Source organism: Lampetra fluviatilis, chromosome 2, assembly GCF_964198595.1.
Source record: "Lampetra fluviatilis chromosome 2, kcLamFluv1.1, whole genome shotgun sequence".
Taxonomy (NCBI): Eukaryota; Metazoa; Chordata; class Hyperoartia; order Petromyzontiformes; family Petromyzontidae; genus Lampetra; species Lampetra fluviatilis.
Window position 1 is genome coordinate 3,636,623 of NC_136276.1, and position 144,179 is coordinate 3,780,801.

The following is a 144,179-nucleotide window of genomic DNA, read 5'->3' on the forward strand; positions in this document are numbered from 1 at the left end:
CGCTTCGTCATGCCAAACAACACGGGGTACAAGCCGAGGACGCGTCTGAGAGCTGTCTCTATACAGCACAACCGCAAAAAGCCCCGCATATGTTTGGCAGTGTCATGGCTAAATGTGTCCAATAGAGGGAATACTACCTCCTTGGAAATCGCATTTGGTATTAGCTCAGTCGAGCTGCGTATACCTGAAGAGCTATTACCTATGGGCCAACTTCAAAGAAAAATGTGTGTGCAATATATATGTATGTGTGTTTTGTTACTTACATCTAAAGAATGTACAATAATGCTACCATCCCTGTTCTTGTTAAGTGTTCAATAAAATAATTTGACATTTGTATTTTTTCCTTTTCAAAGTAATTTATTCAGAAAAAAATTATAATTATGCCCAGATAAAAGGCTTACATTCCCATCACTATCCGAAATATTTAATTCGGTTATGTATTTTAAAGTGATAAAATGTCATACACAGATGAAATGCGTAGCTCGTTTGGCCATAGCGAGATTTCGCCATCAAACTACTCACGTTTCCATGGGTGTCCATCAAAAAGGAGAAAGCCTCGTGGCGAATTACGAAAACCGAATCGTTATCCTCTTACGCACACAAACTTCTCACAATCGCCACGTGGGTAGAGACTCTGAGTGATGGTTATCATGGCCCGGAGTGTCATGCTGAGAATTCAGACGACATTTCTGACTGAATAACTCATAATTTAATCGGCAATATATTATAATTCTTACGCTTGTTTATCCATGAGAGTCTCACTGAGTCCCATGACTCTTTTTCAGGAGGGTCCTGCCAAATATTTGCAGTGATTGCTCTGCACTGTGTATTTAAGTTGAATAAGTTGCCGATATTTCTCAAATTTGGACCGTGTCGCCTGTACACAATATGACTAACTCTCGCAAATAACGGCACGGGATATATGTAACGTACGGCGGAGAAGCGGACGGCGTCAATACTAACCAGGGCAGCCGCTGGAGTCGGAACCGTGAACCTCTTCAGCGAGCGGCGACCGCGCTCACCGATGGGCCCACGTCACCGCAGGGTGACGTCATGGCGACATCCGCGTCAACTTCACCAATGCCGAGAGAGAACAGCTGGGATGAGGTGGCGTGAAACGAAACACAATTTACCTCTAAATGGCATACGAAGAGAATGAGTAGTGTTGTTTTTTTTCCTTTCAATTTCCGCAACACGACTCTTATCAAATATAGCATGTATTGGTGCATTTTTTTTGTAGTAATTGCAACGAAAATGTGAATTGATTTACAATAATAATTTTTTTTGCTAATTACAACGGACAAAATGTCGGTCAGTCGAAGGGAAATTTTACAAAATGAAAAATAATTATGTTACAACTTTCCAAAGAAAATCAATATAACTGAAGAGAAAGCGTGGCATAATGTGCATGCATAAAGGCCCCGTACACTAAATGGATAGAGCCACGAATTATTGTCTGTGACAATTATTGATTTCTCAACAATCAAACAAGACATTGTGAACAATGGGGAAGACATTTTTTCAAATTTGAAAGCTTTCTCGGCCCATCTCTCATTTGTTCTAGAATCTGTGCTGTTAATTTTTATTTACATGTACCAACGGCTAAGGGCCAGGCCGACAAAACTTCATCCACCAACACCATTCACAAAAAAGCTGCCTTGCACATTAATATCAATGTATCTTCTTATATTTTTTGTTTAACATTGTACACTGCAACCGGTGTGTATTTAACCACGCCAAGCTGGGTTTGTGGATAAGGACTGAGAGAACCCACCCCCCCCTCCCCAATTGCATTCATCAGCAGCACTGCGTTTGAACAGTAAACATATACAATGTAAAACGTATATAATCTAACAGGATAACGCTTCAGGCAATGTCCCTCCTTCTGAGCAAAGAGAGAGAGAGAGACCGCAGTGAGAGTGTTTTAAATGCCACGCTGGGAGGTTGAACCGGCGACCCCTGGATTACAATTCGGGTGTGCTATCCATTGGACCATGGAAGCAAGAATATGTATGAACACAGCATGTGTTCAACATGTGTGGAGTTCTTCTTGGTCCTTTCGGTAAAGTCACGTAGAAGGGAAATAAAAAAAATAAAAAATAAAACATAAAGCATACCTGAGGACGGCTGCTTGCGTTGTGGCCGAAACGTCGTGAGAATTATTGTATTATGTTGTATTTTTATTATTTTATTATTTCCCTTCTACGTGACTTTACCGAAAGAACCAAGGAGATGAATCCCTGCAGTCACGGAAGAAGCTTTAAATCGAAAAATGTGTGGAGTTGTCTCCGCACAGCCCATTTTGTCCGCTGTAATTCTCAAAGATGTAATTATTGTAAATCGATTCACATTCTTTGCTGCAATTGTTTCACAGTAGCACATTATTCACATAGGCAGCCAGCTCACGGCACCAGCACCACACGACTCAGTGGGAATTCCCTTTTCTAAGGGATCGACCGTAGTGGGTCAGAAACTCTTTTTTTGTTTGTTCCAAAAAAAAAAGAACTCCTCCCACTCTTCAAGCCGCAGAAGCATACATTTTAAACCAGAGGCAAAGACAAATGTGTGAGTGGGCATCTGTCCCAGTGTGGGAAGACCTCCGCAAGGGCGGTGTGGGAAGACCCCCGCAAGCCAAAGTTGTTAGCTTGCATCCAGTGAAGTTGTCTGCACCACCTCCCCACCCACCATCATCACCACCCCCTCTAGGGAGGTTCTCTGTGTGCGACATCACGGGCACTCTGGGATCATCAAACGCTCAGACACGCTCATACAAAACACACCCAGACCCAACTAACACACCCACTCCTAAATGCACACCCCGCATGCAAACACACATCACTGCTGAGCACACGTGACCCCCCCACCCCCCCCCGACACAATCTTCTCACTTACCTGCCTGCCTGCAGGTGAGTGGCGCTGTATCAGGCTGCAGACGTTCTGCGAAATATTTCGAGGTTGCACTGGTGTTCATAAAATAACCTCTTTGGTAAGTTAAGATTATTGTTAACTTTGTTACGATGTAACTGTACGCGTTCTTTTTTTAAATCTGCCCTCGCGCAACGGGGCTTTACACGAAACGTTAACTTCTTATAAAGTATAATGTATTTCAGCTTAAGGCACATCGAATATGCCAACAGCGGTATTTTAAGGCAGTCTACAATGCAATACATACGACGACGTAAAATGTGCATTATTACTTGAAATACAGAAGTTGCACGATAAGGGTGAGAAAAGTGTGAATAGCAAGTGTTCTTCAAGGTGCTGTAACTTGAAGGCTAAATGTTACGCCAGCGATGTCTGTTTGACAACTTAATTTTATTGTGAAGAGCGTTCATTGTTTAACTTTCGTTTTTTTTAAGTTTGTTCACGTTTGCTACGGAATGCAGCTTTAAAAAAAACAGACTTGCAGTTGGCTTTTGCAAGACGCGATTAAAGCAGAATACCTATACGTTTCCTATTGTGATGTCGCAGAGGCAATGCGTCTGGGTGTCCAGACATCCCCAAAGTGTTGAAATTTGTATTTGCGAGTTTGTGATTTTCTTTATTCAAAAGGGCGACCACACGAGTCGCCCGTTAGTGCGCAGGTTTTATAAAACCACTCAGTGGTTCGGGAACTCGCGAGGGTGTGGGCGAACGTCCCGCATCCTGCTTGGAATCGAAGCAAAAGGGAACCAACCAGTCGCTTGTAGCGCGGAGAACATCGGCTTCCAAAGTGCGGCAGGGCTTGCTCTATGCGGAGTGGTGCCGCGCACTAAAAGGCAATTGTCTCTCTGTTGTGGCCGAAACGTCGTGAGAATTATTTTATTTTGTTTTATTTTTATTATTTTATTATTTCCATTCTATGTGACTTTACCGAAAGAACCAAGAAGATGAATCCCTGCAGTCACGAAAGCTTTAAATCGAAATTGTGTCTCTCTGTTACAACGCAGCCCTGCACTGTTTACGGCTAACAGAGCAAACGTGCTGTGGGATGTATAGGTGATTACGGGATATGCTATGCGTGATATATATTGTTTAAGTTAAAGTTGTACGCTTCCGAGTGAATAATTTTCGCACCTCCGATGAGCACCGTTGGCTACGCATGGTGCGAAAGAAGTTCCAGGAACATGCACAATAACTAGGAAAAATATATACCATCTACTGCTGAGCAACAGAATGTGCAAGATAAATAAAGGTTGCACGCTTGTCGGCATAAACACATTGGCTATGTCCATGCAATGCTCAATTACAGCACTGCATAGTTTCCTTGAACCAAAGCCGAAAAAGGTAGCACCACTTTAGTCTCACCAATTTATTTCTACGGCGAATGAGAGTGCATTCTTTTTTTAAAATAACCGACTGATGAATAATTATCAAACGGTCGTCGCACTGCTCACTGCAAATTGACCCCCCCACCCCACCCATGCGGACATTGGGACCGTTAAAGCGATGCCACCTCGCCGGTGGTGGCTACAGAGTGACAGGACTAGCGTGGGCTCGTGCACAACTATGTTCGCCGTGCGCGGTCAACTCTTGCACGGCCGACAGGCCCATCGGAGACAAGCGTGTCCCCTCTCTCGCCGAGGTGGCGGAGATTCGCGGGCGGCGTTTGAACCGCACCAGAGTTGCTCAAGGGCGATTGCAGATCACGGCGTGGAGTTCACGTAACCCGACCTTTATAATCGACGGTTGCCGATAGACCTTCGCCAGGGTTCTGCGCTCAACGTCAATTCCTCCTGGCACGCACGCTGGTATTCCGATGCTTTTTTGAGACGGCGGGGGGGGGGGTGAGAAAGCGATCGGCACGTGTGCAAAACGAACCCACACAAGGCTATGTAGAAGGTAGAACTTCGTAGAGGTTGTGGGATTATTTGTGGGTCCGTTATGGATTTCTGAGTTTTATCTCCTTGTACTTTGTTTTTCGTCTCACACACACACACAAAAAGAAACGGCCAAGCGTCCAATGTGAGAACTTGTTGAAAAGAAAGTATTGGGAATGAGCGTGGCTTCATTTTGTACATGTAGTACCGATGGTAATTCCTTACTCGATGACATCCTTTTACATGAAGAGGGAACAAACTTCAACTTTTTGCAAAAGCAGGATTTCTTGCCGTTTTTGTTCGATGAGGATAATTGAGAAGAAATTGCCCCGAGGAACAAAATACAAAGTCAAATAATAATAAAGTATGCACGAAACCAATTTTTTCAACCAGCACAGACTCTTTGAGATTCACTGCTCATATCTCAGATTGAAAAAAAATAATTTAGAATTAAAATTTTCTATATGCAATTTGCAGAGTAAAAAAACAAATGCAATAGGATATCAAGACATGCCTACAGGCAAGGCCTCCAATGTGTTTTTGACCTGGACCACATTCCATACAGTGCTCGCCAAGCTGCATTGGCTTCTGTCTTCCGAACGAATACATTATAATGTCGAGCTCACTACACACAAAGTGCTTGCCACAATGAACCACAACACCTTGCTGACCTCGTCAAGGAGCATAAACCATCACGCGAACTCCAGTCATCCTTGCAGCGGCGATTTTTGGCTAACCATCGAACAAAATGGTCACTGCATCGCGCGCTTTCAGATAGCTCCAGGAAGCCACTGGAGCTATGCACTTTTAAAATTTAGATTGAAAACTAATTTCTTTAAAACTGATTTTTGTGTTTACCTCTAGTTTGTTGTCCTTCCCCCGCACCTGCGGTGTAAAAATAAGTTCCACATAGACACAGGTTGTTCAGCTCCCCGGCACATGGAGCGAATCGTTGGACATCTCACTGAACAACACAACAGGCAGTATATTTTCTCCGAGCATCACGCAGCATAACCCGAAAACACATCAGAGAGAATACTGCGCATCTGTGAAAACCTTCACGGTAATATGACCAGCAGGACGTTACCAATGGCCTTCCAGTCCTGCAGCAGGTGGCCACATAACTCTCAATTTTGTATTGTGCTTGTTCATCCAGGCAAACCTCACGGAGTCATGACTCTTTTCCCAGGAGGGTCCTGCCAACTTTTCGCAGCAGGGGAGGGGGGCGAGGATTGGCATGTTTAACCCCAATTGAGTGATTGTTTCAAGTTTGACACATTTGGACCATGACACCGGCACACAATGGCCTAACTTCTGCAAAAGACTTTACAAGATTTTTCAAGGCCCACCGCGAAAGCAGACGGCGCGTGCGTGTCTGTAATAACCAGGGGAGGCCGCTGGAGCCGAACCGTGAGACTCACGTCACAGCCCGGACAGCACCTTCGCTTGGTAACCAATGCTGCCTGTGTCGCTGCAGCAATGGGAGGGCGAGCGAGTCTGCGCGGGGATATGCGCTGCCTGCTTGTGCCGCTGTGTGTGCTGCTGCTGGTGGTGTGGCCAGCGGCAGGGAGTCCGCACGAGGAGAGAGGGGACAGGGCCTCCCTGCCACGGGTCAGAGGGCGGGCGCGCCAAAAGCTGCTGCTCAACGATGAATCCAAAGGTAATGGGGCAGGAGCGCTGGAGATGATGGTGGTGGACGCGAAGGACGTTCAAATGGCACGCGGACACATTTCAAGAGATTGTTTGGACATGCAACGGAATGTATTCTGATGTTTTGAAATGTGTAAGGTTTTGGCGCCAATTATTATGGGGAATTCATTGATTTACTTGCAACTGACCAAAGCAACTCATTGCGATGCAATTTGTTTCGGGCAAAGGCAGACATGGCCCTAAAAAATATTCACATTTTTTCATAAACCTGCAAGAAGTGGACATTATTTAGCTATACTCTATTCAAAAACAACGTAACTTTAGTCTTAAATTGATGAATTGTGGGTGCATTAATAGTATTTCCAGGTAACCAACATCGGTCCCAAACAACGAAATAACCATTCGGTAAGTCTTAATAATTTCATCCGCCATTCGTGCAGCATAAAAGCACCGTGACTCGAGGGTAATATGCCGCTTGGACCGTAACTTCCCGCTGTGCCGCCACAAGACGGCGCGTGCCCGGTGGAGGTGGCCTTCCTGCTCGACAGCTCGGAGAGCGCCAAGGCGGCGAACCACGCCGAGGAGAAGAAGTTCGTGCTGAGCTTCTCCGAACGGCTCGAGCACCAGCACGTGCCGGGCGAGCGCAAGGCGAGCTGGCGCATCGCCGTGCTGCAGTACAGCAGCAGCGTGCGCATGGAACAGCGCTTCAACGACTGGCGTGGCCCACAGAACTTCCGTTCGCGCATCCAGCCCATGGGCTACATCGGCCACGGCACCTACACCACCTACGCCATCACCAACATGACGCAGCTGTTCCTGAGCGAGTCCAGGACCAGCGGCGTCATGCTCGCCGTCCTGATGACGGACGGCGAGGCTCACCCGCGCAACCCCGACATCGTGGCGGCCACCACGGACGCCAAGAACCAGGGGGTGCGGCTCTTCGTGGTGGGCCTCTCTGGCCTCGCCGAAGAGCCGGCCAACGCGGCCAAGCTGCGGCTGCTGGCCAGCGTGCCGGCCACGCGTTATGTGCACAACATGCGCGACAGCGGCGTCATGGACAAGCTCCTCAAGGAGATGGTGAGGGGACCATCTTTTTTTTTTTTTTGCAGGATGGGAATTAGGTGGACGCGAGAGACATTTTTTCCTCACGTCTTGATTCCGTTGAGCGAGTGCTCTTGGAGGATGTCGCTGCTGTGCCTTTCCCTAATATATCGCTTGTGAGTTAAGTTTTGAGGTGAGTGGAGATCTGTATAAAAAAATATATTGCTTCAGTCTGTGAAAAGAAAAAAGAGGGCAGAAGGTGCTCTCTCAGAACGGGACTCTAGAATTGACTCAGAAAATGGTTGAGAATATGCTGGATTTTTTCACGTAAAAATTTCACGCCTTTAGCCACGATCGGGCTTTGCGGGACGGTCAAATGGAAACTTTTTGCGAAGCGGTAATTAATCTTAGAGAAGACTCAATGCTTCAAATCTGAAGGTAATTGCAATTCATCACCGTGCCTTGATTTGCTGACGTCCTGACATACCAGGCTGTCAGCCTCGGTACTCGTGTGGAGCCCGAGTTGGAAAAATGCCTCAGGGTTAGTCCCTCGCCACCTGAAGAGACGCGATGGTGGTGGAGTTTCCACGTCGTAGATCTGTGCGCAGAGTTGCACGGCGGCGTGAATACATCTTTCCGAATGTTTAGTACACGAAACGAACCAGTGTCACATCGACGGGCATGTCACGTAAAAACAAATGGACGATGTGTTAACGCTTGACTTTCGTTTATATTCCAGTCTCTGTTGGCATCAGAAGGGGTAAGCGCTACACGTTCTGTGCTTGCATCATACACAACTCGAGTTCTCTCCGCAAATGTAATATTTTCACCACCGAATGTTGACCGTGTGCGCAATGTGTAAACTCTCCTGGCTTCGTTTGACATCCAATTCAAACGCACGACTCCGTGTTCACTTGCAGTGCGCCGCCCCTGCCAAATGCGCCTGCGAGAAGGGAGAGCGTGGGCCCGCGGGTTTACAGGTGAGAAAAACACGTTTTTATATTGCAATGCTCTTTCCCGGAATGTCTGGATTCGTGACATTTCTGCATCGCTGTGGCCACAAAATAAATTTTTTGGTTTTTACCTTCACCAAACTTGAACATTGAAACGCGCCTCATGCTGATGACCTTTTTATGTTATGAATAATCCATTACAAGTAACAGGGCCAAAGGCTTTGAGGGTTTTTAGCTTTATTATTATATTTGTTGCATCGATCGATCCCATTTAGCCATTTGCCTGGCAATTTTGCAAAGGGACATCCGTGGTGTGTGAGCACCACCACCACAGCAGCAGCAGCAGCAGAGACAAAGAAAAATACATCAATATTACAGTGAAGGAGTGCAAGGCCCTTCAGGAAAATTGCACCACGAACTAGATATTTGACAAGTCGTAGCATAAACACACGTGAATTAAAAAAAAACAGTGCAAGTATAGTGTGACAGCAAGAGGCGCCAGAAGAGATTAGGTGAAGGTGCCCATGGTATGCCAGAATAGGTCAGTATGTGTAGAGGGCATCGTAATTAAACAATATATTTCCCAAACAAACAATGAATGTAAAATACCCATGATTAAAAATGCATTCCTGGGCACCAGCGCGTCAGCACATGGCGAAGCCTACACTTAACATACCTTCTGTGCGGTATGGAGCCTTATTGACACTATGCACTTTGGGAAATAATTTAAATAATAGCATTAATAGCAGGAGTTGGTACAGGTGTTTGGAAAATAAAACTCTGACCATCTGCTTTGAACATGTAGCCAAACGCGTTGCAGGTTAAACTTTACAGGCAGCGTCTCGTCTGATTATTGTTTGGCCTTCTGCCACATTGCCCTTGAGTATGAATAAATCTGCTCACCTGCACTATAAAGCAGACATTCTTACAAGGTATTTTGGTGTTTTGGCAGACGATGCACATAATCGAGAAACTCATTTTTAGTAATGTGGCGAAATCAAACGGCATTTTATCATTCAGCAGTTTTACACCCTGGGGCTGTATAAAATATTTAGTTGCAACGTAATTTCACTCAAAATATAGGCCTCTGAAGTAAAAAACTGCACTTTCATTCAAATAGAGTTATGAGTGGATTTAGCTTTTGTTTTTGCAAATTTTAAGACAGAATATGTACCATTAACAATCGTTGTTGCTGCCTATTCATTATTTTGGTCTGGGTAGTGGTTTGGACAGACTGCTGAAATGTAGTGCTTTGTTTGATTCAGTTAACAGTTAAAATCCTTTGTCCCATCGTCGGTTAGAATGTTTTAAAATCTAAAGAGCGATTTCTGCTCTTGAGGATTTGCGACAGAAGTTCGATCATCGAGGCAATTATAATAACAACAACGCGAAAGCCTACGTGTTAAACAACAATAACACAAAGCTCCAGGTTTTTTTGAACATTGATTTCGGCAGCACATTAATTACAACTCATCAATTGGGGATGGGCAGGTGGATAAAAAAAGGCAAGCGTGAAGAAGAATATTCAAATGCATATATAATCTGACACATTATTATTCGAAAGAATACTGTCTTGAAGTTGAGAGCGTTTGGAACCTGCGTAGATATAATGGCCAGGAGCACCCAAGCCAATCGGATCCTCAACGGGAGGTGGACCAAAATGTGTTTACCTTCACCAACCAACATTGACCAGCGTCGTGATGTTTGGTGAAAATTCTGAACCACGGCCCCAAGTCCCCCAGCAGCTCCGAATCCAATAGCCATGATGTCATATGGGAAGGTGAGGGAGCAGAAAGTGCTAGAAATCACGAGGTAGGAACAGTACTCCTCCTGTGTGTCATCATACAACAAATAGACATTGGTGAATATTACATACTTGAACTGGAGACAGAACTAGAAATCCAGACAAAACTGACTTAAGAATTACAAACCCAGGATCCTTCTCACACATCTACATACATTTCTCACAAGGTTCAGAGTGAATGGATATTTTGGGGGCCAATCAATTGCACAAGAAAGCTGACTTTTCCCATACTTTGCAATCCTATAGTGTTTTGTATTCTTTGTTGTTGTAACTTTATGACCCGCCCCGACTGGACATCTGTGAAAAAGAGCTTGCTAGCTCATCGGATTTCTCCAGGATAATTACAGATTCTGATTCGGGAATTTCTACAATTGACCGCATGCATATGACAAATCAGTTCCTAGAAAAGACACGCGAATATCGTTCACCGCTTGTACAGATGATGAAAAAGATATATTTTTTATTGAGTGGAAAAGAATGCAGCCATCCAAGCTCTTGCAAAGGGCCTTTGTCGGGGTGGCGCCTCGACCCACTGAGAGTCACGTGTCGGGCAGGGCTCGGCGACCTGCGGCTCTGGAGCCGCATGTGACGTCATTCATGAAGGACCACATTGCATTGCGGCTCTTGAAATATTGAGGGGGGGGGGTTTCCACCGAATTAAAAAATAATGGCTCTTCTTGTCATTTTGGTTGTCGACCCCTGGGCCAGAGGTTCGTGGTTTGAGTCCGCCAGACAGCCCTTGTTATTACTACCGGCGTATCAACCAAATATACGCGCCGTCTGATCCACAGCGGACTTCAAAAGACCCCCTTGAAGTCACTCAAAGTTGTCCCGATTCAGATTTGCCCTTACCATGTTCATAGGTGCGCACACTCATCCCTTGTCATGTGACGTCAAACAGAGATGGCTTAATGGATTTGGGAGGCTTATGCAATGGACTGGGTGAAGTGCGATAATTCTGCCCGTGACGCTTCACTTTATATGCTGAATTTGGATATAAACTGAGTGAGAACCCATTGAGATACATTATCATCACTCTTTACGCCTCAATGTACTTCAGTTAAGCGGAAATTTTTCTGAATAATTCGTAACAGTTGTTGAAAGAGGAGTAAATTCAAACATTGAAAAGGTGTTAATGGTCTCTGTGGGTATCTGCTGATTATGGGAATCTAACAGCTGTTGAAAAGGGATCAGTGACAACCATACCCTTATGAAATGGTGCACAATATATACTATTAAGTATCCTTTAAAGCAATTGTTTGTGTAGGCTCTGGTGTAAAATCAAATGACTATGGCAAGTTGAACCTCCTGATTGTGTTCAGTTAAAACCATGATACATGAGAGTCAAATGATACATGAGTTAAACCCATGATTCATGCGAGTAATCTTAAGAGAATCCTTGCTGGAAATTGCCACTGGCAATCTAACATCTGACCACATCTGACTGCTGCTATCCTGGTGTGCAACTGACATAGAAACCTCCAATTAAGTACGTTAGTGTGATTTGTAGACCTATCAATTTTTCATCAAACACACCGTTCAACAAACTCTGTTCTCATTGGTCAGATAGAACTCTGTAACCCCATGCAATTGTCACACCAAGTTATCATAGCTGCTCATAGTAATTTCTTTTCTGCAACTGTTGCCTAAAAAATGTCGTAGTGAATCGTGGCCTTGAAAATGTGTATGCTGAACCAAACTGAACTGAAACCGTATACATCGATAAAATGATTATCGTCATGGTATTATTAAAATGCAATGTTACTGTCGTGGGCTTCGGATTTAAAAGTCTTGCTACGCTTCCCAAGAAGCCGTTAACAATGCTGTTCACTGTTTTGCGGTGCGTGACAAAATGTGCCTTACAATTGGGTGTGTTCCGTGGGGATTTTGTCAAATGTATTTCAGAAAGAGCTGCAGGCGTAACAATAGTTGTCTTCTTTTTTCCCCCTTTTTTTATCCACTATCAGTGATAGCCACTGATGGATGCTTTGACCTCAACCTGAAATGAGAAGTTTCTGTTTCATTTCATAGCAAATGCATTTCGTGCACGTTGTCTGTTGCTGTGAATCTGTCCACAACAAGTCTTACACACATAGAACAAAGTGTTTGAAGAAATGCACGTATTTTGTCGAGGGTTGTCTTGTAATCTGTAGCTGTAGAGTATAAAGGAAAGTGATCATGTTAGCGCTGTGTAAAATTGGACTATCTAGTTTCATCCCTTGGTTAATCGGCTGCTAAATGAAGGCTTGCCCATGCCAGTCAGTGTGTGTTTATGTAGTGGGCACTATAAGCACTGGTTCAGATATTACTCGTAAGCAGTTTCTGCCGCGGCCAGGAACAGCATAGTGTGCTAACCACTGCGCCACGGCTCCATGAAACAAAAGAGTATTTTTCGATTTAAAGCTTTCGTGACTGCAGGGATTCATCTTCTTGGTTCTTTCGGTAAAGTCATGTGACTTTACCGAAAGAACCAAGAAAAAGAGTATTTGACAAGGCAATGACAAAACATAGAAAAATGTTTTTGTAATGACATAAAACTATTAATTAACACAATGGAACCACAGGAAATTTCCAATGGATCTCGTTTAGGTTCAGTTGCCACGTGTTCACAACTACGGCGCAAAGAGGAGCAGCCTAAAAAAGTGAGAGTGTACAGGAGGCAGGCTGGACCGAGATCATTTTGAAATTCCTGACTCTTGGCCTTCCTATTGAAGGGTCTCTGTCCCGAGGGGGGCTCATAAATCTTGACAGCAGGCAGGGACGGCCTCACCCTGTCGACCCATTTCACGTCGTCCTCCAGTTACGGCGTGTAGCAACAAGACAGGAATGAGCCGCGGTGTCGGACCCTCTCTGGCCAGAGGGGAGATCCTTTTGCCTCTTGTTGCTACCATGGCAGGAACTGGCATAAATAAAATAAATACATTTTACTTACAAAAAAATTATGTAAAGTTGCAAAACAAGTTCTGAGATTAGTGACAAAAATGCTTTGTCTCGATATTTTTTTGTTTCGCGTGAATTTATGGGAACTGCAAAAAAAAAACTTCCCACAAAAAAGTACATCCCGTGTCTCGTTCTGAATTAAACACACACTTTTTTCAATGTTTTTAAAAGTATATAAAAATACTCTGTGCCAGAATACGGTGGGTGGATGCCCTTTTGATCGTAAGTGGCTCAGTCCCAATTGCAATCATTATGACGAGGTCGCGCTGTTTTCAGTAATTTCGTATTTATTACCGCGTATACATGTTCAATATTTAGACCCCAAACATTAATTACTTATAAAAAAAATAGTCTTCAAAAATGGGTCTGACATGAGGTCAATGTGGCCTTTTTTGTCTCTGTTTGAACACACTACATTTATATATTTATATATACACGCAGTGCTACTTTGATTTCTAATTTGAGTATTCAGATTAAATACAAACTAATTTTTTGTGTCTTTGTGGAGCAATGTTGATAATAAAATAAAGAAACAGAGTTTAATTTATCTGTACACACACAAAATAAATATGTTTTGGTCTAACGGCCTATAGAATGTTCAGATCATAAAGGTTGAAACCGTTCCAGAATTGTTTCAACAATTATTGATCTGGAAAGTCCATTGGATGATAGAATGTAAATACATTTCTATGTGGAGAGAAAAAGGTAAATTCGTATTATTTATTTATTACAGGTGAAAATATATATTCAGCGGAAGTCTACTTGAAAGTTACCTCTGACAAATAAATTAACGAATACAAAAATGTGAACCAATTGAATACACCTGAACAAAAAAATAAACAATTCATAGCTATGCACGTGTAACGCACATTGTTTCAGATTATACATCTAATTTAAATTTATATATAAATACTTTGACATGATAGTGTTCAAACGTGGCATCAACTGACACTCAAGTGTAATTGCAGCTGTCACTGTTAAGGCATCTTGTCCACGTCTGCCTTGCAGAGGGGATTTTCATACCTTGGCGCATTCCTACCGGGTGAAGCGAAGATTCTTGACTTGGCGGCATGAACGCATTGTGGCGCAGTGTCGTGTCAGAGGATCCTGCGATTTGTATTATTAATATTATCCTGCATTTTTTCTTTTTCTGCAGGGCAAGCCAGGTGCTGCCGGTGAAGACGGAATACCTGGCGTCAAAGGGAGCAAGGTAGCACAACACAGTACTCACCGCAACCACACAGAGTCAGTCGTAACAAAGTTATTACTGGGAGGCGTCAATCCAGTTCCCAAATAAGCTTCCAAGCGCTGAGAGCGAAGCACACGCGGTACGACCTGAAAACCACGAGCTGCATAGGGTTGATATCGAAGTTGGCAAGGCATGGGGGCAAGCAGCCATGGTGGCCCGTGTTGAGAAGCCTAGGGAGCACTGGAGAGGTAACAATTGACAATAAAACAGTGCATGGCTTTCTTTAGATTACCATAACTGTGGAGAAGGAATGGGCTGCATGAGAGAAAGGGAAGGAGGCTGCCTCCTAAGCCCTCGACGTTTCCTCACCCACGTCGCGTACGCACAATATGTGACTGCACACGTGCCTACTAGGCCTAAACTCATAATTTGCAGGTTTTTTTGCCTAATAGCGTGAATGTTTGTTTCTAACAGGGAGACGCAGGACTTAATGGAAGTCCAGGAGCCAGTGGGTTGGAGGTGAGTGGTTCCAGTGGTAGTCATGGCTGAGCGAGCATGTGTGTTTTGCCCAAAACCTCTATGGATGAGTGACTCACACCCACGTGTTGAAATTTCACCATGGCCCTCTTTTGTTTTAACCGAAACACATTTTGGCAATTTGTTTCACCAACATTCTCCGTGGGTTGTAACTTATAGAAAAAAATCAGCTTCGAGGCTGAATGTTTCTTACCCGCATATACAAATAAAATCCATCAATCAGTGGCTTCTAATTTCGGTGAATCATTCGATTTCATTTATCCAGGGGAAATGAGAAGCTGAGTACTGTATGTTGTTTTGACTCTGGACTCAGGAGAAATTGCTCAACTAATCGTGTGGGTTTCATCTGTTGGTCCATGTATGCTGGGGACATTTGCCAGCCAGTTGCATTCATAAGTGCTGCGAGTTTTTTTCTTCCATAAACTACTTGAAAATCGCGTGGGTATTGCCAGTAATGCAGCAAGGGTTTGTCGCCAAACTTTGAATTCAGTTAAACATCCACTGACTTTTCGCTCTGTCTTCTACTTAATCATCACCTCCACGCATTCTCTGTCTTGGCTGTGACTTTGCCATAGATTTTTTTATACTTTTTTGCAACTTTCAGTGGCATGTTTTGCACAAGATTACTTCGATTTCCTATTTAATTCTGAAGTGATGAACTCATGTTCAGCGACTGCAGGAATTATTCTTTGGTTCTTTCGGTAAAGTCATGTATAAAAATAAAATAATAAAATAAAATAAAAAATAGCATACTATTATTTAATTTATTATTTTATCTTTATACGTGACTTTACCGAAAGAACCAAAGAATATATGTCTTTTTAATGTCCTATTATCCACACACCTATTACCCACAAACCTTACGAGATCTCAGCAACGTCCCACAATCTATGTGCTACATTGTTCCTATGATCATTGCGTGGACAAGCGGAGTAGCCAGAGATGTTGGTTAAATGCATCCATTCTTTGCGGCAGCAAATCACCCAGAAGTGTCCTCACATGGAACACTATTATCCAAGCCTTTGCACGGGTAAGAGTAGTGCCTGGATTTTATGCAACATTAATCCTTTTATCTGTGTTTAGCCGTACCTGATCACTTGGATAAAATGACAATAACGTGCATAACAACACAGATAATTGGATCTGCTCACATTGTAGCCCCGTGTCATATTAGATTCGGGGATTGTTATTGTAGCTCCATTTTGTGGCTGTTCTAAGCTTGCTTACAATTTCAGAATGCGCAATATTCCAGGCAGCCCCAGACAAGTGACATTGTATACAGCTTAGCTGTAAAATTATCCGCATTGCTGTAAAGAATATAACATTTTCAACTTTCCACCCGAAGCAATGGTGGGCATTCAGTCAGAGACATACAGTAATGACCCTAAAAGGTTGCGACCTTTCACCCCACTTACCAATTGGAAGCATTTCCAAAGCAGCTCAAAATTGTCAATGTGGAAAACAACTTTGTATTGAGTGGATTGAGCAAAGTACAATGCTTGTGGTGAATGTTGGGGTATATATGAACACGTGCAAGCTAGGTATTCTCACCCTTGACTTGTTCCTCGATTGCTGAGCAAATTACTTTTTGAGATTTCCATAATTTGGCAAATTGGGGCCATTTATGAAGTGGGTGCAGTGAGTTCACATATCAGGGTCACCTCTCTTGGTAATTCTAATTTACTATAAACATTGACTCATCAGCGAAGGCAAAAAAAAAAACTTATCCTGACCAACTCTCTTCTCTATTGGCATGGAGGCGTAAGAAGCTGCTTCACTACAATTAGTGAATGTATCACATGTTGGAGTGCGATTACCAGCCTGTCTAACACTGGATGCACAAAAATGAGCGCAGCCTTAACCCTGCAGAATGCAATGTGTGTCTTCGTCTCATTTCCTCTTCCCTCCGAAGAGAAGGAACTTCAACTGACTGTCTATAATGTAACAATATTGTTTATAAATGCATTTTACATATTGCCATCAGTTTGAACCAATAAATAGTTTGTTGTTGTTGCTGCAATTATCTTTTTTTTTTCTACCTACCCGCCTAACTCGTTTTATTTGTATGTAATTAATTTAGCACTGTTTTTTCGTATAGAATACGTACTAATTCCACTATTATTATTTATATATCTCTACTTCTTCTCATTCCCCTGCCTCCTAAATACCTTCATTTGGGGCGAAAATGTTGTGGTCTTCAATGGTATACATAATTTAGTGACTGCAGGAATTCATATTCTTTAGTTCTTTCGGTAAAGTCACGTAAAAAAAGAATCTCTTAATTAATTAAAAACCAAAAACTCACGACGTTTCGATCGCAACACCAGCGGTCGTCATCAGGTGACCGCTTTACCGAAAGAACCAAAGAATATATTTTTAAAGGCATTACAGGATGTGTGTGTGTATTATTTTGAACCATCGTCTCCATTTTCAACATGCACCACTCTGTTGTACTTAAAAAAAATTGTGTTTTGTTTGCTGGATAAAAAAAACATTCCCAAAGCTGCTCTTTAAAATATAGTATTCACAACAAAATGATAAACGCAAAGGACCAGCAGTGAATTTATCAACCATTGAGATTTCCAGATCAAGCTTTTTCCAGAAAAATTATGCAAACGTCATAAGCTTTGACCAGATTTGACCTCACCATGACTCATCGTAACATCGTGGACTCCTGAACGAATCCATCTTAATAGTCTGATGTTATCGGCAAGAACTGACCCCACAAATGTTTCCAAATGGCTCTTATTAAACAGAATGTTTAAAATTGTTTCAACTCCTGGAGGATAAAATAATAAATAATGGGATGGAGACGAGTTCAGTTGAGAAAAAAGTAGTTCTTGGAAAGACGGCCGCTCGCACTGTGTGCTAAGGGTCATTTGGGAGGGCTCATTTGTGTGAAAGCGTATAATCATCCGCTACTTTGAAAAGCATCTTCACCACGGGTTAAGCTAACACCTCTTCATAATAATAATAATAATATGCCCCCCCCCCACCACACTTTGGGGTTTTAGCCGGCATTCGAGGAATGCAAGTGGTTGTCATCTGCTCTCTACTGTAGCCACCACACATACTTTGGTGACATGATTATCCACACACACAAAAAATCAAAGGCAGCAAACTTATTCTCCTACAAAGTTGTACGGATGAACCACGTGGTCGAGTCAGTGGAGAAGGCTGATGTTGCTCAGAAAACAATCTCTAATGCAAAAAATGTACAAGTGAAAAAATACAGATGAAATTTAGATAAGAAATATAAGAGTCTTTTTAACTGAACCAGTCGTGGGCCCTTACCCTTGATGGACCCACACTGACCAGCGTGGTGAAATGTGGTTCAACAAACCCCCATGACCTACACAACATTGGAAGTCCTTAATTCAGCAGTAAAATTGTTTTGTTTCACCTGTGCTCTATTTTTTTGCAGGGGAGACCAGGATACAAAGGCGATAAGGTAAAGTCACGACTTTAGTTGCTTCATAAGTACTTTTTGCTGTTGATATTAAAAAATATATATATTTCCGTTTTATACTCTGAACAGTTATGTTGAACATACACTATGAACACAAATATAAACGGTTTTGTTTACATATTTTAAAATGTTATTTCTATGAAACTTCGCACGTACGATTAGCACGGTAGGCTACGTACGGTGCGAAAGAAGTTGAACGTACAAAATAAAACTCGTAGTCTTCACTGTGTTGTGAGTGAGCCAAATTGTGAATTTAGTTTTTTTGTGCCATTAAAAAAAGGCAACAAAATTATCCCTACAAGCAACTATTCCCTTTAAAACATTTGCACGTATATATGTTGTTTTAGTGTCCTCCTTTATTCCATTGATTCCGTGGCTACATGGGCAAGACAATTAGCGAGAGCTTGTCAAGAGCATTCTCAACTCTCGCCGACTGCAGAGTCTGTCTGTCTTGTCTTGTCGGCGTTGCTGCAACAAGACATCAACCCATCTCATGCACCGGGCAGTGTTGCGGATTTGTTCAGGGAAACACAATGACACTCCGTAGCTTTCTCGGGAACGATTCACAATCTGCACAAAGTGCCGGAACGGCGAGCTCATTGCTGCACGTTCGTACAGTGCAACTCCCAGTACAGAGCCCAGGATGCTAAGCAACAGGGCATGGTCCTGTTGTTTGCCCGTGTCAATGTGTTCGTGCACAAAGCTTAATCTGGCCCAACAAAAAAACGTGATTTTTTTGTCGTTTAATGTTCGTGACATGCCTACTAATGTTCCGCGCTTGCATAATATTGAATTGACCGTGAAATGAAACCAATACACTTGACTTCAAGTAACCATTCAGCTCTGAGTGTTCATGCCCTCTGACCTCTATGCCGCGTGTTGGAAGGTTTATTAAACATACCAGCCATCGTGATCATGTAATGTCTTTATTGACGGTGTTTAAAGATGATTTATTCTTGCCATGACTATTGATTATTTCTACGGGTAAATGCTTTCTGTATGCTGAAGAAACTGCACAAACATACTCTGTGATGTGCTTAAACAGCCCATGCATGATTAATAAATGCATCTATTGCATGGAATCTAATATCCTATCAGCATAATGAATAAAAGATGTCCAAGGAATGATTTTACTATGTTTTCAAATACAGTACGCTCAAATTAAATTGCCTTTGAATAATGTGGAGTATGTTTAACAAACACTGACTTAAAGAAACAGCCGATTCGAATTCCAGAGCATGTTTAACGTGTGCATTAAGCATACGCATTAAACATGCGTACGTTTGTATCCATGCGTGCAATAAACATACACATTAAACATACGTATGTATGTTGATTTTCTTTCCACCGTACGTAGCCAAATCGTGACTGTCGGAGGTGCGGATACTCTGATATTGAAATAATACTCCAACACCTCGAGGTCTCGGCTGTTTTGTGCGAAATTGCATTTCAGAGTGTTTACGCGTTTTCCTGCCGAAACAGCCACAAGCCAATTGCACGCTCACTCCTGGCAATTAAAAGCGATGAGGCCTAGGAATGGAAAGTTCACCGTCTTCGGAATGTCATCTCAGGGGTTAACGAGTTTACGATGGTCACCTGCACGCGGGTGATCGTTGCTAAGATTGATTGGGTGAAGCGTGACACCTGGATGGACCGGGGGGGGGGGCTGCCCCGTGCGTGTGTGCGGTTAGCGCGCTGCGCTATGAACCTGGCGACCCGGGTTCGATTCCCGCTCACGGCTAACACCAGTGACGATTATCTGAACTGGTCCTGGGCCTCCCCTAGGTTGACTCAGCCTTAAATGAGTACCTGGTGCGGTGTGTAATCATCGCCACTGGGGAGACAAAGGCGGTCGGGCGTGGTGCTGGCCACCCACCCCCTTGTGTACCGTTCCGGCCTTCATAGGTGCTCGCTAACAGCACTTGCCCCTACAGTCTGTTAAGGCTATACGGGGGATCTTTGTCTTTGTCTTGTGTGCGGAGAGCAGGGTGACCGGGGAGAGTGTGGGGCCCCTGGCGACAAGGGCGACCGGGTGAGTGCCCCCCACCCCCCCCCCCATCGCATTGTGCAACCTTTTTTTGCGTCCGATGATCGTGTTGGTGATGACCTCGGCGCGACCTTCCTCGGAAAAAATGTGGCAAAAGCAAAGTTGATGAATAAAGGGGTTTTTTTGGTTTCTGACAGAACACAATTCTGTGTTCTAAAGATGTCCCGCAAATAAAGGTCACACGCTCAAAAAGCAATATGTTGGTAGCTTAAATTGCTCGCTTATAAAGATCCACCTCACAAACGAAGTTTTGCAAGCTTATATTTTTTCTTTATAAAGTTGACACTAACATTTACAATTATTTTCATGTTTTTACGGTGAGGTTGATTAAAAAAGTATGAATTGTATGTTAATGTTTGCTCAATGATATGTACTGCTCAATGTGCTGTGTGTATGTTGAACTTCTTTTGCACCATACATAGCCAACCGTGATAATCGGACAATGGGTTTTTAGTAATGGTTCACGACATTCTTTAGGATGGGAGACATGAACACAATTTGCCCTCATAAGTGCTGATTTTAAAGCAATTTATTAATAATACGTTACTGAGGAGCATTATGGGTAAAATCATATGTAAACATAACTTTCTTCTGTCTCCACATTCTTATAAAGTCCGTCCCTTGACCTATTGGCTTTATAGACCAATGTTATCCAGCAGCATTCGTTGAGACCGACAAGGTTGAAACCGCTGCGGAGTTATCTTGCTTTTCAAATACTGGTGAATAATTTTGGTTTGCAAAGCCAATATGCCGATGGACTTAATTTGTTTTTTTTTAAAGCAGACAGTTTGGTATCTAAAACTGTTGAATTCGTATGAGGGCACAACAGATCTGCGTCTCATACACTGAAGATTAAAACCTCAAAGTGCAGTATTTACATTTCAGGCTGACATGAGCGAAACAAACCATGGTAAGAAAATTAAACTGTTGTTGATGTTATTGTTGTTGTAACAGATGCATTTCTTTGTTCTCCACTATTTACAGGGTCCAGAGGGCCCAGCTGGGCCCAGAGGGATGAGAGGTCCCCAGGTCAGTGTGTGGGGGGCTATGACGTTCTCTCCCCCGTGTCTTAGCACAATCAGCGAGGGGGGTGGGGGTCACTTTCCAGGAGTGACCGCAAAGGATTTGGTCAGAGGTTTCCTTCCTTACGTCTCGAGCCGATTCATTTCCCTCTGACAAGCGCAGTATAGCAGCAATTAATCCTGTCTCCAATTGGGGTGACACCATAGCATTAAATGCTATTATTTGCAATGGAAACCACGATTTTTTAAAATTTAATTTAATACGAAAGAATGCCGCCACAGTGTTATTGTTGGCACACCGGACTTGCAAACCAGAGGTAGTGGTTCGATCTCCCAGCGCCAAAGTTGAAACATTGGGGCAGTTTCCTAAATCCTCTCACCTCTGTCCAATCAGTCGTCTAAATTGTTACACCACAGTCAGTCGATCGGCAGGTCATATGTGGTGGGGTGAAATGTGCTACTCCTACTTCTTCCAAGACGTCTGGCTAGTGTGGAAGAGTAGGCCAAAATGTCATCGAGAGGGGCACTCTAGTGTCGTGGGCATGTAGTTGCAGGGCTCCATCCTTTATATTTTATTAAATAACGTTAATGTTGCAGCAGCTATGGATATTGTAATGCAGCAGACCACGTTTTTTTAAATACGTAATTATAATTCTAGATTTGAAGCTTTCGTGACTGCAAGGATTCATACTCTTAGGTTCTTTCGGTAAAGTCACGTAGGTAAAAAAATGAAAATTAATAAAAAAATATAAAAAAAATCACGACGTTTCGGAGGCAACACAAGCTTCCGTCTTCAGGTGGAACCGTCACAGCACGATTGCTTGATACAGCAATCGTGCTGATACAGCAATCGTGCTGATACAGCAATCGTGCTGTGATGGTTCTACCATGACTTTACCGAAAAAACCTAAGAGTATACATAATTATAGCCAAGATATCTTATAGATATATTGAGTATGGCTTTAGTAATACCTCTCACCTGATACATTGACCACTTTATTTTATATGTATAGATGCCCCAGGATAGACAAAAAATATCTACCATGCATTGTTAACATCTTTGTCCATTTGTGAGTGGGATAAATTTGCTAATCATTTGTGTCAGGATACTTTGATGTTGCCATTAGTGCCTGTCCCTCAGTAGCTGCCCTCTATGAAACCTGCTGTGACTGGCTGTGGAATCGAGGATAATCGGTTAAATGTGTTTTAGCGTCAAACCCATGCAATGAACTGAGCATAACAAAACTTTATCAAGAAGAAGTGGAGCTCACGATGATTGTTCACAAATGCACGTTCATAGAGTGGTGTTAGACACCGGTGGAATTTTCATCTAGTGTCGATACAATGGGAGGCTGACCGATTCCCGAGTGTGGTCAAGGGATGGCTCCCTATTGGTCAACCATATTATGCGGATGATCTGGTGATTGCTGCCCACTCTGAGAAGGAGTTGGATATGCTACTGCAGAACCTGAAGCATGCTGCTAAGAGATGGGGCCTTGTCATGAGCCCCACAAAAATAAAGCACCTTCCTGGGTTTTTTATGTCATCAAATGCTTTCCTCCCTCAGCCCCCCATGAGTCATAGGGCAGTTGTGGAAAGAGTGGAGAAGTTTCCGTGCTTGGGAAATGTGCTAATGATCAGCTCTGGTTTGGCAGCAGAGGTCTCACTCCAAATCTGTCAAGAGGCCTTATCTTTTCATCAGCTGTGTAACACTGTGTGGAAGCTACCTCGCCTGTCGCCCCAAATAGAGCTCTGGATCTTCTTTGCCACGGTTATGCCCTCCCTTCTCTATGCTTGCGAGACATGGAGCCCTATAAAGGAACATCTGCACTGGTTTTAAACATTCAGGCTAGCCTGCTTACAATCCACCCTGGATTGAACCAGACTGGATTGTGTGAGGAGCTCACAGATCCTTGAAAGATCGGGACACAATCCCATAAGTGAGCTCCTCCAGCAAGCGAGACTGTGTTGGCTGAGTCATGTAGCCCGCATGCCCAGTCACCACATGGCCAAGCAGGTTTTGTTTGGCCGGATAAATGGGCACAGCATGAGCTAGAGAAGAGATGGACTGATGTGGTACCGAAGGATGTGCATCCAATTGGACTTGGAGATGACTGGCATCAGCAGTGTCAAGATCAGCCTCTGTGGAGTAGGTTCGTGAAGGACACTGCTGGGGAATTGAAGGCAGTCGCCCTCCAGCAACAATGGAGGAACGATGCTCACAACAGCGAAGCTGCAGGCGGCAAAAACGAAGAAAGTTGGCACTGTGGGGAGTACAGTTAGTGCATCTGCCAGTCATCTCAATCAGTCAACCCATGGCAGCTGGGTCTGTTCCGTGAATTCCTGCCAGCGGGTCTTCGACACTTCACGTGGCCTCAAATTTCACCTAGCTTGGCACAAGCGCCATGGTGACGTCGTCGCCACTTAGTGGTGGTTGTTGTGAGATAAATGAAGATAGAGAATGTATACATAAAAACCGATAGTCCTGGTCGATGGTTTACTCAAGATTACCAAAAAAGAGTTGAGAATACCGCACTGAAGAAATTACTATCCAGCTTAATGTCCAACAAATATGGTAATTAACTGTTGCAATTACAAATTGCACTGTTGCAATCAAATTACTAATAGTGTGATTTATATTAAACAAGGGTTATTATCAACTATAATGCCAAGAATAAAATTGGAATAGAATGGTTGGTAAGCTACAAAACAGTTTGTACTAGGCGAATGTTATTACATTTTAAAAATACTTCTGGATTATGAAACGAATTTCTGATGAAAGGATATAATCTGGTGCTAATTCAACATGATGTCTTGGTAATTTCACATCTTGATTTGAGATGTTCTTGCTGGAGACTCTTCTTCGTCGTCAGCCTGTGGTGTGGTGATGGTGCCATGGACTCGGCACGGTTTGCAATCAAGACCTGAACGTGCTTCTTTCTCTGGGGTAATGCAGGGTCCTCCTGGGCCAACGGGAGAGCAAGGCATTGAGGGCATCCAAGGACCAAAGGTGGGACATTTGTTAACACTGTGCGATTATTATGTGGATATTAAATTAATAAGATAGGAAAACGCGAACACAATGCATCCGTTGTGATGCGCAATGAACGTGACTAGTGTGTGACTCATTATGCTATAACGTCTGGGCTACATTTTACTCTCGATTTCGACACAATTGGTTGTATTCAACTAAAGTGCAGGACCTCTTGTGAGACAATTCTAGAATTCCAGTTAGAGACTAAGACACCAATGAGCTGGGATATGGCCAGGATCAAGAGAGCAGCGTGTTCCTCACGCTGCCTCCACAATTTCAAGGACCCCGTTATGTGTTTGATTAACAAGCAATTGTACTCTTCACCTATCCCATACCCCCTAATGAGCGTCTAAGGCAACCAAGTAAAATGCTATCTCCTGGTATTTTAGGAGAAATGTGTATCCTTTGGTACTTTGAACTGATTTATACCTTTAACATGGCATAGATTAAAACCAGCCACCCACACATTTCTCTAATAATCCCAGAAAGAGAATGTATTATTGCAATAAATCCCACCTGGGCAAATCTCCAACAGCACATCTCATAAGATCCATTGAGACAACTGATTTACTGTGGTTTAATCCAGCGGTCTATATTTGTTTTCAATATGTACATACGGCCAAAAGCGATTCATTAAAACGACATACAGATGCATGCTGCAGGTGGTATATCTCATATTACATTCACGATTTCACTTAATTGCTTCAAATAAAATTCCGCAATTACTACCAGAATGCAACATAGTATACAACTTCACATGATATACTGTGCAACTATATTAAATAGACCTGCCTGTGGAAATGAAGCATATAAATATCCACGTTGGTCATAAACATGTCAAAGTGTACATTAGCCTGCAATGTTGAAGGAGCAGATTGTGCAGTGTTGATGTTGTCTTGTTTGAGGTGCTGGCTTCGTGTTGTGTGTGACTCCCATGGTATGTTGCTTCATTTCTGGGCACTGTGTCCTTTCTATCTAAAGGTTTATGGAAAAAGCATGCGGAGAACAAGAAAAACTGGGCTAGAGATCAAACTTCATAGAGTATGAAAAAAACATTTGAGGCTCATTCCCTCTTTTTTTTGTCAAAGTTGACATTTTGACACAGAACTGAAATGTGGGACTTCATTAATAAATATCCTGGCAGGGTGGTTGGTGCAGGAAGATAATCTACAGCCAGGGGGAGTGAATAGACTTATTTGTAAAAAAGAAGAAAATACAAAATTGCATGCTTATTTATTTATATATATCGTGCTTTCCATGCCACGAATGTGGTATCTGTCAGGAGCAAGTCCACCAGTGAGTGTTGTGCCTATATGTATCAACATAAGTAAGCGTTTTAAAGGTTAAACACATTTTATTATTCCAGTAAAGTCAAAGATCTGGCTTTTTTACATTACTTAACTGTTTAATATGATTATGGGCCTGCAGCCTTGTCAAACTAGAGATGCGGTTAAAGTATATACGAATGCAATTTACTGCTGAGAGGCATGTTTTACATTACTGGTAGCCCATATACACTTTTGTATACGTGGCTCCGCATACATTTAACAGATACTGTACTGCAGTATCATATTGAATACTTTAATGGATTTGTTAATTATTCATCACCCTCATAAATTAAAACTTAGTAAATAAACTACCTCATAAGTAGTTAATGGATTTCCCTTCTTCAGCAAGCTTTCCTGTATTTAAACAGGGAAACCCCTTGACATTTAAATCCTTGAGATTCCATCTCATTGATATATGGCTCCTGACTGGATGGCAGAGAAACATTAGCTCCACATAAAGTTTACAAAAGCTGCATTAGTCCATGAATATTGCATAACCAGGGTGCTTTTATACATTGTAACTACAATACATTAAAATTAAATATAAAAAAGACGTATCATTGTATGAAATCTAAAATACTATTTTAAAATGAATTGTGCACATACATAATGTACCACAATAGATAGCTCTCGAATCTTACATCATATGTGTAACTGGTCCTATATTAACTGATTGTACCGGTCTGATATTGGGATCTGACTGATTCAAATCAAGTCCTGCTTGGTAGGAGAAGGCTCTGGTACCATAGCCAAACTTGAGTGTGAGCAACGTCTGAACCGAGAGCCTGGGAACGAGTCAGTAGAGCCATTCGAGTGAAGAGATATGGAGGAATTTTGATTTAAAGCTTTCGTGACTGCAGGGATTCATATTCTTGGTTCTTTCGGTAAAGTCACGTAGAAGGGAAATAATAAAATAATAAAAATATAAAACAAAAAAAATTCTCACAAAGAGAAATAATAAAAATATAAAACAATAAAAATTCCCACAAAATTTTTTTTTTATTGTTTAATATGTCATTATTTTATTATTTCCCTTCTACGTGACTTTACCGAAAGAACCAAGAATATAGATATGGATGAAGTTAACTACCAACTTGTGCATTCGCAGAGAAAAGACTGTCAAACACCTTGTCATGATGTTTTTTTTTTCTAAACGGCTAGTCAAGCACACATCTTGGCACACTATAATAGACCAGACATTGGCTGGCGATTATATCGTAAAAGGTTTGCAGGCAATATCCGGATAATCAATTATCGGCAAAAACAAGCTTTAAACAAAGAATGTTTGGTAATTGTCCTCTTAATGGGCAATCATTCCCCCTGAAGTACCCCGGTGGCTACAGGTTTGGCCAACAGATTCGATCACCTCTCTTTATGGCTCATTAACATTGGCTAAACGCTGTGGCAATGATGGTGCGTGACAGAGAGAAAGAGAGAGAGTTCCTCTGCAAAGGTTGCCGCCTCTACTGAAGCGCCCGTGTCTACGTATGGGGCTGACCATGCTGTTGGCGGTTACCGGTCAATGAAGTCCCTCCTGCATTGCCTTCCCGGGGCTAATTCTTGTCTCTGTGGGGCGCTGTCTAGACAGTAACTTTCACCTGCCACTATGGCACTCGCTACTTTATCTACATTCATCGCCCGAAGTTGCCCCGAGGCGAAAAAAAAGGCACCGCTTGCTTTGTGTGCGCGTGCATGCAGGAGAGATTATTTTTTTTTACAAAACCTGATGCAGCACTGATAATCTGAGAGGTGAGACGACTGTGATAGCCGGGTCATGTAACCGTGTTAAGTTGAACGTGTGTAAAAGCCTTACCGCAGGTCAGCGCGCTGATGTGGATACGATGTAAGACAAGGATTTTAAGTGCAAGTCAACGTTTTTTTAAAAAAGATTTCATCGCAGCCCACCGATGTGGCGGTGAGGTACAGCTCAGTCCAAGCCGACAGCACGGTGCCGATTTAAGACTGTTCAGTTGAAAAATTTGAAGAGCATCATTGTTGTCGTTGCTGTTCTTGCAGCAATGAGGCTTTTTTTTTACTTCCCCATGAAATGCAAACACGAGGGGGATCGGGAGCGATCAGCCATCGACATCAAATGTAACCCCTTAGGAATTGTTTTGCCCGCTTCGCTGCACTATAATTACATGGCCAACATACCTTTAACGGGCGTAATGCACCCTTCTCCGCTCGTGATCACATTTTGTTCTGTTGTACAGATGTCCTGTGATATGTCCAGCGAGGGGACAGTTGTGAGCAGCCAAATGATGTCCTTCCACTGGCTATGGATAGTTGATACAGCATATCGCACTACGTATCGTAATTCTGAATTACAATTGTGCCCTCTTCAAAACTGTATGCATTCTCTTAATTTCATTTTTTTTACTACTCACAACTATATAAAAATTCTTGCTACTTGCCGCTTGCTGCAGAGGTTTGTGGTTCAAGTCCAGTGGCCGCCCTGGTTAATACTGCTGGTGCATTGAACATTCGTACGCACCTTCTGCTGTACAGTGGATGCTAAAAATCATGTGACATTCGAAAAAGAGTTGGGCATGTGTGCTGTCCGGCCTGTCGGTCAAAAGTTGCCAAATTAGAAAATTACAAATGGCCTAATTGGGTAATTACACCCAAGCAACGTCACCCTCTTAACTGTGAAACTACTGAACACTATAATTGCGTGTGAAAAAAATGTCCTTCTGTGATAGCGTTGTGCTGTAAGAATGGCGCAAATAACAAATGTACGAATGATTTAATGTGGAAATTTTGGTAAATAACTCTCACAGTGAGCGGTGCACTGCCATGTGCCATAAAACAGCTCCAGGAAGATGGCATCACAGAAAAACACACATACGTACAATAAGTATATTGAAATGTTACTCATGTAACAAATAGTTTTGATTTCACTTTGCTTAAAATATAATTCAGAAATAAATTCAAAAAAGTATATCAAAGAACATTCTTAAACCAAAAATGTTATTCAGAGCAAGTTTGTTTTTTTACTTAACAAAAAACTTTGAATGTTTCATAGGAATTTTACCTAAAATTGTGAAACTGAAAAGGCATTTTGAGGATTTCTTTGAAGAATGGTGCATAAGTTCACTGCTGGAGGCTGAATTTATAGAAATGTCTCATTAGGCTTGACACAGGGCTCTCATCTATCAGTGCTACTCTGGCAGAGATTATCCAAACAAATACGTGCTTCATATTATTTTTCCTTTCATTCTAGTTTAACAGGCACGATCTCGTGAATTACGTCCACTTATATTTTTCTTCACACGCACCTGTTGTCAAAAAACACCAAGTCCTGTCTTACAAATGATCCGTAGCGCTACACTAAACAGCATAGCCACGTGATATTAGATTGTATTGAGGAATGCGCGCTGGCAGATGTCTTAGTTGCTGATTCATATATTACAGTAAATTGTTCAGTGACCTCAGACAGATGAAACATGTTCGAATGGTGCGTTCTCAAAATATAGTTTTCCTGGGTTTCTCCTGACACCGTTAAATTATCCTATATTACATTGTAATACGTATTTAGTTAAACGTTAATAAATTAACCATACGGGGCATACACAGGACATATGGCTGTAACTCCTGATTTGAATTAAAGAATACAACAATTGCATTGCATGCACACATCCATGCATACAAGGTTGGTGTGGTGAGGACACTGCAACTTTGATTCCCAACCACCGCTAACATCAGCGCCAAGTGATGGGCCTCCTTTCACCAACCCGCACTCATCAGCATGGTAAAATATGGTTAAACAACTACCATGACTGATATGTAATGGACAGAGAAATTGAACTAATAATATCATTTGGTTTGATTATACTTTACTGACAGGACTATTATAACCACGTGGAATATATATTGCCCATATTACTTTTGGTTTCTTTAAATCAAACTAATCATTATACCAACTAAAATTGATGTTATGTTAATCCGCAATTTTTATAACTTGATGTGATTTAAGGGTCATTTGCAAGTGTAAAATGTCCGACTATGTTTTTAATTGCACAATGACCTTTCAAATGAGCTATCACTCATTGAAATATTCGAAGTAATTTAGAAAGAGTATAATGAAGACAACAGTCAAATCTTATCCGAGTCGAGTGGGTATGTTTTGTGTGGGTGTGACACAATTGGCACGCAAAATAATAATTAAAAAATAAGAAAAACTGGTTTTCCTGACATTTCTGTGCAGCTGAATGTGAGGTGTTCACCTGCAGGTCCACAGTTCATTGGCCTGAGTCTCTGCCTTGACTCCCATTTTATAGCTCTGTGAGGAGATCAGCAATTAGGTCAACATCGTTTGGAGGCGATGTCTTGTTTTCTTGCCGGAGGGTGTGAAAAGAACCAACAAAACCATTCACAGCCGCGTGCAGTTGTTTGTCCTTATCATGGCCAAATAAGCTCGCTAATTGTGCCTGCAATTTAAAAAAAAATCACTCGCTCTGCTTGTGGAGCCCGGTGCTCATATAAACAAAGCTCACAGCGTGCAGCTTTTGCCATAAAAAATATTGGCATTAAACATTTACGTTTATCATGAAGGAGTGTGCACATTGAATTGATAACAGCAGTATTTCTCTTCAATCAACGAGAATCTAACTAGACGAACATGTGTGCACTCAATATGCTTGGATATATTGGTGTAACGTGGCAGGAAAAAAAGCTCAAAAGGGCTAGGCTTGTTATGACAGCCCTTCTTTGGGCCAGTGAGGCGGCACTGTCAACGCAACAGCTTTTTTTCTTCAATACAATAACACACAAAAAGCGCTGCTCGCAATTTTTTAAGGAATACACATTTACATCGTGCATGTCCACGAGTTGTCGATTATTTTCACCTGTTAAGAGCGGCTTTAGGGATCGTCCCCACTGCCTGCTTAGCCCTTGTCACCCTCTCCCACCAAACAAAGGTTAACATCGCTCAGCAATTCACCCGCTGGTCCCTCTCCTACAGGTGCGAGGTGCCCCTGGTCATCAAGTCAGGTTGACACACAAGGTCTGAGTGGAATGTTAATACCAGATAACAGCTGTCGGGCTCAAAGTGCTGGGACCACGCCATAAAGTGTGACCTGCACTCGCCCGACGTTCGTGAGATTTGCCTTTGCAGAAGCAACCCCTTGTCCATCTGACATCGTCTGCCATTTCTGTTGCCATGCCTTGACGTCAAGGAACACTCAGCCTATGTGGAGCAACAATCATCCTAGGTGGGGGGAGGCGGGGGGGGACTAAAGAAGTGGTTCCACACCGAGGCTACGGACAATGAACGTGGAAAGAGGAAGATTGGAGCAAAGCTTGCTCATCAGTTCATTACGTCCCGTGAGTGTCACTGGCAGCACTGCAAGCTTGAGCGCTCTGTAACGTGAGCTGCGCGTGTTTTGCAGGGTGACCGTGGCCCTGTCGGCCCTCCAGGCCTTCAAGGGGAAACTGGGATTGGGCTGCATGGCCCCAAGGTACGGTGTGCTGCTCACGGACAAACTGTTACCTTGCTCAAGCCACTTGGCAGATGCTGTCCAGGCGAAACTAAATTCTAACAAAATGCTGCTAAATTTCGATTTAAAGCTTTCGTGACTGCAGGGATTCATCTTCTTGGTTCTTTCGGTAAAGTCACGTAGAAGAAGCATTGAGAGGTGCGTGACTTTACCGAAAGAACCAAGATGAAAAATGCTGCGAGGTAATAAAATTGAACGATGATACGGCTTATATGGTTGGCATTAATGCTCAGGACTTCCATTACTGTACCTGTGTGATGTACCGTGCAGCATATTTATTTTTCTGTTTTTTATTTCCTTATGCATCATCATAATTATTCTTAAACATTTACGTTCAGCATATGCATAGTTTCCACATTCATGTTCATTCACTATCATACATTAATCCCCTGAAGATATGAGAGAATTTCTTCGATATAAACTCCAAACATCCTAATCAGTTCATACACAATTGCGATGATGTAGACACCAGGTAAAACATTTTATGTAAACAACTGGAACATTTTAGCAAATGTATTTGTTTGCAGAACTGTCGTGTATGTAATTGTAAAATAAAACATTTTACTGGGAACTAATGTAAATCTATAATCATGATAATTTCATCTCTATTTATCATAATTACAACTGTTATGTTGAGTGGCTCCTTCCTCTTGTCTGCAATGGAAGTGGGATGTTGACCCTCACAAGTAAAAAAAACAAAGCACAGCTTGATAAAAAAAACTTTCAGCGTTTACGAAGAAGCATTGAGAGGTGCGTGCCTGGAATAACACCGAGAGACAGAATGAGGAACACGCGGATCAGGGAACAACACGTTCGACAAATATTGACTGTGAATAAATAGAAGTGGCCTTGGGTAGGACTCTTCGCTAGAATAGTTGATGGATGATGGTCGGTGGACTGGTACGTCCGACAGGATGTCCACCTCAGAGATAGAGCGATTAAATGTAATTATGCATTGCAAGATGATGAGGTGGCAACCAGAATCATAATTATTAGATTTGTCATCATACGGAATTTAACTGTCAATATAAAAAAAATGGCTACCAATGCAATGGCCGTAATGATCAAATTTACTACGATTATAAAATAATTATTTTATTTTCTACCTACGTGACTTTACCGAAAAAACCAAAGAGTATGAATCATTGCAGTCACGAAAACTTCAAATTTAGAATGAGCCAAGAATGTCTGTGTGTCCCGCGCGTGACGTCACTCCACGTCGGCCAGCCCCCCTCATTAATATTCATGAACAGGTGACGTCCTCCACATGGAGCACCCCCCCCCCCTCATTAATAATCATGAGCAGGTGACGTCACTCCACATCGAACAGCCCCCCACATTAATTAATAATCATGAAGAGAATAATCATGGAGAGGTGACGTCTTCCAAATGGACACCCCCCCCCCCTCATTAATAGTAATTAGCAGGTGACGTCACTCCACATGGGGGGGGGGGGCGAGGCGCCTCCTCCCCTTCCTCAGTGTCAACTTACAACCCTCACTACAAAGGCAGAATCCTCACGTCACGTGATCTCCGTAACGCTGCTGTTGAGACATAGAAGTAAAAAGGACGTCGTGATGAACAAGGGATTATAACCTTTAAATGGAATAAGTCTGTGTCACCGCAGCCTTACAAATTGCACACGAATTGATGCAATGAATATCACGTCGCGGTCTGCTTTTCGTTTGCAAGTTTCAGATTTACTGAAATACGCCCGTCCTTGGACGGACAAAAGGCTAGTCTGTAAATGATGGGCAAAATCCATCATAACAGAGTAATAGGGCAGGCTGGAAAAAAAAACAAGTCAAAAATATGTATAAAACTTACTCGGCCTCTGTGTATCAGATTTTCCCGAGGAATCGTATTGTAGTCCCCTTGTCTGAGATCACCATCAAATTAAATGTCAGCCAAATGTGCCCACAGTGCCCAAGTTTAGTGGAAGCCGCTATTAGTGCCCTCAGCCATGGCTACAAGCAGAACCGTGGCCACTCATCCCCACTGAGTGTCACTCTGCTGCCCTCTGCTGTCGTCAGCACCCAAACACAAAATTGGGCGGGTTTTTGTTTATTGCAGCCACTTGTGTTTGAAAGTTACTTTGAAAAGTAAAGTAATTGTTTAAGTTTGTGCCAAAGGCCTGCCAACCTGCCACATCAGGCACTATTGCGCATTCACCTACGAAACCTGAAGTGCACACAGGTGTGCTTTGTGGTGTTAGTTTCCAGACTAAGCCTTCGCATACTGCTGTGACGATCAATTCAAGCAAAAAATTCTCCCCTTTTTAGTTAAAATGCAGTATTCGAGCAGGCGCAATTGAGGTCAAAACAACATTTCACTGGAATTCGTTTTCGATGCGATATTTTGAAGGTGTACTTTGTCTCCTTCCCTGTACATGCCTCTCAATTCTGGACAGGGTGACCTCGGTCCACCGGGCAGAGCTGGTCCTGCCGGGCCTCCTGGAGTGGGAGAACCTGGGCTTCCCGTAAGACACCCACTCACTCACTGGCCACTTCGCCTCGCTGGCCGAACATCATGCGAGCTGGGACTTGCTGTTCTACGCCGCTCTTGTTTTACACTGATAAGGGGCCGTCCATGAATGACGTCACGCACCTAGGGGGAGGGTGTGGGGTCAGACATTTGTGACAATGTGTGACGAGGGGGGGGGGGGTTTGAGAAATGTGACTTCACATAAAAATGCGCAACTTTAAATAAATATAGAATTGTTATAATGACATTAATTGTTATAACAACACTCCTACAACATGTTGTAGGAGTGTTTAAAAGCGATTTGAAGCATGTTTTATTTTCAAAATGAAAATATGAATTGGGGGGGGGGGAGGGGGCAGAGCTTTGTGACGTCATATTTGAGGGGGGGTTCTGACTTTTTGTGACGCCGTGTGACGAGGGGGGGGGGCGGTCAAAAATCGTCCAAAATCGCGTGACGTCATTTATGGACGGCCCCTAAGCCTGGCACGGCAGAGCGACTTTGGAATGTGTTGCAGTCTGTTCTCCGGAACGGGAATTGGATATAGCACGATGAGTGTATTAAGGAACATTTTTTTTTATAACGCGGATGCAAATTGGATATAACGCGATCGAGGGAACAAGAACTACATAGCGCGAGTAGGAATAAGCGGTTGTACGACTGCCTCGGCGTAGCATCACACAAGGCGGGATGCTGCTGGATGCTTCTAGATGCTACCCACACACGCCTCAGTCTTTGTTCAGCCTGCAGTACGCATCCCACGTGTTATCGCGGACTGTGCTTTACCCCCTATGTTATTTATTATAAAGCGATTTTTCCATAATGCGGTGTTCTTCAGGAACGCAACTACCGCGTTATGAGAGAACAGACTGTGCATGATATTTATAAGGAGGAGTCCATTTTCAGATACATTTACTGCGTTTTGAAGCTATGTTTGGAATTCAGTACTGTAATGCATTGCCACTGTAGTCTTTGCCTTTTTACGTGGAATAAAAAAATCACGTAACTGCCTTACATGTATCTAAAAAAAATTTGTATGCCATTCACCAACACACAATAACCTCACATTTTATAAGCATTGAATTCAAACGATTGAAAAGAGTTACGCGAAATATTATACCGTATTAAATTATGACATGAAGAGGTAGTAATCCTGCATAATAGACGAAATAAGGAAGGCTAGGTGTGTTTTAAATGATGTACTCTCCTGTGATAGTATCACCAAGCAAAATATTTTAGCCGATACATAAACAATTGTAAATAAAATAAAAACATTGCATGCCTACATTGTGCATAGATAATAAGCAGGAGGGGATTGTTTGCAGGGCCCTCAAGGTTCTTCGGGGCCATCTGGTGAACGAGGGTTACCCGGGGAAGGCCTTCCTGGACCAAAGGTAAGTGCAGATCAAAGTTGCATTGCTTTGTTCAATAAATGTGCTTGACTCGCTTTCAGAATGCACATTGGTTGCTTTGCTTTTTTGCAGCGACAGATTTGTGCAGACCGGAGGCATTATTCGGGTAGCTGCCCTTAACTTCATCGCATGGAAAACATTATTGTGCCCCAGGCTGCCGAGAAATATTATACAGAGGTTTATCATATAGAGGGTTTTTTTCATGCTATAGTTGTTTGCCAAAATTGAATTTCTAGGTGTAACCAGTGGTTGATATTTCTGTAGTTGGTTGTTATTTCTCTATTCGTTTTGGCATTTTGCTATTAATTGCCAGTAAATTTGACATTCAAGAATGTAGCAATGCTCACCATGAATTCATGATAAACTTGGCCTAATGCCAGACCAATATTTGATATCGCATGCGCCCACAGACAGATGCATACTCTAGTTATTTGGTATTTGGGCCCTGATGGACTGTTTTTTTCTCGGGTGTCTTCGTGCTGGGTTAATCCCACTGCAGACAGTGGGAGGTCTAAACTTGTACCGAAGGCCCTCTAAAGGCGTCGACTCCTTTCTGTGATGCAACCTGGCATCGCGAATAATGCCAACAAATTTGCCAAACCACTCTATTTCTATATCAGGGTGACCGAGGGTTCGATGGGCCAAGAGGAGCTCGTGGTTTACAAGGCAGTGGAGTCAAAGGAGACAAGGTGAGTCAAAAACAAGTAACACAAATGTTACATCAGAGCTTGTTTTGTGCTTGCCAAGTGGTTACCGTCAACAACATACTCCACATTGTGTGGTTGAGATTGGGTTGTGTAAATGTTGTTCCCTATTCTAAGATTATTGTTTGTTTTTCACATTTTCATTTTAACAGGGAGATATTGGATTACTAGGCCTGCCTGGTCCACTTGGCCCTCCCGGGCTCGGCATTCAAGGGGAGAAGGTAATACAATCTTTTGACTCTACCCACGTCAGCCCGCGAACAATATTCCTTTATTCAATTGTCTCATCTTGCACCCTTGACATGGGGTCCATACGCTGCCCACTGACTTACGTTTAAAATTGCAACAAAAAACCCCTTATAAAATAAATCAGTGGTATGTTTATGGAGATGTATGAATTAGTAGCTGAGAAAACTGAATAACCCTGGAGTTTGATTCTCCACACCGATCACATCTCTGCTTGCATGTATGTTCTCCACACGTGCTGATAAGCACAAACTAAATCTGCAAGTCAATCGGTTAGTTAGGTTTTTTCGGTAAAGTCACGTAGGTAAAAACATTAAAAAGTAAAATTTTTTTTTTTTTTTATTCTACTTTTTAATGTTTTTACCTACGTGACTTTACCGAAAAAACCTAAGGATATGAATCATTGCAGTCACGAAAGCTTCAAATCTAGAATCGGTTAGTTGCTTGTGGTGAGGTCAAATGTGGTTATCCCCACCTCCTCCAAGTCGCCTGCCCAGTGTGGAGGAGTCGGAAAAATGTCGCCAAAAGGGTCTCTCTGGAACTCCCTCTAGCGATGGCCCTTCCACCAGTCTTGGCACAAGCAAGCAATTGTGCGATGTTAACTACCTCGCCTGGTATACAGGAAGTTATGGGTTCGATCACGACTTCTCTATATCTGGAGTTTGCATGTCTCTCTATCCCTGGTTGTGTGGATTTTTTCTCCAGGTTCTCCCGTTTACCCCTCCACATTTAGAAACATACGTTTAGAGTATTTGAGGAATTTGCGTTTAGAGGATTTGCCTGTGATAGGTTGCCACGTGATAAGCCACTTCGTTGAGCTATCATTTGTGGCCAGGTCGGTTCTGAAAAAGAGCTATATAGCTCAGCAGACCTTATCTTATGAAATAAAACATAGTTTCATAGGTAGTGTACCTTTTAACTTCAGGAATAATGTATTACCATCACTTATCATAATTTTGGAACATGTCAAATTGCATTGCACATAATTAAAGTGAGCTGAGCAGATGGCAATGTCGGTGTGAACGAACAGCAGCTAGATAAAACCGTTAGTATATTTTATTTATTTGAGAAGTTGTCATGCAGCAAGAGTTTTCCAGGAGAGAATTTATTTTCATTATCTCAAGACTGGCAGTGCGCCTACATCTTTATTCTGTTTGCCAAGAACTCTACGCATTATTCATCAGGTATAAACAAAAATCTCCAATCCCCATATGTTTTTTTTATGTTTTGTTTGGAAAAGAGGTAAATGGAGCATCGGTTTCCATCTGATCTAGTATTTTAATGGAGTGAATTCACAAATGCGTCTGCACCCGTTGACAAAAGATATCTGCTGCCCTCTGCTGAGCATACGCTAACACGTCAGGCAAACGCAAATGCGTAATACAGATATTTGCAGTTTGAAATCAAATGACTCATTACGTTTACGGAGTTCTACACTAATAGGACCATGTTTTAGACAAATCAATTAAATGTGTGGCCACAAACATTCTCATGGGAGAAACTTTGGGTCAAAATGTCACAGTCTGAAGGTGCCACTGGGAGCCCAAGGAAGGGTTTTTTTTTCTCGCAGGAACCCCGACAACACCTTTTGAGTGCACCCAACTGTGTTGCAACAAAGCTCAGTGTCTGTTTAACATTGAACATTCAAAGTACCACATATCAAGGTGTTCCACGTAAAAACGGTGATTATCCCATGTGTGATTATAATAAGAGTAATTAAGAATGAATTCTGTTTCACATAAATCAACACTTATTCTTTCAGATCAGTCACTATTATGTGAAGCGTTTCTGAATCTGCTGGTGGCTGAATATGATGCCGCATCTGTTGTTGCTTAAGAGCCCAGCTACAAACAATGGGGTTCATGGTCATTGGTGGGAAAATTGGCTTAAGTGTTCCCATAGCCCGTGAAAGGTTCAACTTCCCACACACAAACGGGCCACCATGATAAACTGGCCTTTGTTTAAATAAGCACGCTGAGGCATTTTGTATTTTTACCAACTTTAAATAATTTTAGTTGCTTGTGTTGTATACACTTTATCATGATAATGTGTTTTTGATGATGATGATGATGACGACACTGGCGATGGTAAAAACATTGTACTCCCTGTGATGTTTAACCGTCAACTCTCCCGACGGTGTGTGCCATTGCTGTGAGGTATTTACTGGGCAAGGTTGACAAATATTCACCGTGACATTTCAGGGTGAACACGGTCCGAGGGGGATGACTGGACCGAGAGGGCCTCCTGGAGAGGGGCTGGTGGGACCAAAGGTGAACTACGCGTCCCACGAATTTCTATCATCACACGAGGAACTTAAATGAATTTAGCTTCTATTGAATGTCCGTAGGTGCAGTGGCATGGCGAGACAGCTTCACTGCTGCACCTGCAGAAGTCGGAGGAATGATAGAATGCAAGGCACGACTGGCATCCAAGAGATTCTGGGTCTCCAATTAAATTTGCGCTTTTACGGAATTCCAGTGTTTTGCGTAAATTTCGGCTGTTTTGGGGGAAATGGTGGCCAAAACAACTACGTGAATCTGGCCCCCCTCTGTCTTCTGATCATTTTTTAAATCTGTGTTTATATTTGTCTCTTGCTCTCCCTTTCCATGAAATATATGCCTGGCTTGAGGAAGTGTTGACTGCTTGATGCTCAACAAATCATGGAGTGATTTTAAATGTTGTTCGGGGTGATGTCTGACGTTTCCACTCGCTTCTTCAGAAACTGAATTGGAGCTATAGAGTGCATCCCACAAACACGAAGTACTGAACATTGTCCAACCCCGTGCGACGTGTGGCATGCAGGCATCGTGTTCTGTTGCACCGGCATACCCGCTTTGTCAGCGTGCTTGGTTCGCAATAACATTTTGTTTGCTACTGTGCCACGTGGCTCATGTCTCCCTGCTCTGACAGGGAGACAGAGGACTCACTGGAGACAGCGGGCCTTCGGGCCCAAGCGGCGTTGGGGAGCCTGGCCCCAAGGTGAGGCATCGCTGCAGCTTGCCACGTCTTCTGTGCACTAAGCAGACGCTGGACGGACGCTTTGGCGAAATGACCCAAAAATAACCGCACATTCTCAATTGACTGACAATAAATGTCGTCAAGGTGGAGCGTTTTATTTATTTCCCTTACAAAGCTATGGTTTTGTTATTTGCGAGAAATGTTAATGCCATATGTATGATTGATTGGCCTTAAAGGACTCTTTGACTATAATATCAAATATGTTTTAAAACAGTGAATTTTTAACAAAAGTCGTGCTTAAGTAAATATTAGTCTTGGGTTTTGAGAATATTATACTCATGACACATTCCACCAGATATTTCATAACATCAGCTTTTCTTCCCTCCTTAGTTCAGAGTTTGATATTTTAAAAAGATGTGGTCATGGTTTAATGAAAACAATATGCTGATTGGTAGGCATCAAATGTTGAAAGTAGATGGTGCGTTTAGAAAAAGGGAACATCTGATTTATACATTTAGTACTGTTCAACTGAAAAACTACAAAGGGACATACAAAGTAAAAACATAGATTACATTTAAATCCATCTTCTTGGTTTTGTTTGTAAATAAAATCAATCATAAACGCGAGATGTAGTTTAAAAAAAAATAATCAAATGAACTGATATAAATAACCTTACAATGGAAACATTACGTAATGTGATAAGCTTTTCAAATTAAAATCAGATTCCTGTCACAATTGAGTGCAATCACAAATACACACAAATATAGCACAAGTATAACCCTGTGCATGCAGTTGTGAATGCGATGTTTAATCTCAAAGAAATGTCGGTATACAAGTTCAACAATTTTGCTTTTTAACAGTGTATTTTAAATACAAGCAATTCAGCATGCACTTTATTCAATCGCATTATAAACTGCATGACTTAACAAAGTCAAGTAAATGTGCTATGTCATTTAAAAATAAGAATTTCTCTTTCAGGCTGAAAGATGTTAAAAGGGAAGCTTCATTCTTTTTCATGGAAATGTTGCGAAACTTAAAACATAAAGACAGACCTTTTATTTTACATTACTGCTGTTCAGCAGAGGCCCAAAAAATGCCAAGTGACCAGCAATAAACAGCGCTATTGGAGGTGCAAGACTTAGGAGTCAATATATTATCTTGCAGAGATAAGGCTATCTTCACAGGAGGCATGTGGGCAGGTGTGTATGTGACTGTGCATTGAAGTGTGTTTTTTTCGTGTGTTCTTGTTTCAGGGTGAGATCGGATCCCCAGGCCTTTCTGGAATCCCTGGAATTCTAGGAGAGGATGGTTCACCTGGACAAAAGGTAAGCAACGAATGAAAGCCAGCGTCTCACATGGCACGCGTACCAATGATGGTTGCATTTTTTTTTGTTTTACCACAGATAGTCTCTCACATTGAATGAAACAGAAATCCAGCTGTACGTAGCATTGGCTAGCACAATTGCAAATAACGAAATGCCGATCTGCGATGTGCAAGTGCGTGCGGGTGCTGTACGTGCCCTCTGCAAGGGAAACACTTCTGCTGCTGTGTTCTCTGTGGCAGGGTGAGATCGGGTCACCGGGGCCACGCGGGCCTGAGGGGAGTGCTGGTGTTGGCGTGCAGGGAGAAAAGGTTTGAGACGCCCGTCTTGGTCACGCGGATTTCCTTAGAGCCAACTCGGTGTTACGCACTTCACTCATACGAGTGCTGATCCAGCCCAGCCTTGTGCATGTATTACAACGTAATGCATGCAGGGCTTTGGCAAGGCTAGGGCTGTGACACGCGGAGCCATGCGCGTGTGTGTTCGCCATTTGATACTAGATTGTTTCCAAAGATTTCGGTGGAGTTGCGCGAGACCATTTCAAAACTTTTTGTTTGTTTGTTGAGAGTGATCTCGCAAAACTTATTTTGGATAAGTAGATGTTGTTTACCATTATCTTCATGAAAATTTTTTTTCTTATACATATGTTTGTCTGCAGATGTTAATGTGTTGAGTTACTACGCAATCATAAACAAACGTTCACTTATTATTCCAATGTTTTTTTTTTATAGCTAATGCAGTAGAGATAAAGCTCAGACCTCCCAGAAGAATTGTTTTCTCTGCAAGTAAAAACAATCCAATGCAGCCATGTTATCTTCAGTAACATGCAATGCAAATACAATTCGCTTTGTGTTTTAAAAGAAAATAGCATGCAGAGTCCTCCCATATTTGTTGATTTGCTCAAACTCAATAGAGTACATATATATTTGATAGGCACCAGCTGTGCAAGCGACTACTTCACGTGCCCACTTTACGAATCCTGTCCACCCCAGTTCGCCCCAGTTCTGGTCAAGCCTGGTTGCACTTAACGGCATCAACACATTACACACCACCCGCAGTGGACTCTTTACCAGGACCCCACAGTGGACTCTTTACCAGGACATATTTTATAAGAAAGGTCAATGCCCTGAGATGTAAAGCATACATCTTACAGGGTGGGGGGAACTGAATTGCATGAAAAATGAGGCCAGATTGGCAAGTGTTAATGGCCCACTGGGGTGCGAGTCAAGAGAAACAGACAACCAGCTGTAAGCAGCATTGACCAGCACACTTGCAAATAAGAAATGCTGATCTGCGATGTGCACGTGGGGGTGCTGTACGTGCCCTCTGTAAGGCAAATACAGATTGGCAAGCGTTGAATGGCACGTTGGGGGTGCAAGTCAAGTTGTTCAAATCGTGCCACTCCAAAGATGCATTTTTTGCGAAATATGGACTTGTGTGTTCGTTACGCTGTTTAGAGCGTGTGCTGTCACCATGACCAGTTACCTGGGGTGTTTTTGTGCAGGGAGACCCAGGACCCAGGGGGCCACGTGGGGTTCCCGGACCTGTTGGCATCTCCGGGTTACCTGGGGCAAAGGTGCGCCACCCTGTCCACGCCAGCTCGCACCGGTCGTCCACGCATCGTGCTTCGTGGTCACCTGCTTCAACAAAAACATGTTCAATGATAGTGTGGAGAGTCATGGTTCGGTGGTTAAGGCACTGTGCTATGAACCCTGTGTTACTGATGCACGCTAAAAATACAAAGATCCCCCGTATAGCCTTAACAGAATGTTTGGGGCAAGGGCTGTTGGTGATTACCTATGAAGGCCGGCACGGCACACGAGGGGGTGGGTGGCCAACACCACGCCCGGCCACCTTTGTTTTCCGAGTGGTGATGTTTACACACTGCACCAGGTACTCATCTGAGGCTGAGTATACCTAGGAGAGGCCCACGACCGATTCAGATGATCGCCACTGGTGTCAGCTGTAAGCGACAATCGAACTCGGGTCACCGGGTTCGTAGTGCAGCGCGCGAACCGCTACCCTACCGCTCCCCACTACCCATTCTGCCGACACGGTGGCAGACAAATGAATAATGATGAACAAACTTTGTCAATACACTACCGAATTAAAACCTCCTCATGCTGCCTCGGTCATGGGGGCATTTTGAGCATACTTCAGCACGGTGGTCATCATCGTGGCTTAGACATCACTCACTGCTGACCTTAGCCATGCCCGAGAATCAAATTCGGGTTGCTGGGTTCATTGACCACTGCACAACCATTCCTCCCTGCATACAGCTTACACTTGTGTATATGTACACCACCAGTCTGCCACTGACACTGCTGCGATGTTACTTCTCCCTGTTTGCTGTCAGGGGGAGCCCGGCGTGCCTGGGCGTCTCGGCCTGCCAGGCTCTCCAGGACGTTCCATTGTTGGCCCCAAGGTAAGGACGCAGCCGTGACGCTTGGGCACTCAGCACCCACAGTTTGAGAACAGCGTGTAGCCATTGCAAACCACGTGATCAGTTGACTTGAGTCGCCTTTGAAAAAAATTGCTTCTTCGCTCGACGCGTTTTGCCTGAAATAAACTGACGATGGCAACCGAACACGAGTACGTTTACAGTGTCGGAGCTTACATCACCACTTGGTGATGTACAAACATAAATTCATAATCAACATTTTGGGTTAAATGTGTCGTAACCCTCCACCACCCGACATGGCCAATCAGGAAAAAAGTGTCACGTTGACAAAAGACAAATAGTTCACTGCTTTAGCCCACCGGTGTGTTGAAGCGTGAAACCACAACATTTACAATTTGAGTACGACGTTTCGCTGGAAATTTTATCCAGCATCATCGGGCAATTCGCCAGAATCTTGACTTAAAGCTTTCGTGATTGCAGGAATTCATATTCTTTGGGTCTTTCGGTAAAGTCACGTAGATAGATTTTATTTATTATTATTTTGTTGTTATTATTATTATGTTTTCTATCTACGTGACTTTACCGAAAGATCCAAATAAGATGTACAAACATCAACCTCAAAATTATTTTTAAAACATAACCATCTGATGCTGAGTCAAGCCCTGTGCCACGACAACACTTGTCCAATTTTTTTGTATAATGTGTGTTGGTCTAAAAAATAACTCTATTTATTATTGTTAATAGTATCTGTGATAATCTAAAATGCATGCTAGTTACTGTGTGAGCTTGCCACAGTGGGGAGATGTTAAACAACTCGCCTGGTATGTAGGAGGTCGTGGGTTCGATCGCGACCCTGACACCTGGATATATGGAGTTTGCATATTCTCCCCATGGTTGTGTGTATTCTTCTCCGGGTCCTCCAATTTTTTCCCTCCACATTTAGAAACATGCATTCGGAGTATTTGGCTCCTATGAATTTCCACACGATGAGCCACTTCATTGAGCTATCATTCGTGGCCAGGATGTTTCTGGAAAACGAGCTATATAGCTCAGTGGGCCTTACCTGGTAAAAAAAGAAATAGTTTATAGTTTAGTTGAGTCTATGTGTCTGTCTCATCTGCATGAAGAAATTCAGACCAAGGATGAAATCTGTATCGCCGTGTGTCGGGGAGCTGCCCTCCGGATCTGTGCTCGTGTGAACGCGTGTGTGGCTCTGACACGTGCTCCTCACCCCCACGATGGATGCAGGGCGAGCACGGGCCTCCTGGGCCTGCTGGCTTTGTTGGAGAACCTGGCATGGGTCTGCCCGGACCAAAGGTAACCCTCGGCTTCAAGCAAACTTGCATTTTGTTTAATGTTACATCAGAAGGGTTTCAGCGATGCACTGAGGTTTTTTTGAGTTTTTTTGTGCGAAGATATTTTGTTATGTTCATGCCCGACTGCACTTTGCTTTTCGTTATGTTTGCCAGGGCGATCGTGGCTTGCCAGGTGCCCCTGGCCCTCTGGGATCCAAAGGAGAAGGCTATCCTGGGCCAGCGGTATGAACTGACGCAACGCCCCACACCGCTTGACATTGATGGCTTTTGTGGCGCAGGCATTAAGGCTAGGGGGGATACCTTCACTTGTCTTAGCCAATATCCACGGCAGCAAGAATGACAGCATCTGCAAGAATCTGTATTATGATAAAGAGCGCTATAACGAATCGGCGTTCTACGGGGTCACGGCTAAGCAAAGTTCTGCCTGTCTTGCTATCGAGATATATTCGCCGATATAATCAATACCAATCAGATTAGAGACAATGACTCGATTTTCTCTTGAAATTTTAAAATACTTTGCTAAATACCGTCCATCTTCCCCTCCTCCCCTCCCATAAACACAAGCTCCCACACCCCCCCCCCCCCCCCACGGAAGACCCCCTCAGTCAGGGTAGGCACCGAGAACTCCGTCCCCACACCTAGACAATACCCCCCCACCGCCCCCCCCCCCCCTCGGTCTTTCCGTCTCCCTCCCCAGAAACCATCGACGCGTTGCATGGGGCTTGTGCGCTCACCACAATCAATTTCAAACCACAATCAAAACATTTGTTTGATTGCCTTGCTAACGTAGATTGTGTGTTGTTGCAGGGTCAACCAGGCTTGCCGGGGCCTCAGGGAGAGCTGGGACCAGAAGGCGTGGGGTTGCCCGGTCCCAAGGTATGAGACCTTACACAAAGCAAAGATCCCCCGTATAGCCTTAACAGACTGTAGGGGCAAGTGCTGTTAGCGAGCACCTTTGAAGGCCAGAACGGTACACGAGGGGGTGGGTGGCCAGCACCACGCCCGACTGCCTTTGTCTCCCCAGTGGCGATGTTTACACACCGCACCAGGTACTCATTTCAGGCTGAGTCGACCTAGGGGAGGCCCAGGACCGGTTCAGATAATCTTCACTGGTGTTGGCCGTGAGCGGGAATCGAACCCGTGTCTCCGGGTTCATAGCGCAACGCGCTAACCGCTACACTACCGCTCCCCATAAGACCTTATACACACACGCACACACACACGCACACACACGCACGCACACACACGCACACGCACACACACACGCACACACACACACGCGCACACACACGCACACACACACGCACACACTTACTTACTTTTATAAGCAGGGAACCGCTGAATGATGAATAATGAAGATATATTTTATAAGAGTAATTCACGGGTGGGATTTTGGATTTACATAAATGTATAGGCATCACTTGGCCTGCGTATTTTGTTTCAGGCTCGTGTGGTGATGATGATCATAAATGATGTGTTATATATTTTAAATGTAGCAATTTCAAAACGCCATTGGGTTTTTTGCAATGTGTGTAAATGTTTTGCCATCACCATGGTCATTAATAATGGTTTCATATTCTAATTTAAATCCTGTCATGGAGTTCTGAACTGATTCTCTTCTTCTGATCCCTTCTTCCTCGGTAAAAAAGAGTAACATGTTAAATGTGGTGTTTGTAGGGTGACCTTGGCTCCAGAGGATTACCAGGCCCTCCAGGACTCACAGGTGAAGGACTTCCAGGGCCAAAGGTAATCCAATTGTGTTGCTCAGGCGACTCCCAATGGTCCCTTTGAATTCTTGACTTTCCAGGTTTTTTTTTCCAAATAATAACTGAAAATATTCTGTTTTATGCATTGTAAAATTGGATATGAAATATTTCCTGTCGATATATTTTGATGTATGCTCTGTGGGCATGTCATGTGGGCCTGTTCAGAACACAAACAACAACTGATTTGTAATCTAAGGAATGGAACATCGGTGCAAAACTATGAATTTATTTCATGGATTTCGGTGCCTTTTTGACCACTTAAAAAATCAATTAGCCCCTGCTGTTGACTGAAAAATGTATGCTTAAATTATGGTATTTAGTAAACCTCTGTGTGTTTATCACATAATTGAAAGCCGCACCAACTCATTTATTGACACAGATTTTAGCAATTGACTTCGGAATTTAAAATAAAGTACATTGTTAACATCATGCACCGGGTCACCATGCCTCGAATCCAGTAAACCACCTTCCAGGTGAGTACGATAATGAATACAAATTTACAACAATCTGAACGAAAGCAGTGCTTTACAGTAATGAAATGCACAGAGCTCGGAGGAAGGTGACTGGCAGTAAAAGCTGACAAACCAGCAGCTGTCAGTAGGGAAGATTTTTATAATCAATTTGGCACTTCTGAGAGCCTGCCCAATAAAAATGTTTCGTTGGGGGGTTAGGGGTTAGTTTTACAAATTACATTATCTTCATATATTGCTTTGTTTTAACGAATATTCAACTTGTCATGCCATCGATCAAACGGAAACCCGTGTGTATTAGGCTTTAACCTACATCCAGAGCAGAATCTACATTTTTAAGAACTCTCAGAGATTATTATTCTCATTTGTCACGATGCCTTGACTCGAGCGACGTGTGTGCACCTGTGTCTTGTGTGGACAGGGCTCCATTGGACGCCAGGGGCCTTCTGGCCCACCAGGGCCCCAAGGGGAGGGCATCCAGGGACCCAAGGTGACGATGACATTGCCCATTGCACGGACACAACATCTCATTATGCACAAGCTGATGTTCAGTGCGCTGTTGCCCGAACATATGTCATCCACGGTAAATGTGTACCCGCGTGAAATTAAAGTGCACTGCTGTTTGTATTATAAATGTGCAGATTTTTTAATGTGTTTTGTTACATAGGATATTTACAAACTGATTAGCTTGATACTCTCTTTAGGTGTATTGTTTAAAATGCAGATCATGATTCTATCTACAGGAGATGCGTATTATTATTTTTGGCAAGAATCATTTTTACTTCGGACAATTCACTTCCAGCTGTTTGATAATCGCATGTGCTGCTATTCCACTGTTGTTATTACATCAACTCTTACAACAGTTCATGTTTATCCTCACACAATGTTACGCGAAATCCAAAAAATATGTATCCCGCCATGGGAAGCCCATGCGTAACGAGAGAATGTTTATTTATTTTTTGCGAAGGGGGAGCAAGGATTTCAAGGGATGGTGGGACCCAGAGGACCTGCGGGAGAAGGCCTCACAGGGCCCAAGGTTAGTGTGACGTTGCTCAACACTCGACTTGCCACCTCTGTGGTACAACAAACTGAGATGCATCATGGAAAGTCTCATCTTCAAATGTACCTCCTTTTGTTATTGCGCGTGCCATCATACGTATTGAGAACATTTTCAGTTTCCTTATTTTCAACCCTTTCAGCAAATTTACAAACACCGACAATATGTGCTAAATGCACAACTGTTACATCAGTATTGCTCAGGATAGAGTAAACACTTTCATAGTATCCCAGTGATTTTTTTTTTAAATGTTTTTTTTTGTATTGTGGAACGTCAAACGGAATACACAGAGAATTAAGCATTTGGCCTTGCATCTGTATGTTTTCATTTACATGTAAGTGAAATGTGTGAGTTTACGTATGGAAACTTGTGAAAGAATCTGCACATTCTAATTGATACAAAGAGATCTGATTTAACCCATTGATCCAAACATCTTGTGTCATTGTCCGCTTGTGCTTGCAGGTTTTCGTGCTCCATTTCAAATAGAATTCCCGTAACCTCATCTTACTGTATTCTGGTAATGAAGTTGTATGTTTAAATGGCGAGTCTCTAGCAAAGATACTTGCCTGGAATTAACACATTTTCCATGTACAGTATTATTTTACAACACATTTCCTTATAGTTGTCAACGTTATAGCCTTTTCAGCCGCATAGGCGGGTAAATAAAAAAATGCAGTGGCAATTATTTGCAATTAGTAAGTACGCATTGTATTTCAGACTCCTCTACTCTGCCGTAATAAAATTAAGTGTTGACAATCCAGTGCTCGGCTTGCATACAGGTCGCTAAAACCCGGGCACTAAGCTAAATGTTTGGAAACCATAATCCCCTTTCCTACGATTAAGACGAGGTAATGCAAGCATCAGGAATGAGAAGCAAAATGCTGTCATGCTTGCTTTGTTTTTGAGTTCTTCATCCACGCTGAGTATTGCTGGCCTTCAGATGAAAACACGAGTACAGTAGAGTTTTTTAATATTTATACGTGGTACTTTCTGAAAGCAGCGGTGCAGTGGTTGCCAATTGCCTTGTGGCTAATATCAGTGGCAAGTGATATGTGAACTGCCCCTGGGCTCACCCTCCCCCCTCCTCTTCACCAACCCACACTGACCAGCAATGTAAAGTATGGTCAACCAAAGCCCCTATGACCGGCACGTGAATTGGCAAAGGGCTGACAATCATTACTCCATTTACTCAATCATACTCCGTATACATCAAATGTTGAGTGTGTGAAATGGTTGGTGGTGCCTTACAATAAGTAATCGCTGCCTATGTGTGGGGGGTGTGGGGGGGGATCTGCACGATGATGGATGTCATGATTCTGTCCTTGCCGCTGTTAGGGTGACCGTGGGCTGCCAGGAGAGAGGGGCAGAAAGGGAGACAGAGGCGATCAGGGCGACACGGGGCCGAGTGGAGACCCGGTAGGTCATGGCAACTCTATCTACCAAGATAAACGAACACTCCAGAACGTGGGGCAAAATGTCCCTTTAAAATTATACCCATTTTCCCCATTACAATTCTGGAGTAATTGGTGCAAAAATTGCAAGAATGGACCATTAAAAAGATCTAGACTGACAAAATGTTGTCATTATGTTGCTGTGACTTCGCATTAGAAGCCAGTGTGTGTGTGTTATTGTGCTCACAAGAATGAGCGGAGCGCTGGGCGGCTAAAACACAGCAAGTTGGCACAGTAGGGGGCACAGGTGGTGCATCGGCCACTCATCAACCCACGGCACCTGGTTTTGTCCCGTGACCTGCAAGCGGACGTTCGACACTTCACGTGGTCTTAACGTGCACCTGGCCTGGCACAGGCGCCGTGGTGACGTCACCGCCACTTAAGTGGAGAATGGCGGTTGTTGTTGTTGTTGTGCAGGGCCGTCTGCCTCATTGCCAACTCAGACAGCCTTGTGACTCGAGTGAGTTCATGCCATTAGCCAGGGCACCGCACTCAAATGTCAACGACGCATTGTTCACTGACAAAAAACACAAGTACACAGGTGAACCCTTTGCTCTTGACATTTTCCATACATGTCCACTTTATAATGTACATGTTAATATTGCCATGTTTGCCGCTCTGCTTGTTGCATACTCAGGTTCCTTTGATTTAAAAATATAGATTTATTTTATGGTTTTAAACACCGTCGTGTAATTTGGTTTAATGTTGTGTACAAATGAGCATCTGGTGAAACCTTGTTTCTCGTCACTTTATTTGACACGCGCATCAGGTCAAACCCTCGCCGAGGTTAAATTAAGCAAACGTGAGTGCGTGTATCCAAACGCGAGTATGTAGCCAGCACTGTGGAGCTTGTGATCTAAACGCTGCCAGATGCCGGCACCAATGACCGCCCACCGTCGCTTTGAACACCAAGCCAGCACGGCAAATGCATCTCTGCAACGGTGGGGAGGGGGATTAGAATAGCGTGGATTTCGCACACAATCGCACGCTGCGACCGAGACAAAAACACCGGTGAGAAACGATTGCATCTGCTCTGCACGGTACAATGACAATGCAGAGGAGGATGAAGTCTCTAAGTCGTCGCTGTCTCTTGTTTGATATCGTGGCAGGGTCGAGCTGGGTCAAAGGGCGAGGCGGGACTCACGGTCAGTGGATGCCTTCCCACACTCGCACGCACGTCCTCGGCAAAAGTTCTACTTTATGCGGCACCGTAACATCGTGCTGTCTCATGACCCTGGATTAATACTGTGGCTGTTTTTTGTTGTTATAGAGGGAAGATGTTATTAAACTGATCAAGGAGGTCTGTGGTATGTAAAAGCACCCATGATTACTTTGTTTTGATGCTACATAAAAGCAAAATACTGGAAATTGTATATATCATCATCATCATCTGTGGTCTATACAGTATACTGCTGGATGAAGGCTTCCCCATGCTAATGGCATCCTTCAAGGTTCTGTGATGCCATGATTAATCTCTCTCCTGAACATGAGCTGATCTTACCAATCCAAATCTGCGATGGAAGTCCTCTTGGGCACGTTCTGTCTTTGAGCTGGCATGCTGTTTTCATCCCGTATGTTAGCCATCATGCCTCCTAGCGTTGTACCATGGCCAAGCCGACTTAACTTCACAGTCAACATTTCTCTTATTTGCATTTCTTCTCGGATCCAAGTGTTTATCTTTTAGTTGATCAGTTTCATTCCTAACATGCATCTCTCCACGCTTCTTTGCTTTTCAACAATTTTTCAATGACTGTCAGTGTCAATATTTCGGATTAATATGTCATTGCACATAAAATGCATGGATTGAAAACGTTCGTCTGTAAGCACATTGGCATGTTGCCAATCGGTATCAAATTACATTTTCCAAAAGTGCTCCAACCTGCTTTAGTTCACCACTATGTAACCATTTTGATCCCAATCATCACCGTTTAATGGTTGCTCACAAATGATATAAAAATACATTTTAAAGCGTGAATATTTTTTTTCCCGAGTGCCTTGTCGAGGGCCAAGGCGCGCCGGTCATCCCTCTTCCGCTGTGCACCAGGGTGCGGCAGGAAGTGCAAAGAGAGGCCCATGGAGCTGGTCTTCGTGATCGACAGTTCCGAAAGCGTGGGCCCCGACAACTTCGAGATCATCAAAGAGTTCGTCAACGCGCTCGTCGATAAACTCACGGTCGGCCGCAACGCCACGCGCGTGGGCATGGTGCTCTACAGCCTGGAGGTGCGGCTCGAGTTCAGCCTCACCCGCCACGTCACCCACCACGACCTGCGGCAGGCCGTCCACCGCATGCCGTACCTGGGCGAGGGCACGCACACGGGCACCGCCATCCGCAAGGCGGTGCAGGAGGGCTTCCAGGGCTCGCGGCCCGGCGTCCAGAAGTTCGCCATCGTCATCACGGACGGGCAGACGGACAAGCGCGAGGCCGTCAAGCTGGACATGGCCGTGCGGGAGGCGCACGCCGCCAACATCGAGATGTTCGCCATCGGCATCGTCAACATGACGGACCCCACGCAGGCAGACTTCATCCGCGAGCTCAACCTCATCGCCACGGACCCCGACGACGAGCACGTCTACCTCATCGATGACTTCAACACGTTGTCCGGTGAGCGTCTGATCCGGTGGTGTGGGCCTCTCGGCGCTTCTGCCCCCTCCCCCCCTTGTAAGACCGCAGCGTTATCTGGCTCTGTTGGTTGCAGCTCGCCGAATCGTTTTTCTGTACATCGGGTATGAATTTGGCCAGGTGGTGCTAAGGTTTTGAGCGCTTGACTCAAGGTCAGACGGTTGCAAGTTCGTAGGACGAAGGTTGAGTCGGCACATTATCCCTCCGGTGGTGATAAAATGAGTGAAGTCAACGTGGTTGTTCGATAGATATGCTACTCCTCCCTGGCATAACAATGTGAAATACCGCATTCTCTTCTGGCTCGATTAGCAATGATGCGGGACACCACTCCAAACACCTTTAAGCACGAGGGCACTGGCTTTTGACTTAGCTATTTACACGAAAGTGCATTAAATAAAGAAAATGCATATCCCGCAAGGAAAGAAAACGCAACCTTGCAGTTCGCAGGGCTTTAAAGTCAATATTTTCCATTGGCAAAGCGTGCAACACAGCGGCGTGTGATCATATTTGCGTGCGTTTGACAAAGGGCAGCAAACTAGTCTGACTTTTATGCTAAAGGCACAAAATGAGTCCTGGTCTGTTTTGTTGCACACCTTCTCAATGACCTGCGAGCGAGAAGCTTGAGCATCACTCTTTTGCAGCGAATACTTTTCCCCTTTAATTGTACTTTTAAATCGCTCTGAATTTATTAAATTCGCTGGTGCATTAATTTTCAGCAATTACATTTCTGCATGTGTCTGCTTGCTTCTTGCCTTACCCTCATTATATACTGCCATTAATCATTCACGTAAATTTTTAATATTTTTACATGTACACTGAGCTTTTATGTGTTTTTTATGCCATTAAATTTACAGAATTATATTATTTATAATGAAGTTTTTTTGGGTTAGATTGCATAAGTATAAATGTGTTGAGAATAGGTTTTTCCCCTTTATTCTGGCAACAAAACAGGTGTTAAGATGTTAAAACACCAAACTGAAACCTTTTACAAGGAATCATGTCTGCATTAACCACAATACTTGTGGTCAGAATGAAAACAAAAAACATACTCTGACAGTATATGCATTGTCTTTGAAACTGATTGGTCCACACCAGAGACAGCTTTCTTTGGAGCCTCGTCTCAAATGGTGTTAGACCAGAGGATGCCAAAGGGCGCCTTTTTGTATTCTGACCACAAGTATTGTGGTGAATGCAGACATGATTCCTTGTTAAAGGTTTCAGTTTGGTGTTTTAACACCTTAACAGCTGTTTTGTTGCCAGAAAAAAGGAGAAAACCTAATCTCATATTTTGGTACTGGCAAAGGAGGTCCCATGATATAAATGTGTGGTTAACCCGCCACCATCCGACACAGTCAACCAGTAAGGGTTTGTCACGTAAACAAAACGTGCAAATGTTTCACTACTCCAGGCCCACCGGTGTATTGGAGGGTAAATCCACAACATTTACAATTTGGGTACTGTGACGTTTCGCGAGCAATTACATGCAGCATCATCGGGCGATTTTGCCACTGACATTATATGTATAAGATATCAGTTGAAGTGCCCGTGTGCATGTGAGTAGCTGGCCCTTGAGTCGGTGTGGAACATGTGGAGGCTGCTGTAAGCTACTTCGGAGTGTTTTTTTCCAACTTAACAATGGTAAAAATTCGTATTTTGCAAGCGCATCTCAAGGTGCCATAGAAAATCACGAGGAAAAAGGAGGTATAGAAAGTATGCTACCAATATATACTGAATGCAAGCCATAATGTGATTATTGTGATACAGTTGTGTGCGTAATGTAATTTATTAATCTCTATTATTGAATTCTCATTGTTTAATCAACAGCGCAAAGTAGAGCAAACAAAGCAGATTTATTTTCCGCAAAGCTCGCTGGAATGTGGCGTGAGTTGAGGGGCACGTATGTTGATTCTTGGCAGTGCTGGAGTCCAAGTTGGTGAGCCAGTTCTGTGAAGATGAGGGATTGGTCTTTGCCAGCACGGCCCTCAACACCATCCTCAACGGTGGCATTCCAGCAAACGTGCCGGTACGGGGATAAGGAATACATTTCAAACTATCCGAAGATATCATATATCATCGTTATGAATGTCAGTAGATGACACTCGGGAAAATGGGCTGTTGAAGTATTGAGATAAAAAACTTGGTTTCGTGCCATTCCCTCATATGCAGTCGTGGATGACACACATACTTGGATATTCATTAAGGCGAATCGCGAAATGTTTGAATAAGGACACTCCTGAAAATGCATCTTCAGACCTCGTTGTGCATTTCTCTGGTGAATAGAGACAATATTATTATTGTCACGCAAAAAAAATGTGATCAGAAAATAGTGAGCGGACTTTGCTATGGTAATAAAAAACATGAATTGATGATCCAATATGACCAATCCTATATTACATGGTCGTGTTGCTATTAGTGGTCTGATCTGTATTAAAACCTGGCCAATTGTTCAAAGGCTTAACCAAACTCGGAGTTCCAAAAACCAGCGTGAAAAGGACTCTTTGTAAATATCCAAATCCTTTTTTTCGCCCCGACAACTATCCGCCCGCTTTCCACGGATCATTTCGGCAATGGACTACTCCTGAAGACAAACCCGCGTCGCAAGGCGTCACGCAATCCCATGCACGTGCGTTCATCTCACCCCCCTTCCACCACCTCCCCTCGGTCTCTCCCTCCGAAGCAACCGCCGCGTCGCGGGCAGCCGGCCGTTCGCGTCCAGCCGCCGCAGCAGCCGCAGCGGCCGCCGCAGCAGCCGCAGCCGGAGCCGGAGGAGGCGGAGGAGGAGGAGGAGCAGGAGAAGGTGCGGGAGAAGGACGAGGGCGACTACGACTACGGGGAGGAGGACTACAAGGAGGGCGCGGTGCACGGGCGCCCGGGCGGCGGGCGGCAGCCCTCGCCGGGCCCCCGCATCCTCGAAGGCGCCGGCGTCCCCTCGAGGGAGAATAACATCATCGTCGTCGTGCCGGGCCCATCCTCCTCGTCATCGTCCTCATCGCCCGGCTCCTCCACCGTCTTGTCGAGCAAGGAGAACGAGCTCCTGCTGGGTCAGTAGCCGCGTCACGTTTCTGGAACACGCGCCACACACCCTTATCCCTTCTCGTCGTGAGCTGGGTTTAGTCGCCTGAGCGAACGCCAACGCCATTCGGAGGAAGGGGAGAGGGCGATGGGGGCAGGAGGCGTGCGTGACACGTCGGATTTGTGAATGAAAAATGAATGCAGGTGGTGAACGTTGCACGTAAGAATGTCCATCATTTGCTCAGGGCCACCCCCCAAGAAGGGGCACCACCTCACGCGCAGTAGGTCATGCCAGCGCAGCGAAAACCAAAATGCTCCTCTTTAGAAAATAGTTCATTTCATAACCTTTGTCAATTTCTAACCAGACGAAGGCATCCCCACGCAGTGTAGGGGTGGTCACGTGGGTTATCTCACTCGACCACACCACGCTGATTGGTGCAAGTTGAAAGTGACAAGGGCAGAACAACAGTGCCTTGTTCCGCGCTGCGCTCGGCTGCCCCAAGTGCCCACAACAGCTGTTTTGTGCATGGTGGCCACTCATTCAAGCACTATCCAGGCTCAAGCCCGCTGAATCTCTGTGCTCTGACAGGATCAGACACATTCCAGGTGATTTTGGCAAGAGTCACTGAATACATAGACTGTGTATACATATAAAATGAAACACACATACACAATACGTTTTAAGTCGAGATTGAAAACGAATTTCTCGAGAACTGCTTTTTGCTTTTAATTTGTTGTCCTTCCCTTCCGCACCTCCGATTAGCACGATTGGTGACGTACGGCGCGAAATTAGTTCAACATACTGTGCAAACATACAAGTACAAGCATACACATTGCACAACCGAGCCGTAACCTGCCTGTCGCGTCTGTGATGTGCACGCGGCGGTCTCGCCGACAGACGGCCGCTGCGGAGAGCCTCTGGACCAAGGCTCGTGCCGCAACTACATCATCAAGTGGTACTACGACCGGCAAGCCAATGCCTGCGCGCAGTTCTGGTACGGAGGATGCGACGGGAACAGGAACCGCTTCGACTCGGAGAACCTCTGCAAGAAGACCTGCGTCTTCCTGAGAACAGGTGTGAGAGCGTGAGGGCCCATTGCGGCGTCATCATCGTCATCATCATCGTCGTTATGGTCATCGTCGTCATCTTTATCATTATCGTTGTCATCGTCGTCTTTATCGTCGTCGTTATCGTCGTCGTCATCATTGTCGTCTTTATCGTCGTCATTGTCGTCATCGTCGTCATCGTTATCATCGTTTTCGTCTTCATTGTCGTCGTCGTCTTCATTGTCATCATCATCATCGTCATTGTCGTTATCAACATCTTCTTCATCGTCGTCGTCGTCGTCGTTATCATCGTCGTCGTCTTCATCGTCGTCATCATCGTCGTTGTCACCACGTCCACTGTTTGCACCGGGGCAACGAGCACCGCCGAGATGGGCAATGTCCGTCGCTGGTTTTTGGTGCTTGGATACGAGTGGTCGTGACCGATTTAAATGACGTGTTTCTTCCCGAGGCCAATCTTTGTGGACATTGGCTTTTTTTAAAAGAGTTAATTAAAAAACAACGATTGCAAAGAATGATCATGGCCAAAAGTGTTAGGTTAACTTTTAAAATAAAAGTGTTTATTCATTCACCTTCACCCAAGAAGACTGCACAATGCATAGACTAGACTCATTGAACATACAACCCATTGATTATTTAACAAATGTGGGTAATTCTTACTCCAGATTAAAATGCATACAGCTTCTCTGAGCCTGTAGCATTCTTAAGAATCTCAATATTTAATGAAAGTGCCAGAGGCACAGCGAATAATCAATATGGAAAGGACAGAAGCACATAAAATAAATCTCAATAGCAAATTAGAGAAAACCAAACCTACACGATTTTCAGACACACAGCAACCATTTTTCACGTGCAGAAATCAGGCGGTTGATTTGGGCACACTTTGTGAACCCAGAGTCTATTAAGGATGCCGCACCTGATTCCTCTGCACCTTTATAATGGGATAAAACACCTTATCTCCTGTGCTAATAACGAATGTTCTTCCGTGCTAACAATAGGCGGTTCACTCGCACGCTTACAGAGTTGCTAATTCTGCTCTCTCTCCCGCTGCCCTGTGCCCTGACCCCATAACACAGAGGCCATCGAGGGCTGAATCAACTTTCTGAAGAAGAAAAAGAAAGCTGGAGCTGATGAAACTGTTTCAACTTGGCCGAGAGGAATGCTGCTGTGAGATGACATCTCGGCCACTGTAACTCACCGTGTCGATGGTGCTAAAGGTTATTTAAAATATGATGCTGTGCACAGGCAATTAGATATCCCGCTGTACTAAAGAGAGATCGCATTGCCAGTTGTACATCTCCGGCTGTCATTGGTTTGGTTAGTCATTAACACTGGAGGCTTTAGAATTGTACTCAGGGGTGTTCTATTATTGAAATGGGTTCTCACGTATAATCAGGATATATTTCTCGTGCTGTTCGTATCATTTGCCGAACTCTACACAGGCCGCTTGTCGTCACTGGCTGGTTGTAAGATAATGTTGCAAGGCATCCGACTGCGATCGATATATACCTGCCGCGCTTAACAAAACGTCGCCTTTATTGGCGACGTTGCTATTATGTAAATAATAAAGTGCCACGTCTGATTTCTTGGAGCCTTGTCATTGCTCCTTCACGCGGCATGCACGGTTAATTATAATCCGGACAGAGCGTACAGATACTGGACACCAGACCCGCTGTTGCCTTGCAGGCGTGGGATACGCACTCTGCGGGTGAGAATCAATTGGTGAAACCATCGATGTGTTGTAGATAATCAGATAAGTGGGACCACTGTTCGCAAGAAATGCTCCGGAAAAATGGCTTGTTACTGTGCTGCTTTTCATCAGTAGCGTTCGCAGGTGATGACAGTATTGTGCATTGCTTTCAGATGTCCTTAAATCCTCTTCATATTGGCACAGCGATATGTTTGCTCTATGGCTACACATACAAGAATGCTGCATGCCACTATTTTAATCAAATGTGTTTTTGGTGTTATATACACGAGTATTAAACTTTCTAAGATTGAGAGATGAGTTCCTTGCCAGTGAGAGGTTGTGCTGAAGGGTGAGGTGATTGAGCGGTTGTATCGCGGTTAGCGCTACGCTGCGCTACGCTGCGCTATGAACCCGACGACCCGAATTCGATTCCCGCTCACGGCCACCAACACCAGTGACCATTATCTGAACCGGTCCTGGGCCTCCCCTAGGTCGACTCAGCCTCAAATGAGTGCCTAGTGCGGTGTGTTAAAACATCGCCGCTGGGAAGACAAAGGCGGCTGGGCGTGGTGTTGGCCACCCACCCTCGAGTGTGCCGTGCCAAGCTTCATAGGTGCTCGCTAACAGCACTTGCCCCAACAGTCTGTTAAGGCTATACGGGGGATCTTTGCCTTAAATGATTAAAATGCTACTCCCCTTACCGTTTGGTGCTTTACTTGAGAGCAAGCAGTATTTCAGCTGCTTGTGATCAGTCACATGTAACAGTTATTGGTCTCATGCCTTGTTATAAATGAACCAATTATAATACAACACTGATGTTGGAATTACTTTTGTTTTATTACAGCATCATAACTTGTAAAAATAAAAGGTAACATTTTTAATTATTGTGATGCTTGAATATTCTTCTAAGGCTCTATTTTCTTTCTCTTTTTTAATGATCACTTTTTGGTTTGCATTAACTGTGATAGACCACACTATCGTTGCATCACAGGATTCACTTGATGAAAATAAGCAATAACAATGAGCTGTACTCAAGATGTGAATGTGCTAGTTGACCTCTCGTCACATCTTAACCCCAGATTTCATGTCAGTATGTGCCTTACTGTCTGCTGATGTACGACCTACAAAGATGTTTTTTTACCTCCAAATGAAAATAAGCTTATCCATAAAAAAACTAGGACATATCAAACGAATAAGAATATCTCACAGTACCGGAAGAGGGGAAGAACTGGATGCAAATGCATTATCCTCGGTGGTATATTTTCATGCAAGTGACAAAAATCGGGACTTTTACGTTAGCTGGGCGAAGACTAACAGATTTCCTGGGACAATTCCAGCAAAACGAGGTTATCTAGGGAAATTCTAGATTTGAAGCTTTCGTGACTGCAAGGATTCATATTCTTAGGTTTTTTCGGTAAAGTCACGTAGGTAAAACATTAAAATTAATGAAAGTAAAATCTAATAAAAATCACGACTTGTGTTGCCTCCGAAACGTCGTGATTTTATTTAACTTTCATTAATTTTAATGTTTTACCTACGTGACTTTACCGAAAAAACTAAGAATATCTAGGGAAAACCACGACAGGTGGTGAGCCTATTCATCAGCCGGCACTGCTGACAATCCTTAGTTCAAAATTGCACAGAGCTGCACTTCATGCGGCCAACATTTCTCGAGTTTTACGAGTCGATGTCACCGGTGACTGCATCTTTGAGATCCAAAGTGTACACTGTACAGGGGATGAGTGACGTGTGGTGAACCCTTGTGTAGAGGGCACGAGAGAGCTCTATGTAGCGTCAGGAAGAGAAGCCTATTGCAACGGGTTCTAGAAAGTAGTTTGAGGCATCAACTTCCAAAGGAATTTCTCTGAATCTGAGTTTCAGAAATATTCATGACCAATGCATTTGCGCTCTTGGGATATCATTTTGATTAGATCGAAATATATAATCACTGATGGATTATTCATTGGTCAGAATTCAGAGGGTCCAAGTTGTGAGTTTTTGCATCTTGAAAAAACGTGTTTGGCCAATTCTGACATCAGGCAGTCGCATAAAAAACTGAGTTAAAGGTATTGGCTATTAATCGATGTTTGCTTAAATATAAATAGGCATTATAATTTTTTTTAAATTATAATATTAACAGGGCTTACAGACAATTTAACCGAATATAATATTACATCCTGTAACAAGTATTATAGTGCAATGCAATTGTATGTCAATGGGTGTATTTTTATGAAATAGTTTTTTTACATACAGGTGTGCTACTACGGGCAGCGTGATTTTCCTTAACATAAAAAAATAGGACATCATGATATGAACCATGATGTAGTAATTCTTGTGCCCGCAAATTCACATCATTTTCCGGTACGTTTTGCTGTAAGAAAGATACCGCACTATAATCAGAATCAATGGTACATAGACACATACAGATTCCAATGTAACAGCCTTAACAGACTGTTGGGGCAAGTGCTGTTAGCGAGCACCTATGAAGGCCGGCACAGCACACGAGGGGGGTGGGTGGCCAACACCACGCCCGGCCGCCTTTGTCTCCTTAGTGGCGATGTTTACACCACACCAGGTACTTACTTGAGGTTGAGTCGACCTAGGGGAGGCCCAGGACCGGTTCAGAAAATGGTCACCGGTGTTGGCCGTGAGCAGGAATCGAACTGGTGTAGCCGGGTTCGCAGCGCAGCGTGCTAACCGCTGCACTACCGCTCCCCACACACACGAGCTGCTAGAGAGCACCTATTAAGGTCACCACTACATACCCGTGCACTCGTGTAGGGTGTGGCGAGCAGCCAATCTCAGCCGCTTTCCCCTCTCCGAGGATGATTGTGACACTCCTGGCAAGGTATACTTTTTTTTAGTCCACCACAGCAGATGCCCGAGCCAGGCTTAAGATTACACTTGCCGATGACATTGTTTCATTTTCACGATTTGAAACTCTGGTTGTTGGAATTGTAATGTGGCATGCAAGCCATTCATACACCCAACGCTGCCCTTACACATGAGAGCGGGTAAAAACGTGCGTTTTAAATTGTTGATGTAACACTCAAGTCCGGCTTGATCATGCATGAACAGTCCATCCCACTTGCATGTCCACTTAATGAGGAATTCGCTTGAGGTTGATGTTAATACAGATAGGAACAATGTTCCACACTACCCACCAGGGATTATTTGTCTGTCTGTCTGACTGTCTGTCGTGCATAAATAAATATATAATACAAACAGCTCTTTGATTGGTGGAGACCTACTGCCGGGTACGAGGAGGTGCCTAAGGGAGGGGGGGTCAGCGGAGGGGCCTGAGGGAGGGGGGGGGGGGTAAGGGGAGGGGCCTAAGCAAGGGGGAGGGGCCGATAGTTAAGAGGGCTGGCTACCTGGCTGGCTGCCTGGCTACCTCAAGTCAAGTTATCTTTTATACAGGTAGGAACAACAGGTTCCACACTGCCCACCAGGGATTATTTGTCTGTCTGTCGTGCATATTTGTCTGTCGTGCACGAATCCGCTGTCCAACCAAGTTCCTACCTGCCCACTCCGAAGGAACGTGTTTACGAGAACGGTACCGTGCGGCTTGACGAGTGGGCAGTATTTTTCCAGCGAGCTGGTTTACATGAAGCTCACAGTTACGTATCTTCACGCATTGTCAGTCACTGGAAAAGTGTGCTTGTACGCTTTAAGCACAAAAAAAAATCATCATTAGCACCATTGTGGAGAAAATAAGTAACAATACATAAGCGGATAATGACATCTTGAAATATCTGTCACTCCACGTAAAAATACATGTATTTTTAAATCTTTTATATTAAGTTCACTTGCTTGCTTGCTTGCGCGCTTACGAACGTGAAAATCTTTCTGTCGGTTTTTAACCCACTTCCCGTGATCCAATCGAGCTGACATTTTGCACACAGACTCGTTGTGCGTGACAATTTATTTTCGTGAAATTTTTTTTCCAAAATTTTCAACATTTTAGGAATTTTTTTTTTATATTTAATTACCAATTGCTTAATGGTGGCAGGCAATCATCTGACCCATAGGTGGCAGCCATCTCAAGCCAGAGGACGAGAGGACTCTAGCCGCCACGCATATAAAGGATTTATAGTGAAAAACTTTGTTTTTACGGGTTAATTTTTACACATCCACATCATCCACGAGTCCTGGGAGAGCATCATTTCTGCAACATTGTTTCAAAATAAGCAAACTCTGCCCCGGTTTGGACACACACAGTGTCTCATCAGCAGGACATATCTTGACGTAAGCCACACAATTTTATTAATCCGCAAAAAAATTACATGTGGATTACAGGGAACGCACAGCACAGGATTAGTGGCTAAATTAATATGCGATAAATGTGCGGATTATGAGGTTACAATTTTTAAAAAGAACAAAATGGCACACATATTCCATATGGGTCCACATCAAAGTATGTTTTTGTACGAAACGACTCACATCAGTCACCGATTAATTTAAACACAAATTGCTAAATCACTAAAAAAGGTCCGTATCCACGTTTTCACGAATAATCCATGAACTACAGGGAATCCCAATTATTGGAACACGTATTTTCAGATTTTTGCTGTGATTGCAAATGTTAAAACACAACAAAACCTCAAAACCGTACGACACTCGGCTCTACGTTGTACATTGCTTTGTATTTGCATGCATTCTCGTGACTTATTCAAGTTTCTATTGAGCCGGTTTACATTTCATGAAAACTCTTATTGGGCCCAAAATGTTTGGCATATTCATGCGGCATACATTTGTATGCCCCAATGTGTACATAATCACGTGTCGATCAGTCCCGTCTCACTTGTGGCCACAACCCCAGTATGTATCGATATCGCACATTTACCTTGTTAGTCTCAAGCAATGGGCTCCAAAAGAAAACTGAAATAAACGCTCCTCTGTCATAAGTATATTCAAGCGAGAAAAAACATTAACTACAATACATATAATTACAAGCATTAATACTTGTTACTGTGTTTTTTTATGTTTAGTTTGTTGTCATTCTGCCCCCGCACCTGGGATTAGAGCAGTTGGCTACGTACGGTGCGAAAGAAGTTCAACGTACATCCGTACACAGATATGGTGGTGAGTGCATGCCATGCCTATCTCTAAGTGAGCAGTGCAGACAAGCTGGGCCATAACAAAGAACAAGTTCACCGAAGCAGAAACTCGATAATTCCTCCCGTACAGTACTGTAGTTATTGCAAGGGTAAGTGCTGTTGTGTTTTTGGATACCAAATGAATGTCACTGAGCATACAGACATGTTTTTAAAAAAATATCATTTGCACTTTGAAACGTATCGTAAAAAAATACCTCTAAGCTTTGTATTTATATTTCAAAAACACTTGCTACTTTCATGTACTTTCAGACATCAGAACACGTCCAGGCAAATGCGGATTCAGCTGGAATGAAAGCAGTTGGTTCCCACCTGAGAATATTGCACAATAATTATAATTGTGCAGCCATGCTTTGTCAAAAAGATCATCTTTTCCGATTGAAGTTCAATTGAGGCCACTACGCCTGCGTTCATTCTAGATTTGAAGTTTTCGTGACTGCAAGGATCCATACTCTTTGGTTCTTTCGGTAAAGTCACGTAGGTTAAGAAATAAAAATAGAAATAAAAAAGTAAGAGAAATGCCGGGCTAAGGAGTTTACACTTATATAAACTCCTTAGCCCGGCATTTCTCCCACTTTAGTAAAAATTGCTACCTGTGATTTCCACACCTGATGACGATTGCTTGTGTTGCAATCGAAACGTCGTGATTTAATTTACTTTTATTTTTTTATTTCTATTTTTATTTTTAATTGTTTTACCTACGTGACTCTACCCAAAGAACCAAACAGTATACGCCTGCGTTGTCCCAGAGCTGATTTAAAGTTTCATCAAAAGGGAAGGAACAGGTTTGTTGCTGGCCATAAACAACCCAACTCCCGTTGAATTTGTGAAATCGCACATCGGAAGGGACATGTTCAGAAGGAGAAAAATAATTCCACTCTCGTATTTTTAGTACCGTATTTGAAAATCGTTCTTAAAGAATTTGGCAAACGCGTTGGGTTCTGTGCATATGATTACAACTTGGCAATTTCCTGAATGTTAAATAGACGCATTTGTTATTTTAAAAAAACACACACACAATGGTTTATATTGTATATACTAATTATATGACCAACAAAGAGCTCGGCGTATTGACGAGTTAACAATAGAATGCACACGTGGTGTTTCTTTTTGGAACTATGGTTGTCCTGTGTTTCAAATTCTTTGGCTCTTTCGGTAAAGTCACGTAGATAGGTTCAAAGAAAATAACAAAAAACTACGACGTTTCGATCGCAACACAAGCGGTCGTCATCAGGGGATGAACCTATCTACGTGACTTTACCGAAAGACCCAAAGATTATGAATACCCGCAGTCACGAAAGCTTTAAGTCAAGATCTGTTTTTCAAAGTTGAGTCCTGCACACAACTTCCTTTCACTCAAAGGACGCTATCTGTGCTGTGCCAAGTATAAAAGCAGACGCTTTTGTAGTGAGAATGTCATGTTTTATACCAACGTTCAATAACTGGCACCGAAATATTATATAAATTTCATTACCGCAGTGGGCAGGATAAAATGATTCCAGGTTAAAATCCCCATGTTTTCCGTAAATAAAAAAAAATATGAATACAAATATCCATGTAGCAAGTACTGTACTGCATATAGAACACTTTATAACAATGGTAAAATGATTAACCAATTAAACAGTGGCATCATTCTGTTCTGTAATTGCATCCGTGTTTAATTAGCTTTATGGAGCAGTTGAAACTGTACCTTTGCTGTGCGGGTATTTATTGCTAATAACCGCCAGCATTACAGTTTACTGCTCAAGCCCCGGGCCTCCCAATACCTCTCTCTCTCTCTGTGAGACCCAAGAATCAGATTTCAGCGTTTAAAGAGCTGCCCAGTTTGTCAGCTATATGGACGACTGTCTTATTGATGTATGGTTGCCCCCCCCCCCCTTTCTCTCACGGTTGATAAAGGTCACAACGTTGTTTCGCCAGAATTGCTTTGAGCTGCGTTCTTTTACCGTGGCTTTGCACTGTTATCCTCTCCCATACAATTTGTCAAGCGGTCATATTGGTGTTTTTTTTAATGATTTAATTGCTGCCGTCTGCATGTGAAACATCGATAATTGCCAGCAAGTAACTTAATTTCTTGAACCGTTTGCTAACAATTAATGCAACCACGTAATTAAAAGGTTGGGCATATTAGTGCAAAAAATGTGTACCAGCTGCACACGTGGAGGTAGGTTGTGGCGTTGTGAGGGAGTAGAGAGACCGTGGCTTGGAGTGGTGCGAATGGTGGGAAGCATTTGTGGAGTCTTGGTATTTGTGCTTGAAAGTGAACCTCAAACCACCATTCATTAATGTACTTTACTAAAAAAGAGACATCTTCTTGGTTCTTTCGGTAAAGTCACGTCGAAGGGAAATAATAAAATAATAAAAAGAAAACATAATAAAATAACATTATTATTTTAATAAAACATAATAAAATAAAAATTCTTTATTTTAATTTTATTATGTTTTATTTGTATTATTTTATTATTTCCATTCTACGTGACTTTACCGAAAGAACCAAGAAGATGAATCTCTGCAGTCACGAAAGCTTTAAATCGAAATTTTAAAAAAGACAATGAGCATGTTTGTGGAGAATGCAACAACCTAGATAATCTGACAATGAAAGTGTATTTGAAATGTCGGATACAATACGTCTCCTTTGTATATCTATATTAAACAAATATTTACATAACCTATCGGGGGGGGGAGGTCACGACCTTCTGGGAGTGCACAATTTCATCAGTATTGCTTCAGGACAAGCATGCTTGAACAGGTCTCGACGTACGGTGTCTCATCGGCAGAGTTGTTGATCAGGTCTGAAGCAGTTGTACCAATAAGGCTTCGATGTTGTGATCTGTTTGGGTGTGCGCTTGTAGCTGACCTGAAATACGATATATCCCCATCGCTCTTCCACTCCAAATGGCGAGGCGCGCAGGGGCGAAATCCAGGGTCTCTTTAATGATTGCTCCGACTTCAAGTGCACAACGTAAAGAGTCTTGGTTTACCAACCCTGCCACGTGACACCTGCCACCTGCATTACTTTGAATAAGGCGGCGTTTTCCACTTGTTTAGCTACAGAATAATTATAATAGACAGTAACGTGAACTGCAAGGGAATGAAAACCATGATAAACTTTGACTCGTGAAAATTGACTGTAAACCATAACGTCGCCCTAATATAAGCATTGTTCATTACAACGACGTTAACCTAATCCGTTTAATCAACACACCTGCAGTTCGTATTAAATTAAATGCAGCGGCATGGTCCATTCTGCAGTCCTATGTCCCTCATTATTTATTTACGCGTCAGTCTGACACTCACCTTACAGCAACGATTCTCATCAGTAGGTGTCTCTATCGAGTTACTCCTGGGAATGTTGACCAAGGCCTCGCAAAGTTTCAATTCCTCCCCCCACCCCACACAACACATACTAACGTGCAAAACAACGTATGCACCGGATACACGAGATGCATTTAGAACGTATCGTGGGCAAAATCCTCAAAGAAAAAATACTTTAAGCACGACCACGTGGAAGGTGCATCGCCGTAGGAGATCCACAAGTTACACACGTTGCTGCAAGCAGCTTTCAGTGTTTTGATCGTGGATTACGAGTGGAAATTAAACATTAACATGCAATAGGAAGCACAAGTGTGTGCTTGATATGGATTTTCCGAACATCTGTTTTAATTGCCTGTTCGTGTCGGGAGCTTTAAGAACATCTCTGATGACAATGAAACGTGTAAATGAACTCTCATTTTACACCATTGTTTTACTCACTTTTGACAGTGAAAAGTTTTGCCACGGTTAACAGAACTTTGAGATGGACTGCAATTAAAGATTGTTTCCACAACACGTCATCCTAGAGGTTGTTTATAATTTAAAGAACAAAGCAGCACCATTACCGCATGTGGTTTTACTCTACATCAGTTCCATTTGCAATGGTTTTCATTTTAAAATAGCCATAGATTGTTGAAACGTATATGACTACAACTCGGTCTGTAAGGTCCATACGTGCGTGTCTTTCCACCCATCTGTTGTGTTTATACAACAAGAATCGCTTTCACATTGTGGCTGGGTTGTGGAGAGGCTTTGGGGGTGGAGAAGAGAGGGGCATGGGCACGAGAGGGCTGCAAGGGTGGAGGTGACAGGAGGGTGTTGGTTTTTGGTAGTATGGGAAGCTGAGTGGAGGGCCTTGTAGGAAGCCACCGTTGGGGAGGGGTGAGGATGTGACGTAAAAAAAAACGCACCATCTAAGTTTGCGCATTTCAAACAGATGTTACAGCTCTTATTAAAAGAGCATGAGAAACGTGAAGTTAAAGACAGCGAGAGAGCAAGAGACGGGGAAGGGAGTGGGGGGGAAATTGCCAGTAGATATTTTAGCTGGAAACCACAAAAGGGTTTGACACAAAGTGATGTTGTGAACGAGTCGCCCCATGGGAGGGCTCTCGCCCAGCAATCCGATCTCTAGGCAGCAGCGCTGGCCCTGAATTCAAATGAACAGGTGCACCCAGAGGCACCGGCTAAGGGAGGGATGATGGGATTTACATGTTATGCCAACAGCAAGAGCCAGGAGAAGTAATTTATAATTCACATTTTGCACATAAGTCATCTCTGTGCAAACAGCGCGCGGTGCCCCGCTGCGGTGTTTGTGTCCTCAGGTTGCGAGTTGGCGTCGATCGCTTGGAGGTTCCCGGTTCGTGTCGCGTCCGCGGGATGCTATAGTTCCCGAGAGCACAACACTTGGAATGTATCCCATTTACTGTACGTCCCAGCGTGTCTGTGACCCTGTTCCATACCTCATTGTTCCACAGGGGACCGGGGGAGCCCTGCCCTACCCCTAATAGGGGTAAGATAACCGCTGCCGATAACAAAGCCCTCCCTTGAGAACACACTTAAATAGATAAGCCACTTTCAGAAAATGTATTCATACCGGTGCAAATATGCAGCGGAGAACATCCCAACATTCAGTTTTAGCTATATCCGCTGCTGGATCAGGAATGCCTGAATTTGGTGCCTCTTTCTTGCGTCATAAAATTTTATTTTGAAAACTCATTTAGTACCGGGAATTAGATCAACCAGGATGGTTTAAAGCTCTGCCTCTAGTTGCATGTCCTAGAACACAAATACATTGATTCACTATACGTGTTGAATCTGTTCAAATAGAAAAAAAAAACTGCATGTGAATCGACACTTTCTTTCAACACGCCGTGATCAAAACCTTTGCTAAACCATCCGGTAACCTTTTTACAAACACATTTGAGCCTATATCTTCGTATTGTCCCCTGTTTTTGTGCTTTTACCACGTACAGCTCATCGTATATTTTCACACGCGTTGTAATGTTATTTTATTTTCCACCGACCTTGTGTTTTTCATTCCAAGAGCACGCAGCATAATGCTTGTGGTTTGCAGTCAACAGGTTTCACCACATTTTGGCATCACCTCTTAAGCAGGGATCATGCTGTGTTGTTTTCATCAGATGAGTTTCGACAATGACTCTGTGTGTGTGTATCCACAACATTTCCTGTGATCAAACTTCCATTTAGTGGCTCTCAGAATTCCAGAGTCCACATCACAAACGTCATTTGCACTGCACGACAACAAATGTAATTTGCTTGTTCAGTGAACATTTAACGTGCCCTTTTCTTGAATGTTGTGTTTTCAGCGATGTTTATTTTAGAGCTGTTTTTGTGTCGACTGTACGATGAGCCAGGTTTTTGTAAAGGATGAAAATTATATTTTAATCGATAATGTATGAGGTTGTTTATTCCTTCTTTTGAATGAATGGTTGTTCGGGCTGAAAGGTATTGCAGTGGTTAGTGTGATTACCTCTTAAGTTTTAGGTTTCACTGGCCTCTAAAAGTAATATCATCTCCGGCTCATGTTCAAATATACCAGGAGCAGCGTCGGACAATTTTCACGGAAGCAACATGTCTCCTGACATTGTTCACAAGGGGTAGGCCATTACATCCTGTTATTAGAGTGAATTCAGTGAATTATCCACTTTCTACCAAATTACGTCTTGCCCCCCACCCCAAACGTTTTTTTTTAAGAGTGATGACGTGTGTGTCGATCTCGGCAGCATGGTTATGATCCACTCGGAGAAAAAATTCCCCAAGACAATGCCCGTGACATGGGTGGCAATAACGGTGATTTAACCAGCGTTCTGAAAACAATAAGATCTGAAAATGTGATGTCGTTACTCGGCACAGGATTTAAAATGCTGGTCATAAACCGGGCCAGGCTTTGCAATCAGTCCATCCATGATCCCCAGCAAGCCTCTTTGCAGATTTCAGTTTTACACGTGAAAGCGCTTAAAAAAGAAGAAGGCCTGATTCAATGCTCTTGCTTGAGGCAATGATTAGAAGTCACCACTGCTGCTCATAATGCACGACAGAGTGTCATTTGTGTATTCCTTCGTCGACACTGTCAACCCAATGTAAATCGCACACAGACACGCTCGCGCAACTGTAGATGATTATTTTTGCCTTACCCTGTTATTGTTGCAAGATTTACTGCCATGTTTTTTGTTAATCTCGTGAATGTTTAGCCGTTTCGACAAGTCATGCAAACACCATATTATAAAGTTAAAATATATATAAATCACAGGAATACGGAATTGTACATAATACTGTACCAGTGAATACTGTGCCCGAGTCTACAATACTTTTGCACAGTTTGTGTTTCTAAAGGTTGAACAGCTGCAGATAATTGATGCTGCAGTAGCTTTTGTCCCAAGCGCGGTTGTGTTAATCACACGCCACTCCGCATCGAGTGATGGGTGACTTGAGAATACGTTGGGCCAAGTTGTAATCTTTGTCTAAATCTTACCGCCTTCAAAATCTTTGGAGGGATTTTGATAGGCCACAGGTCATTTAGAAAGCTCTTTGCGTTTAAATGAGCTTTGTAAATTTGTGAAAATTTGATACCGAATTTTTTTATCCTAAAAAAAAACCAAATGCTTCATCTCGCTACAACGTGAACATTTGTCATTTTGTTCAAAAGCACTGAACTGGAGTTGTTGCCTAATGACATTTCAATTTTGTGAGGATCATGTTGTATTTTTTTTATACAACCATTTCTTGGTTGAAAGTTATTCTTGGGACAATGTCCTCAATTCTTTGCAAAAAAAACCGCATAGCGTTAGCTTTCTTTGCCGCGCACTGATGCACATTGCTCCCATCCTCAGGCTGACCAACAATGCGTGGGCGTCAGAGAGCAACCAGATTGGGGAATAGTGCCACTTTAGCTGGCTTAAATGTGAAAGTCTCCTAATTGCATTTATATTCAGTTGCTCTGATCTGCCTCAGATAATCAGTCTCCCTCCTAAATTGCCCCTCTCGATGCAGCAGCGCAGACTCCTGACTCGCACAATCCCGGCAAACGAGGCCATTGCATTCCTTGTGTGAAAGGCACTGTGCCGCGTGTTTTAACAAGCAATGATAACAAGCTCCACTTGCATCAGATTCACTGCTCCGTGCTCAAAGACTATGAACGGCAGTGGTCATGATAAATAAATTAAAAGCCTGCAGTTTGTAATTTCGTAAATTACCAGCCACTGTAACAATGATGTTGTTTTAAAGTTGGATTTAGTCATTTAGGTTTTGGTGCTTATTTTATCTTCAATGTCTTAATCTGTTTCTTTTTTTTTGGGAAATGTCAAGAAAACATGAAAGTGTTGGGGGCTCACAATTGGCACCCATTGGTGCTGGTGGGGCGGAATGTGGGCAGACTTGCAAGCCTCTGGTATTGTTCCCAGCCTAGCAGAGGCGTCTGGAGCCCTCTCGCCTGGAGCTGTGCCTTGTGTGTGATCTCCATGGGAATGGTGCTCGGTATGACAGGCATTGTCACTGAATGACTGCACACATAGGTAATCCAAGCATGCACACTGGACTGACAGCCCTGGTCCCATACAGCTGAAGTCATTGATGTATGTGTAAACACGATATTTATAAGTAATTATCAATACAGTCGTTAGGGCAACAAGCATATTTTCTTTCATATTTTTGTATGGGGAAAACAATTGTGAGTTTCACAGCTGTATTTACTTTGTGTGTGTGTGTGTACATTCCTCTTGGAATACTTTCTAGGGATAGATGCCTGTGTGTCAAGCTAGGTTTGTGTATTATATGTATATGTTTATAGATGCACATTTTAAATTTTACAGCCTTTTGTCAATTCTCTACTGGATGTATATTGAACTTCTTTCGCAACACTACGTAGCCAACCATGCTAATCGGAAGTGCAGAGGAAGGACAACAAACTAAACACACACAAAACAAACTAAACACTCACCATAGATATTAGCCATGGCTGAGATGCGAACACATGTCGCTGGGTTCATCATGAAAGTGCATTAAGCACTGTGCCACCACACCCCATGTGTGAATATTGAAACTATATTTATAGATTTTTAAAAAAGTTTAATGGGCTCAACGTAAAACATGCACCCGAAAAACTTTATTAAGCACTTTTTAGGACAAGAACAAAATAATTAATTTAGTGAAATAACTTAATTAACGGGAATTCACATGGGCACGATGCATACAAGGAAATGTGTAATTTTAATCGGATTAATTATAAAGGGTTATTACTTTCCAATAATTAACAACGTTTAATTAGATTGTTTCTCCGAGTTTTTTTACCTTGGAATACAAATGGATGAGTAAAGGAGTGATATTATATTGCATGTATGTTGGATGAAAATGAAAACTTCTCCAAAAAACATTTTCACCGAAAGCAGCATAATTTAGTATTTGGGCCCATAAACAAAAACAATTCAGCTAAAGGTAAACCTCTGCAATTGCTTGCTCACACCACTTCTAGCATCAAGAAACTGAACCGGCGACCTCTGGGATTGCAAGTCCAAGGCGCTAATCATTTACATCATGGACAGTGTCCATGAAATGTTAAAACAAATCAAAGTCGGCCATGTGTGTGCAGAGATGGCCGGAAAATGTTGTGAACACGATACCAAAGCAGTTGCCTTCATCTAATGCCAGGCTTATTCTGAAGCGTAATATATATGTTACAATGTGTTTTTTTTAAACGAAATAAAAATAATAATAATAATACAAAGATTAACCTTGATACTACACAGCCGCAGCACGGTAATACATCATGATGGTGATGTGATAAATGCCATTTATATGTGAAGGAAAACAAGAGGCAGCACAAAATAAGGAAAACCAACTTCAATAATTTACAAATGCACGCATAGATCTTGAGAGTTGTCAAACAGGGAGGGAAGTTGGACACTTTTAGAGCAACAGGACGGGTAAGGCAGGAGCAGCAGAGGGGAAGAAGCAATCCATTATCGTGGGGAGACATGATGAGGTGTTCAGAGGAGAAACCTGCGTTTTCATGATCCGAAATCGAGGAGAACAGCGACTGGAAAATACAAAGCGTTGTGCTAATGTAACACGTAACACTGTGATGCCATAGTATTATGAATATTCAAAAACGTGAAGTAATTATCCTGCTTTCGACATTCTAAGCTGTCCATTTCAAATGGGAGGCGTGCAGGCATGTATTATTCAAGTGTTTATGGGAAACCGATGGTGTTAATAGTAACTCGAATGGCATGTTCATTTATCTCTCTTCAAAGTGTTTTCTGGTTGTTCCCTCGAGGTGTTCGACATTTAGTCCATCAGTTCCTGAAGAAGCTACGAGCACATGGGGCCAGAACGTCAGACATCATGACTAATTTTTCAATTTAAAGCTTTCGTGACTGCAGGGATTCATATTCTTGGTTCTTTCGGTAAATTTATGTAAAAGGGAAATAATAGAATAATAAATAAAAGGAATAACATTCTCACGACGTTGCTATTGCAACACAAGCAATCATCATCACGTGTGAAAACCACAGCAAGAACATTTTATTGCTAAGAATATCATGACTAATGTCACGCGGTATAACCCAGATACATATTTTACGAACAATATAAGCAAATTATTTAAACCAATTATTATCAGAAATATAGTATAGTTATTAAAAATATGTAATTCATGGCAAAGTATAAAAAGATGTATAACGAAGATGTTGAAAGCTATATGCACAACTGTGAAAGCCTACGCTGCCGTAACATGTTAACCAAAGTCACATTAATTTCATTTAACACATTATTGACTGGCTATGGCCTGATGAAGCTGGTTGTAAACACTAGCGAAACGTCGTATTCGAATTGTAAAGGTTGTGGGGTTTACTCTCCAACACACGCGTGTGCTGAACTAGCAACGAATTGGCACGTTGTGTTTACGTGACAAACCTTACTAATTGGCCGTGTCGGGCGGTGGCGTGGGGTTTAACGACACATTTGTATTTAAGCAAACTCTCCCAAACATAAAAAAACCTCTATTATGGTCATTATTGAAACTTTGCAATTATAATTTGACAAGCGCGCATGTACAAAATAGTAAGCAATGCAAATGAACTTTTTTTTTACCTTCCTGGCTGGCACTAACATTCAAAACTAACGGTCACAGCGGGTGTACACTATCACCTGAGTCGGACCTTGAAGAACAACATTTTTTTTTAAAATTGCGAGACTCTTTTTTCCCTTTCAACTAACGCGTTTCAGCAGCAAGAGCAGGTGGTGCTGTTTGGAGTGTGCCGACGGTGTCACAGCGGAGAAAACTGAATGCAGATTTTCAGAGCTCTCGCTCCAAACACTCTGCCTGGCGTGCCTTTTGATGTTGAACAATAACGAGCTTGCAAGGATTCAAGAGATCAAATTGCTGTTTCTGCACATTTGAAATTCAGGCTGCATTTTGCCGTGCGGTGTTTGGCACGTCTTCGTGTTGTTTCTCTGTCAGTGAACAGAAGAGAATAATAATATTACTTAACAATAATTACAATGTATAAAGCGCCTTTAAACAATCGTTGTCGGGGCACTATGCATAGAAAAGCGGAAAATAGTTGAACATAAACCAAGTAAAGAAAGAAGTGAGAAAGACGGTTGAAATTAACTAAACAGAGAAAGCCTTTCTAACCAGATGTGTTTTCAGTCGAGATTTGAGGATGTGTAAGTGCCTCGGAAGCCCTGACCTCGAAGGGCAACGACTTCCTGAGTTCAGGTGCCGAAATTGCAAAGGGCACCGTCACCCCCCAAGTGTGAAGCCGAGACCGTGGCGACAGTGAGCAATGTACAATCTGAGGATCTTCATGATCTTGATGGAATATACGTGGCTAGAGGAGGTCACGAGTGTAGGGAGCAGCACGTCCATTTAAGGCCTTGAATACCAGCGAGAGAATCTTAAAATCAACACGGGGTAGGGACAGGGAGCCAGTGAAGAAACAGGAGCAGAGGTAATTGTTTTTTTTACCCTTTTATCTGACAACAAAACTGACACCTTTTTTTAGAAGGAGTCATGTTTGCATTGACCACAATACCTGCGGTTGGAATGCAAACAAAAAACACAACTCTGATAATGTATGCACTTTCCTTGAAAATGATTGGTCCACACCCGAGACATCTTTTCTTAGAGCCTAGTCTCACATGGTGTTGGACCAGATGACGCCAAAAGGAGCAGAGGTGTGTGATGTCACCCTTAAGGGTCGCACCAGTTAGTTCGTTTAAAATTCCCAATGATCGCTTGACCATGCCTGTTTGTTGATTGCTCATATTTGTTTATTATTATTTGTCCACGTGTTATGTATGAATTGACATGTAATTATTTTATTTGTCTTTTATTATTAACGCTGTCGCTAAAATCAATACATCTTTCATTTTCCCGCACGATGATGTCTGGGGTAAATCAATGAGATTAAAGATAGTTTAATGAAAGTTTCACGCATTTGTAAAATGTAGCGCAGCGAGCGTCACAAATCCAATACTGGCACCATATCTCAGCCTCCCTCTACTCTGATACAGGCTACTACGCCCCCATTCCTCCATTCGCCGCTACACACACAATCACCACCGCGAACCCCAACGATCCCTTAATTTAAAGGAGGGAAGGGTAAGACGACAACTGTGCATGGGAGCTACACGAGGAAAGTTATTGATCCATCTCATTCCCAGCGGACGCTTTGGAAAAAATAAAACGGCAAACAGTGATCATGAAACTTTTAATATTGTGCTAAGGTGTTCTACTTGTGAGGCGCACATAACATGCACCAAAAAGTGTTATTTTCTAAGAGATGACATTTTTTTGTTACTGAACCCTTCCGAACTCCAAGCCAAGGTGTGTGGCACATTATTTTAATCGAGTGGCTTGGTCGTAGAGTTGCTAGATCACACAGGGATTGAGCCGTGATGGTTTGTTGCGAAACTATGGTTGCACCACCAATCCTTTCTTTCCCAAGATCACCTTCTTTTTGAGGTAGCTGCTGTCCTGGGATATCTAGACATTTTCACAGGATATTTAAAGTACCACGTTTTGCCGGATGCATAGCAATGCACCACTCAAGACGAACGTACGATTAACTCTCCCCCCCCCCCCCCCCATTTTGGTATTGTGAGATATTCCTCTCCCCACAATATGTCCCAGTTGTTTGTTTGTACCTAAGAGGTAGAAACTCTATAGGAAAACCACCTGCTGGGCAATTAGGTGCCCGAGGAAAGCAGTACAGAAAGTACGTTTCTGATCTCTCTTGGTGGTGTTCATGTATAGGTTTTTTTTCTTGGCGCTCCGACATGCCAATAACACGTGTGTGCTCAAAAGTGAATGTGTCAAACATCCCACATGTAGCCTTCCTGGTTAAGGATTTAAATGTTTGAAATTATACTTAAAAATGTAATCCCATAATATATTGTACGGAATATATTTTGTGGATGTATACGGACAATTGAATGCTAATAATATGCACACAAAAACAACATAAAACAGCAATGATACATACACGTTTTGAAATTAACATTTTTACTTCGCCAATTATAGCATCAAAGCGCACCCTATAAAGTGTCCAATTAAAATGACAGTTCTGGTGTTGAGTAAATAAGTGTTCCATTGAATACCTTGTCACAGTTAATTATTTGTGTTTTGCCTACTTGGCAACATAAATAATGAGTGCTATTGCTTATTAAGGACACCGTGAACACTGGCCTCTTGTGGGTTTCAGTGACGCATGTTGAAGCCCTTAATCGGTCTCGGGCTGGATGGCCCCGTGTCTACCCGTGCAGCAGGCAAACAAGTTCCGTGCTCACGCAACAAAAGGGGCCACGAACTTGAACGTTCACGCGGACCATCTCGGTTGAGCTATGGATATTCGGTGGCAATCCCCGTGCACGCACGGCTAGCGGACAAATAGCAGAATGACCAGGCTTGGAATGATGCATCAATTCCATGAAGCGTGTGGTCAGGCCGCGCCGTGTTTTATTCAGCATTATGTCCGACGTTTCGCGAGATCTGCTGCAGCTTTAGTAAAACTTTTTTTTGCAGGAAGCTTCTTCGGGGCGTAGCGTGAAACATCGCTGAAGAAAACGCAGTGCGTTGTGCTGGATAGCATCTGAGAGCTATACTGTATAACGTAACCACAAAAACTTCGCAATAAATGTATCAATTCACCAATTGAAATTGATTTGTACGCACACTCTGTTTCATAATAAATTATTTCCATTCATATTGATTTTGGCGTAAATATTTCACATCAATACTGCAGCTACGAGAGATTCTACACGCACCACAATGGTAAATGGAAATTAATGATTATTGCATGATTGTATCCAATGCTTCATGAACATATATTTTTTTGAGTTCGATTGCGTGAATAAAATTTCGAAGTGTTGTACACCCTCCTCCGCCTGATACAGCAGAATAAATAAATTATAATAAATAGTTAAATGTTGTGGATTGCTCTCCAACATACGAGCGTGCTGAAGCAATAATAAACTGGCACATTTGTTCGCGTGACAACTTTTTTGGTATTTGGCTGTGTCGGGTGGAGGAGGGATGTATGACCACAGTGGCATTTTACCTACGAAATCTGACCAACATTTAAATTATGAATCGTAACATTGATTGCAAAAGCCGGAAAATATAAATGAACTTCATTAATTACAGTTCGTTGATTCGTGAACTTCACCGAATGTGGATTGAAAAGCACCTCTTTCTAGGACTTGAGTTGCACAAACAATGGAAATTATAACTCGCATGTTCCATTGTAATGAAAACATTTCCGAATGCCCTGTGAGTCCATCTATTTCTGATTAAAAATGTTACGTTTGTGCATGTGTGTGTGTAAGCTATGCACATAATTATACGTGCATGTGCTGTGATAAAAAAAAGAAATACATTTTATCACTGTCATAATTAGCAAAAAATACTTTCACACTGCCTTACAAATAACATTATATACTGTAAATAATAAGCTGATGTTTCAGGCAAGAGCCCCTCTTCGAAGAAGAGATGTTAACGCCTACTAATCATTGTTTGTAAGCACTGGGAACAGTCAACACTTTAAGAGAGAGGTAACATTCAATTCACCGTCTGTTTTATTTTAACTTCCTGCCCTTGAAGAAAATATGACATGCGTGTGAGTGTACATTTCATATCCATTTTTACAAACATTCTCGCGATACACTGTTACTGTAATAATAAGAAATGTATATTTTACACTAATTTCATAATTGACTTGTGGGTTAGGTCACTGATAGAACTGCTCTCAAACCCACATTTGATAGTGAGAACAATTGTCAATGTTAGTGTGAATAGTTATTAAACTTAGCTTAAACAATTAAAGCTGTCGGTTCAGCACTTGCTTGTTACCACGTGATAATTTCATTTATTTGGCTATGTCGGGTGGTGGAGGGTCTTATGGCAAAAAATTTGGCCCAGACCATTACGTGGCCGAACCCAAACACCAATTCCAGTCTTTTGTGAATCCACGGATTGGTGAAGGCCAGGAATGAAGGCCACGTTGATGATCATGTTGGCAGTGCCGGATTAAGCTAGTGCGGGGCCTGTAGCACATGTTATAAAGGGGCCCGAAATAAAATAAAAAAAACACACACATAAATATTAAAACACACATTTTGTACTTGCATAGTAAAGTCATTGTATATTTTCATTTGCGATACAACCAGATAATACGACAAATCGCTAACCTTAAACATCCAGTTGTTCATATAAGTTGAAGGCAGTGTAGTACTATAGTAATAGAGCAAGTGCAGAATCACTGAACCGGAATTTATAGATTGAAAGCATTTAGCGCGGTGCCCTTGAAAGTGCAGGGCCCGTAGCATATGCTACTTTTGCTACTGGGTTAATCCGGCACTGCATGCTGGATGCGAAGTGGGTGGAGGGGAGTTTCGACTCAACTCCAAATATGCAGCAGCAGGCGTCAGGGTCGGGATAGAACCCACGACCTCCTGTATACCAGGCGAGGTAGTTAACATCTCCTAGCCACCGTGGCGTAATTCACGGAATGGGAACCCGATGGCGTTTGAGCACGCGTGGCGGTTTGTGCATACAAACAACGCCACAGGAAAATGAGGTTAAGCTGCGCATCACAAACAGTACGGAGCGAGGAAATGGCAGCCTAGGCATACTTGTGCTGTGACAAACGAGAGGGGTTAATTGCGCAGGAACAATCAGGGAGGAAGAGGGGGATGCTGCAGAATTAATGCCACCATCTGTGGGTGTACACCGTAATTATAGTGTAGTATGTTCGTTTTTAATTAAGACAGATGGTGCTCCAACTTTGTAAAATGCCTTAAATGTAACACGAGCCACACTGAAAGGAGCACTGATTGTATCATTGACCTGCGGCTTGCCATGCAAGGTGTTGTACATTCGTGTGCGGATGCATGCAAAGTAACTGCTGTACAAGGAATCTTGGATATGTTTAATTTAAACTTTATGTTTGTGCAGAGTGAACATGATATCGATGAAGACAGTGTGGGTACATACATAAATATACATGGCGGCCCAAAAGTCAGGACACGGGGTCATTATATTTCATTTAAGATAGCACAGAGGGTTTATTTAATTTATTGTAACAAATGTTCAAACTGACATTACCATGAATCCACGCATAAATTCCCCTTTGAAATGAATGTAGGACTGTTTTAAGATTACAGCTGCCTTCTTTAGCATACAAAAACAAATACCATTTATTTCCATTTGAAAATATTATCTGCGATTTAAGAATACAAATGTATATTAACAACAGGTAAAATATGAATTTAAATAATAATAAATTAAAATGTGTTAATGCCATTGTTAAAATAAATGACATAACCCTATGTCTCCTGATTTTTGGGCCAGCCTGTAGAGAAGCAAAAATAACTTCCACTTTATCTTGACAGGGCTGTTGAAGTAAATCCTGCTCGTGCCTGATAAAGGTAACACAACATTTGCAGGAATAGGCAGGGCCAGTCTCCACAGTGACGATGCTGGGCAAGTGAAACCAGACACTCGTTTAAAAAAAAAGAGCAACTGGCAGTAAGGGGAGACGCGGGCGAGTTTCGATGATTTGTTTTACTGAAGTCTGATACCAGGAACTGAACACAGCTATCTGAGATGGAGTTTCTAGTGAATTATGCCCAATGCTAATCGAACTACTACCTCTGTATAGTTGGTCCACACATACATGGACAAAAATCCCACGTATAGCCTTAACAGACTGTAGGGGCAAGTGCTGTTAGCGAGCACCTATGAAGGCCGGAACGGCACACGAGGGGGTGGGTGGCCAGCACCACGCCCGACCGCCTTTGTCTCCCCATTGGCAATGTTTACTACACAGAGCGCACCAAGTACTCATTTCAGGCTGAGTCGACCTTGGGGAGGCCCGGGACCGGTTCAGATAATCGTCACTAGACGGTGTTGGCCGTGAGCTGGAATCGAACTCGTGTCGCCGGGTTCATAGCGCAGCGCGCTAACCGCTACACCACCGCTCCCCACGCACGCACATACGCAAACACCCACACACTCACAATAATATGCATTTACCTAATTTATGTAGATCAATTAATAAAACAAAGTATCTTGTAAACCTCCTATGGCCCTGCATGTTTTGCCAGATTATAAATACTGTACGTGGAATTTTAATGAGGTTTCTCACGCGGTACAGTCCAGTTAGACTTACAAAGAGCATACAAAAAACGTGATGACATTTTCAGTAAACGTGTACTTCTTAAGATGTTAAAACTGTGGTGATATAACCAAGGTAACTTGGTGTGTATGACTCCGTGGGAATGCCTAAGGCACATACCATAAAGTCACACAAAAGACACCCTGAAAAATCATAAAAACAGCTTGAATTATGGAACCACAGATATTACCCTGAAATATAGCAAGGACTAACGATGTGGAATAATTCACACAAACAACGTTTTACATTTTAGTTTAACACATCCTTAATTTCACATTTTGATATTTTCACACGAATAAAGTATCAATAATAACCACATGTCGATACGAATCGGTTCAAATAATGTGTTTACATTGTGAGTACATTTGTTGTCATTTATAGTTCTCAGATGTGTGTTTTTTTGTTTGGGATGTACTGGGGTTAATTTCCTGCACGTGTTGGGATCACGTGGAGTGACACTGCGGAGACAATGCCAAATACCATGCAGGTACAAACCGATAAACCTTTGTCGCGGTGTCTGGCATTTAAGTTTAAGAGCACGGTTTCTTCTCCTGTTTCTTGTCAAACAGAACGCAAAACCTCTTTGTACAAAGTCAACAATTGTTGAAATGATGATAGGTTTATTCCTGCCTTATGGAAGTGGCATTTCCAACATTGTAATTGGGGTTGTCGGTGAGGATAAGCACTGCCAGTGCTGGTTTTGATTAGTGGAACTTTGACATTTTTTTCTGAGCTTGGCACATTACACCTTTTTTTGTTACACATTAATTTTTTTGTCCAAACACCTCATTCTATTTATAAAAATGACAATTGGCAGCGTCGTAGGCTGGCTTGTGTTTGCCCTGCAGTGATGCCTCAACTTCTTCAGAACACACGAGAGCACAGGTCCATGTTTTAGTGGATCTCACCATATAGTGTGTGAGTATGATCCATGTTCACGAACTAAACAATGATAATGTTAATTCTAGATTTGAAGCTTTCGTGACTGCAAGGATTGCAGTCGGACGGAAGCTTGTGTTGCCTCCAAAACGTCGTGATTTAATTTAGTTGTTTTCATTTATTTTATTTCTTACCTACGTGACTTTACCGAAAAAAACAAAGAGAATGATAATGTTGTTTCTATCATTGCCAAAGCTATGGCAGGCGGTCAAACAATAGCACTCTGCTTTTAATACAGCACATTTATAAGTAACAGGTAGTGCTACAGACGACGAGTTATGTGGCTTACCAGATGCTGCCTTTGCAATGAAAGTCCATACGATGAGACTGTTGCAACTCAAACGAGGTGGAATGTTTAGTTATGGTGTCATGAGCTTGAAGTTCTGCAAACCATTAAAATATCGTTCACGGTAAGACCTATTCCTTTTTCATCATCTTTCAGATATTTAAATATTTACATTTAAACAGAATACATTCAGAGTTTAACAAAGGCACTGCTCCACATTTCTAGTTTTTGAATTATATTATTTCCCATTCCTTCATTTCTAATTTGGAAAATGCTGTCTAAAACAGCAGCACAGCAAGTTTGTTTTTAAAAACAATTATTTTTACTAAATACAAAGTGTGATTATATAACTATTTTTTGTACAAATTTCTAAGTCATGCCCTGCATATTTCAGTACGTCACTGTAGTTAAATTTTTCCATCACTCAATTTACATTCTGTATACTGAATACATTTATGCTCTTTAGTTTTTATTTTCTAGTTGTATTCACCATGCCTGCCATGAAAATTAGATATGTTACGTTAGTATGTATAACCTAGTTATACATGAAGGATGTACTCTAATACCTATACTCTCTGTATATCATAAAAACAAAGATACTGTATTTACTCTTAAATTCACACATCTAAATATTGTATCGTTCAAATTTCTATTTTGCATAATTGTTCTTGTGAATGCAAAGAAGTGTCCCCATGAGTACAGTACTTGAGGAGACAAGGTCCCTCTCCGATCAGTTTCGTGAGTCAATGATGGCCCTCGTGAATCGTAAGAAATAACAAAATCTAACCGCGTGGCCAACCTTTCCCTCGTCTCCTGACTCATGCCCCCCCACATCCCCTTTTTCAGAGCCTCCCTCCAATTCTACTCCAACCCCTCCAAAAACAACAGGCGAAGAAGCTTCCTCGTGTGCCCACTCCTTCGCCAATCACAGAATATGGCACTGGCAGAGATGGCATTCCACGTCCCGTGGAGGATTATTTTTTCATAACACCTGGAGCCCCTCCTCACGTTTACTGCTGATGGGAGAGAATGCGTAATCTATTTATCTCTAAATCCACTCAACCATTATTCGAGCCATAATTCATTTTAACTTTTTTTCTGCAATGCAAATATCCAACCTGATTTATGAAATGTAACATCGAATAGGACATTTATTATTGAGATTTTTACTTTTTTCAAAAGTGTCCATGTTTAATTAAAGGATACTTTGCAGGAACAATCTGTACTATTTGGAAGCAATATTTACAACATTAATATGTTGTAATGGTAGACTTGTGATGTGTACAGGGCCCTATTCTCCCGAGGGGTGCCCACAGAGAATGTGACTTCATAATGTGTGGTAGTTCCACCCATAATAGAGGGATCGTTTTGGGTTAAATCGCGTAAATATATAAATGTGTCGTTAAACCCACCACCACCCGACACAGCCAACTAGAAAGGATTGTCATGTAAACAGAACGTGGACAATTCGTCAGTCGACAGCCAGATTTCGTCCTTACTAATTGGCTGTGTCGAGTGGTGGCGGGTTTAACGACACATTTATATTTACGCGATTAACCCAAAAAGAAACCTGTATCAGGCAGAGAAATGAATTCCGGCTACAACCAGAGCCTGAGAAGAATCTCAGAGAGTGCCGCATGTCTTCTTGGTTCTTTCGGTAAAGTCACGTAGAATGGAAATAATAAAATAATAAAAAATAAAACATAATAAAATAATTCTCACGAAGTTTCGGCCACAACGCAAGCAGCCGTCCTCAGGTGAAGAACAGGTCTGCCGCATGTCTCTGTAATCTTGTCCAATACCATTATAGCGGCAATTGTAACACAGTAATTTGAAAGAAAGAGGGGCTAATCGTGACACGTTATACATAAACATCTTGCAAGAATAAATGCCTGATAATTCTATTGGAAATTCTATAAAAGCGTTCATTGATTTAAATTCTGTCAGAATTCGATTGCTTGTAATATGCAATGTTAATTAAAGATGCAAAAGATGCTCCATATATCAGTTTCCACACCGAACAAGAGAGTGATTATGAATTATTATCCACGCCCCGGTGCTGACTGGCGGTGTGCGGTATTTAATGTAATAAGTGCCGCAGCACAAAAAGTGGAATACGTTTACCGGAGCCTACAGCCTAGTTTACTAAAGGTTTCACATCTCACTTTAGACGTGCTTTGATATATCCATATGCCGATTTAAATGTACGTGCACAATAAATAACACTTGAATGAAACAACCCTCTTGGAGAGATGTAACATTTGAAGCTTTATAAATGTCCTAAAACATTGCCAGAAAGTCCAGGCTTCAGGCAGCACAGCGGAGAGTGTGATCTGAGGATTTGAGATTCCATTCCTCGCTGAATGTTTAAATTTGCAGAACCAGGTTAGGCTGTTATGCCGACAAACCAGCAGCAGCAATCCCCCACATACAATACCGCAGTATTTGTATTTTAGCTGGCGATGGAAGCCCCCACAATATAAAGGCGCGGGCCGATGAACAATCCTTTACAATCGTTTTCGACATTTTCCCAAAGCTAGCGACACACCCCGTGTGTCATAAATTCCACCGCCAGTGCTCGATTAAGCAAAAACCCTTAACGGGGTTGGTCGCACACTAACACAGTTACACAATGGCATTGGGTTGCGCTGCGTCTTCGTTTGGGAGGGGGGGTGTGGGGGGGGTGTCTTCTTTTTCTTCTTCATCTTAACTTCAAAGTCGCCACCCATCGGACCCCTCCCGGCCAACATTCTCCCTGCACCCATCTCGTTGGGGCTTGCGACCGCAGCGGGTCCGCGTGAAGTTACACTCCGGCAGTGTAAGCAGCCTCGGGGGGCGGCGGCGGCGGGGGCGGGGGGGGTGTAGATGTGTGAATGGGTTGGGGGGGGGAGTGAACAAGCGTTGCTGGAGTAATGAGGGCGGGGGGGGGGGCTAGGCAGAGTAATGGTAGAAGCAGGCGCGCGGTGGCTTCAGCGACTGCTGACAAACGTGGCACAGCAGGCCCTCCAAACTGGCGTCAGAGCATGGGCAGATAATGGCATTGCGGCATTAACTTTTAAAACCATTAGGATAGTGTACTCGTGCGCGTGCACACCTAGTTTGTCTGCGGTGTGTGTGTGCAATGCACGAGCGAAAATGGGGTTTGTCTCTCAAACTGCTTCACGGTGAGCGTGTCTTCGTGCGAATGTGTGGTTCCGTGCTAATTTGCCGTGTGAAGCACGATTGTTTTTGTTTTAATTTATAGATGTGGAGTTCATTATGTTTGCCGAAAACGACGTGTTGCGTAACAGGGCGCGCTTGTTTGTCTAACTTTAATTTAAGTGGCAAATATCTGCAAAATAAGTTCTTTGCCAAAACGGTTTCTTAATTGATTGGCCACCAGAACATTTTAATTTTTTTGTCTTTTCTGTCTTTGCATTGGTCACATCTTACACAGCCAATATACTAAGGAGGAGCGGGGGGGTGGGGTCCACACTAGGGAATATGGCTATTTCTAGATGCCTCTCAATGCCCACTCAATGAGCCTTAACCCAGGACACCCATGGAGCACCTTCTGCTGTGCCAGCTGGGCAATTTCACTCAACTGCTCGGTTAAAGCTCTGAGGAATCCACTGCATTGACTGCTCCTGGTAGAAAGCGTGTATGTGTGCACGGCTACTGGTGCAGGGAGTGGTGGCGCGGTGGTTTAGCGCACTGCGCAAGGAACAAAATAACTTGAGTTCAATTTCGATTTAAAGCTTTCGTGACTGCAGGGATTCATCTTCTTGGTTCTTTCGGTAAAGTCACGTAGAATTGAACTTTAGTTCAATTTCCGCTCATGGCCAACATCGGTAGCGAATGTATATGAACTGGTTCTGGGCCTCCCCTAGGTTGACTGAGTCATCAATGACTACCTGATGTGGTGTGTAAATCATCAGCACCGGATAGACAAAGGCGGATGGGCGAGGCGCTAGCCACCCATTCCATCATGTGCCGTGCTGGCTTTCATAGGCGCCTACTAACAGCTCTTTTCCCAACCGTCTGTTAAAGGCTACATGGGGGATCTTTGGCTTTGTTGCGGCCACTGGTGACAAGACGGAGGCCCCCAAACCATCTTTCCCACCAGAATACTTCCATCTCACCTCCCCATAGAAATAAAAACAAAATCTGTAAAAAAAAATGTTAATTCAGCCTCAAGCTGGAATTCAAGATTTTGAGAAGTGCTGGATCAATACGCTGACACAGCGCAGTGACCTCCATAGTTACCAAGCTGCTACCAAGGACACTTTTAATAGCACAGGGATAATGAGATAGCATTTCCTTAAAGTTGTGAATATTTGTGTTTTCATGTAAAGTTGCAACAAGCGAAATCCATTTTAGTGGTCTAGGAACACAATAACGTAGAGACTGCATAATTGAGTCAAACATTTCATTTTCATCGCCAGCATTAACACCGTGGGCCTTTGCCCATATATAAATAAATGTGTTCACTTTAGTGACGAGAAAGGTGTTTTACTTTTGTCGGAATAAAGTGGCGAGGACTGCATACCTTCAAAACCATTGACTCAACATGCAAGAGCAAGCTAAAGATGACTTGAAAGGGGGAGCCTTTCTCCCCTGCAGTGTCTTGACGACTGTGTGCAAGGCTGACCTTTAACTTCAACAGGTTAATAATGGCCGTAACATTTAGAGGTAAAAAAAATGTAGTGAAATTAGAGTCTGGTGTTTATAACAACAAAAAAAATACGGAAAGAGCATGTACGAACTTCATAAAGTATATTCGTGTGATTTGTTTATTTATCTGTTTTAGTCTTCCTGGTTGACTGTGTCATTCTCGTGTAGTGAGCCCTATTTAAACTGTCTGCTTGGTACAACGTGTTACACTTCAAACAGTGAAACAGCAGTTGCTTGACTTGACTGGTCAACATGTTTGACATGCGCACAGGCACCGTGTCAAAGACCTACTTTCTGTAATAATGTGCAATTTCTGTTTCCAAAAGCAACCGTGCCTGGGGACAATGTGATTTTACTATAATTTGTCTCTCGCCCACAGACCCATTTCGAGAATCGCCAGTTATTTGTACACTACAGCCACAGCAATCATAATCTGAATGTCTTTTGTTTGCAACGTGAACAATTAGATACAGAGGCATTACAATTAAATATATGCGCAATTGAAAATGTCGTCTAAAAATAGCTAATCTCCTGTACAGGTCTCCACAATCCAAAGCCACGAGTGCATTATCGAGTGCAAACAGATCCCAGATTTTTTTTTATAACCCATCAAATTGCTGTGGGAGAAGGAATGGAGGGAGTTGTGGTGTTTTAAATAATTACATAGGCAGCGTGTATTGTGTTGTGTGTCTGTATTGTGTGTGTGTGTATTAAATCATACTTAGGTACGTGGGCTGTGCACCACACATTCACGATCTGATGGACAAATCCACCACGGAACTTTTTTTTGTTTTGTCAACTCGACCGCCGAAGCCTCTATTCTCGGAGGGCTGGGCAGGCGTCTCTTTGTGGTGGAATTCTCGCCACATTGTGGTGCTGTGGACGTGACGGAACGCCTTGTGAATAGCCCCGAAAGTGCCGCCACGCCTACTCCTTAGCCACTGCTGGGGTCATGACCCCAGCTGTGATCTCGGGGTGCCGCGCTGGCGTGATGCTAACTACCTCGCCTGGTAGGCAGGAGGTCGTCGTTGGCTTCGATCTCGACCCTGACGCCTGCTGTTGTATATTTTGGAGTTTGCGTGCCTCTCTCCCCGTGGTCGCGTGGATTTTTTCTCCGGGTCCTCTGGCTTTTTCCGCTCAACATTTAGAAACATCACGCGTTTAGAGTATTTGGCTGCCCTAAAAGCCACTGCGTTGGGCTATCACTCATGGCCAGGTCGCTTCTGAAAGAGAGCTATATAGCTCAGTGGGCCTGACGTGGTAAAATAAAACGTAGTTTGTAGGTTTAAAAAAATTCTTCATAGTCCATCTCAGTGTCATCTCGTCCACCACACTCACTGAGGCACAGTTAAATGTGAGCCCCTAGTCGCGGAGCTGGACCTCCATGAGTAGCGAACGGCGAAATGAGGTCGATTCTGTGCAACATCAACTAATGCTTCTGCTCTTTGTAGGTTTTTCATGTTAGTGCTGTGAAGCGCTCTCTGATGTGTTTTCATGGCGTGCCGTCTGTTGTCTGGGCACGATGTCTCGGCAGCTCTTTCAGGAACTGAACGTTTAAGCCAAGGAGAAGTTCCCAGCAAAGTGGGCGCCGAACGTCGGACATCGTGCCGGGCAACATGAGGTACAAACCAAAAAAATCATTGGAGAGCTGAAATTGACTTCCGCTTCACTGAAACTGGGTGGAATAATGGCCAGAAAACATTCTTGAATAACGTGACTTCGCTTTAATTTTACTGAAAACCATGTACATCAAACATATTTAAATGTTTATAGAGGACAACCCTCAAGTTGTCTCAGTAATGACCTCCATGAAATGTCCCACGCACCTTCGAACAGTTTCCTTTAAAGCTTATGTTTAGCTTTTCCGATGTTGTACCCTTGCCCACTTGCATCTCTGTATTTTCTCCCAGGTGTCCTTTTATTCGTAACCTACAAAATAATACACTACGCATTTATAAACCATAGTCTATTAACTCAATTGTTTATCAAGTTACACGACAGCAGGCTGAGATTATAAAAAAAAAAAATTCTCACAACACTGCCCTAATTAATTCCATTTTGCTTTAAAATCTTCTGCAGTCGCGGTGTTTGTATTCAGAGGAGTTATTGACACAAAGTGGTATCTCCCCACGGAAGAAACGATATACTTAAGATCCAGCCCTCGTGCTTTGTTGTGGGTCACACCACCTCTTACAAAGGACTCTTATTATTCTGTCCCCTTGTGTTATCCATCACTCTCTCCACTTGCAGACTTTACAATAATCTCAAAACACTCGTGTGCACTGTGTGCCATGGTCCTGCCCCCAAAAAACCCGCAAACATTTTGCATTAACCCACCCACCAGAGCAGCGCACCCTCCACAGTGAATATATCACATACAGCTTCCCGTCATAAGCTTACCAAATAGTATAATGCAAACATTGTAATGCAAACATAATGCAATGAATATGGTAGGAAAACAAATAATTACGCTGTTTGTAACAGCATAAAGTCCCACTGGGCTACTAATTACACAACAACAAGTGATGGTGTTTGACAGGCATTTATTGGGGTCGTGTGAGTTTAGGAAGCATATAGAAACATGTTGTTTTCATCTATGTGTCAAGGATATGATCACATTTGCACAACATGAAAGGGGTGTTCTTCTTTATTTATTTTTCGACCAACCCTGCCTTCGAGTGTGCGTCCTTCTCTGATGTTATATTGGCATTTTCATTCGACACTGGACAGAGTGCTATGTCGAGGGGTTCACAGTGAAGGTTGGTTTTAAACAGCGAGTCGTTAACAGAATGCAATGACAGTAGACAAAGTATTGTTAACTGAATCTTTAAAACAAAAACAATATAAAAATGTGAAGCGTAAAAAAAAAATCAGTTTCAATTTTAAATAATAACGGACCGAAATTAAAACTGTTTGAGATTTCGAAAAGAAATGCTAAGCTAATTATCCGTTCCATATTGCGTCTTTCATGCAAATTGCATCTCGCAATAGCCGAGGAACCACAGGCGTAAGCTGGAAGGCTGCCAGGCGGTGAGGCAGCGCCAACAATTGATCTGCAGTTATATTGCTCTGCAAACCCACGCTTGTGAGGGGGCAACGCTCGATCCCCGTACAGAAGAGACAGATGATAGTAGTCCATACTTTACTGTACCGTACTGCATTTTGAATGTCAAGTTCGTGCATTTTATGAACTAGAATAAGCCACGAAATGTTCTTAGTTCAATGAATAAGCAGCTTTTCTCCCGCAGAGTCCACATGACTACAGCTGATGATTTCATGAGTACATCTTCTATTTAAATATAAGCTCTTTGCAGGAAAAAGTTTAACATTCAAAATATCCACGCCTCAAAATGAGCATCCAAGTAGCGATTTTAAATTTGAAACCTGGATTTTTAAAAAACTTTCGCTGAAGACGTTTGGCCTATTTCCAAATGAAGCGTCAGTCGTTTCGATTGCTAAAATTGTTTGTGAGGATTTGCCTCCAACTGGCCGATGAGCTGTAACAATAATAATGGGAGCGTTGTTCAAACCGCTTGTGCACCAAGTGAGAATTTAATTCGGTTGGCTGGGTTGTCGGGCTGGTGGAGGGTTTCACAAGACATGTTTTTGTCCGATCATAACGTGGCCCTGCCCAAACATAAATTCATCATAATATTGGTCAAGAAAAGCTATGTGCTTAGAGGACCATGTTACTTTGACTTCCACTTACTGATCACTGTCCACGCCTCTGTTCCTAGTTCACATACGTAGTAACTTAAATGGTGAACATCTGTAACTCAAAAATTTCCATCACATTTGTCACGTCACAAGTGGCATGAACAGCAATGGCACATTCTGTGATGGCATGTTTGGCTTGACACAATGTGAATCCACACGAATTTTGGCATGCATAGCAATAGAAACATTACGTGTAAAAGAGGCAGAGGAAAACATGTTTACGTTCCCTAGCCACGAAATGTTCCTTGCGCTAATGAGTGCCGCAGATGAGTTTTGGACTTGGATGCCGTGCCACGCAGTTCAAGTTCATGTATTAGGTATAGCCCTGTGAGCCATTCGGCTCTTGAATCGGGTGCAACCGCCACAAACAAAAAACAAAAACATGAACAAAAAACATCTTAAAGTGAATATGTGACTGAGTGCAAATAGAAAATCCAAGAAAACACAGCAAAATATTGCAGAAAAAACACCGTACACCAACGCTGTGTGCAAAAATCCCAGTGGAATGCAAGTCAAACAACAACAACAACAATTACAAGACAACTTAGATTAAGGCCATCAGTCTAACTCTGTACTACAACAAACAAACATGGCCAAACCAATACACTTTTCGAAATCACCAAAATAAAGCCATGAAAGCAATGAAACAGTAATCATAGGAACTGTGATGGAATTTTCACAATAAATGTGACGGTGAGCAAAATGCACTTTTGCAAGTCAAACGGTCGCCTGTTCAATCTCCTGGCGTGGCATTATTATTATTTGTTTCTTTCGGTTAAGTCACGTCTAAAGATAAAATAATAAATTAAATTAAATAATAGAATACGACGTTTCGATTGCAACACAAGCAATCATCATCAGGTATAATGAAATAGCGACATAAAATCTAACCAGAAAACTATAGACAGACATATTAGCAGACAGATATCACCAAGATACATAGCGAGAGCAACACAGGTAACAGAGAGGGGTGATCGTCTCTGTGTGGTGGCCTTAAATAGACAGAGGGGGGGGCGGAGGCAGAGAGAGGGAGGAGGGTTAGAGAAAAAATTAGCATATCAATGGGTGGTCAACAGACGTGGTGCTGCGAATGCGATGGCACGGCAAGCAAGCCTGAAAATCAGGAGAAGGACACACTAAAATTAAATAACCTAGTAAAATATCGAAATGTAATGTAATACAACACAGAGGGTCGGTCAACACACAATTAACGCATAGCCTGGTTTATTACGTATTTCAAAGATTGCTAAGTTAGAATTTAAGTGTGAACAATCTAAAGAGAGGACACAGGCAGAGAAAACAAGTCGCCAGAGAGAGAGAAAAAAGATAAGCTTAAAACTTCCCCGTAGAAGTGGTTCAATCTTAATTTTAGAACTTTCGTGACTGCAGGAATTATTATTTGTTTCTTTCGGTTAAGTCACGTCTAAAGATAAAATAATAAATTAAATTAAATAATAGAATACGACGTTTCGATTGCAACACAAGCAATCATCATCAGGTATAATGAAATAGCGACATAAAATCTAACCAGAAAACTATAGACAGACATATTAGCAGACAGATATCACCAAGATACATAGCGAGAGCAACACAGGTAACAGAGAGGGGTGATCGTCTCTGTGTGGTGGCCTTAAATAGACAGAGGGGGGGCGGAGGCGTGGCAGTTGAAGCGGTGGGGCAAGTAAAAAAAAGCGCCCGTACGGAAACATCGCGTTTTAACAAATACTATAGGGGGGGAGGTTGTAAAGCACAGTCCGCGATAACACGTGAGATGCGTACGCAGGTGTGTGGGTAGCATCTAGAAGCATCCAGCAGCATCCCGCCTTGTGCGATGCTATGCCGAGAACTATGCGCGACGTAGTTCTCTTCACTCGATCGCGTTGTATCCAATTCGCGTTGTGAAAGCACCCGGCGTTGTCGGAGAACAGACTGTATAAATGGGCACGCCGCAGTTAGTTGATCAGTTGGTCACGTGTGGTGGGTTAAAGTTGGTCACGTGTGGTGGGTTAAAGTTGGTCACGTGTGGTGGGTTAAAGTTGGTCACGTGTGGTGGGTTAAAGTTGGTCACGTGTGGTGGGTTAAAGTTGGTCACGTGTGGTGGGTTAAAGTTGGTCACGTGTGGTGGGTTAAAGTTGGTCACGTGTGGTGGGTTAAAGTTGGTCACGTGTGGTGGGTTGAAGTTGGCCACGTGTGGTGGGTTAAAGTTGGTCACGTGTGGTGGGTTAAAGTTGGTCACGTGTGGTGGGTTAAAGTTGGTCACGTGTGGTGGGTTAAAGTTGGTCACGTGTGGTGGGTTGAAGTTGGTCACGTGTGGTGGGTTAAAGTTGGTCACGTGTGGTGGGTTGAAGTTGGTCACGTGTGGTGGGTTAAAGTTGGTCACGTGTGGTGGGTTGAAGTTGGCCACGTGTGGTGGGTTAAAGTTGGTCACGTGTGGTGGGTTAAAGTTGGTCACGTGTGGTGGGTTAAAGTTGGTCACGTGTGGTGGGTTAAAGTTGGTCACGTGTGGTGGGTTAAAGTTGGTCACGTGTGGTGGGTTAAAGTTGGTCACGTGTGGTGGGTTAAAGTTGGTCACGTGTGGTGGGTTGAAGTTGGTCACGTGTGGTGGGTTAAAGTTGGTCACGTGTGGTGGGTTGAAGTTGGTCACGTGTGGTGGGTTAAAGTTGGTCACGTGTGGTGGGTTAAAGTTGGTCACGTGTGGTGGGTTAAAGTTGGTCACGTGTGGTGGGTTAAAGTTGGTCACGTGTGGTGGGTTAAAGTTGGTCACGTGTGGTGGGTTGAAGTTGGTCACGTGTGGTGGGTTAAAGTTGGTCACGTGTGGTGGGTTAAAGTTGGTCACGTGTGGTGGGTTGAAGTTGGCCACGTGTGGTGGGTTAAAGTTGGTCACGTGTGGTGGGTTAAAGTTGGTCTCGTGTGGTGGGTTAAAGTTGGTCACGTGTGGTGGGTTGAAGTTGGTCACGTGTGGTGGGTTAAAGTTGGTCACGTGTGGTGGGTTGAAGTTGGTCACGTGTGGTGGGTTAAAGTTGGTCACGTGTGGTGGGTTAAAGTTGGTCACGTGTGGTGGGTTAAAGTTGGTCACGTGTGGTGGGTTGAAGTTGGTCACGTGTGGTGGGTTGAAGTTGGTCACGTGTGGTGGGTTAAAGTTGGTCACGTGTGGTGGGTTAAAGTGGGGATGGGGGTTACTCTCACCTCTCCCATTACATCTGGCCAGCTTGGAAAGTAATCGACATATCCTCGAGTGGAACTCCCTCTGCAGCTCCCTCTGGTGGAGGCACTTCCACCAGCAGTGGCGTGAGCAAGCAATTGCAGGGCTGCACCTTTACCCCAAAAAGTAAAAATAATCCATAATAAGGGGTTTTGGGTTAGATCGCGTCAATATAAATGTGTCGTTAATTACGCGATATAACCAAAAAAAACCCTCTATTATGGATAATATTGGTCGCGAAAGCCTACGTGTTGGGTTAAATTAATGTTCTCTACGTATAATGTTGCCCAAGAGGTGGTAATAACAATAATAAATGTGTCCCGGGTTTCAAGATGCGCGCATACCAACGTTGTAGCAGGAGTCTTGATACATCGAGTATGTCTGTGTCTGTGTGCCTCTGTCTTTGTATGCGCACTGCAGGGGCGTTCTGAAGCCACGTTCATCATGGCTTTATCCTAGTCTGGAGTTTGTAAGAAGAACTCATCGAAATGGAACACCGTATCTCTCGTTCACGGGAGAAACATAACGACGACAAAACAAATATAACTGCCATCACACTTTTAAATAACGTAGTTAAAACACGGTGCTTAATTATTATTGCGCCAAAATCTACCTGGTTTACGAGGTTTAGGAGAGACAGGAAAGAATGGGAAATTGCTCATCGGCAACACATCTGAAGCAAAGGAGCTGCTCTCCATTCAACTTCTCACAAAGGGCATGGGTCACAGTTGTGCTATACAGCAATCATTCGTTTATCGTCACCTTAAGGAAAAAAAAACCTACAGCCGGTGAACGACATGAATGAAAGTGCCATGTTCTGGCTATGTATGTGTGTGCGTCGTGGGCTCAGGCGTGGTACTGGACACCCACCAACCCCCTCGTGTGCCGTGCCGGCCTTCATCGATGGTGCTCGCTAACAGCACTTGTCCCAGCAGTCTGTTCAGGCGATATGGAGGATTTTTGTCGCAGGCTCACAATGCAGTTTTTACTTAGTATGTGACGACTTTCAATTGCACGTAATACATGCACGAATCAAATGTGTAATATATGGCTTATGCCATTAGACATCTGATGGAGGCCAATCGGTTTCAAAGACAATGCAAAACAATGATCAGAGCATGTTTGGTTTGCATGCTCACCACAATTACTGCACGTGGTTTAATGCAGTACCTTGGTTCCTTGCGGAATGTGGCGTAGGAACACATTGACACGTCCTTGTTAATTGTCAGAAAGGGCCAAAAAAATACATATTCTTATTTTTCATACTTGTGGCTTATTACAGCGGTGGCGTTATCCACAGTTCCATTGGCCCGTCTCTGCGTCGGCTCAATGGAGTGAGCGCATGCCTCATGAGCTGGAGACGAGATGACTTAGCGAATGCATAAATTCAAGGTCTTTTGCCCCCCCCCACCCTCCCACTGTGAATGCACTTGAAATGTGTCTGCGGAGTTGAAGCAGAGTGTGTTTACGTCCCCGCACGGCATAGAATATCGCTCACTAATGGCTGTTAAAGGACGTAATCTGGCCTCTGCGACGTGTTATAAATGTCAACATTACAAATAGCGCACGACTGCGAGAGACGCGCGCAGGCCGGCAGGGACAGCAGGAACTGCAGCGACAGTATTTACTTGTATCGTTAAAATGCCTGCGATATGCACACTCGCTTTGCACTGCCACTTCATTCGTAAAAAAACAAAAAAACACCCCCAGAACAGGATGCACGTGCCTAAACTCTAGCGAAATCAATGCATGTCTGGCCTGCTTAATTATAATAATAGGTGCAACACAATCGGCATACGCCAGGGACTCAATTACATGAATAATTCCAAGCATTTAAACACAGAAATTAGGTGAGAGCTTCCAGTGAAGCAGGGGCCCTGATCAAGCTCCTTTCCTAAAAAAAAAATTTGTTGTTAAATATTCTCCCTCTCCCCCACCGTGGTGAAGGTACTTTGCCAGCTTTTTGTTCGTTGTCCTTCCACCGCACCATCCGATTAGCACGGTTGGGTATGTACGGTGCGAAAGAAGTTCAACATACATACAACATACATTGCCATGGTCGTCAAATGTAGAAATCTCGTGCTTCCCTACTGCCACGGTGTCGAGATGTTAACTACCTCGCCTGGTATGCGAGAGATCGTGGGTTCAATCCCGAATAAAATTTGGAGTTTGCCATATTCTCCCCATGGTCGCGTGGATTTTTCTCCGGATCCTCCAGTTTTTCCCTCCATATTTAGAATCAACACGCATTCAGAGTGTTTGGCTGCTATATATTCCCACGTGATAAGCCACTTCGTTGAGCTATCGTTTGTCGCCAGGTCGTTTCTGAAAGACCGCTGCATATCTCAGTGGGCCTTACCTGGTAGAATAAAAAAAAATGTTGAAAATAGTTAAATAACCCTTAACTTTACACATTTCCCAACACGATTTTCGTCATCACCACCTATGTATGCGTAAATACGCCACGTGACAATTTGCACTTTACGCAGCTTTCTTCACCCTTCTATTTTCACGATGGGCATTATGGGAGTGCTTCACATGGCCATCGGTCATGGGCAAGGTTGTTGGACCATACTTCACCACGCTGCTCAGTGAGGTTTGTTGAAGGGAGCAAAATCTGTCTCGCCTCTCTCGCTGCGAACCTGACTGCGTACGGGCGCCCCCCGTCCAGTGTACCTCCAGAGGCATTCAGGCTTCGCATTGGATGCCGCTCGTCTGTGCTGTTTTGTTTTTGCTTGCACATTCAGCACATTGGTCGGATCTTATTTTGCAGCACAGTCCCGGGTCCACAACCTTTTTTTGTCCACGGCGAGACGTGACGACGGTGGCTGTCGGCAGCGGGGAGAGCCGCGCACCCCTTTCCCTTTGTCCACCGAATTTGTGCCGCCCTGCACTTCGCCAGACGCTGCGTCAGGGGCTCCGGCGGGCGTGAGTGCCTTCGCGAGCAGGGCATGCCTCAAGAGCCATCGGACGAAGGCCACGTTGCACCAGGGCTGCACAGCAGTAGCAGCTGTCGTGCAGCCTCCACGCCTGCCATCGCGGGCCTTTCAGGCTCCTCGTGCTTTTTTTCTTTCTGTGAAAACCTAAGCAGCTTGCTTTTTTGTTGTTGTCGAAAATCTGCGTCCTCATGGGGGAAAAAAACACACACAGACTTTGCCCTCCCGGTCAGTCGAATAAAAGTACTAAATGCACCAAAAAAACACAAAAGAATTAAAGAAAAAATTTCTGCAGAAATGTGGTGTATTTCTTCTATGTCATTTGTAAGTGTTCGAATCAGTGGCATCTGCATTTTGAATCAAACTGCGTTGCTAAGCACTGACACTCTTTTAGCGACGGTGCGCTTTGAAGTCACATGACAATCACTTTGTATTCTGCAAGAAACGTGACATTCACAGAACCGGTGACTTCAAACCGAATGCTGATAGATGTGTTCTGCTCAGCCTCGCAGAGACTGCTTGGGGCATTAAGTCTGCAAAACAGCTATTACGCGGTGCGGTGTAATAAGGTTTGGACAGAATTTTACATCTACATCGCGTGTTATACACATTGCTTTGCTCGCCTCTCACAATAACACTGATCATTTCCACCGGGTCAGCTGAGCTCGGAAGAGGTCACTTCTGCCTCTGCTTAAGTGACAGAGTATTGTCAGCTCACACAATGAAGTCACAATTGATTAGAAATAGTCAATGGTCTAAGGTGCATTTCTCTGAATTCAATTTTAATTGTGTGTCTCTTACATTAATGTCGTAATTGTAATCTATTAGAATAGTATACACTATTGGTTAATACTCCAATAGTGCATGCATTACAATGATTCTATCTCCTTTCTTTTTCATTCATATCCTCAGCAGTGTTCCGCCACTTGGGGCCTCAGTAATGATCAACAATACATGGCGCTCTGGCTTTGCCGAAAAAACAATGAGCTAAAAAGCACATTTCTCTGCAAGAAGCATAATTTTGTTGTAAACAAGTCACATTTCTTTCTTTTAAAGGAAGCACATCTATGAAATACGAGAGCAGACACAGCGTTGTTAGTGTGGACACATCCCCGTTGCACTGGGGTCTACTTCCATGGTGTGATGGTAGCACACTGGTAGTCTGGAAGTCACCGGTTTGATTCGATCTCCTGGCATCGCAGCTGAAGCAATGGGGGCGATTTTTTTTGTTAATCCCGCAGCCCCTGTTCACTCGGCGGTATAAATGGGTCCACCAGTGTTTGGTCGATCGGCAGGTCGCGTGATGGTCCAACGTGCGGGAACGTCCACCTCTTCTCAGCTGTACGGCCAGTGTGAAAGGGTGAGACAAATATTCTCCTGATCGACATCTGGAGCTCTATTTTGGCGGAGGTCTATCTGCCAGCAGCAGTGCCATAAGAAAGACATTTCAGGGCTGCACCTTTACATTGTTTTGACGATTACATTGAACGGTTACAAAAAAATATGTTGTGATACAACATTTTCCAGCGGAGAAACATTCTAATAAAGTCATTATTTAGAATGAATACGTCCAAGGAGCTTTGCTTTCATTTTAAATGTGGGTTTTTTTTTGTATGATTTTTACTTGTGCTTGCAAAACAAGCACCATCAACACCGGCAATTGCGGTTGGTTTATTTTGCAATTTAGGCAGGGCAGTACTGCTTACACAACGCAACCACTTTTCGTCCTAATTAACCTAAAAATAAATACGATTATGTCGGTCTGGGCTTCTTTAATTCCACTCCTGGCACCCCACCACTGTTCATGTAACAGTGTTTACAATCATCAGACGCATGACGATTGTAAACACTGATTCGCAGGTAAATTCGAGAGACTTGGGCCAACAAGGAAAGCCGCGATATGGCACGAATACTCCTAACCCCTGAAGAAGTCGTACATTTCACGTGGAACTTCAATATCTTCTCTGCCATTGCATGTCGTGTGGACGTCAGCCACCGACAATTGCACGCGCAAGAACGTCAGTTGATGTTCGGCAAAAACAGTGGCCACTCGCACCTCCGATTAGCACGGTTGGCTACAAAGTAGATTTTTTTCCTCCCTCCACGTTGGCGTGGAGAGAGACGTACGGCACAAGAGCGAAAAAAAGCCTCACCCTGGTTGAGGCACGTTTGTCCTCGCCGACTTCATTTGCTTGGCACGCGGGGTGATGTCGCGGGAAAACCGAAGAGCGAGCGAGCGAGCACCACCGCGCCGGCTGGAGGAGGCAAGGAGAGACGAACCGTCTTGCTTGGACTGGACGTCCACACGGATTAGATATGCAAGTTGCCTTCTCGCAATATTCAAAGTGACAGTGAGGAAACGCTATCGAATTAAATAGCTCGATTCCATTTCACCGCATGCAATATGCTCTGTCGGTGGCCCTGAAGTGTAAAAGCATGGCAGAAAAAAAGACATTGATGTCAAATGTTATTTTGCAAAACTAATATTTTTTTTTATTTACAAAGGTAACGATAATAGTGACATCGGAGACAATATTTGCGCGTCAATCCACCGACACAAATTAAAGAGATATTTGCCTTGAATTAAATATCGATGTTGTGTTTTTTTGCTGATGCAGACATTACGTATAACGATTTTGAATTGAAGGTTACCTCCCCAAGACATTTGTCTTTTCCATTGACTTTTCGTCCAGAGAACAATGGTGTACAGCCGTAGTTTGTGGGGAAACAACCACTGCACCAACTGTCTCTACGGCACTCGCATAGATTTATGGCGTAATGACAAATTGCTTTTTTCTGGAGTAAGTGCGGTTGTTGTGGGACTGATTGAAGCCCGCTCAGTTGTGCCAGGCAAAGCTTGAACATTATAAGATTGAATAAAAAGCACCCCCCTTAACCGGTTCATTTCGACTTGGTGACAACACTTTATCCGTGATAATTTTCTTTTTGGCACCATTTATTTACCCTTTTTAAGGGAAGGGGGTTTAGATGGAACATCACAGTGGGATATTTGTTATAAGAAAGCAGTGTACGGTAGTAGCTACACCTGCCCTCTGTGCCGGTTGCAAACACGTTTCATATTCACCGCAGCCAGAACACTGTGGCTTTGTACACGGCTGAGTTGAAATAAACTCCGAGCTGATATGATTGTTCTTTTTCTCCTGCTCAGGCAAGCAGTGACTGCTGAGCCAATGGCTGGATTTTTTTTTGTACGTAGAGTAAGAGAGGTGAATATACATTGCAGCGGTCTCAGTGTCCCGCATCTCTCGCCGCGTTATTGAATGCTGGTAGCTCAGGCTAATGGCGCGGGATTAATGCTGCGGTCTGCTCTTTGGAATAAACGACGACGTGTTAGCATCGTCTGCCTTCGTAGAAGTTCGCACAATGCCGGCGCACACTCAAGCCTCTCCGTCCATCTGTCATTCTAATGGGCACGAGTGTTCGCAGTTCCACGCAACAACCGTGCACGCATTGCCACGTGTTTTGCGCCACGCGCGTCTCTGTCCGTGCGCTGCCCGGGTGTTTAGTCAGGCTCCGGGATGAATAATTGCATTGCCCATTTCACTTGTGTCGTCTTGAAATAAAAAAAAAGGCTTGAAATGTAATTAAAATTATAGGTTACATTTGAAAACATTTTCTCTCAGGGCTGACAAGCTGCGCTGCAGCGGGGCACCATTGATTACTAATAACCCGCATGTGAAAAATAACCGTAATTGTGCATTAAATATTTTAAATCAAACGCGAGGACAACAAACCTTGATGCACAGCTGCAGTCGCTGAATGCAAAATCGGCGGTTTATTAACCGCAAGGAAATGTGTGTATTTTTGTTACTGGGGGCCGGACAGTTTTCCTCTTGAGGCAACCTCTTCAACCTTGTCACGTCACCGGAATGGTAAACACGCGACAATTTTCGTAAGTGACTGATGTGTGTGTATACAAAAAAATATAATGAAAACATGAATTGATCTGCACCCAGCTGCAATGCAATGCGCGGTGAAAGAGTGTCGGTGCTAAGGACAAATCTGTCCTTTACATCACCACCACACCTGACCTTTTGCGCAATGTCACACAGGCACTAAAATTTGCATTCAGCATGGGTGAAGGTTTGGTGGTGTGAACAGCTCATATTGCTCACATGAAAATACTCAAATTAGATGGCATCAACAGTGGCATGCTGCGCTCTGCACTCCATACAAAACAACGACGAACGATTCCACGATGTTTAAATACTGTGGTGTCTCTGAAAAGCTAGGTGCAATTGTATTAATTGGAATACACGTTATTTTTGTTTTTATGTTATAAAACGGCTTCATGAATTATTCATTTTAAAAAGCAGTGATGTGGATAAAAGAATGTTTATGTGCATGTTTACAAGAAGCCAGTCTAGCGTCACCTGATTCTCTTAGATGTTGCACAAAACTGAGGGAATGGATGTAAACACTTCACAACACTGGCTTCTGTTGGAGGCAAACATCTGATAAGAGGAAGGGCTAAAGAGATACGGAGCCCCGCACAGACTCACCCTGGGAATGACCTTCACAAGTTTCCAGGCCTTAGCTGTGCACACACACTATTGGCACTTAATCGCAAAAGCACCACTTTGAAAAATCAAATTGTGTGCTCACATGTTTTGGTGAGTTATTACAACCAACAAAAGCTCGTAATTTAAATAAAATCCTTGTTATAGTCTTGCGTAGGTTTTCTCGGTTGCGCTGTTTAAGCTCTTTGCATGCGTTTTCGGGTTTTCCCATGCGTCGTTTGGCATGATGTCCGACGTTTCGTTCCACGTGCTGGGAGCTTTTTTGGAAGCTCTTTTAGAAACTGTCTGTGTGTAAATGCCAATGCAGAATGGCAAAAAATGACAAGGCATCTGGAATACCTTATATATGTCAGAATGTGCAGTGCGGTTATGTAAATACCGTCGTGCTAAAGGACAGAGAGATACCTGCAACGTAGCGGCGCGCGTGCATCGCACGGTCACAAACTAAGGCAGTGCAGAAAATAGTAATGGCAAAAGTGATCGAGCATCTTGCAAGATACCATGGCCAACGGCGAAAGAATATAATGGCAGTAGAATGATCCGGTTGGTGGTTTCAAATTACAGTGCAACCCACAGAGTTTGTATGAAAGTAGATTACATGGGTTGGCTCTTTGAAGCCAGTTTTTTCGAGCAGCCAAGCCATTCACATTTTATGAGTATTGATTAGGATGAGCTCATCCTTCTGAAAAGGTATGCGTGTTCGGTTGGGAATGCGAATTCCCGTATGTGCGCGATTTTCTCCAGGGCTTGCATACAAAGACAAAGATCCCCCATACAGCCTTAACAGATTGCTGGGGCAAGGGCTGTTGCCAGCAGCGCCTATGAAGGAGACGGACTTACGCATGCCCACACACACACACGCACGTGGGTGTGTGTGTGTGTGCATACACACACAGGCTTCTCCCTTAAGTAGTGGTTGCATTTGGCCCTCAGGCATGAAAGTTTGCATTTGGCATGGACTAATTACTGCATATATACACACGCTTTAACCATACATGTGGAAACGTAGTATGACACGGTGGAAGAAAACAGAGGGGTCTTGTTTTTACATTTACAGTTGTTGAAGCACACTGCTAAATATTTATTGATGTCGCTGTGGGCTGTTATTTGACCGCAGTAGTTGTTTAACATCAACGAACACACATTTCACTCTGACAACTGCATTTTTTTAATTACGAATCTCCAACAAGGCAGAACATTGTTAGTATATGAGGTAGATCTATGACAATATCAATCTGCACGAACTGCAACACTGTGTATCTAGTACAAGTGGGTGTCTTATTTGCCAACGTCCATATGAGTAAGAATACAGACAAAAAGAGCTCACCTGAAAGAGACTCCAATTTTGGGTGCCTTGCGTTTTCAATGATGACATTTTTTGATGCATGCTTTATTACTGAGAGGAAGCTATTTAAATATATTTTCAAAGTACACATGCAGAAAAACTGAAGCATAGCAATTTTAGATTTTAGAATGGTTTTTTTTCTCAAGAAGCAAAAAATTAAGTGTGAGAAATGTATACCCTGCCAGGGAATTAGATTGTTTGAATACGATAATCTTGGGTGAATATTTGGTGTTCTCAATGCATGTTTACGACAATTATTTTTGCCACTTATTCACCCAGAAAAATGTCAATGAGTATTATAACCAATATTTTTTTCCCCTCAAGATGGTCCTCCATTTGCGATTTTTGGCAAACATCATTTACGAGTGGTTGGCTTCATGCCAGGTGAAACTGGAGTAGTTTAGAGAAAACCCATGTACATGAGGTGTTAAAACTTCGCACTGCCATCTCCTGGTCATCTTCTGATCATATTGACCGCCCCCACACCTCCACCACTGGACTTGACCCCTGCATGTGCTTTCCAGGAAAATTTCCCTGCTTAGATTTCTTACATAAGAAAAGATCGGGCACATTAAGTGTGATTTAGTTGTTCAAGATTTAATAACCAGCTATTTTACTGCACGGTCAATGTATTTGAATGTTCCCTTAGTGTGCCACGTGTGTATCCTTTTAAGATAATCAAAAACTGATGTTGAATGAATATCAAATGTTCACGTTGCGTGATCGATGACCATGAAAACATCTCAACAAAATTCTAGATTTGAAGCTTTCGTGACTGCAAGGATTCATACTCTTAGTTTTTTCGGTAAAGTCACGTAGGGAAAAAGAAATAATAAAAATCTATAATAAAATGATAGAAATAATAAAATATTTATTATTTTATTTCTATTAAGATTTCTATCATTTTATAATTTATTTCAAGATTTATTATTTTATTTCTATTATTATTTCTATCATTCTATTACTTATTTTTATTATTTATTTTTACCTACGTGACTTTACCGAAAAAAGCTAATCGTATCTCAACAAAAATACAGTCTGAGCTAAAAACGTGTCTGTCAATTATTCTCGTGGTTGCGATGGCGTTGTGAAGGTGCTATTGGTGCTGTTGGTCACGATATCTCTGTACCGCCACCCTCACTTTTAACTCTCCAGACGGTGACATCGCAGCCCAACGGCAACACAAAGTCCGCTAGAGCGAGCACAACACAGCGATGGAAAACCGTGGATGGAAACCTACCATGTGCACTCGTGCAACGTAGACACTTTTAGAACTCGCGTTTTGTTGCATCGGTGCGAAATTGTAAATGCAGTGCCTGTGTGAAATAACGTTTGCGGCGAATCTCCACACACACAGCCGTGAATTACGTAAAAGTAGCATTTTGTGTACGTCAACAACAAATCACACCTTCGCACCAAGGCGTCTAGATTGTAAACTAATTTCTCGAGAACTGCCTCTTGTTGTGTTTAGTTTGTCATCCTGTCACCCCGCACCTCCGATTGGCACGGTTGGTTATGTACGGTGTGAAAGCGGTTCAACATACACACACGCGCATACGTTTCACTCTCTCATCCGGTGAATTACGGGCAATTCTCTATCATTTACATATCATACGTTTTAAAATGCCCCCGATGGAGCAGGTAGAAATTAGTAAATAATCGAAACTTTAAATTTCGATTTAAAGCTTTCGTGACTGCAGGGATTCATCTTCTTGGTTCTTTCGGTAAAGTCACGTAGAAGGGAAGTAATAAAATAATAAAAATAAAACATAATAAAATAATTCTCACGACGTTTCGGCCACAACGCAAGCAGCCGTCCTCAGGCGAAGACCAGGTCTGTCGGGGAGACAGCGTCTGAATGAAACACCACCACGCTTGGAGCGTATATTTAAGCTGGGTTGGAAGGGGGGAAGGGCGCCTTTACAAAATAATTTGCATATCAAGAGGAATTTAGCATATTTATGGGAAATGCAGATATGTGATTAATACTACTTGTGAAATGCGTAGGAGGTGTGCGGGGGGTTTTAAAGTCATATTATGCCCGTGCATTATGCAGGATTAGCAGCATCAAACTTTGTCCAAACGGCACTGACGTTACACACAAGGCCAATCTTGGCCCTAAGCAACAGCGTGTCTGCACGCAGTTACGGTAACGCAACCTGCGTGCAACCCAACCCACGTCTGTCTGGATGGCTGGCACATCCTGCAGAAGGGTCTAAGTACTCTAAGGAGTCCAGCGTCCTTCATGAAACGGGGTCGGCGGCTGGGGGGGAGGGGTCCTTTGAGATTGCCGGCTGAACGCATCCTGCAGTCGTCCTCACAAGAAAGAGAGAGAGAGGGCCCCATTGTGTGGTGGGGTGCGAGGGTAATCATTAATCATCCATGATGACAATTTAAGCATTTGTACATTTTGTCTGCGGCATTGATGCAGCTTGCGTCTCAAAATGAGCGGTCTGTTGACTGCTGCAGTATTGACTTTTTGTTGTTGTTGTTGATGTTGTTGTTGTTGATGTTGTTGTTGTTGTTGATGTTGTTGTTGTTGATGTTGTTGTTGTTGATGTTGTTGTTGTTGATGTTGTTGTTGTTGATGTTGATGTTGTTGTTGATGTTGATGTTGTTGTTGTTGTTGATGTTGTTGTTGTTGTTGATGTTGTTGTTGTTGATGTTGTTGTTGTTGTTGATGTTGTTGTTGTATCCGCACCCGCACGTATTGAGCTTTGAGCGGAATTAAGAGGCGCAGACTGAAACTGAAAGGCTACACGTGGCAAGCTGTGCGCATTTGAGCAAAAATGCCAGAAACGGTTCAGGTGATTACATTAAACGTGTGCTTGTAATCTAAAAGTGTTGATAATTATTAAACATGCGGTGCAGTATCTTGTTCCGCGATGTGTACGTATACATTCGAGTGTCTCTGCATGCTATGACTACTGCTATTATGCTTATAATCCAAGTTTGATTCCTGTGCACGATGGACAATCCCAGCTGTAAATGGATATCTGAATCTTGCCTGGGTCTCCGCTAAGTAAAACTCAACCCAAGATGAGCAGCTGGTGGCCGCTTGAACATCACCAGTCATAACTGGGCATAGTATTGGCCACAATACACCTAGATGTACTAGCATATCTTTAACACGTGCCTGCTAACGGCAATTACCCCTCCAATCGTTATATGTGTGTGTGTGTACGTACATATGGGACATGCGTGCCTAACCTGAATATATGTGGAATATTTAGATACATTTCCCGCGGCCAATGCGAAGTTAAACTGCAGCAAGGATTTGACGGGGCTTAGCATTTCACAAAAGTGGCACTTCTGTCTTTGAGGACTCCAGGAAAAAAACGTCCCAGTGGGTCGTGTCTGGTTACTATCTGCCGGTCTGTCCCGGTGCCTGCTATTTTCTGAGGAGTTGTGCTGCATTGAACTGCCTCTCTCTGTATTATTCATGCAGTCTGGGTTACAGTAACGCTAATTTAGCCTAATGGCTCTCAGTGTTTTAAAAGGGCCCCGAGTATTGATGTAAAGAGCAAATTAACTTTTCCAGATGCCTGTCTGTTTACTGATATTGATAATGACGCCATTGAACCCATTGTTGCGATGAATGCCACGAAGTTTTCAAGCGAAGCAAAACAACACGTAATGTAATTTATTATTGATTAACTTAGTCATGAATGCTTTATGAAAATTTGTTTAAATTATGCACCCTAATTAATATGCATCACACGAAATCCAATTAAGAGTTTGGAGGTTGTACTCGGTATGCTGCATGTTATGCTATTTCGGAGTCAAACACGACTATTGTCAATTACATTTCCATAAAAAAATATATTTGGGGTGGACAAACATTTTCAGGAATGGCCCATCTACGGTGCAGTGAGAGAACGTCAGTAGAGGATTGTGATTTGCGGATCTAAGGCGGTGTTTAATGATGATAGGGGTCAGAATGATAATTCGGCAAACCGCTCCCTTGTAGGCCCCTGACAATAAACATACATTGTTTACAGAGTAGTCTTTATACAATGAGCTTCAAATTAAATAAAATGGCTCAGCTACTTAATTCACTCTACATGCATGAGTGGCACTGAAAGGCTTTGCGAACGAGACCCAATAATAATCGCCCCCACTCCCTCATCCCCACCCACGCCTCTTCCCAAGTCTCCATGAGAGTGTTGGCTTTTTTTTTCGAGCATTCAACTCTCAAAATATTCCTCGTACGCAAGGTAAATAACAAACAGAAGAAATTGTGAAGCCTTCTGCTGTATTGCCTCGTTACCATGCCCTACCCTCGTGTAGCTTGTAAATTATTCTGCCAAGAAACATGGTATGCTGTCTCCTGAAATTTATAACGACGCAAAAATGTGCTTTCATTCCTATTTGCTTTGACATGCATATCAGGAGGCAATGCCTATGGGTAGCTTCAAGGATGTGCCTGACCCACCCGTCATGCCTTATACAAGCACGCCATTGATTTAGCTATCCGTTTGTAAAATGCACGTGGTTGTGCAAGACTTTGCTCATAAATGACTGAATATAACCAATTATGGCCTGATTGGTACCAGAATGACCAACAGAAGGTTGCAGGACACTAAAATAGATTGAAATGTGCTGTCAGCCTTAGAACTATCAACCTGTAAAAAATAAATGTGAGAATGTTTGGAGTTAACCAACTTTGAACACTACAACAACACTCATTTTGCTCTCTATTACCAGCCTCATGGAACATTCTGCCTGCTCGTATCGTCGTAAAAGTCCTGGCAATGACAGCTGGTGTTGGGCATATCCCCTCGCTGAACATCATCTCGGAATGGAATGCATCCAAGAGGATGCGCACCCAGGCGATGGAGCGCTGAAATCATCAGCTTATGTGCAGGTGATAGATGCATGTTTTGCAACCTCGCATGGTTGTGATTTGAAGGTAACAGCTTGGGGAGACGTTCATCCAGCGGTGGATTGATCATGGCTGCTGCTGCTGATGATGATGATGATGATGTACATATTTGGTAAGCATCCGGAATGATGATCACCTCCGCTGTGATAATTGTCTAAGCTGCTCAGGTGATGACGCCGGGTCTTGTTTCGCTTTTTCAAACCATTCCAATGGAGGCGCGCTGCCTCAGATGTGTTCAGTTTAGAAGTACACTAATGTGAGAAAGACGAGCAAAATCAACCACGATTAAATATGTAATGTTGATAACTCGACATGGCAAAGTGGCACCTATTGCACAGGATTCTTATAACTTAATATTCTTTCACGTTCCAGAACACAATAAAATGTTGAGGTATGCTTATACTGTGTATTGAAAATAATGCATCAATAATGAAAACGTTTTTGAATGTACAGTATTTAAAAGTCTAAGCGATGTGGAATTCCCCTCTCCACACTGCCAAAATGCACAAGACATTTTGAATATGACTTTTCACGAAAGGGATGATCATCTCAGGTGAGTCATGGGATCCGGCCAATCGTAGATGTAACTTCCCCTTTCCAATTCAACAGTTATCGGCTCAATATGCACGCACAATTTAAGATAGTGTGCAGGACTAGGACTTGAAGAGGGAAATGTGTGTAAGAATTGAGCTTTCAGATGTATTGGCATGCATGTTTATGGTTGTTCTACCTGGCATGCCTCCATCCCTTTGTCGAGAAAGGCAATAGATTCGATTGCATGTTATTCTGTAAATGTCCATGTGTGCCTAAAGACGAAAATACGACAAAGTCTTATGACGACGACAATATCTTTCCAGCGTAGAGACAAATATTTGGGCCGGCGTGAAATTATTAACACGCGCAGGAATGCGCAGTAAATGTTCGAGCGATGTACAAAACCCCTATGAGAAGCAGAACCTATGAAGCGAGGCTATAAATAATGCGGGAATATGAATCCATAGTGTGTGCTGCGTCGTGATTAATGATAGTATAGCATAAATACTACAGTGCTTGTAATACACATTTTAATTAACTTTTTTAAAAATATAAATCATCATCGCAGATTAATTTACCTATTGAATAATAAATCAACTTTTATATATCTGTACACACTATATGACACGGATAGCAGAGGTAACTTCTTTGTAGAGGATGAAGGGTGCCTGGAAATGCTAAGAATGTGTTTTGGGCATATTCTGTTTGACAGAGATGGCCCTCGATTGAGGCGTTAAAATGCTGGTGGCAGAGTAAACTGATTGATATACTGTATTTAACAAAAATAGGGACCAGAAATAACTTCTGCACCCCTTCCGGGAAAAAACCAACCTACCATTTGGGTGACTCGGTCACAAATAAGGCACTGACGAAGAAGATGACTCCATTTGAGCTCTTATGGGCGACCGCCACTCAGTGTGCAAGGGACATTGTAGAAGGGGTCGCTTGGGAAATTCTAGTCTCCATGGGAAGAGCTAAGATTGTTTTTTTTTTAATGGGCCGTAAAAAGTCAAAAGTTCAGTGGCTTCTCGCCCCCAAAGGATGTTCTAGCCTGCTGCCCTGAACCTGTGGCGGAAATTCGACATTCCAATCTCAGAGGCACGGCTATTGACGCGAGAACCATTGTCAACTCCACACCAAGTGGTTCTGTACACACTTTACCCCTGACTGGATAGGAACAAATGTCCTGCATGGCAATAATGTGGGAAACCTTTGGTTTTTTTTCTTCTTTGAAACAGTTGCAAAGCACAACACGTGCGATGTACGTTGAACTTATTTCGCACCGTACGTAGACAACCGCCTTAATCGGAGGTTTGATGCGGCACGAGTACCAATGATGTGACTCCACCTGGCAGGTTGTTTGACCTTTTTCTTCATCGTAATAATAATGATGAGAATTATAGTAATATGGTAATTAATCATAAAATATTTTTGGGTTAGATCGCATAAGTAAAAATGTCTCGTAAGAATATTGGTCGTGAAAGCCTACGTTTCAAGATGATAACAATACTACTAATAATGACAATGTTCATAATGATACTAATATCGATTATAATAATGCAGACGAGAGGAATATATCGTGATAGGTAATAAGGAGAGTTAACATTTTTAGGCACCAATCGGTGTAAATCTCGGAACAAAGTGAAATTTTTTTTCTTCCAAAAACAAAAGTTAGTGCAGGAACTGGGCATTCGAAGCTTAAGTGGGGGTGAACAGGTCAGCTGGACAACGCAGAGAGAGAGCAGCTGGTGGTGTTTTTCTTCAACGCGTATGCATTCCAGCTTTTACAAAGCACACATTAGAAAGGAGATGTGTCGAGATTGCAAGTGGGTTCTTCGCCTGGTAATAAACGAATGTCACTACATTACGGTGCGGTGTGGCAGAGTTTAAATGGACGCCGCGTGCTAAATAACGGCGGCAGCGTCTCTGCTCGATACAACGGCACGAAAGTCAAAAGTGTTCGCAAGCGTGCTGACACTTGATGCAGCAAATCTGGCTGTGACGGTCCCACCTGATGACGGAGACTTGTGTTGCCTCCGAAACGTCATGATTTTATTATTTAATTTTTTAATTAATTTTAATTTCTTTTTTTACCTACGTGACTTTACCGAAAGAACTAAGAGTACGTGCTGACACACACACAGGCTCGACGCGCCCACGACTGGCACAAGGAATTTGCGACTGGCCATGCGGAGCAAAAGCCGCCTTCGTTGCGCTGTGCGGCGATGACGCTCGGCCAATGACATTCGCTCGGGGCGTCGCATGCAGACTGGGTGTCCAGTGGTGTCAGTTGAGGGCCGAGGCGGTATCATGGGAACAGGCTGCACCTCCACTCCCTCCCAAACCTTCCGTTTTTACCGATTCCCAGCCGCCTCTCTGACTGAGCAAATTGATCCACTGAGCTTTGGGTTCAATGGGCAATTTTCCACATGTGGCTATGAGAATGTCGGGTGACGATTGCGAGGTATTGTAGTCTGGGAACCGAGAGGTGGATCGTGTAGAAATCATAATCACAAGCAGAGTTTATAACACGCGCATTATTTCACAAATCGGACGCGATGCTCGACCGAGAACTTGGATCATGTCCACGAGGTCCCCAAGCCTGTAAGAGAAATGTGTGGTGCCTTTAGGATGTGGTACAGAAAATAGGTTGCAAGTCTATTTGTGTAGAGTTTTCGTGTTCTTCCTCATGCGTGTGAATTTTCTCCAGTTTTCCAGCTGTGAGAGCGCAGTACTCAAACAAGGAATGTGTCAAGTGTCTCTTGACAAAGTATCTTGAGCCTCAGAGATGCTTCAGTGAACTATGAATTGCTTTCATGGGAATAATACGTACTGCTTTGAATGTATTTATCTATCCTCGCGTATGGCAAAATGTTCAGGAGTTTGATACCTTTTGTAAGGGTTTCATAGAAAAAAAAACTAGTTTACATTAAATGTCACCACTTTTAATACTGATCTCTACTCTCGTACATAGCGTGAGCTATTTTTTCGTTAGGTTTTGAAAATGACGTGTGAAAAACTCAAAGGGATTTGTTTTGACAATTTATCCCGTGAGATGTTAATGAATTATGGCATTGAATGCTTATTTTGACACACTACTATGGCATATGCCAAGTTTGCTGTTGTTGCTGTTGTTGTTTAAATATTGTCGTCTTAAGATGTGTTAATTTTTCATCAACTCCTGTTACAATGGCAATCGGTGTCTACTCATATAGCACGGCAAGACGCGCGATTGTAAAGGACAGGGTTTTTGAACTCCGAATGGGAATGTTCACTCTCTCCTGTTGTTTTATTCAAATTTATTTTGTCTTACGTGCTCATACGAAGCACCCGACCCTCAAGAGAGGGCGCCTAAAAAAAATTCCTCGCAAATGAAAACAACATACCGCAGCAGAAACATGAATTTTTCATTTCCCCCCTAGCTGCAGCATGCATTATTAATAAGCTATTTTCAAGTGAGATGGGCCACAGTTTTGTAAGGCACGTGATGAATAATGCCTCCGGTAACACTTTAAATAAAGCCCACTCGAAGCAGGAAACTTCTTAGAAAAAAAATCTGAAAACACTATGGTAATGATATTACACAATTGGGCAAAAAAAAATACCGTTAACATTTCACAAATAAAAATAAACGTTCATAAGTGCAGAGAATAAATACATAACCTTCCTGCTATTGATAATAAAACAATAGCACTTGATTGGGTGAAGTAACATTAAACCCACAGAGTTTGGGTGAGGTACTACACAGCCATTAAACCCACAGAGTTTGGGTGAGGTACTACACAGCCATTAAACCCACAGAGTTTGGGTGAGGTACTACACAGCCATTAAACCCACAGAGTTTGGGTGAGGCACTACACAGCCATTAAACCCACAGAGTTTGGGTGAGGTACTACACAGCCATTAAACCCACAGAGTTTGGGTGAGGTACTACACAGCCATTCAACCCACAGAGTTTGGGTGAGGCACTACACAGCCATTAAACCCACAGAGTTTGGGTGAGGTACTACACAGCCATTCAACCCACAGAGTTTGGGTGAGGCACTACACAGCCATTAAACCCACAGAGTTTGGGTGAGGTACTACACAGCCATTCAACCCACAGAGTTTGGATAAGGCACTACACACCCATTAAACCCACAGAGTTTGGGTGAGGTACTACACAGCCATTAAACCCACAGAGTTTGGGTGAGGTACTACACAGCCATTAAACCCACAGAGTTTGGGTGAGGTACTACACGCCCATTAAACCCACAGAGTTTGGGTGAGGCACTACACGGCCATTAAACCCACAGAGTTTGGGTGAGGTACTACACAGCCATTAAACCCACAGAGTTTGGGTGAGGCACTACACAGCCATTAAACCCACAGAGTTTGGGTGAGGTACTACACAGCCATTCAACCCACAGAGTTTGGATAAGGCACTACACACCCATTAAACCCACAGAGTTTGGGTGAGGTACTACACAGCCATTAAACCCACAGAGTTTGGGTGAGGTACTACACAGCCATTAAACCCACAGAGTTTGGGTGAGGTACTACACGCCCATTAAACCCACAGAGTTTGGGTGAGGCACTACACGGCCATTAAACCCACAGAGTTTGGGTGAGGTACTACACAGCCATTAAACCCACAGAGTTTGGGTGAGGTACTACACAGCCATTAAACCCACAGAGTTTGGGTGAGGTACTACACAGCCATTAAACCCACAGAGTTTGGATAAGGCACTACACACCCATTAAACCCACAGAGTTTGGGTGAGGTACTACACAGCCATTAAACCCACAGAGTTTGGATAAGGCACTACACGGCCATTAAACCCACAGAGTTTGGGTGAGGCACTACACGGCCATTAAACCCACAGAGTTTGGGTGAGGTACTACACGCCCATTAAACCCACAGAGTTTGGGTGAGGTACTACACACCCATTAAACCCACAGAGTTTGGATAAGGCACTACACACCCATTAAACCCACAGAGTTTGGATAAGGCACTACACAGCCATTAAACCCACAGAGTTTGGGTGAGGCACTACACGGCCATTAAACCCACAGAGTTTGGGTGAGGCACTACACGGCCATTAAACCCACAGAGTTTGGGTGAGGTACTACACGCCCATTAAACCCACAGAGTTTGGGTGAGGTACTACACGGCCATTAAACCCACAGAGTTTGGGTGAGGTACTACACAGCCATTAAACCCACAGAGTTTGGGTGAGGTACTACACGGCCATTAAACCCACAGAGTTTGGGTGAGGTACTACACGGCCATTAAACCCACAGAGTTTGGGTGAGGTACTACACGCCCATTAAACCCACAGAGTTTGGGTGAGGTACTACACGGCCATTAAACCCACAGAGTTTGGGTGAGGTACTACACGGCCATTAAACCCACAGAGTTTGGGTGAGGTACTACACAGCCATTAAACCCACACAGTTTGGGTGAGGTACTACACGCCCATTAAACCCACAGAGTTTGGGTGAGGTACTACACGCCCATTAAACCCACAGAGTTTGGGTGAGATACTACACGGCCATTAAACCCACAGAGTTTGGGTGAGGTACTACACGCCCATTAAACCCACAGAGTTTGGGTGAGGTACTACACAGCCATTAAACCCACAGAGTTTGGGTGAGGTACTACACGCCCATTAAACCCACAGAGTTTGGGTGAGGTACTACACGCCCATTAAACCCACAGAGTTTGGGTGAGGTACTACACGGCCATTAAACCCACAGAGTTTGGATAAGGCACTACACACCCATTAAACCCACAGAGTTTGGATAAGGCACTACACAGCCATTAAACCCACAGAGTTTGGATAAGGCACTACACGGCCATTAAACCCACAGAGTTTGGGTGAGGTACTACACGCCCATTAAACCCACAGAGTTTGGGTGAGGCACTACACGCCCATTAAACCCACAGAGTTTGGGTGAGGTACTACAAGCCCATTAAACCCACAGAGTTTGGGTGAGGCACTACACGCCCATTAAACCCACAGAGTTTGGGTGAGGCACTACACGGCCATTAAACCCACAGAGTTTGGGTGAAGTACTACACGCCCATTAAACCCACAGAGTTTGGGTGAGGCACTACACGTCCATTAAACCCACAGAGTTTGGGTGAGGTACTACACGGCCATTAAACCCACAGAGTTTGGGTGAGGCACTACACGGCCATTAATCCCACAGAGTTTGGGTGAAGTACTACACGCCCATTAAACCCACAGAGTTTGGGTGAGGTACTACACGCCCATTAAACCCACAGAGTTTGGGTGAGGTACTACAAGCCCATTAAACCCACAGAGTTTGGGTGAGGTACTACAACACCATTAAACCCACAGAGTTGGGTGAGGTACTACACGGCCATTAAACCCACAGAGTTTGGGTGAGGTACTACAAGCCCATTAAACCCACAGAGTTTGGGTGAGGTACTACACGCCCATTAAACCCACGGAGTTTGGGTGAGGCACTACACGGACATTAAACCCACAGAGTTTGGGTGAGGTACTACACGGCCATTAAACCCACAGAGTTTGGGTGAGGCACTACACGCCCATTAAACCCACAGAGTTTGGGTGAGGTACTACACGGCCATTAAACCCACAGAGTTTGGGTGAGGCACTACACGCCCATTAAACCCACAGAGTTTGGGTGAGGCACTACACGCCCATTAAACCCACAGAGTTTGGGTGAGGTACTACAAGCCCATTAAACCCACAGAGTTTGGGTGAGGCACTACACGCCCATTAAACCCACAGAGTTTGGGTGAGGCACTACACGGCCATTAAACCCACAGAGTTTGGGTGAAGTACTACACGCCCATTAAACCCACAGAGTTTGGGTGAGGCACTACACGTCCATTAAACCCACAGAGTTTGGGTGAGGTACTACACGGCCATTAAACCCACAGAGTTTGGGTGAGGCACTACACGGCCATTAATCCCACAGAGTTTGGGTGAAGTACTACACGCCCATTAAACCCACAGAGTTTGGGTGAGGTACTACACGCCCATTAAACCCACAGAGTTTGGGTGAGGTACTACAACACCATTAAACCCACAGAGTTGGGTGAGGTACTACACGGCCATTAAACTCACAGAGTTTGGGTGAGGTACTACAAGCCCATTAAACCCACAGAGTTTGGGTGAGGTACTACAACACCATTAAACCCACAGAGTTGGGTGAGGTACTACACGGCCATTAAACCCACAGAGTTTGGGTGAGGTACTACAAGCCCATTAAACCCACAGAGTTTGGGTGAGGTACTACACGCCCATTAAACCCACGGAGTTTGGGTGAGGCACTACACGGACATTAAACCCACAGAGTTTGGGTGAGGTACTACACGGCCATTAAACCCACAGAGTTTGGGTGAGGCACTACACGCCCATTAAACCCACAGAGTTTGGGTGAGGTACTACACGGCCATTAAACCCACAGAGTTTGGGTGAGGCACTACACGCCCATTAAACCCACAGAGTTTGGGTGAGGCACTACACGGACATTAAACCCACAGAGTTTGGGTGAGGCACTACACGGACATTAAACCCACAGAGTTTGGGTGAGGTACTACAACACCATTAAACCCACACAGTTGGGTGAGGTACTACACGGCCATTAAACCAACAGAGTTTGGGTGAAGTACTACACGCCCATTAAACCCACAGAGTTTGGGTGAGGTACTACACGCCCATTAAACCCACAGAGTTTGGGTGAGGTACTACAACACCATTAAACCCACAGAGTTGGGTGAGGTACTACACGGCCATTAAACTCACAGAGTTTGGGTGAGGTACTACAAGCCCATTAAACCCACAGAGTTTGGGTGAGGTACTACAACACCATTAAACCCACAGAGTTGGGTGAGGTACTACACGGCCATTAAACCCACAGAGTTTGGGTGAGGTACTACAAGCCCATTAAACCCACAGAGTTTGGGTGAGGTACTACACGCCCATTAAACCCACGGAGTTTGGGTGAGGCACTACACGGCCATTAAACCCACAGAGTTTGGGTGAGGTACTACACGGCCATTAAACCCACAGAGTTTGGGTGAGGCACTACACGCCCATTAAACCCACAGAGTTTGGGTGAGGTACTACACGGCCATTAAACCCACAGAGTTTGGGTGAGGCACTACACGCCCATTAAACCCACAGAGTTTGGGTGAGGCACTACACGGACATTAAACCCACAGAGTTTGGGTGAGGCACTACACGGACATTAAACCCACAGAGTTTGGGTGAGGTACTACAACACCATTAAACCCACAGAGTTGGGTGAGGTACTACACGGCCATTAAACCAACAGAGTTTGGGTGAGGTACTTCAAGCCCATTAAACCCACAGAGTTTGGGTGAGGTACTACACGCCCATTAAACCCACAGAGTTTGGGTGAGGCACTACACGCCCATTAAACCCACAGAGTTTGGGTGAGGTACTACACGCCCATTAAACCCACAGAGTTTGGGTGAGGTACTACAACACCATTAAACCCACAGAGTTGGGTGAGGTACTACACGGCCATTAAACTCACAGAGTTTGGGTGAGGTACTACAAGCCCATTAAACCCACAGAGTTTGGGTGAGGTACTACAACACCATTAAACCCACAGAGTTGGGTGAGGTACTACACGGCCATTAAACCCACAGAGTTTGGGTGAGGTACTACAAGCCCATTAAACCCACAGAGTTTGGGTGAGGTACTACACGCCCATTAAACCCACGGAGTTTGGGTGAGGCACTACACGGCCATTAAACCCACAGAGTTTGGGTGAGGTACTACACGGCCATTAAACCCACAGAGTTTGGGTGAGGCACTACACGCCCATTAAACCCACAGAGTTTGGGTGAGGTACTACACGGCCATTAAACCCACAGAGTTTGGGTGAGGCACTACACGCCCATTAAACCCACAGAGTTTGGGTGAGGCACTACACGGACATTAAACCCACAGAGTTTGGGTGAGGCACTACACGGACATTAAACCCACAGAGTTTGGGTGAGGTACTACAACACCATTAAACCCACAGAGTTGGGTGAGGTACTACACGGCCATTAAACCAACAGAGTTTGGGTGAGGTACTTCAAGCCCATTAAACCCACAGAGTTTGGGTGAGGTACTACACGCCCATTAAACCCACAGAGTTTGGGTGAGGCACTACACGCCCATTAAACCCACAGAGTTTGGGTGAGGCACTACACGGACAATAAACCCACAGAGTTTGGGTGAGGTACTACAACACCATTAAACCCACAGAGTTGGGTGAGGTACTACACGGCCATTAAACCAACAGAGTTTGGGTGAGGTACTACAAGCCCATTAAACCCACAGAGTTTGGGTGAGGTACTACACGCCCATTAAACCCACAGAGTTTGGGTGAGGCACTACACGGCCATTAAACCCACAGAGTTTGGGTGAGGTACTACACGGCCATTAAACCCACAGAGTTTGGGTGAGGCACTACACGCCCATTAAACCCACAGAGTTTGGGTGAGGTACTACACGGCCATTAAACCCACAGAGTTTGGGTGAGGCACTACACGCCCATTAAACCCACAGAGTTTGGGTGAGGCACTACACGGACATTAAACCCACAGAGTTTGGGTGAGGCACTACACGGACATTAAACCCACAGAGTTTGGGTGAGGCACTACACGCCCATTAAACCCACAGAGTTTGGGTGATGCACTACACGCCCATTAAACCCACAGAGTTTGGGTGAGGCACTACACGTACATTAAACCCACAGAGTTTGGGTGAGGCACTACACGCCCATTAAACCCACAGAGTTTGGGTGAGGCACTACACGCCCATTGAACCCACAGAGTTTGGGTGAGGTACTACACGCCCATTAAACCCACAGAGTTTGGGTGAAGTACTACACGCCCATTAAACCCACAGAGTTTGGGTGAGGCACTACACGCCCATTAAACCCACAGAGTTTGGGTGAGGCACTACACGCCCATTGAACCCACAGAGTTTGGGTGAGGTACTACACGCCCATTAAACCCACAGAGTTTGGGTGAAGTACTACACGCCCATTAAACCCACAGAGTTTGGGTGAGGCGCTACACGGCCATTAAACCCACAGAGTTTGGGTGAGGTACTACACAACCATTAAACCCACAGAGTTTGGGTGAGGTACTACACAACCATTAAACCCACAGAGTTTGGGTGAGGTACTACACAACCATTAAACCCACAGAGTTTGGGTGAGGCGCTACACGGCCATTAAACCCACAGAGTTTGGGTGAGGTACTACACCACCATTAAACCCACAGAGTTTGGGTGAGGTACTACACAACCATTAAACCCACAGAGTTTGGGTGAGGCACTACACAACCATTAAACCCACAGAGTTTGGGTGAGGTACTACACAACCATTAAACCCACAGAGTTTGGGTGAGGCACTACACGGCCATTAAACCCACAGAGTTTGGGTGAGGCACTACACTTACATTAAACCCACAGAGTTTGGGTGAGGCACTATACGCCCATTAAACCCACAGAGTTTGGGTGAGGTACTACACGCCCATTAAACCCACAGAGTTTGGGTGAGGTACTACACGCCCATTAAACCCACAGAGTTTGGGTGAGGTACTACACGGCCATTAAACCCACAGAGTTTGGGTGAGGTACTACACAACCATTAAACCCACAGAGTGTGGGTGAGGCACTACAGCCCATTAAACCCACAGAGTTTGGGTGAGGCACTACACGCCCATTGAACCCACAGAGTTTGGTTGAGGTTCTACACGCCCATTAAACCCACAGAGTTTGGGTGAGGTACTACACAACCATTAAACCCACAGAGTTTGGGTGAGGTGCTACAGCCCATTAAACCCACAGGGTTTGCGTGAGGCGCTACACAACCATTGAACCCACAGAGTTTGGGTGAGGTACTACACGCCCATTAAACCCACAGAGTTTGGGTGAAGTACTACACGCCCATTAAACCCACAGAGTTTGGGTGAGGCGCTACACGGCCATTAAACCCACAGAGTTTGGGTGAGGTACTACACAACCATTAAACCCACAGAGTTTGGGTGAGGTACTACACAACCATTAAACCCACAGAGTTTGGGTGAGGTACTACACAACCATTAAACCCACAGAGTTTGGGTGAGGCGCTACACGGCCATTAAACCCACAGAGTTTGGGTGAGGTACTACACCACCATTAAACCCACAGAGTTTGGGTGAGGTACTACACAACCATTAAACCCACAGAGTTTGGGTGAGGCACTACACAACCATTAAACCCACAGAGTTTGGGTGAGGTACTACACAACCATTAAACCCACAGAGTTTGGGTGAGGCACTACACGGCCATTAAACCCACAGAGTTTGGGTGAGGCACTACACTTACATTAAACCCACAGAGTTTGGGTGAGGCACTATACGCCCATTAAACCCACAGAGTTTGGGTGAGGTACTACACGCCCATTAAACCCACAGAGTTTGGGTGAGGTACTACACGCCCATTAAACCCACAGAGTTTGGGTGAGGTACTACACGGCCATTAAACCCACAGAGTTTGGGTGAGGTACTACACAACCATTAAACCCACAGAGTGTGGGTGAGGCACTACAGCCCATTAAACCCACAGAGTTTGGGTGAGGCACTACACGCCCATTGAACCCACAGAGTTTGGTTGAGGTTCTACACGCCCATTAAACCCACAGAGTTTGGGTGAGGTACTACACAACCATTAAACCCACAGAGTTTGGGTGAGGCGCTACAGCCCATTAAACCCACAGGGTTTGCGTGAGGCGCTACACAACCATTAAACCCACAGAGTTTGGGTGAGGCACTACACGGCCATTAAACCCACAGAGTTTGGGTGAGGCACTACACGCCCATTAAACCCACAGAGTTTGGGTGAGGCGCTACACGGCCATTAAACCCACAGAGTTTGGGTGAGGTACTACACAACCATTAAACCCACAGAGTTTGGGTGAGGCGCTACAGCCCATTAAACCCACAGGGTTTGCGTGAGGCGCTACACAACCATTAAACCCACAGAGTTTGGGTGAGGCACTATGCGGCGGGGAGGACAGCAAGGGGGCTTTCGCAGTGGCGAGGCCACGCGGAGCCAATTAGGGACTGCTGCACAAAGCCAGGGAAATTGAGGATCTCTCAGTGACCAACAATTATAATTATCTGTCCATAATAGTTTATTTTTTCTTACAATTCGAGCAGTACTCGAAATGTTGTTGCTGGTCCTGCTCCCCCAACACAACGGTTCGCTCTACTAGTAACGAATTGGCATGTTTTCTTTACGTGACAAACCTGAATTAATTGTTTGTGTTGGGTGGTGGCGGGTTTAATGACACATTTATATTTACACGACGATCTAAACTCCCCCCCCCCCCCCCCCGGAAAAGCCCCTCTATTATGGCAAGCACAGGGCGAGAGGAACCCTCACGGCACCAAACGCTGTGAGGCTGCTGGAACCTGCTCATTATTTGTACTCTGTCGATGCCCTCCCCCCCGTCAGCTGTTGTGAGATGAGATGTGACCGAGCACTCTGAAACCGAATTGGCAGCAGAAACCTCTGAGCAGTGCTGTGTGTTGGCTCAGTTTGTGGTTTGGTCCCCCCCCCCACACCACCCAACAATGATATCGTTAAACTGATTAATATAATTGTAGACTTCACAATATTTTTTTCAATGACCTCATATATGCCTGTGCGCGTGCCAAAGTGGGCTAAGAAACACTGTAAATCTATTGTAGGGATTACATATAGAGCCAAGCGTAAGTGCAATATACCTTTAAGAAAATTTCGAAGATTGATGTTATCTAAAGACTTAAAAATGTAATCGGTATATATTTGCGTATGACTTCAGCAATAAATGTGACAGTTGGACCAAACATGCCTTTGCAAATTTGGATGCTAAGTAAATCAGAGCTTGATAATGTTTTATAAATGTGTAACTGTACGACAATGCACGCACACTGTGCTTTTTAAATCCTTTATATTAAGTTCGCTTGCTTGCTTGCTTGCGTGCTTGCTTGCTTGCGTGCTTGCTTGCTTGCGTGCTTGCTTGCGTGCTTGCTTGCTTGCGTGCTTGCTTGCTTGCTTACGACCGTGTAAATCTTTCGGTCGTTTTTTAACCCACTTCCCGTGATCCAATCGAGCTGACATTTTGCACACAGACTCGTTGTGCGAGACAATTAATGTTCGTGAAAAAAATTCCCAAAATTTTACACTTTTTAGGCAAAAAAAATTTATTTTACATATATTCAAATAGAACTCATTCATGGCTTTGGCTGAACGTCACAGTATAAGAGCCCAGAGCGTAACCCCTCCACAGGCCGTGGCGGAGTAGCGCAGTTGGTAGCGCCCTCGCTTCCCATGCCAAAGGTCGTGGGATCGATCCCCGCGTCCTCCACAGACGAATATATTTTTAAATCCTTTATATTAAGTTCGCTGCCACGCATATAAAGGATTTATAGTGAAAAACTTTGTTTTTACGGGTTATACTTATTCCTGAACTAGATATGTGTTCCACCAGCCTACAGATCCCATTCCAACTTTCTTGGTTTTTTTTTGTTCCATACGGCTCTGCCTTAGTTTGTCTTTTTAACCCTTAGGCTTGTAAAATGAGTCCTAAAATACGTAATAATTATACAGTATTATTAAACGAGAATTTCCTCCAAGTCACTTGACGAGTCTCAACTTGCAAACACGAGAGACATTATACATCACCAATGTCATCTGTTTAACAAGGTTATAGAGGACATTTTTTGTAGGATATGTTTTTTTTTTGCCTAGACATGTAGATGATGACATCAGAATGCAAATACAACGACTTGCCGATTACATTCTCGCACGGTATTTGGTGTTTACCTGACGGCAATATTTGTAAATGCAAATTCTGTCACAACAAAACTGTGACCTCGTCATTGAGTTAGGTGTTACAGATGGGATTTCACGTGGCAGTATTTATTGCTTCTTACTATAAATAGCAAAAAATTGTATTCCTAATTACAGAAATACATATTATTCTCAGATGCATTCTGGTTTTATTAAATAATAAACAGTAATAATTAACCAATGCATATTTTATAGTACTTTGTAAATCCACTGCTGGATGAAGTCTTTCCCATGTTGTGTCGTTCTTGGGCATTGTTTTGACCATACTTCACCACACTGGTCATTATAGTTTGATGAAAGAGTAGGTGCGAGTCTAGAACCAGTTCGGTTATCACTCGCCACTGATGTTAACCGTGGCAAGGAATTGAACTTAGATTGCTGCGTTCACAGAAAAGTGGTCAAATCAATGCGCTAACCACGCCGCATCCAAGTTTTAGTACCACAAACAATTGCTAAGCATCTTCAGAACAGATACCACTCTCTTACGTGCACTAATGTGATACAAATAGTGCAGCGTTTGCTCAAACCTGCTGTGCATGCCGATTATCAATTTAGTCTGAAGGTATATTGAACCAGTGACCATTGGACCTACAGATGAACGCATCGCTCACCACACTCATCAAACAGTTTCCACAGTGATCGTTAATGATTGCGGATTAAAGTGTCATTGTCAAGTTAATCGTATTGACGAGTTAGGTATTCTGAGAGTGAGTGCACCTAAATGGTGGTCTAGATATCTTGTGACCACCTTCATTTAATTCTCTAAAACTTAATATTTTTTGTTAAGTAAGATTAATTTAAACAACGAAATGAATATTCAAAGGGAAAAAATGTTAGGGGGCATTAAATTTGGGGTCACAAGACATCTGGATCACCCCGCACAGTATAAATCGTGACACGTAGAGACGAAGGAAGGCAAAGTCACAACCCTGGAATTATCTGATGATGCCAAAGCGGGTGGACAGACGTCCAGTAGAGGGAGCTCCAGAGAGCACCCCCCCCCATACCCCCCCCATACCCCCCCCATACCACCCCCCATACCCCCCCCAATACCCCCACCATACACCCCCCATACCCCCCCCATACTCCCCCAACTCCCCAAACCACCCCACCCCCATACCCTCCCACCCCCCATACCCCCCAACCCCCCCCATACGCTCCCACCCCCCATACCCCCCAACCCCCCCCAACAATCCCCCAATACCCCCCCATCCCCCCATAACCCCCAACCCCCCCCCCCATACCCCCCCAACCCCCATACCCCCCCCCTTCCCCCAACCCCCATACCCCCCCCATACCCCCCCAACCCCCATATCCCCCCCCTTCCCCCAACCCCCATACCCCCCCCATACCCCCCCAACCCCCATACCCCCCCCCTTCCCCCAACCCCCATACCCCGCCCCACCCCCCTGAACTGCCAATCGACGGATTGAGGTGTGACCCATTGGTGCTGCGGGGCTGACAAAGAGGCTGCGGATTTGTGAAACTTTGCCTCCGTTGTTTCAACTGCCGCTCCAGAGGAGATGCAATCGTATCGGCGACCTCTTACATTACAAACGCCGTAGTGCTCAATCAGCAGCAGCATCCAAAGTACGCTATAAAGCCACAGTGCATTTTTTGTTCAAACACAATATGTAGGTTATTTCTGCTCGAACGACAAATTACTTAAAATTCAACGCAACCATTCCGGTTTGTTTACAATTCTACTCCCACATAAACCTTGACCCCAAAGGTCTCCTTTGACCATGCTTGTATATTTGTCTGGGTTTGAAGGCATGCAAAGATTCCGGCTGCCACCATATGATTCACAAGCCATTCCTCTTGCTACTTATGTCATCTTTATCAACACAGTCGTGTGTAGCATTTTAAACGATGTGGATAAAGTACTATTATATTGGTTGTCGTGATTTCATATCGTTTTTCGTGTGTTTAGTTTGTTGTCCTTCGCCCCGGCACCTCCGATTAGCACGGTTGGCTATGTACGGTGCAAAAGAAGTTCAACATACTGTACATGGAGGAAGTTCAACGTACGTTTATATTTTAAAACTCTTGTGTTCTCCGCAAGCATTTTCTCTTCAGGAGTTTATCCCAATTATGAAACTTAAAAAAGAGACTTTCCCTCTGCAGCTCCGCACTTGGAATCACATTCCTTCAGAAATACAATGTGCCGAGAATATCGGCCGAGCAGCGAATTAAAAACGTGATTCAGTTGCAGCTGCCAACAGGCCAGCATGGCCCGTCATGTCCTTGATCAAACAAAATGGGTTGATCGTGAAGTCGATCGAGCTGCGATGGATGTTATATATCCGCCGTATGAATCTAATTGGTAATGTTTCTTCTGGATTGTAAAGGGACGCCTTAACAATTCCTACAAAGTTAAGGAGTATGTTAACATTGCTTGCTCGATTATGCCACGTTGAATTCAATGTTTCACCAACAACAGACTTTAGCAACGTGCTTTGAGTTTCAGTGGTTGTTGTCAGCATTTTTAGAAATGATGAATTGTCAAAAATGATGAATATATTATTTGGATCTTTCGGAAAAGTCACGTAGATAGAGAAATAATAATAAAAAATAAAGTGAATAAAAAACACTAATATAGACTGTAGCCTGGTTCTTAATTGGAATGTGTGTACTGGCAGTCTATAATGTCGACTGTAGCCTGGTTAAGTTTGATGAGTGTACTGGCATTCTATTTTTCTATCTATGTGACTTCATCAAAAGAGCCAAAGAATATGAATTCCTGCAATCACGACAGTTTTACGTCAAAATGATGATTATGTTTCTGCAATCTTCATCCATATGATGTGGGTCTCCATGCCCCAGTACTGCACACAGATGCCAGCTTAGAGGACCATTCGAGTCTTTTGATGTAGACCCACATCCTATTTCAGATATGCGTCACCCCTGGCATTGTGTCAATTGTCATCAAATAATTAATTTAGTTGTTTTTTCCCCCCTTTAACGATACAATTTTGTGTTAAAACATTGCAATTTGTATATTGTAAGTCTTAGGACTTGAGTAATGAGGTCCAATTCGCGTGAGCTATTTGCCTATCATCCTGCCATCTTTTGGTGGAATGACAGCCGAGTTCGCATGCAATTTTCCCTATTCCCCATTTCCCATTTTGTGAAGCCCATTTCCGTACATAAAAACACATATTCTGAAACTACACTAACTCATTCTCAAGAACCAGCGGGACCCGCAGTGAGTGGGTGGACTTCGGGGGGCCAGATCATTGTGGGCTTGAACATAAAAAACGAAGTCAGATTGTTCGGCAATGCAAGTGTACTACCATCATCATGCACGACCCTAATACCCTGGTACCCCCCCCCCCAACTATTGATTGGCTGCAAATCTTTATGCGGAATGGCGCTCCACCCATTCAACCCGACACCTGAATTTCGTGAAATTGATTTTGGCAACAACAACAAAACGTGGATCAAATGTCAGATCATCAGAATATGCCTGAACACAAATTCTACAATGAATTGGGCACCAACGTATCTCCATGCTCAAGTGTACAGAGGGCAGTTGCTCATTTCTGTTGGTGGGCACATGGCAGTGGTGGACAATCGTGGGGAGCGGTGGTGTAGTGGTTAGCACTACGCTGCGTTATGAACCCAGCGACCCCAGTTCGATTCTCGCTCACGGCTACCATCACCAGTGACGATTATCTGAACCGGTCCCGGGCCTCCCCTAGGCCGATTCGGCCTCAAATGAGTACCTGGTGCTGTGTGTATACATCCCCACTGGCGAGACAAAGGCGGCCGGGCGTGGTGTTGGCCACCCACCCCCTCGTGTACCGTGCTCGCTAACAGCACTTGCCCCAACAATCTGTGAAGGCTACACGGGGGATCCTTATCTTTATTTTTCTTCGTGGTGGACAATCTCCGTTTATGTGGCAGGAACCAACGTCTCCACGGGACAATCACAATTGATAATCGATAACAGTGATACATATCTATAGCATTCTCACAATCTGTCAAGAATCAGAACACTCCCCCTGTTTGCTTGTACAGATATTTTTTTCGTCACATGCCGTAGACAAAAACAATCGTATCACGGCACTGTTGAATAAATGAAAGCCAACAACCTAGTTATTTCCAATAGCATGAGTGAGATAAGTGGTTCAACAAAAGTGTGGACTGAGCCAATTCCGTTTTGTACAATGGCAAACTCATAACGAACCTCGTTCGATATCGAATTGTTTCATAATTACAACGCACGGCTGCATTTAACTTGGAAATCATCAAGCGGATGCTTTAGTGCCATGGTAGTTCGTAAAAAAGAAAAGCGCTTCCTTTCACTTTAAACACAAAACAGTTAAGTTGCTAATAAACACCGTTAATGTTTATCCTCCCGGAGCTATTATTTTCGACCGTCAATTGTTACAGCAGCGTCTCGCCAACAGAATGTCCGACCTCGACCGGTTAAGGTGGTGCAGTGGCAACGCTTTGCACCGCGCAGCGAGGAATTATTGGTCTCGATGCATGACTGGAGTTTGTATGCTCTTTCCCTGTTCCGCATGGGGGGTTTCCCTCCTCTGGGTTCTCCAGTCCCCTCCCAGAGCTAAAAACAGACCTCAATTGCAGGGTAAATCCTAATAAATGAAACTGAAAAAAAAACTGAAACTGAGTTGGCCAAACGTCACGATGCAGTATCCTCTTGAAAAGAGTCCACGGATTCATTTGTGACTGGAAAAAAAACATCCATTTAGATCGCGGTAAAACTTTTGGTTTCACGTGGAGGTGGGAGAGACGAATCCTCACCGAGTTTTCCAAATGGCCACGTTACGTGCTATAGTGTAATTGGGTTTCTTCATATTTGGTTTAAACTGCATGACTCCGTCCCCCGTATATGTTTGAAGTTGACTTTTTCCTGCTCTAACCTCGTAAGCTTAGAACACTGACTGCAGACGCATACAGTACTATTGGGCACGACTATCCCTTGTCTTCCCGGAGAAAGAAGGTCTTGTCGCTGAAAGCTTCACAGCAGCTGTTTGTCAGGCTCGCTGTGTCTCTGAGCGCAACTTGCAGTCCGGCTGGATGCTGTCTTTCCTTTCCCCTTACTTCTTTTAGGGCTCCACGGTAGCCTTTGCGCGGCCTGGTGTGACAAGGTATTGAGGCTCCGCTGCTCAAATTCAAAGAATGTCTGACAAGAGGCCCACGTGCTCAGTGTGGAGAAACATCATCGCGCGCACTGCGCCCTCGACACATTTCACGCCGCAAGCACTCGGACAACCAACCAACCTTGTCGATGTGAATCAGTTGGCTGTAAATCGGCCGCCAATTATTTTTGTTTGTTCACTCATCATCAGCCTCAGTCAAGTTTTTTGAAGTTTTCAAGTTTCATTTATTAGGTAGAGCCCTGTGAGCCATGTGGCTCTTGAGTCGGGTGCAACCGCAACAAACAAAATATGAACACAGAGCATCCCAAAGCGATTACGCGTAACATTGACATCCTGGAATAAACCAGCAAATATCCCCCCCCCCCCCCCCAAAAAAAAGTATCAAAACGCTGTGTGAAAAAATCACAATGTGGTGCAAGCCAACAACAACAACCATAAGACAATTTAGATTAACCAAGTTTTCAAATCACAAAAATAAAGCTATAAAAACAATGTAACAACAGTAATCATAGGAACTGTGATTTAAATTGAACAACAAACGATATAAATTTCGATTTAAAGCTTTCGTGACTGCAGGGATTCATCTTCTTGGTTCTTTCGGTAAAGTCAGGTAGAATGGAAACTATAAAAATAATAAAATAAAACATAATAAAATAATTCTCACGACGTTTCGGCCACAACGCAAGCAGCCGTCATCAGGTGAAGACCAGGTCTGTCGGGGAGACAGAGAAGGAACCAAGAAAATAAACGATATACATAACACGTATGACCAAACTTGCAGCCAATCCGCTGCTGGATGAAGACCTCCTCCCAAGGAACTGGAGGACATGGGGGTGTTGTTGGCCAATGATGGGGGGGATTGACCATACTTCACCATGCTGTGTCAGTGCCGGTTTGGTGCAGGGAATGCCCTCTTGTTCCTCCTATCCAGCTTAGACCCACAGAGCACTCAAAGCTTCTCTGCGACCTCGATAAGTCGCCTCTTAGTCGTGCCCCTTTTTAATCTTTATTCATATCGCCCATCATTTAAGATCTTTCATATGAACATTTACAAAATGAGGCCAAGTCAAGGAGCTCGATCCAGCAAATACAACACAACTGCCCGTGCCGTGTCCGGTGGGCAAGCGGCTCGTGGAGGCTGCCCGTGTAATTAAAAACATTCGTCATGGTCAGTCTGTATCCTCAGAAAAAAAGTAGATTTAGACACATTAAAGGACAGCAAACCCGATAAGCAAAGTATTCGTTTCTTAACTATAAACAATAAAGCACATGAAACAATAAATACAACCCGCATTCCACAATGAAGCTTGCTGATAGACTATATGGACTGTTTATTGTGTTTTCCGTAATAGCAGAGGGTACGTATTTTGTCATCACAAAACCTGTTGTAATAACTAATGTAACAATGTACATGAAGTCTGCGATGCACTTGGTCAAGATTCAGGATTGTACATTAATGAGACCCACAGACGTGCTGCTTTCAAACTTTGGTAAATTGGAAAGAAAAAAACGTTTTGTCAGATTTAATTTTCAAGCGACGTTATTACTCATCTGGGCCGCAAACCTTGCATGGCAAAATGCAATTGAGAATCATCGCCTCCGCACATATTCCACCTCGAGAAGACCTAGAGGGCACTGGCCTCATCAAACTCATTGCTTGTGGCTCCTGACTGTTAATATGAGTGATGTGTTTTACTTTGGAGACTGTGCTTCCTTGCAAAGCTTAAACCCTTCCGTGTATTTTTTTTAGAGCATTACTATTTTGCCATGAGCACAATAACAGGAGCGTGCGTAGCTCTGCAAATCAAATACAGCAGAGCAATACTAAACACACAAGCTGCTTTTTTGTTTTTCGTTTGTTGTCCCTTGTCCCCGAAATCTCCGTACGGTGTGAAAGAAGTTCAACATACATACAGACATGTAGGCTTTCACGGTCGTGCGGTACAGCTGTCTGATGTGTTTTTGGGTTGTATGGCTCCGCGATGTGCCGCGTCTTGTTCGGCGCGATGTCTACAAGAAGCTCCCAACACGAGGAGTTAAATGCCGGACGTCATGAACAACAGCACATTGTACAACCCGAGAGCGCCTGGAACGATTCAGAATCGGGCTGGAGATAACTAGAGTTCATACTCTTGGTTTTTTCGGTAAAGTCACGTAGGTAGAAAATAATAAAATAAAATTATAATAAATGAAAATAAATCAATTAAATCACGTTTCGTTTCACTCACTTGATACAGTACATTTAGCTGTGACGGTCCCACCTGAAGACAGAGACTTGTGTTGCCTCCGAAACGTCGTGATTTAATTGATTTATTTTCATTCATTATTATTTTATTATTTTTTACCTACGTGACTTTACCGAAACAACCTAAGAGTATGAATCCTTGCAGTCACGAAAGCTTCAAATCTAGAAATAACTAGAGTTGAAATGACCTTACTCTGCCAAAGGATTGTAAACGTTCACATCAGCATACTCTTCTGTACGTATTTCTATTCATCTAAAACATAACAAAGGCACAACAAATAATTATTATCATTATATCAGAGTGTCTGTGTTCAAACAAGGTTCTTCTCCACTGGTGGCTCTTAGACAGTTTTGGAAATTAAACGTTTCCATGACACGGGCCAGTCTGTTAATCAGATAATTACAGAACTGGTGACTTTCCACGTGGTGGTTACACATTTATTTAGCCTTGGAGGGATTCAGCGGTTAAGTTGTTCCTTCCCAGAATTAAAATTGACTACTTTTCATTTGCGAGTTGATTTGCGGAAACTTTGATTTTGATGAATGCATTTAAATATGTGCAGTAGTCATTTAAATAATCTAATACGTCCTTTTTTAAACTGTTAAGTATTCACTTAAAATATGAAACGTTTGATTATGCTGTTTAAAACAGAGAGAAAATGTTTTACTTGTATGTGTTTTGTGCGTATGTGCACTTCACATCTCAAAACATTTAAATTTCGATTTAAATTTCGATTTAAAGGTTTCGTAACTGCAGGGATTCATCTTCTTGGTTCTTTCGGTAAAGTCACGTAGAAGGGAAGTAATAAAATAATAAAAATAAAACAATAAAATAATTCTCACGACGTTTCGGCCACAACGCAAGCAGCCGTCCTCAGGTGAAGAACAGGTCTGTCGAGAAGACAGAGTCTGTCGAGAAGATAGAGCTTCAGACGCTGTCTTCTCGACAGACCTGTTCTTCACCTGAGGACGGCTGCTTGCGTTGTGGCCGAAACGTCGTGAGAATTATTTTATTATGTTTTATTTTTATTATTTTATTACTTCCCTTCTACGTGACTTTACCGAAAGAACCAAGAAGATGAATCTCAAAACAATGTCTAGAAACAGCAAAGCAACCGGACAATTTTGCACCCTGCATCATCACTGCCTCCTTTCTGGTGGGAGTCTTGGTGCACGGACAGTTGTTTTCGCGGGGCTGCGGGGAGCGGGGCTATAACTTGATCTCAAGATAGCCAAACAAAGACGACAACAGGGCACACAGGCAGCAGAGTTACACGAGTACAGGGCCACTGTGTGGATTGGCTGAAAGGCGCAAGTCACAGAGGTCGACACTCGTGGCATTCTCGTTCGATGTCAGGACATTGATTTGAGCCGAGTTGCATCCGGGCAGCTTCTCCCCACACTCCACCCACTGGAAAACCCAGTGGGGCTTCACAAGACCGAGCGTAGCGGGGGGGGGGTGAAGGATATTGATGGAGGGCGCTCTCTTGCTTTCGCTTTTTTCTCTATTCTTCTTGGTTCGTGTTCATGATTTTTGTTCGTGGCTACAGGAGAAGCGTGTTTGTATAAAAGAAAAAGGCAACACGCGGTTGCCAGCATGGATGCCTCAAGTCCCTGTTGGCAATTTCACTTAATCGTTATTAACGCTTTGGTTTTGTCCAGTTTTAAAAGCGTGTGCTTCTTAAAATACGAAACGCCGCGTTTTAATAATGCCAAACGATTATCAGGACCCATTATGTAAATTGTACAAGCAAAACATACTTTCCAGATAATATATTTACTTGTCTCTGTTTCCCACAGTCTATGAATGCAATTCCTTTTGTTGAGGCAATTATGTTCTTAACATTAACTTATTTTGTCCTCGTTTCAATGATCATATAATGCATTATTTACTCTGCAGAGTTTATCGTTGGGGATATGAATGAGTTACAGCACTTACTATTGCAAATTACATGTGCATCTCCACGTGTGATAATAATTGAAAATACCACACAAGTGAATAAAACGTCACATTGCGACTGCATACATAGGGATGGCCATGATTGCGAACAAGAATGCCAACATGCATTCATAACATGCACGTGAAATATCACATCGCGTATTTTAAAGCTATCAAGTTAACCCGCACGAAGGTTCATTGATTGCTTTTTGTATATTTTTAAAATAATTAACACTCTGTTGTGTAGTGTTAATTATGTTGACGGTAATCAGCCTTCTGTGTCTGTTATTCCAAACTGTCTTCTCGTCGTTGGCATCGCACCGCACAAGTGAGGCGTCTGTTGACGGCTCATCGTGAAAATTGAATTGCTCGCCCATCGCAGCCAACTTGCCGGCGTGGAAGTTAAAAAAAAAGGGAAAAGAAAGGGTGAAAGGACCCCCCAAAGAGGTCATGTCATAATTGAAATGACAGCCAGTCATTGTGAGCTCTGAGATGCTGGGGGATGGCTACGGTGGAAGGGGTCAGGCAGCCTCAAAAGGCCAGGCTTGTGAGTGCGTGGCCCAAAAAAAAGGGAGAAAAGAGGGACAACAAAAGGAACAGGGAGAAAGGCTTGCCAGTTTTGGGGTAATAGAGGAAGGAAATCGGTAACAGCAGGGGGGGTCAAGCCACACAGACAGGAATGCAGGGGGACAGGCGTGACCTGCCGTCAACCCACAAGCTCAAGCCAATGCGAACGAGCGACTACTATGTTTAGAGGTATTTTTGTGTGTGTGTGCATAAACAGGATGGCGATTGTAGTTCAGAAGCAGGGATAATTTGTTTAACCTCCTGGCCACCATCGTTATCAATGTTGACGTTGGCAAGTTTTTCTGATCGCGTTTGCCGGAGCGTGATGTTTTGAGCTTCCCTCTTTAATAGGACCCTGCATGGTGTACCACCTCTCCACAGCCATGCGCTCGCCGTACACACAGTAATTGCTTATCTATCTTCTGCCAGCCGCATGCACTTCGCGTGCATTCGTTCCATCGCCAGCCGCAGCCGCGGTTTGGCTTCGATTAAAAAAGCAAATCCGTCACCATTTTTCTCGGTAGTTTGACAAATTTCACTGCGTGTGCCCTTGAGGTCAAAGCTCTATAACCTGAACCGTAAAACGCAAAACACGTTTTCTTTTAAAATATTGCCATGTTCAAATGTGCACGGGGTAGTGATCGTATCCATTGGCAGTTCAAAAATTTATTTGTGGCAGAAGGCAGCATCCATAGGACTAAACAATGTTTACTTCCCACAAAGTGGTCATAATTTTAGTGATCCCATTGAGTGAATTGGCTGAATCAACTCCTTTGAACTTGCAACCTTTAGATTGTGAATAAAAATAAACTCTAAACAAAGTTCCACATTGCTGGGAAATTCAGGTCCTAACTAACAATGACCCTGAATCCTGACCTTAACCATATTTCCTAAACCATGATGCTGACATGACACAAACTTAAAACTATAACCCCTGAACATAAACATAGCCCTCGCAATAGCGAATTTCCTCTAAACCCCTAACCCGTACCTTAACCCCAAACCCTAACCTCGAACCTAAATATGAATCCTCTAATTTGCAATATGTTTTTATCCATCTTAAGGTGATGTTTCGTTTACATTTCAAACAACACAGAGCAATGTGTAAAATGCACACATCCTTTGCGCTTTAAAAAAACACTGTTTCGCATTTCCTGAAGAAATGGATTGTGGGACTATTGTCAGGGGTGACTCAAAATTAATTTCAACAAATCGGACCGACTGACAGCAGCAGTGATACAGTGACGGACAACTGTGAACTTTTTGTCCTCAGGTGAGAGGACCACAATGCCCTGATGGTTTCTGGTTTTCCAGCCTGCACGATTATTATTATTATTCTGTTATGATGGGTTTTCTCTCGTCATTCGAGTTTGGTTACATGCAGTCTTTGCATTTCAAACAGCACTTTAAATACCCAATGGAGCAGCTCTTTTAAGAGGCAGCACTGTGCATATGTATTTTACCGACTCAAAGGACATACACACTTTCATAATTGCAGACACGGATGTACACGCTGTACATGCATGCACACATACACAAGAGTATTGCCGATATGGGCTTGCAACATTTGGGTCTTCGCAAAGAGTTCGAATGTTGTCCTCGTGGCAGGATAGGGTAAGTAACTTTGAAGTTTGAAATAGGAGCAAACAAGTATTGTGGATGCAATCAGAAAGAAGAGATTGCAATGGGGAAGGACACGCGTGTAGGATGGAGGAGAGCAGATTACCTAGGCAGAGATTGAAGTGGTCCCCAGAGGTCACCCACCAAAGATTCTGTAAAATAATACTTTGGAGGTCAGATACCGACTGTGCGCAGTAGAATGAGAATCACAATATCTATTTATACGGGAGGAATCTGATGATCTATGAAGCTCTTTTTCACAGATGTCCAGTAGTTTAGGGTATCAAGCAGAAGTAAGTGGTGGCGAGGTGTGTTGCGCAAGTGCTATAAGCAAGGAACTATGATGGCCTATTTATTTAGATGATTAACCGGAAATTATACCTCGTGTTCTGAAATCATAATGCAATGTGGGAATTAAGCACCACACATGCACAATTACATAATTACGTATTGTAATGTTCACATAACATACTATCCACTGCAATACATGGATTATTTTGTATGGGAGGGAGGTTACTGCTGAATAGGTTAACTGGTTTGTTGTTTAGAACGTGCTTTGACACACGTTTATGTTAAGTGCTGCTTCATATTTAACAATATATAAATAGCGCAACAAACCCAGTGACCAGCTGCCTAGCTCATTGCTTCGTGATAAAACGGCGGATTACACGAACCCACATTTAAGTTCAGCATTGCGCCTAAACAACTTTTGTAAATGGCAAATAGGCTGCGGCTTTTGTTGAGGATGAACGACTAAAATGCAAATTGGTTGTGCGGTGAAAATGTAATCAGCAGTGAGAAACAAACACAAAGCCGGAGGTGCATGTGGGTCCATCATCTACAGCGGCTTGAGTTGTAATAAAAGTGACATATCTTCTTGGTTCTTTCGGTAAAGTCACGTAGAAGGGAAATAATACAATAATAAAAATAAAACATAATAAAATAATATAATATAACAATATCATATTATTTTTACGAAAGCTTTAAATCGAAAAAAAGTGACATAATGCATTGGTTGGAAGGTCCAGTTTAAATATAAGCCGTGTTTTTTTTTGCAAAACATTCTGAAATCTGCGTAGGGCATCAGCACAATTATAAGGAAATACTGCTGCTGCACACGTCAAATGTTCATTGCTAAGATGATGAATTATTACATTGCCATCATTAATCACTCGTCCTGCACCTCTCCAATATATTGTGCTCTACAGTATTTGCTGTTTGCTAGAAGTGAGACTTGCAGATGAGTGCAAATGTGGAATCCCACTCGAACCTCGATTCTCTAGAGTACATATACAAACTTATTTACTTGTATGTGTACTAATATTTAAATGCCGCCATTAAGCAATGTCAAGATGGATATAAGAATAAACACTTGGATATCCTTTATATATTATAAATAGATATATTATAAATAAAGGAAGATGGAGTGGTGGCGGAGTGGTTAACGCACTGCGCTATGAATTCTGCTCCTGAGTTTGACTCCGGGCCACGGCTAACATCAGCGGCAAAGTGATGTCTGAAACTGAACCGGTCCTACCGCCACCCTCTTCACTGCCGCGGTGGCGAAATGTTAACTCCCTCGCCTGGTACGCAGGAGGTCGTTGGTTCGATCCCAACTCTGACGCCTGTATATTTGGGGTTTGCATGTTTTCCCTGTGGTTGCGTGGAATTTTCTCTGGGTCTTCTGGTTTCACCCTCCACACTCTTAGGTTTTTCGGTAAAGTCACGTAGGCAAAAATTAAAATAATAGAAATATTATTTTTATTATTTATAATAATATTTCTATTATTATTTATATTATTTATAATTTTTTACTTTTTTATGTTATAATAAAAATAATGTAAATAATAATATAAATATTATTATTTTAATATTAATATTAATAATTATATAAATATTATTATTATTTCTGTAATTTTGATTATTTATTTTTATTTCTACTTACGTGACTTTACCGAAAAAACCTAAGAGTATGAATCCTTGCAGTCACGAAAGCTTCAAATCTAGAATTTACCCTCCACATAAAAAAAAAATATTCCTTTAGATGTCCACATGATAAGCCACTTCACTAAGCTATCATTTGTGGCCAGGTCACTTCTGTAAAATAAAAGAAATATTTTTTTTTTAATTAATGCACACTAGCTAGCATGGTGAAGTATGGTCAAACAACCCATATGACACACACAGCATGGGAGATTCTTAAATGACAAAGAAGAAAAAGTAAATAATGTATAGGTATACATTATTGACGTTTTTATGGAATCGTGCTGAGCTTCTCGGAGATAGAAGTGTTGTCTGGGAATTGACTTTGATTGACAGTGAGAGGAAGGTTTTTAGTAGCCTTGGCATTAGCACGTCTTATTTTCTCTCTATCCTTCTTTACTGGACACCAGCCATAGACTAAGTGTCAACAAATGCTGCACATGCACAAGCACGCTCACACGAATGTGCACATGAACAGAGACCCACTAAAGCTTGGACACAAATGCATGAACCACACCAAATCACTCACACACACACACTCACGAAGACAAAGATTCCAGATATCGCCATACAGAATGTTTGAGAACGTGCTATTAGCAAGGAACTATTAAGGCCGGCATGGGACATGAAAGGGTGGTGTAGTGAGTACCGTTCTTGGTGAACTTTGTCTATCCAAAGCAATTAACCGAATGAACGCTGAGTTGAACTATAGGTGGCTTGGAACAGGTTCAGATAACACGATATATCGCCAGCATTTAAGGAATCAAACCTAGGTCACTAAGTTTATAACACAGTGGGATAACCAGCACACCACATATATCCACCACCCTCACACACAAACACAGTTTTGCTTTTTCACTTGCTAAAAGAACAGGGAAGTAAACTGGAGATCACCCCTCACTCCATTTTCTCGGTAAACTATAATCATGAATGGCAGAGACACTGAGACCCTGTCTCCGCCCAGCTGCTGGGCCGATTGTTGCTGAGTGAGATTGCAGCAGCAAAAAAAAACTTTCTTGTGCATTCTTGCGGATCGCATGGCCCTTTCGATAGCCGTTCAGACGCGAGGCAAGTTCACCGCGTTGATCAATGTTTGTAAATAATGAGCAACCATTTCGCTGACATTAACACTGTGTAGAAACATTAGAACAATCTAAAATCTCCCTCTTCTTTTGAGTATAATGTGTGGTGTTTTGAATCGCGCATGATTTGATGCACGCATAAATGTTGGTAAACATGTTCATGATACAATGTTTGGTTGTTTTTTTCTTGGAGGGCTGCAGAAGAAGGGGGTTATGAGAGGGGTGGTGAAGGTTCATATTCTTAGGTTTTTTCGGTAAAGTCACGTAGGTAAAAAATTAAAATTAAAATTACTTGATCGTACTGTGACGGTTCCACCTCAAGACGGAAGCTTGTGTTGTCTCCGAAACGTCGTGATTTTTATTTTATTTTTTATTTTACTTTTATTAATTTAAATTTAATTTTTACCTACGTGACTTTACCGAAAAAACCTAAGAATATGAATACTTGCAGTCACGAAAGCTTCACATCTAGAAGTGGTGAAGGTTCTTGAATCAATTGTCGTGGGACCCCCACCACCACCACCCCCTGCTCAAACAATTTTCAGTGAAGGTTTCGTGTTTCTGTTAACGCTTGCGGATTTACTGGTGTATGCTGCAGGCATACTTCAGAGTCCACTTTCTATTGTAAACTATATTTAGCCTCGATCCACCTCGCTCCGATTGTGCCCAACTGCCGTTCCGAAGTTTTTTTGTTGCAAGGTTGAAATTCTCTCGCAGAATAAGGTCGTCGACAACCATGGGACCACTTTTGTGAATGATTGCAGTGGCCACAGATCACATGGGGAATGTCATCCGATATAACCAGCTTTTATGGTTTTCTAATGCATTTCAGGCCCTCCCAATGAGTTGTAAATTTAAAACCAAATGTCAACCACGCCTCCGACTCTCGCCTTTGCTCGCGCAGGAATCCTGCACAAGTATGGCAACAGATACACGTTGAAGACCCTCGGTGTGACATATGGTCCCGCACTTATGAGAGAGAAAAAAACGCGTTTTGTCTTCAAATGTGTAAAACGTGGTAATGGTGTCTGAAATAGTTGTTTTAACGATGCTGAAATTATACATGTTGTTTCTGTGTAGCAAATATAAAAAATCACACCCTCCCCCATACCACTTCCCCTCCTATTGCATCATTACACCTCCACTTGTTTGCGCATGCAGGTTCTGTGTGTGGCTTTCAGCATACATGTGATGCAGACGTGGGTGTAGGTGTTCGTCTGCGTGTATAATGCATGGCAGTCGCACCCTATACACAAAGACAAAAATCCCCCGTATAGCCTTAACAGACTGTTGGGTCAAGTGCTGTTAGCGAGCACCTATGAAGGCTGGCACGGGACACGAGGGGGTGGGTGGCCCACACCACGCCCGGCCGCCTTTGTCTCGCCAGTGGGGACGTTTTCACACACCGCACTAGGTACTCATTCGAGGCTGAGTCGACCTAGGGGAGGCCCAGGACCGTTTCAGATAATCGTCACTGGTGTTGGCCCGCGAGCGGGAATCGAACTCGGGCCGCTGGATTCGTAGCGCAGCGTAGCGCTAACCACTACACCACCGCTTCCCACTATGCATTCTGCCTACACGGTGCCAAACACTGCTACATACTACACACATGCACACGTGCGCGTGTGTGTTGTGCTTGAGCGGTGTGAGTGTTTGTTGTTCTTCTGTGGGTCTGGCGAGACACAAGTAATAATGTAGCTATTTTGGCAAACATAGGAAGCAGTTGAGCTTGGGGGGGAAAGGTGGCTTGTGGTTCGAGTGTGTGTGTGTGGCCCCCGGTGCAGCGTGCGAGTGACAGCATGAAGCACACCCATCCGCCTTCCCACAATCGGCATGTGTCACGCACTGCAGCTGCCAGGGCCCTTTAAACCCAAAACCCCGTGGCGCTTAATGGGAACAAATCCCCCACCTAAACCTACAGGATGGCCGCGGCATTACACACTTCATAGCGCGGATTCTTGCTGCGAAATATATATATTTTTTTGTATCTCCTCTTCATTCCTTTTCTACCTAATGTCTTCTCCATACAGGATTTGGATGAGTTTCACATACTGTTTGCTGGATTCTCTTATTGAGAGTCTATTCTTGGGTTGTGGTAACGAGTGAACAATGCATGTCTATGCTTTTTTTTTCATGTTCATGCGTGTTCGTGGGGAGAGGTGGTGTAGTAGCGGTTAGCGCGCTGCGCTACGAACCCGGCCACCCGAGTTCGATTCCCGCTCGCGGCTAACACCAGGGACGATTATCTGAACCGGTATGGGCCTCCCCTAGGTTGACTCAGCCTCAAACTATTACCTAATGCAGTCGGGTCTGGTGCTGGCCACCCACCCCCTCGTGTGCCGTTCCGGCCTTCATTAGGTGCTCGCTAACAGCACTTGCCCCAACAGTGTTTAAGGCTATACGGGGGATCTTTGTCTTTGTTTGGTGAGGTGGCCACAGCGGTTAGTGTATTGTCGTATGAATCCAACGACACGAGTTCAAGTGCCAACCGCGGGTAACATTGGTGTTAATTGGTAGTAGAACCTCCCCTCGGTCAACTCAGTCTTAAAAGAGTAGCAGGTGAAGTGTGCACGTATGAGGCAGCGAGGAGACAAAGGCTGGCAAGCCTGATGCCTTACCAGGCGCTCACCAACATCACTTGAAACAACAGAGTCTAGAGGGGGAAATGTTCAGTGCTCTTGCAAACACGTTCATGTATATTGTGCAGTGAGTCAGACGCTAATAGTAGGAGGCACTCTATATATTATAGTCTTCACTGGCACAAGGAATAACTACACTCTGGCCAGGACAGTTAACAGGCTGACGAAGACTCCTGCAGCACGACGAGTTCCACTCCAAACAACAGCCGCGAGCCTTGCTCGGGGTCCCCCTTTTATCCACCCAGCGTGGCCTCGCTCCGCCCTCGGCCACGCCCCCCTTCCAGGACCTACTCGAAGGCTCTCGGCTCTACCCCACGTGCCCCCTCTGCCATCTTTGCCCCACTTCCCTCTCCTCCGGCTTATCACGTGACCCGCTGGCAGACAGGGCTGCTACAACAGCAGATTCTCTTCTCTGCCAGCAACCAGCGCTACGCGCCGTAGTGGCCCATTCCATGTCACTACACATGTACAATTGCATGCGGATGTGTAAAGGGTGGCATCACGGTGGTGACTGTACTGCATTGCAATTACAGCAATCTTGGGTTGATTCTGAGCCATGCGCATAAATTGACAATTGGCATGATAGCATCCGATCTTACAGGCTTCCCGTGGGGTCAGCTTAACCTAAACTGAGAACCCGCTGCAGTGTGTGAACAACATATCGTCACTGAGGAAAATAAAGGTGATGAGGCATGAAGTTAGGAACGCCGTACCTTTGTGTTCATTGCTGGCCTCAGAAGGTTCTCATCAAGGCCACTTGTCCTGACAGATTATACAGATAACCGGGATATGTACACATGCTTTGTGTGTGTGTGCGTTCCAATATAGCAGAAAGCAAGATGAACAATGTGCAAATACTTATCGTAAATATATCAATAGATGATTAATTTACATGATTTCCTAATGAACATCACAAACCTGGCTTATCAAGCATAACGAAAACTGAAAATGCAAATGTTGTTTAACAACCACAATAATGGCAATCATATGAGAGTAAGCAAGATCATACAGCCAATCAGTAAAAAAAGTGTCACGTTGACAAAAGACAAATAGTTCACTGCTTTAGCCCACCGGTGTGTTGAAGCGTGAAACCACAACATTTACAATTTGAGTACGACGTTTCGCTGGTAATTGCATCCAGCATCATCGGGCAATTCGCCAGAATGGTGAGGCTCTGCTGTGTCTCCCGTTCTTATATAGAGCAGCAGCAGGGTGACGTCATCATTAACTCATTAACTCATCAGGTGCAAAGATTTGAGGGGGGGGGGGTTATTGTAATTATATACTTGATTAGTAATAAGGCTATTATTACTAATCAAGTATATGATGCGAGTTGTAGATTAGTAATCATTTGGAATGTGTTCTATTGTGATTATGCTGCATTAATAATCAGTTAGTGCTTGTTTCCCTTATAAGGAATTGTAATGCATCTTATTTAATAATACGCTTCCAGGCCGCACTAAGCCTGTAGCTGTCTGAGCGATTAAAGTTATTTCTGTTTCTCTCAATCTCAATGGATTCTCTAATTAGTCTTTGCCAGTAGTAACTAGTTTTACACAACACTTCAACGTTGTCAAAATCAATTGAGTGTCCCTGTTGGCAAGCATGTTCTGCCACTGCCGACAGTTGTGTTTGCGATAGTTTAATATTTCTCTGGTGTTCTTTTAGTCTTACACTAACGTTACGCCCTGTCTGTCCAATATAGCATCTGCCACATACACAATTAATCCGATATACACCTTCTGTTGATAATTTAGGTAATTCGTCTTTAGTGCACGTTACTAGTTGTTGAATTTTGTGTACTGTACCAAATCTTACTGTAATGTTTTGCTTTTGCAAAACACGGGCTAATTTGTCAGTTACTCCTGAGATAAATGGTATTTTTATTGTTTTAATAATTAATCCCAAAAAATGAGCAATTCCTAATTAAGCCAAGGGCTTCAAAACCACCTAGACTGTATGGGCTACCAAAGATCCATAAAATCGGCATCCCTTTACGACCCATAGTCAGTACAATTGTCTCTGCCACATATAAATTAGCAAAATATGTAACTAAACAAATACAGCCCTACATCGGTAGGACATCATCATTCATAAGAAATTCAGAACATCTTGTGAATATGATCAAAGATATTAAACTTAACCCGAATGATATTTTGGTGAGTTTTGATGTGATTTCGCTATTCACTAAGGTTCCAGTGAGCGAGTCGCTTAAATTACTTGATACACTGGTAAAGAATACAGATTTACCAAAAGATATTCCGAAACTCGCTGACCATTGTTTAAATAACACTTACTTCTTATGGAGAGGTGCATTCTTTAAACAAAGGGAGGGAGCAGCAATGGGCTCTCCTTTATCTCCTGCTATAGCAAATTTGTACATGGAAAACTTTGAAACCAGAGCACTTGCCTCGAGCACATTAAAACCATCCTTTTGGTTTAGATATGTGGATGACACTTTGGTTGTCTGGCCACATGGTAAAGATACACTTAACGATTTTCTAAATCATCTCAATGCACAAAACCCGGCCATTCAGTTCACCATGGAAATGGAGGTGAATAACACACTCCCGTTCCTAGATATTTTACTTGGGCATGGCCCAAATGGTAAAATAACACACAGCGTTTACAGAAAGCAAACGCATACTGATGCCTATCTGAATGCGAAATCGCATCATCACCCAGCTCAGAAATCCTCTCTAATCAAGACGCTCATACATCGGGCTAAAACAGTGTCAGATGATGAAAGTCTAGTGAGAGAGATTAAACTTTTTTAAGAAGCACTAAGACAGAATGGCTACAATAATGCTCAAGTTAACAGAGCACTAAATGCCAAATCACGATCGCAAAGCAACACTGCTGAAAGCGATCAGATTATTAAAACAATAAAAATACCATTTATCTCAGGAGTAACTGACAAATTAGCCCGTGTTTTGCAAAAGCAAAACATTACAGTAAGATTTGGTACAGTACACAAAATTCAACAACTAGTAACGTGCACTAAAGACGAATTACCTAAATTATCAACAGAAGGTGTATATCGGATTAATTGTGTATGTGGCAGATGCTATACTGGACAGACAGGGCGTAACGTTAGTGTAAGACTAAAAGAACACCAGAGAAATATTAAACTATCGCAAACACAACTGTCGGCAGTGGCAGAACATGCTTGCCAACAGGGACACTCAATTGATTTTGACAACGTTGAAGTGTTGTGTAAAACTAGTTACTACTGGCAAAGACTAATTAGAGAATCCATTGAGATTGAGAGAAACAGAAATAACTTTAATCGCTCAGACAGCTACAGGCTTAGTGCGGCCTGGAAGCGTATTATTAAATAAGATGCATTACAATTCCTTATAAGGGAAACAAGCACTAACTGATTATTAATGTAGCATAATCACAATAGAACACATTCCAAATGATTACTAATCTACAACTCGCATCGTAACAATAGCCTTATTACTAATCAAGTATATAATTACAATAACCCCCCCCCCCCCTCAAATCTTTGCACCTGATGAGTTAATGAGTTAATGATGACGTCACCCTGCTGCTGCTCTATATAAGAACGGGAGACACAGCAGAGCCTCACCATTCTGGCGAATTGCCCGATGATGCTGGATGCAATTACCAGCGAAACGTCGTACTCAAATTGTAAATGTTGTGGTTTCACGCTTCAACACACCGGTGGGCTAAAGCAGTGAACTATTTGTCTTTTGTCAACGTGACACTTTTTTTTACTGATTGGCCGTGTCGGGTGGTGGAGGGTTACGACACATTTATAAATAACGCGATCTAAACCCAAAAATCGTTGATTATGAAAAATATTGGTCGCGAAAGCCTACGTGTTAAACTGAAGATCATACAGCTTCAGATTAGATTTTTTATTTACATAAACACCTACCCACCACAGGCAGGTCTTAACACACGCGAAAAAAGAAAAAAAAGTTATCTGTTTTGGCGGTGTAATTAGTCATTCGCTTGGAAAAATGTTTTAGATGATGAAATGAAGTTCACTGAGACAGAGTCAAGTGGGACATCTGCAGAACAACAACTCCGCTCTGCGCGCGAGCGCTTCAAGCGTTGGCATGCATCACGACAGCACCAAAACACCGCCGCGGCTACATTTTTTTTGTTCGCCTGTTGCCACAACACTTGTGGTCACGTACGGTTTTTTTTCTTCCTCCCTCAACCCAATATGCTCACAATTGGAAAGATGTGAACAACAGGCTACGCAGTAGGCTATACGTATTGTTCCCAGCCACTGTGTAATGTGGTTAGCCAGGGCTTCATTTATCATGGAATATGTTGGAGCGCGTCCCTAAGCATTGGAGATAACCTCAAAGCTCATTGCATGTTTACGGGTCAAATGTCTGTGGACCTTTCTGCGGTGGCGAGATGTTAACTACCTTGCTTGCCTGGTATACAGGAGGTCGTGGGGTTCGATCCCATCCCAGACGCTTGCTGCTGTATATTTGGAGTTTGCGTGTCTCTCTCCCCGTGGTCACGTGGATTTTTCTCCGGGTCCTCCGGTTTTCCCTTCACGTTAATAAACATGCCTTTAGAGTGTTTGGCTGCTATAGATTTCCACATGCTAAGCCACTTCGTTGAGCTATAATTTGTGGCCAGGTCGCTTCTTAAAAAATATCTACATAGCTCAGTGCGCCTTACCTGGTAAAATAAAAAAAAATAGTTTAGTTTTAAAATTGAAGAACAGTAAAGCGATCATATAGTGCAAAAGGTACAAAATTCCATAGAAATCCACATAAACACTTTGCAAAGCATAGCAGATTTGTGCATTTCCCAACAATGTGGCACCACCAACTAAATGTAAAACATAGCGTCTGCGTGTCTATTTTGTTATTTACTTTCTCCATACTGACGTCAGTTATCATTTCGAGGTGACTTAAGGTAGCATGGTGCGTGCGTCGTACGCGGCACAGTGATACTTCCTTAACAATCCCGGATAATTAGCGAGACAAGCACGTGTCCGGTGTTACACAAAAGCAATTGCTGTAAATGTAATTCACACTAAAAAGCAGATCAAGGAGGCACTCCAATCAGCATAACTTACAATTACTGCTGCACTCACGAACACAAAGGCACCTGGTGGCTATCGGCAGTACTGCATTGTTCATTTTTCGAGTGGGGTTAATGTATTGTGCACACATCTCTTCCTAGAGCCACTCCTCGACTAAGGCATCTCCCCTCTGTGGGTCATAGGGGGCTTGTCTGGCCATACATTACCGCGCTGGTCAGGGCGAGTTTTTTTAACATAAAGCATTATGCAATCGCAATGCTGGAATCAATGTATATATAATTATTGAATTGGTCTGGTCTATGACAGCGTCTATGAAGTGAGTTTGCTTATTTATGAATATCTATACCCTACATTGACGACAGCTTAGGGAGGTCTTTAGCCAGCAGTGGCTTGATCATGGCTGACGATGATGATACCATGCCGAAAGTACCGCCACAGTTTATGGGAAATGTAGACAAATCAACGAATACAAAACGGAAATATATTGATAACGGTAGCCAAGTGTACGTGTAAAGAGACGCCAAGTGAAATGTATTTATTCGTGTCTGCTGGTAGTGTTTATAAAACATCGTGCCGATATTATATAGCCTCATTGAAATGTGTTACCAGTCTATTTAGGCAGTACAGTCCCCGTCCCTTTGTAAGCACGTCACGTCTATAAAGCTCGCTGGCTTAATTGTGTGAGAGTTAATGTCTACCGGAATAATATATCTCAAATCAAACAAGCTGAGGCCTAGCACCGCTGATGCTCGGCTCAGTTGTGTACATTAATTGCACACTCAGGTTACAGGTATTTAAATTGGCGAGCTTTAAAATGTTCTGGCAGACCCGTGCGTTTATACAATGCACCACGTGTGCAGTGCTGATGGACAGAGATCACGCCGTAACGCGGTGCTGAAGTCACATTCCTCTTTGGCTGAGTCTCCAGAGGGTAATGCTTGCTTTAACTCTTTTTTTTCCATCCACAAAGTCCATGTTTAGACAAAAAAATATATATATATACGACAGTGTTCTTTGTTTCTGCTGGACTTTTAAAATATATTGAAGCACAATTAATTCTTGTGTTCTCCAGAAAGGTTAACACACTCCAGTGACAAGTACCACTCTGACAAAAAATAAAATAAAATATTTTATTTTTTATTAATTTTGATTTTTTACCTACGTGACTTTACCGAAAAAACCTAAGAATATGAATCCTTGCAGTCACGAAAGCTTCAAATCTAGAATTACCGCTCTGACGTTCATGGCTCACCGCAACATACATTGGCACTGTCCACCAAATATAATTGATTTCTCCACTTCGATTGATCCACATGCAGCAGCAGATGAAACTTGTTTTTTTTGGACGTTGAACTTAAAAAAAGCATTTAAAGTCAAATAGCGGGTTGACAGCATTCAAAAGCCCGCCCTTGTGCCAGTCACAATGTGGATGGCTCAGAATTGGCAATTTCAGTTCTTAGGAGAGAATTCTAAGCCTCAATGATCCGTTCATTTGCGTGTTATATGACCACACGAGCCTTCTTTGCAGAAACGCTCTATTGTGCGCAAGAGTCAAGGCGCAATCGCCCACTGGTTATATGTTACATATTTGACCT

The 144,179-nt window shown here is 43.3% G+C and overlaps 1 protein-coding gene across 3 annotated transcripts; it reads left to right on the forward strand.

Moving 5' to 3' along the window:
* The first annotated feature begins 2,558 nt into the window (after positions 1-2,558).
* LOC144939931 (uncharacterized) lies at positions 2,559-58,095 on the forward strand. Of its 3 annotated transcripts, XR_013638761.1 has the most exons (37): positions 2,559-2,986; positions 6,277-6,459; positions 6,958-7,526; positions 8,230-8,250; positions 8,411-8,470; positions 14,344-14,397; positions 14,851-14,895; positions 18,338-18,364; positions 20,370-20,414; positions 21,414-21,458; positions 24,408-24,461; positions 31,204-31,272; positions 33,722-33,790; positions 35,119-35,187; positions 35,826-35,894; positions 36,062-36,130; positions 38,357-38,425; positions 39,066-39,134; positions 40,367-40,438; positions 40,678-40,746; positions 41,940-42,011; positions 42,792-42,860; positions 44,085-44,153; positions 44,306-44,374; positions 44,960-45,028; positions 45,830-45,898; positions 46,810-46,878; positions 47,356-47,424; positions 48,781-48,861; positions 50,006-50,041; positions 50,167-50,203; positions 50,941-51,498; positions 53,433-53,539; positions 54,194-54,557; positions 55,427-55,603; positions 56,670-57,806; positions 57,840-58,095. XR_013638761.1 is itself a non-coding variant. In XM_078866740.1 (36 exons), the coding sequence occupies exons 2-36, from the start codon at positions 6,279-6,281 to the stop codon at positions 56,684-56,686; spliced, it is 3,657 nt and encodes a 1,218-aa protein (XP_078722866.1). In that variant the 5' UTR covers positions 2,559-2,986; positions 6,277-6,278; the 3' UTR covers positions 56,687-58,095. The 3 variants fall into 3 exon arrangements, 2 of the variants coding, with proteins under 2 accessions (XP_078722866.1, XP_078722867.1); XM_078866740.1 differs by having other exon boundaries at positions 56,670-58,095; XM_078866741.1 differs by having other exon boundaries at positions 2,559-2,906; positions 56,670-58,095.
* Positions 58,096-144,179: the final 86,084 nt, after the last annotated feature.

Coding starts and splice junctions, on each gene's coding strand:
- LOC144939931 (XM_078866740.1), top strand. CDS start 6,279: ATGGGAGGGCGAGCGAGTCTGCGCGGGGATATGCGCTGCCTGCTTGTG. Junction 33,791..35,118: donor TGGGAGAACCTGGGCTTCCC/GTAAGACACCCA, acceptor GATTGTTTGCAG/GGCCCTCAAGGTTCTTCGGG. Junction 42,012..42,791: donor CCGGGTTACCTGGGGCAAAG/GTGCGCCACCCT, acceptor GTTTGCTGTCAG/GGGGAGCCCGGCGTGCCTGG.